The sequence below is a fragment of the Ascidia mentula genome, chromosome 1, assembly GCF_947561715.1.
Source record: "Ascidia mentula chromosome 1, kaAscMent1.1, whole genome shotgun sequence".
NCBI classification, from domain to species: Eukaryota; Metazoa; Chordata; class Ascidiacea; order Phlebobranchia; family Ascidiidae; genus Ascidia; species Ascidia mentula.
The window spans coordinates 619,646-725,126 of NC_138566.1; the positions used below are offsets into that span (position 1 = coordinate 619,646).

Here is a 105,481-nt window from a genome sequence, read left to right on the forward strand (position 1 = left end):
CACTAGAATGTTTATACTAAAACCACTCCACAAACGAAGCAATGTGAGTTAAAGGTGATCTTTACAACTGGTTTTCCATGAAACCTCAGCATCAACTTAACTTATGATCACGCACATAAGCCTTCACAACTCTAACAACTTGAAAGGTTTCCTGCAAAATCTTCTTCCCAGTAATTAGCATGTCTAAACCTCTGCAGTAGCGACCCAACCATACACTGTGTTGTTTTTTCTGCTTGATGCGCGTTTACTTACGTCTGCAAATTTCTGCCCAAATAAAACATGCGAAGGATGAGTCGACAAAATTGTCCTTAGCGGTGTTTCCCCGGGGAACTCCCCCGAAGGATTTCTCTGACAGATCAAGTTTGGGAGGTAATTCACCAAGTTACGCCATCGATCACAAAAACACTTTTCGAAAAACTTCATGACATCATTTCACTGTTGAATGACATTTATATTTTCCGAATTTAAACGACCGACATTCAGATTTGTGCAAATTTTGACTTTCCACGAAATGTTGATGGTTGCATGACGTTTTGCACACGAAATAAATAAATTTTGCCAAAAAACGTTTAAATCAGTTGCTACTGATCATATATTTAGGTTTTGCCGCCGTTATAAAACTTCAATCTTAGTTGATTTTGAAAGGTGACCGGCAAAGTTGTTTCGAAAACTCCTTTGATTACGAGAAGCTAAAGAAATGAGTCGAACAGCAAAACATAGCTTGACGGCCCCAGCTAAATATCGACTGCCCTGTATTATTGATAGATGGGTTTCACAAGAACAAAGGGTAACGTTAAAGCGAGCATAAACACACAATTGCAACGAAATTAAAATTGTTTTTGTCCACACAACTGTTTTCACATTAAAAGAAATAAAAAAACAATTAAAGCAGAATTAATGCGACACAGGGCACAGTTTAAAAAAAGTACAAGTAACGGCCAGGTACAACATTGCATAGTTAGGGGACTCTTGCATAGACAGTGTAATTTTTAGTAGCTTAGTCATGTGGTCCCAAAAACCAATACCGAGCATTGGATAAGTTTTGCCGCCTTTTTTAAATGAAGTTTTAACAAGTTTGAAACTCTCAATGCTTATTTTTGTTAGTGTAAATTAGTTTTGTTTCGGAATTAATTAGTTTTGATTTAGAATTTTGTGTATGTGTGTCAAGCTGCAAAAATTTTGATACATTTACAATGACATGAAACTCTAGATTTGAATTTATGTCGGACAAAACCTAATTGTACAATTGTATCATTACCCATTGTGTGTAATGAAGGTTGTTCCATTTGCAAAATTGTCATAGATTTTTTAATGTATTTTTTTTTAAATGCCAACCAAAGCCAACACAACATACGCTTTCATTGTTTGAATTTATGATGGTTATGCAGTTCGCACCCCAGCAATGCAATGTTGACCTGGCCGACCCATTCAATTTAATCAGTTTAACAAATTTTTCGTAATGCTCCACAAGCATAGGAACAGTAAACTTGTATTGATAGTAACAGCACTGGCACCACCTCCATAGTTAGAAGATATACCTGAAAATAAGAATGTTAAAAACATTAGTGGTAATATCATGTCATAATTATAAGCAGAATCCAAAACCCCATACAGGTTTATTATTATTGAAAACATACAATGGCTTTTAAAAGGCCATTTAACGTTAGATAACTTTCATTGACAATATTATTTGTCATACTTCGCCGAGATGAAACTGCAAATGTCGTTGATGGGACTCCGTAGCCTCCTTCATTTCGCGCTCGGAACCATAGATAATAATCTGCTTTAGATGGGAGTTTAAATTGAACTTGTGGCACATCAGTGAAGTGGTCCTTTGCCTGGGCAACTGTTTCATTCAAGAGCCAATATTGAATCTACAAAAATGAAAATTTGCATCAAGGCATCATTACAAAGTTGCAAAGAAATTACTCATAAAAGTAAATTTGGAATAAATGTTGATATTTTTATTGTTTTCCATAAAAAAGTTTTGAAAATATAAAATACTCAAAATGTGGGTGTAACGTCAGACATGCTTACAACATATCCAAGAATGTTGCTTTCCAGTGGGTTAGCTTGTACTGCATCCCATGATGCTGTGACATCTTGATCCTTAACTTTAATTTTAATGTTTTGTGGTGCGTTGGCCGGAGGTGGCCCAGCAGTCACAAAAAAATATGAAAAGTCACTCCATGGACCAAGGCCTACAGTACAACAACAGAATCTTAAAGCTTAACAGATTTGACTTCGTGGCAGTATGTCACATAATATAAAAATGTCATTTCAATGGTCAGTAATTTTAAACTTGATTTAAAAGTTTTGCTGTATTTTTAGCAAATAATTCACCTGCTTGATTATAACCAGCTGCTTTAAGCTTGTAGTTATATTTTGCCTTTAAGTTATTGATTACAATGCTTGGGGTCTCATCAGCAGTTGTGAAGTTTTGCCACTGGCTTGGATTATTGCATGGATCATAATCAATCTGACTGCAGATTGAAACCTAAAACACAGGTCTCTAAACTTTTTAAGATGCACTTGGTTCAATAATTCAGGTTGTTAAAAAACATTTTTTGTGTAATTGTTGTCTCTGTGTACATTAATTACAGAACAAAATTAAAATGCTCACAATAAGTGTTCATGTACTGATGAAATTTAAAAGTACATGCTTCATTTATGTTTCAAATAATATTATTAAAAAACTGGCGCTGAAAAACACTATATATGATAAAATAAATTAAATCCAGTTTGTTACCTTGTAACCAATGGTATATCCGTTAACATTAGGCAAGTAATTCCACACGATTTCTGCAGAGTACGCTTGTGCTTGCTTCTTTTTAAACCCAGTTGGACTTTGGTTAGGAGCTGAAAAGGGTTTGGTCAATATGTATATAAGCATGTGTAAAATAAATGCAATTGACTTCAGTATTTTAAATAATTTCTTGTTAAAATCTTACGTAGTTCTGCAGTTCGGACCACTGCTTGGTTGCTGCTCGGTCCTTCACCAGCAAAGTTTTTAGCTTTTATTTTGACTTCGTATGGAACGTAAACTTCTGACGCATTAACCTGCCACAAAATTTTAGTGTTAAGAATATTACGATGTTCAGAGAATTTGGTTTCAAATGATAAAATGCTTTTCAAATATATACTATAAATAATAACGCTAAATCTCCTGCTATTCAATCATTTAAGAGTACATTACAAATGATTAAAACATGATCTATGCATAATTTTTGGTAATGAATCAAAATCAAATGTTTTTGCATAAAGTTCATACAACAAAAATGGTTTGCGTTGCTTCAGAGTCCAATTCTTTTTCAAACCAAGGTTTGTCACTAGGTGGTGCTGGAGTTCCATCAAGATCAATTGGAAGATTAACAGCTTCACCAGGATCCTCTTTTCGCATAGAAATCACATAGGTTACATTGTCCGCACCGAAATATTCTTTTGGAAATTTCTGTTTTTAGATATGAAGTTACTAAGACCCATGGCTTACATATGTTAAACAACATGTTTAGGTTTGTTGTTTTCAAAAAACGTAGAGTTGTTTATAATTTTTACTTATTATCCACAAGCACCAAAGGCAAATGCCTGTAATTTCAAAATATGTCAGCTTTTATGTTCACCTCCCAAGTGACAACAAGTTGCCCTGGTGTTCCACCTCCACCTGATATTCCAGTAGGCGCTGATGAAGGAGCTGTGAAATAACATAGTAAATATTGTTTATGAACCTTGTGTTAAGTTACAAGCAATAAAGTGTTTATAAATTGCTTACCCCCAGTTAGTGTCAAGCTTCTTTCACTTTGATCACTGGCCTCACTTTTTCCCATCTTGTTCCATGCATAAACACGATATGAGTAATAATTATATGGAAGTAAGTTTTCAACTGTGCATGATGTTGTGTTTGTAGAACAAGCTTGACTCCATTCTGTGTCATATTCTCCTTTCTTTTCAGCTTCATAACTAGTTATGGAGGCTCCATTTGATTTAGGTTCATTCCATGTAACAAGTTGAGAGTTGGACGATGAATAAATCACCATCACGTTGTTTGGTGCATTAGGTGGAGCTGCAAAATTAAAATTTTGTAAATGAAATATTCTGATGGGCAGCTACATCTTACCAAGAACATCAACATAAAACTGTGCACAATCAGTTGAAACTTCTGTAGCTGCACAACATTCATATTCCCCAATTTGTTGACTTCCAACATCGCGTAGCTGGAAATATTGTTGATAAAAAATGTAACTTCTAAATCAGCAAAAGTGACAAATTTGTTTTATGTAAAACCTACTTCCAAAACTCCACCAGTAGCTTTGTAGTGAGAATCAATATTGCTGATTGTTTTGTTATTTTGTTTCCAGCTCCATGAAACTTCCAACTTTGTGTCATGTTTTTCAAAACATTCAAGTTCAACTGCATCCCCAGCCTCAATAGAATCTTCAACTGTGTGTTGTGTGACCTCTGTTTGATCTGAAACACAACAAATAACATGGGATGCTGTCCTAACATCAAGGTTGGCTCACTTACTGTAAACTTTAAGTAAAGTTGCACCATAAACTTCACCCAATGAGTTTTGAGCATGGCATGTGTATTGTCCTTGATCCGATCCACCCACATTTGAAATGTACAAACCTCCATCAACCAGACTGTACCTAAATTTAAAAGGGTTGAAAGTTTGCCACTAACTTTTTACCATCACAAAAACTGACAAATTGTTTCTCATTAGGTAAGCATTTCAGTCTAACTGGAACAGGCATTTTTTTACTGAGAAGTCTGAGCAAGATCCAAAAAATTATGTATCCGGTGATAAATTAACGCTCTTCGCTGCTATGTTATTTATCTCGATGTGATAGCTGTGGTTGCCAAGTATAAAAGGGGTCTATCCTGCCATGTCATGAGATTGCACGTAACACTTCATTTTTAACCATTTAATGTATCTCGTATACCAGTTTCATGAAGGAATAATTTTCATAGTTGCTTACTTTCCTCCGAATGTGTCAACTAGACTGTTGTCTTTCATCCAAGTAAATGTGGGGGTAGGAGCACCTGTGACATCACAATCTATTGTGAAGTCACCACCCTGCGCAGCTTTTGTGATGTCATCCATAGATTGTTGAAAACGTGGAGGATCGGCTGTTCAAAACAAAATTTTTTATTTTTATGATTTTTTGGAGAATTTATTTGGCGGTTCAGAATTTTTACTTAATTTATTTCAAGCTAGTTGACCTTAAATCTATGACAAACTTACATGCAATTGCAAGATGTGCACTTGAGAAAATGTACCCAATAGAATTGTAAGCAACACACTGATACATTCCTTCATCTGTAACATTTACTGATTGTAATGTTAGTTCACTTCCCCCATCTACATTACTGATAACAATGTGATCTGTGTTGAAAAGTTTTTCTCCATCTTTCAGCCATGTATAAGAAGCTTGTGGTTGAGCAGATGCTGAACATCTCATAGTGTGAGTTGACGATCGATCCGCTACCTGAGATAATATTTCCTCACTCCATTCTGGTTGATCTATGATACAGAACTAGGTAAAGGTGTGTAAAGTGGAATGCAAATGTGTCTAAAATGTGGTTAAAATAAGATATGCAACTTATTAGTATGTTAGTATGGGAATTGTTTAGTGTGCTGTTCAATATCAAGTTTGCTGGAAGCTGTAAACATAAACCATCAATCAAAGCACTTAGAGTTAAGTTGTTCCTTATGGTAGTACAAGATGATTATTTTTATGAGATAAGCAAAGTGGAGCCAATAATATGAATTGTGTAAGCTGCAGCTTACATGATTATTTTTATGTTGATGTATTGACATTAGTTGAACTTACACTCCAGTTGAAGTTGGCCTGAAGCTTCAATACTTCCTTGTGTGTTCTTGGCTTGGCATGTGTATGTCCCAGCCATGTTCTCAGTGATGTCTTTCAACACAAGTTGTCCTGACTTTGAGATTTTATGGCCATCTGGTAACTGTGAGTCCAGCTTGCTCCATGTAATGCTTGGTGTGGGGCTGGAAAATACTCAAGAGTTATATTTAAAGACCCACCTTTTTTCGCTAATTTGGCTACATGTTATGGGACCATTATATTATGTACAACCCCACTGTCTTGTTCCAATTTGTTATTTAATCCTGTCAGCGTTTTTAAAGTATTAATGTATTGATAACGTTATTATTCTATTGTCAACCCAGTTAAATGTGGTGTTATTGACATTGTACTGTATTGTCGAACACAGCATATCCGTGTTGTATGGTGTAACATACGTCACAGAAAGCAGTACTTGTATTGCGTAATGTTTTGCGTGTGTAATATACGTCACAGAAAGCAGTACTTGTATTGCGTAATGTTTTGCGTGTGTAATATACGTCACAGAAAGCAGTACTTGTATTGCGTAATGTTTTGCGTGTGTAATATACGTCAGCTTTGCACATGTACTGCATAATCCCACAATGTGACCCAAATGATTTAGCCATCGAATATTCTCGAGTAAAGTGATTCATTCAACATCCTGTTTACCACATAAAATGTCCTCCTATGCTTATGTCACATCACTCACACCTATGTTCTTGTTATATTACTTCAAGCGCCTCATGATATCACGTGACATTATTGACCAATCAGCTCAGACCGGTAAATTCATTCTAATTCTAATTCATTCTAATCCATTCTAATTCATTCTATTTGATTCTATTTTGCTGGCATCCTAATAACGTTGTATTGAAAGTTGTAATGTACCGTCGTAATGAAGAAGATAACAGAAATGAATACAATTATTCGGGAAGAGATCTTGGTTCTGGGTGCTTTATAGAACGGGGCAGAAGCAGGTTTAACCACCAAAGAGACTCAATAACCGCTCAGGCCATCGAGACCCTGTTAAATATCTCTGAGACCCTTAAAGTTATTTACAATGGAAAGGGTGGGTTTGTGTTTCTTGTGTAAACTGGAAAGTTACTGTTAGTTCAACTTACTTTCCGGACGCAAAACATTGTAAAATTGTGTTCCCGCCTTTCTTCGCAGTGGTCACCGGTTTTGGACTTGCCAAAAATGCAGGGGGCATTTCCGAGTCTGAAAAAAGTCTGGTTGTCACCACTGTAGGATATGTGGGTAAGCAACTACTTTGGGTCAAACTTGATCCAAATGATTGGTTTTGAAATACAAACAGTGGAGATTTTTATATTGTCAAATTTATGCCAATCGTTTACAGTTTTTTGCCCTATATGTTATTTTCTTTAATATCATTTACCGTTGAAAAATTTTCGCCAAACAGTTATCGATCCAACGTTTTCCCGCCAACAAGTTATCGATTGCCGCCATTTTCACTGACGGTTAAATATTTGCCGATAATTCTCGTGATTCGTTTGTTTTTTGAAGGGGAAGAGTTGCCAGCGCCAGTGTCGGATTAACCATTAAACAAACAAGACAAGCGCCTTCGGGCCAAACATCCAGGCCGCTTAAACAAATTTATAACGTTCAGGGTTAAGGAAATCGAATGCTCAACAACGCCTCTTCACACTTAGAAAAGTTGATTGGCGATTTTTTTGTCTTTAGTGTTTTACTTGGTGAGAACATGTTTCTTTTGGGCTACTTGTCACAATTTGCTTTAGGGCAAGCACAGCCTTAACCCAGCACTGTCCGAAACCTTGTTATAATCAGAAAAAAACAACTCACGAGCGGCACTGACAGTTAGTTGAATGGGACTGGATTTTTTTTCTTCCCTAACACCGTTGACCGTCCAGTTCCCTCTGATGTAGCAGGAATACGGGCCACTATCTTCTGTGGTTGGGTTGGCAAAGTACAAACTGCCGTCTACTTGCGACACGTAGTGACGGTTCTCATTTGTCTTTGGCGTGTAGTACTTAAATTCGGTCTCCCACTGGTACCAAACCTGGTCTCCTAGAAAACGAATCATTACGATTAAATCGCGTATTCGTTTTATTTTCAGGGTCAAAGTGGCATCGCAGGTTTAGTTGTAAACTACCGTCCGGACAATTACGACCGAGACCGCATGTTATCGCTGTTAATATAACGTGGCGATTACGTCATTTATTTGCAAACGTAGATCTTATGAGTAGTGGATTTACCAGCTGGAATACGGGAACACATATGTGTTGTATTGGTAAGAACGTCACTTATTCCCAGAAATTTTGAGTTTAAATGATTGTGGTTGGTTCTATTTTCTTTGTTATAAAAACTGAAAACTGAATCACGTAGTAGTTGGCCTGAAGCTTGTTACAAACCAATTTCATATTTTTTGTGATTCAAACTTTCCTCTTTGTTGCATCACAAGGAAACGAACTTCTGTTTCATATCTGACCATGGAACCGACCAATGTGAGTAGTTGCTGAGAAGTCAACATTGTTTACTTACTTGGGGCGAAGTCCGTTTGAGGACATTGGATCGAAATCCCACTCCCTGTGGTCGTCGTTATTGTTTGGGTGATAACGGGAAATGTGTCGATGTCTGTAAGGATAAACATATTCTGTATATGGGATATGGTAAAGCTTAGTTGTTGTTCTTCCACTACCCAAGTTTAAACTACTTTCATTTTCTGTCCGGACGCAGATGCTGTTAAATTTTTGTGGGGTATCGTGTATCAACTGGAAGTGTTTGAAGTGACGAACGCAATGGCTATGCTGGGATTTAAATTCAATCCAATTTGAAGGGTCTGTTTTTTTCACTGCTTAAAAGTTTTGACTTAATTGTTATGAGGGTCAGCAATCCAAAACATTCTCCCTCATCGCCTCACTACCTTGCCTTCGATCCACATAGAAGCCTATGTTACATAAAAATCTGTGCGAATATTAACTCTATATTTTAAAACAGTATTTCAATTCAAAGAATTAAAAGTTGTGGGTCCTGTTTTCAGACCTGGCCATTGACATTCTCACATATTTCTATGTGTCACAGACTTGTGTACGTCGAATACCCAGCTGTGATGCTTTGTCATTTTTCCACTGCATTGTTTTTGTTCATTGAAATCTTATTTAATCGACTTATTTGTTGTTGAAATGTCAAGTTTGTTCTCCTCGTGTTTTGACTTAAAAGGTATCTGGTGAAGTGGGAAACCCAACCTTATGATAATGCCCTGCTGACATTCCTGAATTTGTCAACAATTGTTAAAAATCGATGCTAAATTAAATTTCCCTCCTTCGCCCCATTAACATATTTAATTAGACGTGGTCGATTTTTATTGGCCTGCTTGGTCTGGCAGTTTCCTCTGTAAACCCTGGATGCCCAGTAATATTTTGTGTTTTTGTAACAATATTTAACCAACACCATATTTTAAACTCGAGTATTCGGCACCAAAATAAAGTCTATGTACTTTTGGTTTTTGAAAACTCACATGCGAATGTAAGGTTGCCATAGTTACTAACAACGATGCCGTCATCACTTGTGACGACACACTGGTAGCTTCCCTGATCACCCGATTGTGGGCTCGAGATTGTTAACGTCCCGCCAGCAGTTTGGAATCGAGATCCACCTGCTAATAATCAGCTTTTAGTCAGAGGAAAACTTTTCGGTTTCGGGGCCGGGAAAAAAGGCGGGAAAACGAAAGTTTATAAAATATTCTATTCACTGTAACGAACAAGAAAAATGTTCAATAAAATTCATTAAACTACAGAACAAACTATTTTATTCAGTGTCACTATGATGTATGCTCACTCCTGGTGAGGAAGATTGAAAAGCTCATATCTGCTTTGCAATCTCGTTTTCAACATTGGGTTATAATTGCCTTAGTTTTGAGGAACAGATCTGCTCAAAACTTTTTCGAAATGGAGATAAATTCTTCCTTGATTGTGAGTTCGTCCCTGGACACGGGATGCGAAATCATTTGTGTCATGGTGTTTGTGCAGTTTGACAGGATATGACGCAACTCTACTTACTTGTATCCAATGGTTTGTTGTCTTTCCTCCACGAATAGATCGGATTATTGAGGTTAGTTTTACACTTGAACGTAATATCAGCTGTAGAATCAAGTGGAACAACTTGATCTTGAGGTTCAACGTCGAAAATATCCGCTGAAAGAAACAAATGCATGTTATTTAATATTCCTGTCTTGTCTGTTAGTTTGCTGACAATAATTAAATGTACATCGCGTTCTGTTTAAACGAGGGCACGTTTGTGACGTGAAAAACAGCCACAAAATGAATAATGACAAATTCTAGACTGTGATGTTTGGACTGAAATATGATCCAGTATTCTGCTCAACTTTCCTACTTGGGTTAATGTTGACTGCGGTTTATTTGCGTTGGCCAGATTCGACACCGACCATCAGATGCGTTTCGGGGTTACCAGATTCACTGTTCAAGTAACTTAAAGTATCGGACTTTGTTTTTTGGTTCAAATTCACTTAAATTAGTAAAATGAAGGTATCTTCACACGGTGCCAAATAACTACGATGTTTGTATATAATTGGTATAAAGGCCTAATGCAAGTATGAAATACAACGTATTCCAGTTAAGGTTTCAATACAGATCGATTCACCAGATGTGTGTTGTTTGCATACCATGTATAGAACAACCTTTGAAGGTCAACGTCACCTTGTGCTTCCCTCCAAAAATTAAATTCATGTTTCGCTTCAACACGATTGGTTTCCGCGCCTTTTTGCCGCCATTATTTATCAATCATTAACACTACATAGAAAACTTACCAGACGATTGTGATGCAAGAAAGGCGATTATACTAATCCATAGTAACTCCATTGTGACGTCACTTGCAGCCACGTGGTTTAACCAAAACGTGGTTTCAGTCAAATTATAGTAGTGTCGTAGTACTAAGTACCTGCATAGGTAAACAGCAAGGTTTATAAAAAGGTTCCGGTCAATGTTGACTTTTCCCAACAAAGACGCAAAGATTGCGCAATCGCCTCACGATTAAGCCTAAACTTTTCCTCGACTGCTTGCGTATTCTGCTCCCTTAGCTTCTTGCACACACTGTGAAAATGAACAGCCGACTTTTTAAACACGTGACGCACATTTGTGGTGACGTTTACACCGCAATCTATTTACCACAGACCAGGATCAATCTCAACATCCACAAACTGGCCTTCAAGCTTTAATAAACTGCGTCATCTCAAATGTTGCAAGAGCTAAATCGATGTACTTCGTTGTTTAATTTGACTTGCGTTCTCATAATGTGCAGGTATGGTGCGTTCTCTCCACCACATACCACAATCAGTCGCAACATCCAAAACCGCCCTCCTTTCAACGTTTATAAACTTCGTCATCTCGAAGATAACCGCCCACGCTATGCTTGTCGTATAACTCATGAATGTTCCAGTCCGCCTCACGTAGGACGCATTTCGTTAATGTTTAAACGTCTGCAAACATTTTTACAATGTGGCGAGCAAACATGGTCGGCGCTGTTCGCTATGACTGTAAAAAGTTTAACACGAATGTTGCTTCGGAAAGTTTACGGCTTTACTTTGTCTTCTGCTCTGTCACCATCGTCTACGCCATCGTCTAAACAACGCGTTTTACGACTGATTTTAAAAACTGTTTTCTGTTGAAAGATTATTCTGATATTCTTTTGTATTTCCCGATGTAACCACCAGCTATATCGCGTGCTGTGGTGTTTGGGTTTTATTTAAATATCACCGCACTGAAACAGAAATTAGGTCGTAACGTTTTTCCCGGACGGATTCTTATTCAAACCCAACGCTAGATTCGACCACGACTGCGTAGTGAAGTGCATTAGTTGCTTGTTCGACCGTAAACTGCTAAAACAATTATCAACCGTGCTGCTGTGTTTTGACATTGGGACTAAAGCTGCCTCGAAATTGCCTCAAACCGAATCCATATCTGTATGTGATGGATGAGAAGCAACCACACTTCAGACCACACGAATTCATTCATTTTCCGTCTTCGACGATCTCATGCAGTGTTCAAAGGACTTATGGTAACTGACTAATCAGCATTCCGCAATTCAACATCTTCAGTCCGAGCCGCAACAAGTTTGAATTCTAAACATTCGTATTCGTGTCGACGGTTTGTTTGACAAACCTTAAGAGGGGCGGATAGCCAGCAAACAATCTCTGTGTTTTGGACCAAATGGTTTGTGTTTGATAAGATCAACTCAGACAAGCATCTAACTGGGTTACCCTCACCAGATGTCAACTAACGATTAGATTTAGTATTTATTCTAAAACATTCACCCTTCGCTAACCTTGCTATAATTTGATCACATTCATCAACCATCAGAAGAGGAACGGAAAAACATTTTCGGGTTTATTTGTGACGTCAGGCATGTTACGTCATCGTTGTTTGACCAGGGACAGAATACTTAAAACCTCATGGACCGAAGTTCAGTCATTCGCAATGTTTCAGGTTGTCTGACCTTTTCATTTTCGAAATTCCTACATAAAATGTTTACTTTTATTTGCCATTAAATCGGAAGAATATCGCTGTGGTTACGCAAATATCTATAGGGTTTTAAAGTTTAGCATACGCGCTGTTAGCGTTTGTTATTCTACTTTACTAAACATCGCATTTTGTCATGCATTAAACACCAAGCTTTGAGTAAAAATCCATCAATATTAGAACTTAAATAAAGGTCAAGAAATATATTGATTTTAACTCTGGACTCACGGAAAATAACTCTGCACTCAATACTCACGGAAAATAAAACTAAATAAGTTATCTTTGGTTTCTAACATACTGTGTTTCTAAACACTTTACCTCGCCATACTTCTGACTGTCTATAATTATATTTTTGCAGGTTTTGCATCAAAAATAACTTTCCTTAATTTAAGGAACTGCTGAACTTTAATAGATTGTCACATTGGCGTCTTGTTAATATTTCATGGGTCGTCAATTGCTCGTCTTCCACATCATCGGCCTCCAATCAGTGTTGCCCAGATTGTCTCCTTCTCGAACGTAACCGCGACACGACAAGTTTCCACGTCAAGCTAAAGAAACCATCCGGGCAATAGCGTAAATCCGTTTGTTATTTCGGTAAGATTTATTGGAGGAAAATCCATTTTAATTATGGAAGGTTCTTCTATCAAAGAAAACCTGGGGGTGTTTTAATGCTGCGCATTTCACTCTCCCAGAAATTTTGTGACCTTTTCTTGACCTCCGGTATATCCTTGGGTTGTAACGTCAGAATGGTTCGAACGGAGATTTCCTGAGTGGCAGAATTTTAACCTTTCGGGAATATCCGAATGAAACAGATGCGGGCGCTTAGAAATGATACTTGGGTTGCAATAATTGTTTCCAGTAGTTTACATCATGCCCGATGTAAAAAAAACTCATTTTCTGCGATTATGTCGTAACAGTCTCATAACTTCTGTGACGCAATAATGTTAGTGTACCGTAGTATTTACCGATATCGTGAAAAAAGAATTCTCAATATTTTCCGACAGTAGGTTTAAACAGTTCACAAACTTAATTTGACGTTCGTCACATACACGGTTGCCCTAGACAAAACGTCATGAATTTTCCGGTTGTGACGTATCAATCGACACTGTTAAATAACAAATACTTATTTAGCAACATCCGATTTGTCGGCTAGAAAAACTATTTTGAAAGGATTTATCAGAAAATTAGCAGCAACGTTGATTCGAGAATTAGTTATGGAATATTTTGCTTACATGTGACGTCACCGTCAGTATTGACCTTTGGGAGGACAGACAGCCGGTAAATCGACCTCTCCTCGCATCATCTTCAACGGACAAACATTCCCAGATCACCGACACCCAGATTAGTTTGGTTGCCTGGCAAACACCGCACGCGTTGCTACGATACGACCAGATGTTGAACACGGTACTGTCGGTCTGTACCACATTGCATGAACGGCTTCTACTGAGTTTGGTTCAGGGGCCCTTGTGACTGCTCTCCCCCCCCACTCGTTGGGCCTGCGACAGTCAACTTTTGGTATGGTGTCTTCTTAGCTAACTTTCCATCGTGTAAAGCTTTCTTCCAACATCTTACATACATCCTGACAGACTGTGCCTTGCAATGATTCCGAAACTATTGGAATGCAAATTTTACAATGATGAAAACCACAATCTCGGAAAACTCTTTTCCGGAGCAATATTCGAAAAAGCAAGTTGACACTTGTTACGTCATAAAACTTTGCCCATGTGCGGTTTGTTTGATTTTAAATTCCGACAAGATTTGCAAACAACAACTTTATTGCGCGTATCGTTCCGCCCCAGTAAGCACACACCATCTATAAAAGTAACATAGTTGACAAATCAACTTTCCAACGTAGAGGCGCATGTTTGTCAAAATTTCTCTGGTCTGGAATTTCCCTCTGATCCAGTTCCAGTGTTTCTCAATCTTTATTCCAGACGTAGCCTAGTTTTTTTGTGGTCAAAAAGTCCTTCATAACGTTATTTTGCTGTATACGCTTTAAACGTTTCCGTTGCTTCAATGAATTTTACCCAATTTTGTTCTGTAATCCCAAACCCCGGATTTTCCATCACACGAATACAAAAGTAAATTCCCTGTATTTTACTGAGTATATTTGCTTACATTTTGTTTTATGTCGAGTCACGGTCTTAAGTTTTAAGCAGGACAAAAAAAACGATTCCTGTTGTGTCTGCTCTTGCATACGTGTGTGTCTGAAAGTTTAAAGGCATTTTGATGACGTAGTTAAACACAGGGATGGAATAATTCGGAATTCTTACTCCAACTTCTGCAATAAATCCCAAAGTTGGTTTCACAACGTTTTTATTTCATAAATTCCGTTCATGTTTAAATACATCATCAGCATCGGTTAAAATATAAACGCGGCTCTATCACTTGTTTGTTTGTGGTTTTTAAACAAAAACGAAAACCTGTGAGAAACCGCGGTTGGTAGAACGCAGTTTGTCTGGAGTTTGTTTGACCTCCGGTTTTTGAGCCGCATTTCACGCACGAATTATTGTGAAATCGACATTGAGATTCACGGGGCCCCAAAGCCCACAAATTGTTGTAACATGATCTCATAATTAAAATAAGGGTCGGACGGATGACTAACCCTGGCTTTTGTTTAAACATGGCGAGTATGACGTACACGGTGTCAACAGCACAAGTTTTCATGGCAATAACTTTCAGTGAACAGTGAGCATAGCATGGTCTGACACACATGAAATATTTGAGAATTAAATAAGTCAGTTGGGCAAAGTATTTCTTCTTAAACAACTGACATGAAATTGCCGAAATCGACTCAATCTGATAATGTAAGTTGGGTAAACAGCGGTTAACCACATAAAGATTTACATGGACAAAATGCCTGGCTAATTGTGGTTGGTCTGAACCCTACAGGGCGGTGTTGTGACTGTATGTATACAACATATCACCGTACTCACAAACGCCACCATGCGGTTGTGCAAACAATTAACTTCCTCATTCTTGAGGGCGCGAAGTAGTTTGTGACCACAATTTTATTGAATGGTTTCTGGCAAAATTCCCAGGTACATTAACTGCTGTTTTCAAACGAGATTTAGGCCCTGATGTAAACCAACCAAACACACCAGACTTTTACTTGTGTTTGTACTCAACAAAAATTGGAAACGCAAACTCAGCAAAACAATGTACACTGAAAAACCCACACTGGACAATTTCCGATGAAAGTCAATATTTGGGCCATAATAAATCTTAAAAAAATGCACAGTTAGTATAAAAAACTTCTTTACATTATATAGCTTTCATGTCATACAAAAGGTAATTAACCCGGCATTTGTAAAAATACAACCATTCCAAGATTAACATTAGATGCACTTTGTATTAATATGTTGTCTGATAACATACAGAACCACATGTGTTACTTGCAATCATCACCAACTTTCAAAAGGAAATGTCGGCGTTAAACTTGTGTCATTAGAAAGTTTTGACCCAAAAGGCAACAACTTTGTTTCATTAGAAAGTTTTGACCCAAATTCCACTTCAGCTATGCAAAGCTGATTCATCATGAGCTCTCATCGTCAGAATCCGACTCAATTCTGGACATAAAATATGACACTGTTGTTGAAAATTATTGAGATTCAGGAAAAATCACCTGAACATATTGTTCAAATTTACACAATACAGTTTTAGACGTATATATTCACTGCACTGCATCTTTCAAACTTAGGCAGGAATGCTACTCCAACCAAACTGCTGGTCATACGCATTATGATAACATTCCACACCAATGATATTTCTCATAACAAACTTTTTTAAAGCAAGCCTTGACATTCATTGTACAGCTTCAAAATGACTTTATTGTATTGCAGAAAAAAGGCCAGCAGAATTTTAATGTAAGATTAAACCATACTTGAGATACTTACAAAACTCTGCGTCTTTTTGGTTTCCCGTTTGAAATTCCCGAAGGACCGGGTTGCTCTTCTTCAATAGGGGAATTCCCAACTTCTGCTTCGGGGTTCTTGTTTTCTTTATCGTCGTGGAAATGTTCACAAGATGTTGTAGCTTGAACTTCGTCACTCGGACGATCCTTTTGGATGCACAACAAATCACAAACAAAAAACAATTTACACCAGGGCTTTTGCTTCCAACCCCTTTGAAGTTGTGAAGAGATTACATGACATAACAGTATTACCATGTTCTTGCATAGCATGCTTTACATGACACAGCATATTTGATTTAGATTTTTTGTGGCAGGTATTTGTTATAAATTGACTGAAAAACTCTTAGGGGTTGGAATTTATGAAATAGTAAATGTTGTAATTTGTGTGACATCGACTGTTTGCGACCCATAACATTGGGCTTGTAACCACTAGTTTTGGGAGCCCTGTTTACAATAAAACTTAAATACAACAGATAATTGAAACATATAATTATGATAATTCTGCAGTATGCAGGTGACTGGTGATGATTTATCTTGCTTCTACAGTTTAGCTAAGCAAAAGATTACAAAATGGTGATATCGCCATTTGTATGTGCAAAAATGAACAGTAGATCCAGAAATAAATGCAATAAATGGTGTAAAAGGTACGTTAACCATCAATTAAAGGATGTTTTACAAAGTAGATTTGAAACTAACTTCAGCAATTATCCAAAAAATTAAAAATTACTTTCGGTTCTTCCATTTTATCCTGATTTCTTGGTGCCGTTGTGAAAAAGTTTGCAATCGGTTTCTGCCAAGTAGGGGTCGGCCTCGCACAAACGGGGTTTCCCCCAATACTCTTGTCTTTCTTCCCGGCTGAATATACAAGGAATTTATTGATGGTAGACACATGCAAGCCAATATATTGGGACACAAGCTTTGTTAAATCAACAAGAGATGGATTTGTCACTAACATGGTGAACTGAAGTCAGCTGATGTTCGTGGAGCACTTAAGGATTTCCGTGGGGCTTTCTCCGCTGCAACTGTAACAGTATGCTTTTAAAGGTATTGTATGTAGAAATAAGTTTATGTACTTTTCATCACAATTTCTGACATAAAATAACGCAGGGATATAAAAAATAACAGCGAAAAGTTTTCTTTGTTTAAATAAAATGTCGCAGAGGCGGGGGCAAAGATGAGTTTAAGTTTTTCATAAAATAAATAACATTAATTTCAAAGTGTTAAATTCACAACTTATTTGCACCAACCTCTGACAGATGCTGATCCTACACTAGCTTTTGTGCGAACCATGATGCTTACAACACTAAATTAATCAAAAAAGTTTACCAAGCTTCTGCAATTTGCCAAAACATTATTTAGCAAAACTATGATAAAATTGCAAAAACCTTCGCCTCGTCACGAGGGAAGTCAACAACCGATCAGCTGATCGCCATTTCCCGCGCTTAACGCATCAGTGAACATCGAACCGCGAAATTTTTTCTGCTTAACCGAGTTACCAGGGAATTTCCCTAAACGTAGCCTTTTGACGTAAAAGGGAAAGTAATTTTTAAATCTTTTTTTTTTTAATTTTCAATCTTTACGTTGATTAATATATGCGGCACGTTTTTGCCGGTTTGCTTTTGCAATGTCAGTTGGAAAATGCTTGGCATTTTAACTTTAAAGACATCCGACTCCAACCGAGAAATATAATTTAACAGGAACTGCATGATTTTTAAAAACATGAAACGTAAGTTTTAAGATTTCAACATAGGCATAAAAGCCTGGACAACTACAGCTGAAGTTATGATTAAAAATCGCATTAAAAATGGCTGCCGGAAGTCATCCGCCAAACGCATTCCAATAAATTAAAATGATCCTTGACCACATTTTAAGCATAAACTAATATAAACATGCCTGACTATTTGACCAATTGATTTGTCAAAATAAGTAATTTCTAAGTAATCACGTCATACAAAATTTGATTGAATGACAATCTTAGAACATTTCAACTATAAGACACACGACGACCTGATTGCTGCCTGTTTGGAAATTTGGACTGAGCTGATAAACTGAAACAAACACAACTTCCAAGATGTTTATTAACGTGAGATTTAAAAGAAACACACCGGTATTTACATCAGAATACAATTCATAATTTTTAGTTTTGTTTCATTGAACTCAACACATTCAACATAGGTAATGGTAATTGTTTTACACAAAGGTCGATTGTAATCATTGTTGCGAAACAAAATATCGTTTCGACCAAGTCCGTAAACAATCATTATAAAGTTGCGCCACCAAGCGGGCGGTTAATAGTTGTTTGTTTAAATTCATTTTAAGCTAGGACGCCCCAAAAATGGTGTTGGAAAGCGAGGAGGGCGAGAATGTCGTCGTTCCTTTTGTCTCTGCGCGCGCAAAAAAAGGCGGGAAACGTAAAAAGCGCAAGGGCAAAAGGAAGGGCAAGCCCAAGTACAGAGACATGGTTATTCGGTCGGTGAAGTCTTTAAAGGAACCCAAGGGGTGCACTTACAACGCAATCGCCAAGTACATCGAGGAAAGGTATCACGTGAGAAACGACTTTGTACTAAAACACGTGGTCAACTGGCTCTGTCAGAAGAAAGTTCTTTCCAAGAAAGGTCTCAGAGTGAAGTTGACGGGGAAGTCCCTAAAACTTGGCAAACCTCTTCGTGGCAAAAGAAAGAAGAAGGGCCGAAAGTCAAGGAGGAAGAGGAAGGCACGAAAGTCTAAGAAATCCAAGAAGTCCAAGAAGAAGAAGAAGAAGAAGTCGAAGAAATCGAAAAAGAAGAGAAAGAGTCGACGTAAGAAGGGAAGAAAACCAAAGAAATCTCGAAAGTCGAGGAAATCAAGGAAGGGAAAGAAGAGAAATGCGAAACGAAGACGAAGATAATTCCTGACCTCCCCACACCGAATAAACCAAAAAACACCCTTTTTCTATTGCGTCATTTTTTACATTTAGGACAAATCATGTGCAAAAATTACGTTGCGTCGTGCTGCTTTACTTATTTAATAGATTTGGAAACGACGCGCAAATGCGGGGCCCGCTGCAAACGATGGCAGCTTTGCACTTATTCATGTCATTGAATAAACGCAGATGCACATTTCTGCTATGATTGGGGGCTTAAAATTTAAAAGCTGACACCGACGCAACAATAAGTTAATGCTAGTTCTCTTTGTTTCAAACACACTGGACGGTTCAATCAAATCAGAACCGACGCTTAAATAAATCCACCCCCCCCCCGCACGGGAAATTCCCCATGAAGGTCATCTATAGAAACTTTTCTGAAAAAAGAATTTTTGTGGGGACCGGCAAAAAACACAACATTCGAACTATTATACAAAACATTTTATTACTTGGTTTTTTAATTTATTTTTTCCAGGATATCCAAAATTAAAGTTATTGTTTACCAAATATTTTGTTACCGTTTTGCTCCCCGGTTAAAACAAAAACTTTTGTTTGGCTGGAGAAAAAAATCGGTGACGCGCGAAGTCAAACAATCGTTTGGATTATTGGATATTCCAGAATTGACGCGAAATGATTGTGAAAGGTGTTGTGTTCATTTAGGAGAGTCTGGTGTCTTGCTTTCGTGTTTAAACGCTTAAGGACATTAAGTTAAATGAAAATTAAGTTTGTCAATAAATGCTGACATTTTAATATTGTGATAAAGTTGTTTTGTTTACATTCTGATGTCATAAGTCAACATTTCTTCTGCCTTAAATCCAATACTTTACTTTAAATATTGATGGCTGGAATATGAAATAGATTTTGTCAAACTGGAATTTCTGCATAACCTGAAGTGGAGTTGTCAAGATTTTCTCAGCATGCAGTTTACTAATAAAAAAATTCCTTTTTATAGTAGGCTATATAAAATTAAATTTGTAATTTGCGCAGAGGATTTTTTCTGTTGCTGTTAAACAATCCACATGCTAGCTCGGTGATACCCAAGGAGGTAAACAATTTTAAAGTGTATCACTTCGTTGAATGTTACAAAGTAACCTAGGGGATGAAGTAACGAACATTTTGAGATCACTTTTTCAATTCGAACTATATCCGAAAATTACACAAAAGTGCTGGCGCACCACCTACATGCTGTCCACCAGTTGGAAAACACTGTGCTAGCCAATGCTTTTTTGTATTTTAATGTTTCCAACTTTTTTGTGCAGATTATCGATAAAGTTTTGCAAAAGTGCACAGCATTTTTTTTATCTGACTGTACTAATTTTTTCATCCACACAGTTTTTGCATCAACTTTTTTTTACTATGCAAAGTTTCTCCAAGCAGTAGTTTAAACAGTAGTTGGATTTATGTTGTCACTGTGCCACAAGATGAAAGGAGTGTTTTGTGTTGCCAAATGATCATGGGGTCATAGTACAAGAAATGGATTGTTAAGTAAAATTTGTCTACAATGGAAAAATCAAACCAAACTTCTAAGGATGGAATAACTCGAAGGAAAAAGAATTATGCTGGATTCCAATATAGGAGAAGAGGCAAAGTCAACTGTTCAGTGCAGGTTTAAATAAATTCTTATTTGTTAATAAATAAATTCTATTTGGCATTGATCGTGACAAAAAAGGACACCAATTTTCAGTTTTAATCAATTGGGAAATGTGGGATATACAATGGAATGTGAAATGTTTAAAACCCTGACATGCTTAAGTGGACTGGACAAATCACAGCGACCTTTGTAATTATTTTGGGAATTGTCAGTAAATTTATGCCCATACTGAACCTCCAGCAAGAATGAGACAAAGTTGGTTGGAAGTAGAGGTTTAATAATCTTTTCCTAAAATATAACATAAATATGTCAGTGATTTGTAAAATTTTACACAAGCAGCAGAAAGTACTGCAGTCGCTGGTGGAATGTTTGTGTAAGCGTGCAGTAAACAGACTAGGAATTCGACTTTGAGTGACCCAAAATCAAGCTGTCATTGTTTCCCATTTTGTAACAACAATCACATTCCTTTCTTCAGCATGTCGTGCCCGTTACACCTCAAAACATTCCCATTGTTCTCGTAATTCAATCACCTGTCATTGTTTCTACTTGTTTGTGTGTTATATGACGTCTCTGTGTTTTGATAATTTAAATCTATTTCCTCAACGGATCCACTATGGCATTGTTTGATATGATACACTAAACTTTAATTTACTTTTACTTGTTGAAATGATTTATGAAACATTTGATCTAAAGCACTTGAATACAAGACATTTAAAAGATTTAAAAAAATATTTTGAATATTTAAAATGTAGCTTTCAACTTTAAATACAGTCCATTTCTGGTTCATTATGATTACCACAAGAGGTTGTTGTTAATGTAAGATTTATTATTTTTCAGTATTCCGCGGATTTACAACATGTGCTTGGTTTAACGTTGAAAAGCAATTGTTCGTTTGCGTGCGATTCAAACACATCGCTACTGGCCTACCCTGCGGGTTGTGTTATAGTCTTGCACAACCCAAGAAATGACCGACAACAATTCATATTTAATCCTGGACAGAAGACAATCACTTGTTTGAAGTTCTCTTGCGACGGCAACTTTATTGCCACGGGGGAGGTAGAGAATTAGATTGTTCATTGGCTGGGGAATTTATTCTCCATATGTCTGTCTCGACATAAAAGCGAAATACATTTTTACGATTTTAATTCTGTTTGACAAATCTGTTGCCAACAGTTTTCTATTGTGATTGGTTAAAACTGTCAAATAAATTTTTTTCTGAACATTTTTTTATCTAAGACTTAAGTTATTGTCAAACACACAAGCATGACTTGGAACAGTGATAATTTATATTTCCAACTCATCATTTCATTGCTTAATCATTTAGAATGAATGTTACTATTTACTTGTGACAAACAAATATTTGCAGAGTGGCCACCAACCGTGCGTCCGAGTGTTCTCAGTGTTGGACAGGAATCAGGTTTCATCTGTTCCCTCTCACAAGTACGGTGTGTCGTGCGTTGCATTTTCTCCAAACTCCAAATATGTTATCTCGATTGGATACCAACATGACAATGTCATTAATGTGTGGGACTGGAAGGTGTGTTAATGTTTCCCTATTTGTGTACATAACACCAACAATTTGGTCATGTTTAAAGTTCACCCACTTTTAAACTAACTTATTCAGTAACACTTGTTATTTTTCCTGTTTGAAATAAAAATATGTTTTATTTATTTGAAATTTTTTTTTCGATAAAATAATCTTCACAATCAGTGAATGTCATTTATTTGAACGCAGATCACATGTAATTTTCCACTGTTGGGGCCCTTCAGATTTTACAATCCTAACAAACTTGTTATGTTTTAGCGTAACGTGATAGCTGCGTCCAACAAAGTATCAACAAAAGTTAAATCTGTTGCGTTTTCGGAGTGCAGTAATTACTTCGTCACAGTCGGAAACAGACATGTTAAGTTCTGGTATTTGGAAAAAGCTTCTACACCAGATGTGAGTTTGCTGTTAATCATTGTTGTAAACAATACTTAGAAATATTTAGAAATATAAAAATATTTCTTAGAACACTTATTTATGAAAATATAATTAAATTGCTGCATAGTATCTAAATGCACTACAGATGAAGAGGCCACTAAATGATTAGATTATTTCCTTCCGAATGCAAATCCCTTAGGACCATTTCATATCATTTGGCTAACTACAATTAACTTGCACAGAATTGTACGGTGCCATTAAAAGGTCGATCAGCCATACTGGAGACTCTTCGAAACCACATGTTTTGTGATGTTGTGTGCGGAGTTGGGTCAGATTCCCAGATGACGTTCGCAATATCGAAATCTGGACTTCTCTGTCAATTTAACGCAAAACGAACCATTGCCCGACATATCGAACTCAAGGTAGGTGTTTTTTTTCAACCCAACTTTCAGGAGACAGGAGTGCTCAAGATTTTTTTAGCAAATGTGATTTTGGTTAATACTTTATTTGAACAACGTAGAGAATCAAATTTATGCGACATTTTTAACTTTTGGTTTCACTCTGGGCTGCATTCAGTGTTTGCAGTCTTTGTTCAAGTTGGGTAAATTTTATTGCCCAGTGTAAACATGGTAAATATTTAACTGCAAACAACCAATAAATAAACCTGGTGAAAACCTTTCCCCTACTTCATTTAATCAAATTCAGACATTCTTTTTAGCATCTAAATCTTTGTGTTTCACTGTTTGTTGTAGAGTGGCTCTGGAAGAACAATTTGTGTGGTAAACGACATGATTTTGTGTGGATGTGGAAATGGATTTGTTTATATATTTTCTGCCAACAACCTTGAGTTAATCACCGAAATAAGCCCACCCAATATTGTAAAGTAAGTAAGTTTTGGATTTACAACTGTTTTGTTCAACAAATACAAGCATGTCAATATGCTGGGATATATTATTCCAAGGCAATCACGTTTTTTTAAACAGTTTTTTATTGTAAGTACAATCATATCCATATGTGTTATGTCATGACAATCACACTTTTTTCATTCAAATAATTGACTTTATTTTTTGTTAACAAATGTTCGTGTACCATTGGTTGAATAAGACAATAGTTTTGTTGTCAGCTTTTTCATTATAAGTAAGTTCACAACAATCCAATAAAGCTTCCCTAAATCTCATTTAATCCAGCCTTGGATCAAGTCTGTGACATAGACAATCCCCTTTATGACATCACATGAAATCCCATTGTTATCCTCCCTGCAATTTATAGCGGGCTGTGATTACAAAGCATTGTTGAGAGCTCCACCTTGTGTACACAACTCCTGTATAATAAGTGCCCTCGTAAGTTAAGAGAGGGAATACTTAGTGCTTGACTCTCTGTGATCGCTTGATGTTGTTCCCCATCACAAATAATCTTTCTGTTTAAACAAAGTTGTTGTTGTTTGGTAAACACTGACCACTGTTTAAACTTTTGCAACGATCATGGACACACAAATATGATATATGGCATTTAATATTGCACAATGCAAGTGTATAAGTTGTCCGTGTTTCTCCATAAAACAAGTTACCCCTGCTTAATTCAAAAGTTTTGATGTTTATAAATAAATACATCTCATGGAATTTAACCACAGAAAAATTTCTTTGTCACAGTGGACATGAAGTTTTTGCGATGGCAATTGATGTTTACAACATGTGGCTCCACCTAGTGTTCTCGGACCACACACTCATGATAAGTGATGTGATGAATCTTCACGAACCACATATTAGTTCATTGTCACAATTCCACAGTTCATGCGTTTCGGATGTGAAGGTAGTTTTGAATGAATATTATCAACTTTAAGTTGTTACGATTTAATTTTGCCATGAAGGAAATTATTTACAACAAATTTGGTGCTGAATAACTTGATTCTTACCTGGTACCCACATAACCACCAAGCTTAACCATGTGGTCAGTTTATCAATTGTTGTTAGTTTGTTATTATTACGCAACATTGTAGATGATTCCGGATGAGTCAGCAGTTTTATCTAAGGATTCTTTTCTAACTTGTTCCAATGATGGAACTGTAAGAATTTGGAAGATTGAAGAAAAAAAATGTGTAAGTGTTAAAGTAACCACATTAAAGATTGGAACATTGGTCGATTTTTTATCCCGTATTTGCTTGTGTCCTTTATAAAACGGCGAATTAAATGAATATTCAAACGGGGATTTTACAAGTTTTTATTGACCAGATTCTGCAAAAACTTATTCATCTGGAAGGTTCCACAGAGAGACAGAGTGACCTTGAAAACTCAGCCAAGGTCGAAGCAAGGTCAATTTGTATAAGACATGATGCAAAGCATGTTGCTATTGGTGATAGAAAGGGAAACATACAGTGAGTTTTGAAAAAGTCGCTATTTATAGTTTATATGTCTGAGGCCGAAACAGTGGCCATCTGTCTACAGCTATCAGAGTTAAAATAGTTCGTTTTATGAAGTTTGTAATTTACTGCAACAACATTTAGTTTTCATTTTCCTCGGTATGTTTACTGTGATATTTAAAACAGTATTTGAAATATCACATTTGTGTCTTGGTACAGAATGAACATTGTTAAATGTTTTGTATTAGCATCAGTTTTGAACAAATTGCTTTTAGTGTTTACGACCTGGACGTATTTGAGAGAATATCATTCATACCAACACACGATGGCGACATACTGTCCATGGATTATTCTCGTTGTGGAACGATGCTCGCGAGTGCAAGTCGTGACCGATGTGTTCACATGTTTACGGGAGATTACGTTCCAACTCACACGATCGCCGACCATTCAGCTTCTGTCACTTCTGTTAAGTTTTCACATCGAGATAAGGAGGTAAGTTTTGATAAACATGGAATTCAATCTTAACATCTTCAAACATGCAGCACCTTTTTCCTAAATCATTACATCCTTGTTAATTATTATTAAACAAATCCATGCTTATGTTTATTAAAGTGATCCCACTCTTATCATGCTCACCTATTGTGCTGTTGCCAACATAAACATTTTAGTTTTTGCAACTATAAACTAGAGAATATAGTTTGACTTAGGTCTGTAAAGCAATCTTTTGTTTCTTGGACAACATGCAGTAAAATTAATAACCTTTACCTTGTGGACGTTTTTGCACTGAGCAAAACATTTAAAATGTTCGATATTTGTTTGTTTTAGGTTCGTTTGATGAGTTGTGGAGCCGACAAGTCGTTATATTTCTGTGCTGTTTTAAATAACTGTGGAAAGACTGAGATTAGCCGTGAACAACATTTTGTTGAAAAACATTCCATGGGAGATATGACAATTATAGAGTGAGTACCTTCATCATTTAATAATTCTGTCACATTTTGACCAATATTAGGGCACTTCCTGTGATATTATAATTGTGTTCATTATATTTTAAGCATAGAATTAGACTAAAAGGTATTAACTGACTTTGTGTTACCATTCATGCCATGGAGAAAATCAGTAAACAAGAAAATATTGTCCAAACACATTTAGGTGGAATTTAAAATAATTTTTGCGTTAAATGGAAGTTTATTTTAAACCGGTTTGATTTCTATTATTTTCAGTGATTCCGTTATTGTCGCTTGCGGCTCCAACTTAAGTGAGTACGACATTTTTGGAGCGAGACTGAAGCGCAGTTTCCGTGGCAACGAGGCAAGTTCCACGATACTCCGGGTTGCCACTGACAACCAGGGCACTCTTCTTGCAACATCGTGTCTCGACAAGAATATTTATCTTCTGGCATACATGACAGGTGACGCAGAACTTTTATGTTGTAGAAATGTTTCTTATTGAATCCAACCCACTTTTTCAAAACCTTTCGTAATGTATGAAGTCTTTCAGCAATTTTAACTTGAATTATTTATGTTTGTAAATTAGATGAAACGCTTTTGGATTAATGCATATTTAATGCATATAAGTTGACATAAATATTTTATTGAAAAAATTCACTTCAAATTCTTCTTGTCAAAGAAAATATTCCCCAAATATTTGCTGTCACTAAAATGTGATGTTTTGATGCTACTTCTATCCTATATATTACATGGATATCTTATCAACAATACTCACCCAACCTAAGCAGTGACCTGGCTCAACTATAACGGAACCAAGATTGTTTTAAACTATTGAGAATATGTTTAGGTGAATGTGTTTGTGTGATTAACGGTCACTCAGAAGTTGCCGTGTCGTTAGCATTTGATAATGACTCACATCTGATATCAACGTCAGCCGATAGCTGCATATTTGTATGGAATCTCAGCCACCGGGTGGCAGAAGACACACGTCAATTACCCAAATTATCGAACACTCCGTCAGAGGTGTCAACACCAGAATCGGATTTAAATAAAACTTCATATTTTGGGACGCACGATGATTTTAACGTTGATATCAACAACGAAATTTCAACGGAAACTCCTCCATCAGTCGCCGATGATTTAATTTCGTTTGCCGACGATTTTGTGTCAGGAAGTCCATCGTCATTAACATTTGACAACTACGCAGGTTTGGAATTTAAATATTTCTGGTATAAAACTAAGTGTTGTCATTGTATTGATTTCATGTAAGTGTTGTTGCATAATACTTTTATCAAAAACAACAAAATTTTCTTTTACATTTCTTTGTCCTTTCAGACGCCGAACGGGGTTCAAAATCTGCTGAATCAATGTTGCCTGCGTGGGTGACTAAGCATTTATCAAGTGATGACTCAGCATTACTCAGCAGTAAACCTTCTCCAGCACTTGGAAAGTGGGGGGATAAACTTCACAAGGAAAAGGTTTCAGTTTTCAAATGTTTTCTTTCGGTGCTCATTTAATATTTTGTTTCACGTTCACTTTATGATGATTTTTATGTTTCAAGTTGTCATAAAAGCTTATTTCTTTGAAGATTTGTGAAGAAATTGAGAATCTTGCCCAGGTTCGAGATTTACTTTCCACTGTCAGTTCGTACGATGATGAGAGCGTGGTTTCAGAACTCTGTCATGATATTGATCTTGGTGAGTGTTGTATCAACTTTTATGATACCGTTTCACATGATAAACCTTCATTATGTGTAACCTTTGTTATGATACAGTTACATACGATTCACTCAAACAGAGCAAAAGTTTACATGAAAGCTTCTTGTGATGTAACAGTAGGTTAATCACAGATATATTTGCATCAACAGTTATATTTTTATTCCAAGAAGAGAAAATTCATCCTCGAAGCGATGGAACTCCGGTGAACACCAATTTCTCCGATGAAGACGAAGTACACTTGTCGTCCACGGAGGATCATCATCTTAACACAACTTACACGAAAAACGATTTCATGGAACTCAAGAAAAATGAAAAACAAGAACTCGATTCAACTCAACTGAACGAGGAACTAAACAATGTCGATGATGAAGTTGGTGAAAAAATCTCAGATCAGATTTCACAAAATACAGAAACATTTGAAGTTTCCAACGATGATTTAATAGATGAAAAGGAAGTTTCCCAAACAAACTTTGCCGTCGTCTCAAAGATTTTGGATGAAAATGCTGCTTTGTGTAGAAAAATTGAAGAGGGTTTGGAACCGGTGGTTATCGAACCAAAAGTTTTTGCCCAAACTCCAGACATAACAAACTCTTTTGAGCATGTCGATATTCGAGCACTAATATTTTCAAAGTCACCAACTAAACCTGCTACAAGGGCAAGAAAAGATGACTCCATCAATCACTTTGACACTTCTAAAGTTACGAACCAGGAAAATTCTGATGAAAATAAAATTGAAAAACATAAAACTGTGGAAACAGAGGAAAATCGATCGGGAAACATCACTGACATTTCAACACAAAATGATAATTCCCAAGGAGGAAATCAAGGAATCAACTCAGATTTAAACCAAGCTGGTGAAAATCAAATCACGGAGTCACGATCGATCACAACACGGAATAAAGAAGAATTAACAAATACTTCATCTGAAAGTATGAAAAAAACTTACGTCTCAAAATCAGTTTTCAACATTAACTTGAGTCCCCGGCGGGAAATCCCCTCCAGCCCCTCTGTATCCAAGGAAGAAGAGTTGGATGTTGTTACATCCAGGCTGGTTGAGGAAGTGATCTCTGCTGCAGAATCCTCCTGTTATGAAGAATCTGAAGAGGAGGTTGCTGAACCGTCATCGGTTACAAGCAGCACAGCAAGCGAGGAGTTCAACAAACTTCCACCAACAAATATTGATGAAGAAAACCATGAACCAGACGACAAAACGCAGAAAAAAATTGATACATCAGTTGGTGGTGAAATTGTTATTTCTATGCAGAATGGACACATGCTGTCACCTAGTGACAGTAAAGATTGTTCTGTTAAGGAGACAAAAGAAAAACACGTTTCCGATGTTGTTGTTAAAGATGAACAAGTTATCGACAACATTGTATCAGAGGAAGAAAATAATGAGACGTTGGTTGCCAATGACAACCTGAATAAGCCACCAGATGAAGAAATATCTGAAAACAAAGAAGATTCCTCCGTTCTGTTGACGCCAACCAGCAAGAAACAAGCAATACCTCCTGCGTTTGCCGAACTCCTCGATAGTTTACGGAAGAAAAGAACACTGAAACTCCCCGTCAGTCCTCCGAAGACTCTTCAACTTAAAAAGAACTATGACCTGCCACATGGTGGTGCTGGAGAGTCTGGATATTCAACTGACGCAACTCTCAATTTCTTGGATAAAAATGGTGAATTTTGTTTGTGGGCCATGCACTTATTTAAAAGTTTTATTTATCGCCATGAAAACACATCCTAAAGTTCAAAAGCAAACCTGTGATGTGATTTGAAATGTTTTGTTGAAACTGATCAAGTTTAAGCTGATTGTTGACAGTTACCTGAAAGAATTTCTATGTTTGTGTTTACAGAGCAAAGTTTCGATAAAGATGAACTTGACCAAGAAACCAACAACAATTACATCAATGGTAACCATGGTGATGCAACATGTGAATGTGAAAAAGCAAGCGAGGATTTGTTGGCTGTTTTCAACCACGCGCAAGATGTTTACAACAAACAAAAGGTTACAAGTTCATCTTCTACATCAAACCTTGTAATTCTTAAGTATGGGAATCTCCCCGCAGTCTTTTGGGTAACAAATGCTTGGCATCTGATTTTTTTATTTTTCAGTATTGTTTTAACTCCTGTATGATCTTTTTAAGAGAAAAGTATTTTTTTCACAGTGCAATCCACTCAATGGAAATCATCATGGAGTGAAAAAACTTGCTGGAACATTCCGATCGATCCAGCAGAAGATATCTAACCTGAATCTTTCAACTCATATTTCTATGGAAATTTTAAACGATGATTCGCCGGTGGTTTCCCTGTTGCGAGAATACTCCGATCGTTTGGTAGATATCGTTCACACCCAAGTCACCAGTGGAAAGGTTTTGGAAAACCAAACAGACACACTGTGATGTCATAATAGGTCTGTGACATCTTCAAGGAATTGTGTGATATCGTCATGTTACTGCAAAATGTCTCCATTGATCTGTGATGTCATAATTGAACTGGTCAATGTCATTATGGTACTGTGTGAAGTTACAGAGGTACAGTGTGATGTCATTATTGAACTGTGTGATGTCATTATAGAACTGTGTGATGTCAATATGGAACTGTGTGATGTCACTATTGAGCTGTGTGATGTCATTCTAGAACTGTGTGATGTCAATATGGAACTGTGTGATGTCATTATTGAGCTGTGTGATGTCATATAGTTTCATCCATTTATCAGTCAATATATTCAACTCTAATTTCTCTTTCTTCTTGAGTTGATTTTCCTATAGATTTATTCAATTGTTAATTTCAGATGGTGGATAAGTATAGTATTATAATAACTGATTTTCTGATACTTGTGAACGAAGTAGGCGTTGATCTACCTCACAATCACATGTACCGACAACATGAACATTCTTTCATTCCTCTTGCTTATTTTCCAACATCTTTTTATGCCTTATTATATTTATGCAACATTGTATGTTATATTTTCTTGGTACTTTTCATGTTTGTTGCACGTTCGAAAGCAGTTAATTGATGCAAGATTTTTCATTGAACTTTAAATATTGGTGCTTAATAATAAGATAAAGTAAATAAACACAAAATTTATGTTGCTTCATGTTGTTGCGAAAAAATTTGCTTTACCTCCGAGTATCCTTGAGTCTTGAAACTGAATTCTACCAATAAGTTGAATCCATGAATATTACACATTGTTAACTGGTATCACCTTCATTTATAACCAATATTTGTTATAAATATGACTCGGGTTGAATTTATTATTGAGGTTGGATTGGGGAAGGCCATACTAGGATGTGAATATATTTGCTGCCTGTATCTATTAGCAGTGCCTTTTGTTGAATAAGTTCAATGTGTTTTTGTCCCCATGTGATAATGTAAAGTGTTATTGTGTAACGAACCTGAATCTGGTGTCTTGCAAACAAAACTTCTGTAAAACAAATCAATTGTTACTTTATTGTGAGTTAGTGTTTGGTTGCATATGATTATGGTTTAACACTGTTGAGAAATATACTGTGTTCCAGTGTCACTCTTCACATCAAATATCTTACAACTTTCTACAATAAATAAACTTTCTATGGAAACAAATATGTGTCCACAGTTGTTGTGAAACACAATCACGTTGAAAAATAAATGTGTTTGATTGGCAACATGTTGATTAAACAAACGCAATTTGACTGTGACCCACTTTCACTTGATTTCCCCACGGGGAATCACCTACGTGATGTGGGGGTGATGGTTTGAGGCCGGCCGTGCGAACAAATATTCAACTATTCAAGACGAGGACGCGAATACATGACGCAGGTGAGATATTAGGACTGAAACCTCACCTCACACTTTCATGTAGTTTGCAAAATTAACACAACCCATGATGTTATTAACCAAAGTCCAACATATTCTGGCTTCAGAACCACAACTTTCACGAATTAATTCCCGTTACGTCACCCAGGGTTATAATCCCACAACTCATCTTCTGCTACCACTGCTCAACTACATACAACCTTCATGTTGTGATTTACCCTCGTTTGTAAGAAGTGACCACTTAATACTTTATACTGGTGTAACGTTGCAACTATGCTTTGTAGGCAATTTTGAAAGCAACACCCCATATAAGGAAGTGCATGCATTTACTCGGACTTTGCAGCAATCACGTGTTTGTTTTTATTCTAAAGAAAAACAAAAGTTCACAAATAACAGAATTGTGAAGAAACGCAGATTCAGCACAAAATCAACAAAGATCAGTTTCAACTAATGATGGAAAATGTTTACAAACACACGAAGTAAAATCACTCACATCAAACATTAAAGTGTGTAAAAATTACAGTTTGTATCACAGACAAAACATACAGAAAAAACTACAAAAATATAAAATTTGCATAAATCGATATTTTGGACAAAAACATTCATTTCAGCATCTTTGCTGGTGATCAATCTCAGTTAAATATCAACTACACCCAAATATGGAAACATATTAAACAGCAACAACAGTCGCCCAGTTAACTGGTTTGTCAAGATCAAAAGCATGTGTCCAGACATCTGAGGTTGGATCGTAAACTTCAACTGATGTCAGTCCTCTAACCAAGTTTCTATAAAACAAACATCATACAGTTTCATGAATCAGACACACAACAAACCCAGGTAAGTTTTCTACAACATTTTGTCGTCAGTATTTTATAAGTTTGCTCACTAAACCGTTTGAAAGCAAACAAAATAACGCACACTCGTGTAACTGGAATGGAAAAAACGGGAAACAATGGACTATAGTGACGTCATAATAGCAATTCTTACCATCCACCCACAACATAAATCCTCCCATCAATAACACAAGCAGAGTGATAGCAACGAGGATTTAGGAGAGGAGAAACATATTTCCATTTGTTGACTCTAGGTTCGTATTCTTCAACTGTTTGCAGGAAGCGGTGTTTCTAAAATGCACAATGTCGCTAATGCCGCTAATGCCCGCTTATGTAGCTAATGCCGCTAATGCCGCTAATGCCCGCTTATGCCCCCTTGTGTGGCTAATGACGCTATTGCCCGCTAATGCCAGCTTATGTAGCTAATGCCCGCTTATGTAGCTAATGCCCGCTTATGTAGCTAATGTAGCTAATGTAGCTAATGCAGCTAATGCAGCTAATGTTGCTAATGTCGCTTATGTAGCTAATGTAGCTGATGCCGCTAATGTCGCTAATGCCGCTAATGTCACATTGGCTCCTTCAGCTATATTAGCGACATTAGCGTCATTAGCGCCATTGGCTACACATAAGCGGGCATTAGCTACAGAAGCGGGCATTAGCTACAAAAGCTGGCATTAGCTACATAAGCGGGCATTAGCGGCATTAGCGACATTAGCGGCATTAGCTACATAAGCGGGCATTAGCTACATAAGCGGGCCTAAGCGGCATTAGCTACATAAGCGGGCCTTAGCGGCATTAGCTACATAAGCGGGCCTTAGCGGCATTAGCTACAAAAGCTGGCATTAGCTACATAAGCGGGCATTAGCGTCATTAGCGCCATTGGCTACACATAAGCGGGCATTAGCTACATAAGCTGGCATTAGCGGCATTAGCGGGCATTAGCTACATAAGCGGGCATTAGCGGCATTAGCGACATAAGCGGGCATTAGCTACATAAGCAGGCATTAGCGGCATTAGCGACATAAGCGGGCATTAGCGGCATTAGCGACATTAGCGACATTAGCGACATTAGCGGCATTAGCTACATAAGCGGGCATTAGCGCCATTGTGCATTTTAGAAACACCCGCAGGAAGTCACGACCACCACCTCCTGTCAGATTTAAAGTAAAACTTTTTATTGTTTTTAGGTTAATACTTTATAGTTATATCTACCAGTTTTTATGTTTAGGATTCTTTGATAGCAACGAGGATTTAGGAGAGGAGAAACATATTTCCATTTGTTGACTCTAGGTTCGTATTCTTCAACTGTTTGCAGGAAGCGGTGTTTCTAAAATGCACAATGTCGCAAATGCCGCTAATGCCCGCTTATGTAGCTAATGCCGCTAATGCCGCTAATGTCGCTAATGCCGCTAATGCCCGCTTATGTAGCTAATGCCGCTAATGCCGCTAATGCCCCCTTGTGTGGCTAATGACGCTATTGCCCGCTAATGCCAGCTTATGTAGCTAATGCCCGCTTATGTAGCTAATGCCCGCTTATGTAGCTAATGTAGCTAATGTAGCTAATGCAGCTAATGCAGCTAATGTTGCTAATGTCGCTTATGTAGCTAATGTAGCTGATGCCGCTAATGTCGCTAATGCCGCTAATGTCACATTGGCTCCTTCATTGGCTCCAACACCCGCAGGAAGCCACGACCCCAACCTCCTGTCAGATTTAAAGTAAAACTTTTTATTGTTTTTAGGTTAATACTTTATAGTTATATCTACCAGTTTTTATGTTTAGGATTCTTTTCAGGAAACTCCATTATATTTATCACGTGATACATTTACCGGTGACGAATATGAATTTGTATTTCATAATATTTACATAAAAACCACTTACTGTTAATTTTATTGCTTAACTTTTCATCACTAACCAATTGCATAGATCTTCCCTTTAATTTCCTCACATGCTAAATTCCTTCTTGCTTCATTGAGAGAAGCGATTTTTGTGGAGGTTCCAACACGAACATCGCGGAATTCACATGATTGTAAGGGTTGTCCGCCCACAGAAAACAAAATATCTGAAGAAATTTCCAAATCGCTTGTGTTAATATTCATTGTGACGTCATATTACGATTATGTTGCAATGTTACGTAACAAGCAATGAGGTAAGCTATGCGTTTCTTAACGTACAAATAAGAGATCAGTTTTAAATCGATGTTTACAATAAAGTTAAGCAATATAACGGTTGATATTCATACAGCAAAGAACTCAGTAAATCTGCAGATAATTATTTTACACAATGCTGATTTTTCACAAAAGTTTATGAAGTTGAGTGACGTCATCAGTAATTTGTGACCAAAGTGAGAAAAAAGGTTTTACTTTGTAAAAAAACACATAATTTTCATGCAGTTTTTTGTAGGTTTTAGGTCAGTATTTCTCAATATTTTCATGTCACAGAATATTTCTGTCCAATTAAATTTCTATGACCTCAGATTGAAGCAAACATCTTGTGGGTTTACATGGAATATTTGTGTGGATTAAGTGAGTGAATATTGTTGGGGTAAAAAGTTTAAACTGACTGATTTACATCTGGGTCCAGTAATGGGATTATTCTTTCACACAAATGAACTCAGATGTATTCTTACTGCCAATTGAACACATTCCATGTCCACATCTTGGTTGTAACATGTCAAAGCCTTTTCTCCATAAGCCTTCATTGACGAAATAAAGTAAACTTGATGTAAATGGTTTGAAATCTCCACCTTGACCCCCGGTCAGGTATATGACCTCTACAACATGCATTTAATAAGATCCAGGTTGTGTAACAATTATCTAAACTATTGCTTTTGAGACATTTTGACCTTAATTAACTGTTTACAATTACATTCCTCTTACTTGACGAACTACAGAAATTAAGCTGCTGATCAATGCTAAATTAAGGTTTACTTGGTGGAGCTTTAGAAAAGATGAAAATCCATGTTTGCGCTAATTACACCAAAACAGTAGCTTGAGACATCGCATTACATTATGTAAATCTCTAATGCGTTACAGCAACCAACCTCCAACAACAGCAGATGCAGCAAAACGTCGACCTTCCGACAAATCAGCAATTTTTACCCAGTTTTTACTTTCCTCCAAATTCAACATCTCACAACTTTGTGTTGGACCATCTCCACCCATTACATAAACATTTTCACCAAATTTGGCTGAAGTTGAGTTCACTCTGTCTGTGATCATTTTCTAAACAAATTTGGATGAGGATGAAACAAAAGTGCAGACAATATTGTTTTTATGTAATTTAGCTTAATAACCATCATTGTGTAATTTGTTCCTGACAAATTGTGACGGTTGTAGTTTACTAAACATTTTATGTCCTGCATAATTTACTGCAGAGTTTTATTGCTTCCAGAAGCAAATACCAAGTATATGAAACAAACCCATGGTTAAATAAGCAAACCATATGACAGCAAGCAATGTACATACTGGGTAATGTTCATGTTGTTTTGTGGTAACATTCCATTTCACACAATCTTGATTACAATTATTGCCACCAATGAGAAGAAATCCTGACAAATCTGCAACATAAACATGGGTTGTTATGGTTTTTGCTTGTGTAAAACAAATAATTATGGTGATAACAATAGAAACATGTTTCCTTTGGGAAAAGCTAATTTTAGCGTTTTTTTTTTGTTTTTGGCCAATTGTTTTTTAAATGAATCCATTTTAAGTAGTACTTCTTTTTGGTGAAGCCAGTGTACCCAGTGTAGACTTAGTTTAAGTATTCGATCACAGTCTCACAAATAGTAACTTGTTGGTTGTTTAATGTACCTAGACTTGCAGATCTCATACTATATTATTGTGAATGTCCAAGTAGTTGCCATGTGCAAAGGTTCAGTGAAGCTTTAAGTTATGGGAGAATAATTTCTGTGAGGGTTTATGTAATGGACAGAACTGAGCATGATTTCTGTGGGTTTACTTGCTGCACTCATGCGTTAAAACTTATCTCCTGTTTGGGTTGTGTGCATAGGCGCCTAGTCCGGGGGGGGGCAGGGGGGGCGGCGCCCCCCAGGTTTCTAAAAAAAAACGAGTGGCTTTTACGCGCGTCTGTCCGCACCATGTAACTCGTCGCATTCGTAACGTTCAAAGAAAAAAGACCTAAAAACAATGTGTTTCTTACACGACGTACACAAAACATGTTGACCTACTTTCGGTTACGTAACTGACATCGGTTGTTGCAACGTCAGTCTCGCAGTATGATATGCCAACTGGTACTTATTGGTTGTGTCGTAGACCGATCTCGTGCGTTCATCGTTAACGTCGCCCTTATGGTTAATACGCCTCATGCATTGAAATTCAAACACAGTTTTTCGATACTTGATGAGGTCATAGTAACAAATTATGACGTCATAATATAGCCGCCCCCCCCTGGAAAAATGAAAACTAGGCTCCTATGGTAGTGTGCGTGCTTGTAATGTTGAGTTAGTGTATCCATTGCAATCTAGACAATTGTACTTTATTTTAATGCCTTCTTGGCTGTGATAAGGTGCATTCTTTTTGAATAAGGTGGAGCCGTGAGGCATTTAGTTTTAAATCGTGTTTATTCTAGTTTTATTTATCTGTTTGCTGTGAAACTGCAAATTGGAATAAAAGGTTGAGAATTGCACGCATATAAAAAAGTACACGGCAATTAAGGATCTGTATCCTACAGTTGGTGTAAATATGGTGGATGTAACATATTGCTGTGAATATTGAATAAATCTTCCACCTTTTTTGATGGAACTTGCTTTTCCACTTGTTTCTGGTTCATCATATTGTTTCAATACAGTATCCATGACTGCATGACAACATTCATTGTTACGTCTCACAAGAGGCTGAAAATTTAAACCATGTTGACTCGATCCAAAAAAATCAACTTTAAACCAATTTACTTCATTTTTAATTGTGGTTGCAACAAACTGAGTGGAAATAGATGAAAGATCAAGTTGTGAGAAAAGATTCACAAACAAATCCTCTCGATGGGAAGGATTGAAATTGACCCATCGAACCATTCCAGTAAAAACAGCTTCTTCCATCTTCATTCAACAAATTATATGTAATAACAAGCTAAGTGTTGCTTAAATATATTATTAAGAATGTTATCAAATACTGTACTAAATACTCCATCTTTATTTGAACATGTATGTTCTACAATGTCAGGAAATGTTGTGATTTCATAAAATGTTAAAAAAATTGTTCAATGTCAGTCTCTGTATGTGTAAGGTTGTGCAACTTTTGAATTTTAAACAAATGCCAAAGTGAAACACAAAATGCCACCATATACCACTATCCAAACCATTACAAATAAGGAATACAAATTACTCATAATTACCCCTTTGTTTCTAAGCTTGATGATTGCAGACATATCACCAACATCAAGTTGCATGAAATCATCATGTTGTACAACTGTTGCAATGTTATCAACAATCATTTGGTTTGTTTTCTTTTCCACATCAGCAAGATTGTATCGAGTAGCATAAGCTCTTAACTTCAAACAGTTGTCGGTTGAAATCATTTCAAGGATGACTCGACAACAAAACGACTTCAAATCTGAAAAAGCAAAACCATGTTATTCCAAATTTAATTGCAGATATTTCCGTTAAGTATGAATCGAACAATATATGCCAGACATTGGCACCCAACCAGAGAAAAAAATCAAATTTCCACAAATGTTAATGATAACATATATTTGCACAATGCATTATCCCTTGTGAAAGCAGTGTTGCTAGGTAGTGGCCACATGCAAAGAAATATCCTGGGTCTCCACGTGGACTGGTAAGTCATATTATGTTAAGCATTTATGTTTTGGTGTTTACAAATTAGCAGAAAATGGTGCAAATGATGTTTTTTTGTGACTTGTGGAAGCAAATGTTTAAATGTTGTGATGCTGAAACATTTTATCAATGAGATTACTTGATACTTTTCTCTTAATGTCTCTAGTAACCGTGCTGTCTTACTTTATTACAGTTTAAGAATGTTCAAATGGGATTTCGTTATCATTGTGAATGTATGGTTCCCATAGCAATAATATTTACAAAGCTTTCACGTTACCACTCTATAGACTAAGGTATGGAAATCTACCCAGTGAGATTGTATAAGTTACACTGGTGTGCACAAACAAAATTCCAGATAAAATGAATAGTTAAAACAGTGACTAAGGTATGGAAGCCTACCCAGTGAGATTGTATAAGTTACACTGGTGTGCACAAACAAAATTCCAGACACTATGAATAGTTAAAACAGTGAGCGTTGTCAATGGATCTAGATAAGCAGGTTAATGCAGCCATTGCTTGCCGGAGAGGGTCAACTATACAAAACCAATCACACAACTTTATCCAGTCATCCCATCAGCACAATATTCAAAGCAATCAATCCACCCCTCATATTCCTTGCACACTCTAAAGGTATTAGGTACACCATGAATCCATGTTTGACACAACTACCATCCTGTACACCAACACAAGCACAATCAAGTTACGTCAGTCACTTACATTCTACTATTATAACGTTTAATGAACAGCACATTAAGTTGGATGGACAAAAACCTGTTTTTCACACACTGAAACATGCAGAGTCACCTGGAATATGTTTGAGTGCTTATCATAAGGTGATACTACAATACACGTCAACTACTTTTTGAAACAACTCAGTCAAATTTTCCAGCAAAAACCGATAATGCACCGTTGCTATTCATGAAGCAACTATAATAGAGTTTGGACAAGTCCTATAGGGTTCATAGTTGGGTCTGAATATTTCCTTTTTAAGTTGATTTTTGTGACTTCTCTACATTCGCCCTAAGGTTTCGTCGTGGTTCACTGCACAGTCATAAAATCAACATTATGCAGGTCCAAAGACATTTTTTTCTTTTTTTTGAGCCTATTTTATATACCTGTATGTAGCAGTTCTGTGAACTTTTTATTGCATAATACATATATCTAAATTAAATAAATATCTACAAATCTGGGTTTTATTATGACTGTCGAACATTGCACAGAAGTGCATGCTTAAGTTGATTCAGGTACAGATCAAATCTTACGAGACAAAACACTTATATTCTGCCAAAAACATTTCCACAAATGTTGGCATTCTTTTTAATACAGGAAAGTGTAATGATTTAATTTGTTGTTGCTCATGGACAAAAAAAATTGCTGTTAGGATTTTAAAATCACTTTTTTTATGAGATTTGGTTTCAACAACAATATTTATGTGGATAACATTCTTGCATTGTCGAGTTATGCTGGATGTACAGGTTGTGTTAAACCACCTAATGACATATATGATGTTTGCATACCTTCTATATGTGTATAATCAGCATCTTCCAACACTTCCAACACATTTTTCTCTGTTACTTCAATATCACCAGTGTAAATATAATCCAATACACTTTCCAGTCTTTTGGGTGGAATATTGTCAACCTTGATGAAGTTGGAATATTTCTCGCGCATCTATAAGAAAACAAAGTTAACCAATCACAACCCACAACCAATCAAATATTTCTATACATGGAAATATTACATACTAAGTATTAAGTGTCAACATGTGTGAGTTGTGAAGTGTTGGAAGACGTCACACTTACATATATTATTGACGTCACACTTACATACGAATATATTCGGGTTCGCACGAATAATGTTTCTATTTATTCGGATTCGCACGAACCCGAATCTTTTTCCATTTGGCACATCCCTACATGCAATATGGTGAAGAAAAATGTGAAGCAATAATTGGCAAACCCTGATTAAGAAAATAAGAATTCAAACTGAAAGTCTTTAAATATGGATTGCCCCATGACCTCATATGTATATAATGCTAATACGAATATATACAAGTAAGTATACATGTTACAACTGTGACAAATGATAAAAATAAACAAACATAGCTTTTGGCAACAAAATATTTTAATAAAAGTCAAGACATTATCAATTATTGAGACAATATTAGATATGAACACAGTTAAAACATAGACAAATTGCTATCACTACAATGTCACTCTTAATACTCGTTATTTCAAAAGTATTTTCATGCAATGTCTCAAATATGTACACTGATGTATCAGTATATTTGAATGTTCAAAATACTTACCTCAACACCAAGTAAAGCATTAAAATAATCTGACATAGAACAAACAACAGCATCATGGATTGAATAGTTTTCTCCTTGGGAACAAAGTGTTCTGTTGCAAAATCGTTTTGTTTCTTTTCTGTCACTAAAACATCAATAGTTTAACTTCAGTAAATCTGCATAAATTAAACTTACTTGTTTAAAAAATTCATCACTTTCTGGTGATGCAAGTTTATTTCTTCTTGTGTTCGCTTCATGATGAAGACAAAAAGTTAAATTGACAGTGAATGAAATACCAACAGTTATTATAAGTTTGTAAATATGAGATGTGTTTGCATTTCTGTTTTTTGAAAACTATTTAACTAGAACAAATGACAACATTAAATTTTACGTAGTAATACTTTACTCAAAAATCAAAGTCTAAGAATTAGGACATAAAAACTCCTATTATTATTTATTGTTATTGCTTTGCAACAGATTTTACCATTTTACGTCATTCCTGTGCACAAAACTAGATGCAGATCACAGGGGGAAACACCGCTCCGTATTTACCCAAGCTGGTCATGTGATTTAATACGCTTGAGTGATTACATCGCAATATGATTTCTTTGCGACAAAAGAAGAACTTTGCAGTTTGGATGTGACAAATTTTAACGAAAAAGGTTGATTATTAAGAACAATCCAAAACTCCAGTTGCTCTAATTTCACAGATTTGTTTGCATTAATCAAAAACAAATATAAAAATAATAACGGATTGATTCATAATTAGTTAATAGTGGGGCTGTCCCATAGTGCAGAAAACATTGTTTAAGATGTTTTGGAATCAACTTACGTCAGCATTGACACGACTTAACTTTTGGCATCGGTGATGTCATGTATTAGTGTTAATTAATCACTACAGATGTTACTACGAAGTTGATATTATGTGTTGGTAGCTTTGGATACAAGTGTAAATAAGATGTTTTCGACACACGGGTTGCCACCAACCATTACGTCAGATATTGAATGATAATTTGTGAGCAGTGTTTGCAGAAAGTTCTTGGTCACATCGCTGTGGCCACAGGTCAACGGGAAAGTCGGTCGATCGTTGGAGAGGAGATGATTGGAGAGAGAAGATCAACAAATTCCTTCTACTGAACCGAACAACTCCACACTCAACAACTACAGTTACTGTTTCTAAACATTTTTGTTTGATCTGAAAACATTTATTACTGACATATGTTGGAGCCACGGTAAATTCTGACTGAGGGTTGAGTGTTTAATTATGTCTTACCCTAGCGCTAAACCAACTTTTCTCTACAATACAAACACATACGTGGGATTGTTATCAGTTTTGTTCATTCAATCCTATTGTTTCGTCATGTATACTCAATCTATTTCGTAACAATGCCTATTCTTTCTCTGTTTTAACAATGCAACCGACACTACTGCCATCTGATCGCAGTGAAACTTATTAAACTTCAATTTGGTGGAAGCGCCTGAAACCCACGGGTTATTTTTGCTTTTCCCTGTTAACACCTTCTCCATTTCTATATTTTCACAGATGTTAACATTTTAATTTTCATGTTTTTGAGCAAAAAAATGAACATTTTTGTTTCTTGACAAACCTAGTTTTTTGTGGTTTTGATGTGTTTTTCTTCCGGCAGTTTATAACAATTTGTTGTAACTGTTGCGCCTCCTGCAGTGTTTGGTGTTTTTGTGCCTCTGCCACGTGATCTGACAAGCGGTGTCAACCTGTCCTTTTTTCTTTTTGTGCTCCCGCATGGCAGACGAAACGTCGAATAAATACAGCACGAATATTTTATGCCAGAAGATCAGTACATTTTAAAGAAATAGTGTTTATGTTAATGTTTTAACCAGTAGAGAACGATTGTTTTTGACCTAGAGAATAGATTCCAGACGGTTTTTGCCTCTTGCGTCACCTACATTGCTGTGTGTTTGTGTCTTCAGGTGATTCTAACAACCCGTGATGACGATTCTTGGTATCGGAGCTACGTGAAACAAATCGATGAAATCAACAACGATATTCCACTTCGGCTTGCCCAAACCTTCACCATCATTGGCATTAGAATGTACCTTTACGCCTCAACCATTCGTACGTATTTGTTTATTCGTTTGAGTTTTAAAACATCACCTCACGAAGCGTTGCAATAAAAAAATAAGCCACAGATTCAAACATTTGGGAAACCCTGAACTTACGAATCTTTCACTTACAGGTTTGGGAGTGTCCATTTGGTCACTTCCCGGCCAAGCTACTGTTTGAATTTAACTATTAGGTATTGTTTGTTTATTGCGCTCAAAATTTGCATAATAAAGTCTCTTCTGACGTGAGAATCAAGATTTGTAAAAAAAAAATTCTTGTTCAAAAACACCCGCGCCTCTAGTGTACATACAAATTTATCATGGAAAGTGGAGCCATGAACAAATCGTACATAAAAACACAATTACGTTTTGTTTTACAGTTCGCCACTTGGTCAACGTGTCGTGGCCTCGTTTGCATTTGAAATTACTCCACGAGGAAGCATTGAAGCGCCTTAAACGCCGACACGAACGACGGGTAAAGTGGGTAAGTACATCGATTTGCCAAATTTCAAAATTACACAATTATAAGATTGATTTTTTCCCTACGAAACAACCATGATTTCACGCTTGAGGTCACGTGACGAACGTCTGTATTAATTCGCTTAGATTTAGTTTGCATTCAATAAGCCACAGGTCGCAGCCTACATTGAATCGCTTTTGGTGAGAGTTGTGAACTGACAGTCCATGGCATTCCGGTTCTTAATTTCTCTATGCTTATCGAAATTGTGCATTTGCACAAATCGGAAAAGCTTTGAAAGCGAGACGATCTCATGCATATTTTAGAGTGCAGAGTGTTCCTTGTTTGTACATTTCCAATATTCGTTTATTTTTGCAGATTGTCCCGAAAACCCAGTTGTTGGTTTACGAAGTGAAGGAAGGTTGGAAACCTCTGTGTGATTTCCTGGGCGTTCCAGTTCCCAATATTCCATTTCCCCACAAGAACAAAGGAGCCACTGTGCTTCAGGAAATGAGAAAAGAGAATCCTGTGATGCAACGGATACAAAACGAACTGATGATTTCTCTCGCTTGTTTGTTTATGATGTTTGTGGTCGTTCTATATTACAGTGTTTTATATGTGTTATAAATAGTTTTTCGATTGCGCCCAGAAAGCCCTTGTAAAAGATTTTGAAGCTGTACCGCTGTTACTAATCAATATATAATTATTACAATTATTTTCCTCAAGGCACGTAGGACCTGCTACAGACCAGTAGGGTATATACGCCTTTATGAGGAAAATAACAAGAAAAAGTAAGCGAAATAATCATTTAAGCCCATAAAAAATACTAAAGAAAAACAATTTAAGCGTCCTCGTGACATACGATGCGCACCAAGCAGCCAACATGGTCGAAATTTTTACAACAATATGTAGGTGAGTCAATTATAACTTCGCTGATTTGTTTTCCAAAACAAGCTAGCGGCACATCCGAAACACAGTTGCCACAGAACAGCAATTTTCACACAGAGAATGAATGTGGGAATGCAACTTTAGGTTGTTAACGTTCATACGTTCCTTTCTTAATCGAGCAGCTCGGTAAGATCTCCAAAGTTTAGCCAAAATACACAGAGGTTATTTTTAATATGAGAGCGCTGGTTTCTTTTCACCAATGTAAACTGGCAAACTGGCGTAGGAAGTTTTAGTTTTGGGCACATAGGAAGTTTTCGTTTTAATCACAAACCGCTGACTAATGTTATGAACTTACGATCAGACTCCGGGGAATTGCTGAGATATTGCTGTCGTTTTTCCGACCTTATGCTGCCCCCATTTTTCATAAAACAGGAAATATTGTTTATACCACTGCAGGGAGTTATCTGGTATCGGATATACCTGTATTCGTATGAGATCATGTAAAACTGGCATGAAAACGGCGGCAGATAATTCACGAAAACCAGACAAGCAGGGCTGAGAAAACAATAAAACCGAAATTCCACACTTTCGTCAATTTTATAAAGCACTATAAATGCATTTTAGCACAATTAAATGCGACGAGCACGTCTGTTTTGAGTCCAGTAATTAATAATATCAGCATTAAATGATCACTCTGGACGATTCGTCCAACCTTGAAGGTAGAACTGTTTGTAAATCGCGGCACCTTACATGATATTATTGGATCAGGCGGCTCACTCAGGATTTAAGTGGAACATGTTGTTTATTTTGATGATATAGAGCAAATGACACGATACCAGCATGGTTGTTTGATAATGTGCAGTCATGTTTAAAAAGTATATTTTAAAAAAGGTCATCGTTCAAACTTTTTGAGCCAAGAAAACTTTAAGTACGACGCGAAATTTTTTTGCTTTTGGTTAATTTTTAGACGAAAAAGAGTCGAAAGAAAGTTACAAAGTTTGCGAACTTTAACTTTTCCGGGAGGTTTGAACATTTGCGCTCGCTCAAACTTAACATTGTCAACTTTGTCCTGTTCGTTAAACCGCCTGTGAAACGACTGTACGGATTTACAAACTATATATTTGTGTACTGACGTTCAGAAGGTCATCGAATTTAACCCACGTAAATTGGTGAAAGGTTTTTTGTTATTGCTGTTGATGCTTCACGAGAGACAGGACGACCGCTAAAGGGATGTTTACACAGAAGCGGGAAGTTGTCATATATTTTAACCCAGAAGTCCGGATAACGCAGGAAGGCTTCCGCTCTTACCAGTAACAAACAGAGTTCATACCAGGTAACATTTCCGTGTAATAAGTGAGCCACTGACAAGCAGAAAGAAATCGGTTCGAATAACAAAAGCAAAATGACCAAGGTTTTAACACATTTGAATTATATAACACACAAAAACTGAATCAAGCGGTAAATTGTGAGTGAATTTAAAACGTCGGGCAATGAAATAGGAAAACGGTAAATTTGGTAAAATTCTTTGTGTACTTACTAAAAGAGGTTGATTGTACTATGGTTTGAAAAATGTAGCCAAAAATGTCAAAAATAACCAATTCACAAGGGTTTATATAGGCATGCAAGCGCCTTCAAATAAAAGTCTAACAAGGCTACATTTAGGCGAATTGATATTTTCTACTTCCATCTTTCTTTACCGCTTTCCCATAAAATTCAGAGTAACCTGAAGTTGTGGCGGATGCCACCCTTGAATTCACTGAAGCATGATACGTTTTGCTTTTTGTGTTGCCTTTTTCTGCGTGTCTCGAAAAATTGAGCGTGCTCTGGCAACGACGCGCATTCAGAAAAATACACGTTATCAAGCAACCGCTTCAATTGGTGACCCCCGACGTTTGAAGGTACGGAAGAGCAAACTCCTGTCATGCACGCAGTTGCTATGAAACTGCCAACGTTTTGGACACAGCAACCAAGAATATGGTTTCAGCAAGCCGAAGCCCAGTTTGCGCTATGAAACATTTCTGCCGATGAAACGAAGTATTTTTACGTTGTTTCGTCCCTGGATCAAGCAAGCGCCGGTAGACTATTGGATTTATTGGAAAACCCACCGGATCACGATAAGTACAATTCACTAAAGCAACGGTTGATAAACACTTACGACTGCTCAGATTATGAAAGAGCGCATAAACTGTTACATACATCTGAACTTGGAGACCGATCTCCAGTAGAATTAATGGATGAGATGCTGTCATTGTTAGGCCGTCATAAGCCTTGTTTCCTTTTTCGTTATATCTTTCTGCAAAGGATGCCCGAAGAAATACGAATTATACTCACAAAAGAAGATTTTGACGACCCACGTGTTTTTGCACGACGAGTGGTCTCGTGATTTGCAATGTGCTTTTGACGCAGCAAAACTTGCACTGGTAAATGCAACCAAACTTAACCACCCACATCCTGATGCCACAGTCGCCCTGACTGTTGATGCATCCGATAGGGCTGTATAGGAGCGGTGCTTGAACAGTATATAAACGGGGTTTGGAAACCTCTTGCATTTTTTAGCCGTCATTTGCGTGCTAACGAGATGAAATACAGCTCTTTCGACCGAGAGTTGTTGGCGGCTCATCTGGCTATTCGCCATTTCCGATACTTTCTGGAGGGCCGCATATTTACCCTCTACACCGACTACAAACCGTTCTTTTGCGTTACAAAGGGCATCGGATCCATGGTCAGCAAGACAACAGCGCCACTTGTCCGCCATATCCGAATATACAACGGACCTTCGCCATGTACAAGGTAAATACAATTGTGTTGCTGATACCTTATCCAGAGCAGTGATTGGCTCCATTCAAAATCCTGCAATCAATTTGGATCATATTGCTCTTGCCAAAGCACAGCAGGTTCCCGAAGCTTACCGCACTGCCGTATCCAACTTACAAATTAAGGAAGTTGTCATGGACACCTCACAGGTGAGACTTTTATGTGATGTGTCCACTGGTGTTTGCAGACCAATCATCCCGCAATCATGGCAAAGAAAGGTGTTCGATGCTATTCATGGTCTAGCCCATCCATCAGTCAGGACAACACGCAAAATCATTTCGTCAAGGTTTGTGTGGCATGGTTTAAACACGCAAATTGCAGAGTGGGCTCGGCAATGCTTGCAATGCCAACGTGCAAAAATTCAAACACACGTGCGTTCTCCTCTTAATCGTCATGAACTTCCCAAAGCACGATTTTACCACGCTAATATTGATATTGTTGGCCCTCTGCCGCCATCACAAGGAAGCAGATACTTGCTTACCATTGTCGACCGCTTTACACGATGGCCAGAAGCCATTCCAATGTCTGATGCGACAACTGATGAATTGTGGAAGAACATTTGCCAGCTCATGGGAATTAAACACCAATGCACTACGGCGTTCCACCCACAGGCTAACGGATTGGTGGAACGTTTTCACCGTCAACTCAAAAGCAGCCTGATGGCTAGATCGGCTAATCCAAATTGAATTGACGAGCTGCCCTGGGTTCTGCTCGGCATACGTAACATGCCAAAAGAAGATCTCACCACGTCAAGCGCGGAACTCGTTTACGGCTCAACCATTTCCCAACCTGGGGATTTTCCTGTTGCTGCAGACACGTCTATCAAGTATTCCGAGTTTGTACAAACTCTCCGTCGTGCGATTCAAACATTATTACCGCAGCCAATGTCGCGCCATTGTCGAACTTTTGTATTTGTGCCACCTTCGTTACGCAATTGCACATATGTTTTCGTGCGTAAAGATGGATATCGCCCCCCACTTTCGCCACCGTATGATGGTCCTTTTTGAAGTGGGTGCTTGTCACGAAAAGTTTTTTGTGATAAACATTTCAGGTGTTGAACATTCCATTTCGATTGATCGAAACCTGCTATAGTTGACTGCTCCAAACCGGTACCTGTTGGGCAAGCTCGTAAAAGAGGGCGTCCAAAAAAACAACATCCCGCTTCTGGGGGGGAGTAATGTGGCGGATGCCACCCTTGAATTCACTGAAGCATGATACGTTTTGCTTTTTGTGTTGCCTTTTTCTGCGTGTCTCGAAAAATTGAGCGTGTTCTGGCAACGACGCGCATTCAGAAAAATACACGTTATCAAGCAACCGCTTCAAAGTCATCTTATTAAGAACCCAAGGTGTTTGTGTGTTATTGATACCCTCGATTTGATAGAGCACGCCAAGGCAAGCATTTTTGGTGCTAAGTGCTGCTTGGTTGAGTTGAAACTTCTCCATCGTATTGGCGTTAGGTCCGAACCATGTAACGAACACAAGATTGCTCACCGTGGCAGAAGCAAACTTGCCCCAGCACATAAACACGGCAAGTCTGCAACGGAAAAAAGGTTACTGCTGCAGAAAATGGCTGCCCAATTGCCGTCCAAACGGTCGTATCGGATTTTCAAATGAAACATGATAGAAATTGGTACAAACTTATTTAATGTAAAAATCCCTACATCACAACTCAATTTACATATTATCGAATAACAAACAACTAAATACATATCTCACCAAACCTGCAGCTGGTGTCCGTGAATTCGGCCACCAAATCCTTGAATGGATCTGCGCTGCTATTCTCCAGTTTTTTGTCAACTACCACAGTCGTTCCGCTGAGTCGCATTGTAAAGCCTCTATAAGTATCATTACTTTTTATGTCTTGGAACAGAGCTAAGATCGCAGGGTCTATAGCGAAGGTTGAAGCCATGATGATTGATGAGTCGGTATATAGCGTTTAGACTGTGAGAAATGGTACAAATTTATGAATGCCGGGCGCTATTTAAAGACATGCAAATTGCTGCCTTTTTTCTTGGCTATGGGACGGCGCATGACCTATGCTGCCAGTACCCCGCCCAAATGCAGGCGTTTCCTGACTAGTGTGGAGCAACCATACGATCACTCTGATGCACTTTCGCTTTTCGGATGTTGCGTGGTGCTGTGTTGACATTTCCTTTTATTTTTTGCGCCTTGTTTGCAAATGGTAATGTTTTTGAACGTACACAAAAAAACATCAAAAAGGGAACAATGGCCAGCTCAAGACGGAAAAGCTTTACAGCCACCATTACTCTTTTATGCAGGTTTAGAAAAACAAACACTAAATTGACATTTCGCGACTTGTGCTGCGCTAATGTGTTTCTTGTGCTGCCATTGCCCATAGAGTTAACCAACATCACAATGTAGCGAACGAAATGGCACAAAATGCCTGAAAGCAGTATTTCCTTGGCTTTGCGTGGAAGTATTTCTGTCACCAGATGGTCTCATTGTCTAGCACATCTAGTGCAGTATATCTCCGTGTCTATAGTGGGCCGTGCCACATGACTACATGATATTGGAAACTAGGTATTTTTTATACTACTGTTGCTGCCAGGCATATTACAATTTAAAATAGACTGATCTTCCGACATAAAACTAACGTACTATATTCTTTCGACGTATCGCCTGCCATATGGCCATAAGAATTGATCAGGGTTTGGTACCGCATTTCAAACGTAAACCACACAACAACATTCAAAAACGCAAAAAAGAAAGAGAAAAGGGGACGTCAACACCGTTTACCAAATCACATGACGAAGGCAAAACAAGCACACTGTGGGAGGAGCAACAATTACAACATTGTTGAATATTGCCGGAAAATATACACTCTGTTCTTTGTTATTGACACATCCGCTGTTTTTTTGTGGAATATAGAGCATATAGATATTTTTTGTTCCAGGCGTAAAATGTTCGCCAACTGTTTCGGCGCAATCATTTTGCGATGCCTCAAATTATTGATTCGAACTGTGCGTTCATAGCATCGCGACTAGACAGGAAGCGTCTGCATTTTTTTGCAAAGCAGCAATTTACATGCCTTCAAATGTCGCCCGCATTATCGTACGCTCAATGACGGGTCAAAACTTTCCACTTCTAGCACAACTCAGTTACACGATAAAACTTTCCACTTCTAACACAACTCAGTTACACGACAAAACTTTCCACTTCTAACACAACTCAGTTACACGACAAAACTTTCCACTTCTAACACAACTCAGTTACACGACATTAACATTTTTAATAAATATGACAATATCAATATCTGTCTATGGTAGGAATTACTCTGGACCTAGCTATCCCGCTCCTTTGTACACGGAAATGAAGTTGATGAGCGGCTATCGAGGCTTTGAGATGTTTGCCTGTAGAGAATATGTTAAAATAGAAAAAAACTTGACAACAGCAGCGCAAATCCTTTCCAGGACTTGTCGGATGAACTTTCCAAATACAACTTTAGGTTTTCTTTGGTTTTTATTTAGGAATAATTTTTCCTTTTTGTTTTTAAGTAAACCCTGTTTAATGCCCGGGCAAGTTGGCCAATGCCACGACTGCGAATCCCAATGCAGCTTTTCTGCACTAGTAGTTAAAGATTCTTGTATTATATCTTGGGCATTCGTTTTCAGTGTCATGTGCAAATTTGTTCTCATCTGTCGCGACGAGAAAGGTAAGACATAAGGTTCCGGCAGAAACGTAGGAACTTCTATAACGTCTGATTTGAAAAATAATCCTACATTAAAAAAACAAATTCAATTTCACAACACTAATTTTTAAATAATATTGTTGTGTTTTGTGATATTAATGGCTGCTTCGCTGGAAAGGAAATTTAAAGAATTAAGTCGTGTAGAGATGTGTATTGTTTGTTTGTTTGAATTGCGTGTTCAACTGCGAGATGCGTTTCCCTTAACTCCTGACTCCTCTTCGTAACTAACCAAACTTGTGTTAGTATGTTTTATTCACCAAGACGATAGATATATGTTCAGAAATACAAATCAACCCCAGAGTAGAATAAACAAACGTGATTCTACGCCAAGGCGTACCAACAATGTAGAATGAATGGTGAAACTACACTAGGCAAAAGCCCAGCGCAGAGTAGGCGATTCCAAATGTGGAATGAATTCGGGCCACAGAAACCAGAGATTTAAAGACAATCATAACAGTGTAAGAATGTCGTCGTGTGAGCTACGATACTATCATTATGCGATTACGATCAATTCTTCCTGGGCAGTTCGGAGAACTGTGGTATTTATCTGGGCGGTACAAAACTGCAAGTCACTCTGCATTACGTAAATGTGAACACTACGTCATACATAAACGTTACACTCGTCTTTTCCCAAAAAGTGTTTTTCAGGATAGGCAAAGAACAACGATATAAGAGAGAAAAGAGAAAAGGAAAAGAAAAAATGGTATTTTAGCTTTGTCAAAGTACATGTCACAAAATAATGGCCAAACAACAAAACCATGCGTAAAATATGTCAATTAGCAGTTATGTGCTTCATCAAACCAAAACAAAACTAGAGCAAGGATTTTTCCTATTGGGGCTTCAGACATAATAAAGAGTGGGGAGGCAATAAAGGGCGACCTTGCTTAATTGTGCGCCATGTAGTATAAAGGTATCAGGCCCCTTCTGACTTGTCATGCAGACTCGTTAAGGGTTGAATCCACATTTCACATTTAACAGACGTCAATTACGCAAGGAATAATATTAACTAACGTTTCGGTGACAAGGAGACTTAACAAAGTTTAAAAACCCTTTTACAGAAAGTGAACATAAGGGGATTAGTATTACGTAACCACTAAGGCTAGGCATGGCTTAAAAGAGTAGAAACAAAAGTAGTAGGCACATTACCGGGTAAGTTTCGATAACGTTCCGACGTTTGTAGCCAAGATTTCTTGAAATATCCTTGATGTTTGCAATGGCAGGTAAAAATTCAGTTCATTGCCTTTAATAATCCATGACCGTTGAATAGCGAAATTGTATAGTCCAACAGCATTCCATAGGTTTGATTGTAAAGTTCTTGAAATGAAATCCACCTTCCCTCGCACAACAGACTTTGTCGTGTTTCATTCTTGCCTGTTGGCATCGGTTCCAACACAGTGTGATGGTCCACCGGAATTGAGAGTGCGATTTCCCGCAGAGACAAGCCAACACCTGCCGGCCGCCCTGGCCAAAATAACGAGACGGAAATTGGGCAGGGGAAAACGAACAATCACGGATAATATCCAACGTTGTATATGGGGAACGATGAAATCCGTGCGTACGCGAATTGAATCTCCTCTAAGCTCGATTAAAGCGCAGGGCTGGAGTTGACGAATCCTCAGGAAAGCACTCGTGAATGAAAAAAACCGACGATGAATCCAAGAGAAATGGTAGCAATAACGTCCAGCAATGGAAAACGAGGAACCTTGAAAATCTCAGCAAGATTTGAGAGAGTTGCGCGTCAATTTGCAACTGTGCGCAATCCAAGAAAACAGCGAAATGAACGCCGAGATTATGGCTTGAATATAGTCTGATAAATATTCAACCAGATGGCAATTTTGATGAAAGATTATAAAAGAATCCTCGTGGCAATTAGATGATGGAAGAATTACGACCAAAAGTACAACTGGTTTGGTACTCACGGTCAAGATTGGTCGTTCGTCTTGGAAAAATATCCTTCACTCTTCTTTGAAGCTTGACGTTCGGGAAACTTCACAGGCGGGGTCGCCAAAAATGTAGAGATGTGTATTGTTTGTTTGTTTGAATTGCGTGTTCAACTGCGAGATGCGTTTCCCTTAACTCCTGACTCCTCTTCGTAACTAACCAAACTTGTGTTAGTATGTTTTATTCACCAAGACGATAGATATATGTTCAGAAATACAAATCAACCCCAGAGTAGAATAAACAAACGTGATTCTACGCCAAGGCGTACCAACAATGTAGAATGAATGGTGAAACTACACTAGGCAAAAGCCCAGCGCAGAGTAGGCGATTCCAAATGTGGAATGAATTCGGGCCACAGAAACCAGAGATTTAAAGACAATCATAACAGTGTAAGAATGTCGTCGCGTGAGCTACGATACTATCATTATGCGATTACGATCAATTCTTCCTGGGCAGTTCGGAGAACTGTGGTATTTATCTGGGCGGTACAAAACTGCAAGTCACTCTGCATTACGTAAATGTGAACACTACGTCATACATAAACGTTACAGTCGCTTCTCAAAACCACGAATTTTCGGAAGCTTGTTGTTAAAAGCATGATGGCAAGCAAATGTTTCGAATAGCATTTAAGCTGTTCAGTATCATTTTCTTGTTACTTTTTGACCTTTTACAGGTTAGCACTGTATAGCTTTGATCCACTTCTCAAGAGGAATAAGATTGCATGCAGGCATCTATTCGTAAAACTGTGTTGTTGCTAAAAAATAGCGATCACGACTGAAATTTTCCACTGACCAGAGTTACAAGATTTTTTGTTGTTTACATTTGTTTAAGTCATTTTTACCCGGCCAACACGCCTTGAAATGAGTTTATATATTGACCGCGTTGGCTGAAGAGCCAGGCAGTTTTTGAGTTGTAACATTGAACTTTCATGCTGTCTCAATTGATTTTGACAAGGACGGCCGGCGGGCGTTGAGAGAGGCTGCGGGAAAACAAACGGACAGTTTCGGCAAAATAACAAATACTGAGCAGGGCTCGAATCAACAAGGAAAGAATGAAAACAGGCGAAGTCGGCTTTAAAGGAGAAAGCGGCTTTTACTTCAAGAAATTTGCTGCCACACCTATGGACTGATGCATTTATGCAATATGGCGCAAAATTAAGCGAGGTCGCCAAAGCAATCCTCTCATGCCTGAAGCCCCTATAGGAAAAAAACGTTTTCGCATTCGCCCGTCATTTTTAACGCCTTTGTTTTGTACTTTGTATCACATAATTTTGTGCAAAATAGAGAAGTAAGGCAAAAACGTCAAAAGCAAGAATCTTTTGGGAACAGGCTTACGGAGGAAATAAATGAAAACCTCTTCATTTTAGGTATGGTATTATGCTTGGTGCAGGGGCATTTATAGAAATGCATTTAAACGATACCATAGAAAATTGCGAAGGCAAACAAACGGAAGTTTGTTGGAAATGATCAATTTCCATCTAAGCATCAAATTCTGTATCATTTATTTCCTATCCAGAAACAGACCTAGGAAACTGCTATGCTAAAACACGGCAACATTGTTGCCAAAACAAAACTGCAGTGTATGTTGATTGGAAAAAGTGTTTAAAAATTGTAAAATTCGCCTTTGAAAAATAAACCTAATCCCCTGAGTCAACTATGAAACTGAATAATACCAAGCAACATTTTTTTTGAAACTGAATAATACCAAGCAACATTTTCCGTGTATTAAGTAGTGATGTTCCCAGTTCCAAATTATCCGGCCCGGCCGGATCCGGATAGTTACCAATCAAATCCGGCCGGATAATTTGGATCCGGCAGTTTGTTAACACCGATTCGTGTATTTTATCGGTATGGCAAAAATGTTTGATTGCCAAACGGAATGCTATGTTAAGGTTAACTTATCATGAGTGGAACAAATAAACGTGGGTATTTATTAACATGGTACAAAACGTCACGAAAAACCTTAATAACAAATAACAGAAAAATCTTACGTCGGCGAGTATTACAGACTGGGTCCCAAAAACGAGTAATTTGCGAAATGTTTGTGCGTTTTTAGGACGAAAATGCTTTCCCAACTATCCGGTAAAATTAAGTGTATTATCCGGCCGGGTCCGGGTATTGAAAATTGGTCAATATCCGGCCGGGTACGGGTACCCGGATCCGGCGCAACACATCACTAGTATTAAGTGAACTGGTTAACAGCAAAAAAGCAATTCTAATGACAAGAAACTAAAATGGACAAGATTTAACCTTAATACGTTTAGAGCATGTGCGAACAATGAAATAAATGCAATATAACATATAATGAAATTTTGGGTATCCAGAACCCAAGGCCGTGATGCGTCATTGGCGGCTTCAAACTCACAAGACAAACCAGAAAAAACATTTCTTTATTGAATCCTTTGCTGCAGATATCAACATTTTGTCTTTAAACAAATCAGTTGTTACTTTATTGTGAGTTAGTGTTTGGTAGCATATGATTATGGGCTGTTGAGAAATATAGGCTACTGTGTTCCAGTGTCGCTCTTCACATCAAATATCTTACAACTTTCTACAATAAATAAACTTTCCATGGAAACAAATATGTGTCCACAGTTGTTGTGAAACACAATCACGTTGAAAAATGTGTTAGATTGGCAACATGTTGATTAAACAAACGCAATTTGACTGTGACCCACTTTCACTTGGTGTCGCGGAATCACCCAGTTAAATATCAACTACACCCAAATATAGAAACATATTAAACAGCAACAACAGTCGCATCCCAAACTGGTTTGTCAAGATCAAAAGCATGTGTCCACACATCTGAGGTTGGATCGTAAACTTCAACTGATGTGAGTCCTCCAACCAACATCCTATAAAACAAACATGATACAGTTTCATGAATCAGACACACAACAAACACAGGGAAGTTTTTCTACAACATTTTGTCGTCAGTATTTTATAAGTTTGCTCACTAAACCGTTTGAAAGTAAACAAAATAACGCACACTCGTGTAACTGAAATGGAAAAAACGGGAAACAATGGACTATAGTGACGTCATAATAACAATTCTTACCTCAATCCACCCACAACATAAATCCTCCCATCAATAACACAAGCAGAGTGACAGAAACGAGGTTTTAGGAAAGGAGAAACATATTTCCATTTGTTGACTCTAGGTTCGTATTCTTCAACTGTTTGCAGGAAGTCACGACCACGACCTTCACCTCCTGTCAGATTTAAAGTAAAACTTTTTATTGTTTTTAGGTTAATACTTTATAGTTATATCTACCAGTTTTTATGTTTAGGATTCTTTTCAGGAAACTCCATTATATTTATCACGTGATACATTTACCGGTGACGAATATGAATTTGTATTTTATAAGATTTACACAAAAACCACTTAATGTTAATTTTATTGCTTAACTTTTCATCACTAACCAATTGCATAGATCTTCCCTTCAATTTCTTCACATGCTAAATTACCTCTTGCTTCATTGAGAGAATCGATTCTTGTGGAGGTTCCAACACGAACATCGTGGAATTCACATGATTGTAAGTATTGTCCGCCATCACTTCCACCCACAGAAAACAAAACATCTGAAGAAATTTTCAAAATCGCTTGTGTTAATATTCATTGTGACGTCATATTACGATTATGTTGTAATGTTACGTCACAAGCAATGAGGTAAGCTCTGCGTTTCTTAACGTACAAATAATCGATCAGTTTTAAATCAAGGTTTAGATTAAAGTTAAATAATATAACGGTTGATATTCATGCAGCAAAGAACTCAGTAAATCTGCAGATAATTATTTTACACAATGCTGATTTTTTACTAAAGTTTATGAAGCTGAGTGACGTCATCAGTAATTTGTGACCAAAGTGAGTAAAAAGGTTTTACTTTGTAAAAAAACACATAATTTTCATGCATTTTTTTGTAGGTTTTAGGTCAGTATTTCTCAATATTTTCATGTCACAGAATATTTCTATCCAATTAAATTTCTATGACCTCGGGTCGAAGCAAACAGCTTGTGGGTTTACATGGAATATTTGTGTGGATTAAGTGAGTGAATATTGTTGGGGTAAAAAGTTTAAACTGACTGATTTACACCTGGGTCCAGTAATGGGATTATTCTGTCACATAAATGAACTCAGAGATATTCTTACTGTCAATTGAACACATTCCATGTCCACATCTTGGTTGTAACATGTCAAAGCCTTTTCTCCATATGCCTTCATTGACGAAATAAAGTAAACTTGATGAAAATGGTTTGAAATCTCCACTTTGACCCCCGGTCAGGTATATGACCTCTACAACATGCATTTAATAAGATCCAGGTTGTGTAACAAATATCTAAACTATTGCTTTTAAGACATTTTGACCTTAATTAACTGTTTACAATTACATTCCTCTTACTTGACAAACTACAGAAATTAAGCTGCTGATCAATGCTAAATTGAGGTTTACTTGGTGGAGCTTTAGAAAAGATGAAAATCCGTGTTTGCGCTAATTACACCAAAACAGTAGCTTGAGACATCGCATTACATTATGTAAATCTCTAATGCGTTACAGCAACCAACCTCCAACAACAGATGAAGCAGCCAAAATTCGACCTTCCAACAAATCAGCAATTTGTACCCAGTTTTTACTTTCCCTCAAATTCAACATCTCACAACTTTGTGTTGGACCATCTCCACCCATTACATAAACATTTTCACCAAATTTGACTGAAGTTGAGTTCTCTCTGTCTGTGATCATTTTCTAAACAAATTTGGATGAGGATGTAACAAATCATTAAGGCAAAGTGATTTACATGTTTCACTAAATAACAGATAATGTCTATCTTAAAACCAGTAACACCAGCACCAAAAGGTTTTAGGTTGAATATTGGTTGTGGTGTCATAAAATATTTTATGTAGGAAAAAATGTGACAGAAGTAAGAAAAGTGCAGACAATATTGTTTTTATGTAATTTAGCTTAGTAACCAATATTGTGTAATTTGTTCCTGACAAATTGTGACGTTTGTAGTTTACTAAACATTTTATGTCCTGCATAATTTACTGCAGAGTTTTATTGCTTCCAGAAGCAAATATCAAGTATATGAAACAAACCCATGGTTAAATAAGCAAACCATATGACAGCAAGCAATGTACATACTGGGTAATGTTCATGTTGTTTTGTGGTAACATTCCATTTCACACAATCTTGATTACAATTATTGCCACCAATGAGAAGAAATCCTGACAAATCTGCAACATAAACATGGGTTGTTATGGTTTTTGCTTGTGTAAAACAAATAATTATGGTGATAACAATAGAAACATGTTTCCTTTGGGAAAAGCTAATTTTAGCTTTTTTTGTTTTTGTTTTTGGCCAATTGTTTTTTTAAATGAATCCATTTTAAGTAGTACTTCTTTTTGGTGAAGCCAGTGTACCCAGTGTAGACTTAGTTTATGTATTCGATCACAGTCTCACAAATAGTAACTTGTTGGTTGTTTACCTAGACTTGCAGATCTCATACTATATTATTGTGAATGTCCAAGTAGTTGCCATGTGCAAAGGTTCAGTGAAGCTTTAAGTTATGGGAGAATAATTTCTGTGAGGGTTTATGTAATGGACAGAACTGAGCATGATTTCTGTGGGTTTAGTTGCTGCACTCATGCGTAAAAACTTATCTCCTGTTTGGGTTGTGCGCGTGCTTGTAATGTTGTGTTAGTGTATCCATTGCAATCTAGATAATTGTACTTTATTTTAATGCCTTCTTGGCTGTGATAAGTTGCATTCTATTTGAATAAGGTGGAGCCGTGAGGCATTTAGTTTTAAATCGTGTTTATTCTAGTTTTATTTATCTGTTTGCTGTGAAACTGCAAATTGGAATAAAAGGTTGAGAATTGCACGCATATAAAAAAGTACACGGCAATTAAGGATCTGTATCCTACAGTTGGTGTAAATATGGTGGATGTAACATATTGCTGTGAATATTGAATAAATCTTCCACCTTTTTTGATGGAACTTCCTTTTCCACTTGTTTCTGGTTCATCATATTGTTTCAATACAGTATCCATGACTGCATGACAACATTCATTGTTACGTCTCACAAGAGGCTGAAAATTTAAACCATGTTGACTCGATCCAAAAAAATCAACTTTAAACCAATTTACTTCATTTTTAATTGTGGTTGCAACAAACTGAGTGGAAATAGATGAAAGATCAAGTTGTGAGAAAAGATTCACAAACAAATCCTCTCGGTGGGAAGGATTGAAATTAACCCATCGAACCATTCCAGTAAAAACAGCTTCTTCCATCTACATTCAACAACTAATATGGTAAAAGGAAAGCAAGTAGTGATGTGTAAAATGCTTGGAGTTGACAACTTAACGCCAAATGTAAGATATATAACAAAATATTGATGATTAACACAGCCATGCTTGAAATGTCAGCTAAAAAATATCCACAATATTAGTTTTGGCTTTTCTATAGAAAGCAAGTGCAAGTTTGAATCATATTATAAAGAGATTGCTGTCATCATTCATTGCATTTGTATCACATTCAACATTTTGTTCACATATTAATTTTGCTTTTATATTTTACTTTCACCTTGCAATAAATCTTGCCACCTTACGCATGCAATAGAAAAATTATAGCCAGATAAACATTCAACAAATTGATTAGAAATACAGGAAAAAAACAAAGAAAATGAATCAAAAATACCCCTTTGTTTCTCTGTTTGATGATTGCAGACATGTCACCAACATCAAGTTGCATGAAATCATCATGTTGTACAACTGTTGCAATGTTATCAACAATCATTTGGTTTGTTTTCTTTTCCACATCAGCAAGATTGTATCGAGTAGCATAAGCTCTTAGCTTCAAACAGTTGTTGGTTGAAATCATTTTAACGAGGACTTGACAACAAAATGACTTCAATTCTAAAAAAGCAAAACCACGTTATTCCAAATTTAATTGCAAATATTTCAGTTAAGTATCAATCGAACAATATATAGCAGATATTGGCATCCAAAGCAAAAGAAAAAATTCCCATAAATGTTAATAAAAATACATATTTGCACAATGCATCATCCCTTGTGAAAGCAGTGTAGCTAGGTAGAGGCCACATCCTAAGAAAAATCCTAGGTGGTGCAAAATTGAGGAAGCAAATGTTTAAATGTAGTGATGCTGAAACAATTTATCAATGAGATTACTTAATACTCTTCTCTCACTGTCTCTAGTATCCGTGCTGTCTTACTTTAATACATTTTAAGAATGTTCAAATGGGATTTTGATATCATTGTGGATGTATGGTTCACATAGCAATTAATATTTACAAAGCTTTCACGTCACCACTCTATAGACTAAGGTATGGAAGTCTACCCAGTGAGATTGTATAAGTTACACTGGTACAAACAAAATTCCAGACGCTATAAATAGTCAAAACAGTGAGCATTGTCAATGGATCTAGATATGCAGGTTAATGCAGCCATTGCTTGCCGGAGAGGGTCAACTATACAAAACCAATTACACAACTTTATCCAGTCATCCCATCAGCACAATATTCAAAGCAATCAATCCACCCCTCATATTCCTTGCACACTCTAAAGGTATTAGGTACACAATGAATCCATGTTTGACATAACTACCTTCCTTTACACCCACACAAGCACAATCAAGTTACGTCAGCCACTTACATCCCGCTATTACAACATTTAACGGACAAAAACCTGTTTTTCACACACTGAAACATGCAGAGCCACCTGGAATATGTTTGAGTGCTTAATATAAGGTGATACTACAATACACGTCGACCACTTTTTGAAACAACTCAATCAAATTCGATTTAATGATTTAATTAGTTGTTGCTTATGGACAAATGAAAAATTCTGTGAGGATTTCAAAATCTTTTTTTTATAAGATTTGGTTTCAACAACAATATTTATGTGGATAACATTCTTGCATTGCCGAGTTATGCTGGATGTACAGAATGTGTTAACCCACCTAATCACATATATGATGTTTGCATACCTTCCATCTGTGTATAATCAGCATCTTCCAACACTTCCAACACATTTTTCTCTGTTACTATAATATCACCAGTGTAAATATAATCCAATACACTTTCCAGTCTTTTTGGTGGAATATTGTCAACCTTGATAAAATCTGAGTATTTCTCGCGCATCTATAAGAAAACAAAGTTAACCAATCACAACAAACACAACCCACAACCAATCAAATATTTCTATACATGGAAATATTACATACTAAGTATTAAGTGTCAACATGTGTGAGGGAAAGTGGTTAAACATAATGGTGGCAAATGTTAAAATACAACAAATAATCTTCCTATGGATGAAGTAAAATAAACAATTATACCATCAACAATGACAAGTGTTTTGTGTCCCAAATAATAAGAATAATTATTGTGATGTCACCTAGGTTGATCATGTGATGTCATACATGAGTGATATTTAACCTGTGGGAAATTGCAGGGCAATACATAGGTAATTATTTGGCACTGAAATATATAAAAGCAGTCACAAAAAAATTATGATATATATGTTATTTATTTACAGTTTGTCCAACACCATATTGCAAAGTGGTCATGCAATTAGGGATGTGCCAAGGCGAACCCAAATAGATTCGCCGAATATGAGCACAGATTTCATATTCGAGCGAACCCGAATGTTGCGCAAGATTCTTATGCGAATATTTATTGAAGCATAATATGATTGTGTGATACAACCGTCAAGGTTTTTGTCTTTTTCACATGACCCATAACGGTAGCACACTGCTTATAACGCCACGAGAACTGATGTAGTAGTTTTTGCTATTGGTTTATCACCATGAATGAAGAAAACGTGACGAAAATACCGTTTCGCTTGTAGCAAATCCCTGTGGTCTAACATAGTATTATAGTTATGGGCTCTGCTCGTGGCACGGGTTTTTGTCACTAAAATACAGGAGCGCATTTGAAAACAAAAGAAAGGAAGTCCTGTATTGTTCAACATTATATTTGGTCAATCATGACATAACGGCTTTATTACGTTATGTCAAGTCAAAGTATCGTTTTTCCTAAACACTAGCGGCCACTGTTGGTCTGAGGTATAGTATAGACACGGTTGTTGGTTTCCAAAAGTTTATTAAACTTTGCAGAAATCCACTGGATGCAATTTATTTGTCGTATGATAGCAAAACAATAGTTGATGAAGCAACATACTTCCGCACGTGATGCAAACGACCAACTATTATTGACGTCACACTTACATACGAATATATTCGGGTTCGCACGAATAATGTTTCTATTTATTCGGATTCGCACGAACCTGAATCTTTTTCCGTTTGGCACATCCCTACATGCAATATGGTGAAAAAAAATGTGAAGCAATAGTTGGCAAACCCTGATTAAGAAAATAATAATTCAAACCGAAAGTCTTTAAATATGGATTGCCCCATGACCTCATATATATATAATGCTAATACGAATATATACAAGTAAGTATGCATGTTACAAATGTTGTTACAACTGTGACAAATGATAAAAATAAACAAACATAGCTTTTGGCAACAAAATATTTTAATAAAAGTCAAGACATTATCAATTATTGAGACAATATTAGATATGAACACAGTTAAAATATAGACAAATTGCTATTACTACAATGTCACTCTTAATACTCGTTATTTCAAAAGTATTTTCATGCAATGTCTCAAACATGTACACTGATGTATCAGTATGTTTATATTTGAAAAATTTACCTCAACACCAAGTAAAGCATCAAAATAATCTGACATAGAACAAACAACAGCATCATGAATTGAATAGTTTTCTCCTTGGGAACAAAGTGTTCTGTTGCAAAATCGTTTTGTATCTTTTCTGTCACTAAAACATCAATAGTTTAACTTTAGTAAATCTGCATAAATTAAACTTACTTGTTTAAAAAATTCATGACTTTCTGGTGATGTAAGTTTATTTCTTCTTGTGTTCGCTTCATGATGAAGACAAAAAGTTAAACTGACAGTAACTGAAATACCAACAGTTATTACAAGTTTGTAAATATGTAATGTGTTTGCATTTCTGTTTTTTGAAAACTATTTAACAAGAACAAATGACAACATTAAATTTTACGTAGTAATACTTTACTCAAACATCAAAGTCTAAGAATTAGGACATAAAAACTCCTATTATTATTTATTGTTATTGCTCTGCAACAGATTTTACCATTTTACGTCATTCCTGTGCACAAAACTAGATGCAGCTCAGAGGGAAACACCGCTCCGTATTTATCCAAGCTGGTCATGTGATTTAATACGCTTGAGTGATTACATCGCAATATGATTTCTTTGGGACAAAAGAAGAACTTTGCAGTTTGGATGTGACAAATTTTAACAAAAAAGGTTGATTATTAAGAACAATCCAAAACTCCAGTTGCTCTAATTTCACAGATTTTTTTGCATTAATCAATAACAAATATAAAAATAATAACGGATTGATTCATAATTAGTTAATAGTGGGGCTGTCCCATAGTGCAGAAAACATTGTTTAAGATGTTTTGGAATCAACTTACGTCAGCATCAGTTTTAACAAAATGCCGCCGTCGTTCCAACTCCACGTTTATATAAACCTGACCAGTTTGACGACACAGATCTTACACAAAAAAGGGAAAACCAAAAATGTCGACGTTTTCAAATAATTTATGACACGACTTAACTTTTGGCATCGGTGATGTCATGTATTAGTGTTAATTAATCACTACAGATGTTACTACGAAGTTGATATTATGAGTTGGTAGCTTTGGATACAAGTGTAAATAAGATGTTTTCGACAAACGGGTTGCCACCAACCATTACGTCAGATATTGGATGACAATTTGTGAGCAGTGTTTGCAGAAAATTCTTGGTCACATCGCTGTGGCCACAAGTCAACGGGAAAGTCGGTCGACCGTTGGGAAGGAGATGATTGGAGAGAGAAGATCCACAAATTCCTTCTAATGAACCGAACAACTCCACACTCAACAACTACAGTTACTGTTTCTAAACATTTTTGATTGATCTGAAAACATTTATTACTGACATATGTTGGAGCACGGTAACTTCTGACTTAGGGTTGAGTGTTTAATAATGTCTTACCCTAGCGCTAAACCAACTTTTCTCTCCAATACAAACACATACGTGGGATTGTTATCAGTTTTGTTCATTCAATCCTATTGTTACGTCATGTATACTCAATCTATTTCGTAACAATGACTATTCTTTCTCTGTTTTAACAATCCAAACGACACTACTGCCATCTGATCGCAGTGAAACTTATTAAACTTCAACTTCAAAAAAGAGCTAGAAACCCACGAGTTATTTTAGCTTTTCCCTGTTAACACCTTCTCCATTTCTATATTTTCACAGATGTTAACATTTTAATTTTCATGTTTTTAAGCAAAAAAATGAACATTTTTGTTTCTTGACAAACCTAGTTTTTTGTGGTTTTAATGTGTTTTTCTTCCGGCAGTTTATAACAATTTGTTGTAACTGTTGCGCCTCCTGCAGTGTTTGGTGTGTTTGTGCCTCTGCCACGTGATCTGACAAGCGGTGTCAACGTGTCCTTTTTTCTTTTTGTGCTCCCGCATGGCAGACGAAACGTCGTATAAATACAGCACGTATATTTTATGTCAGAAGAACAGTACATTTTAAAGAAATAGTGTTTATGTTAATGTTTTAACCAGTAGAGAACGATTGTTTTTGACCTAGAGAATAGATTCCAGACGGTTTTTGCCTCTTGCGTCACCTACATTGCTGTGTGTTTGTGTCTTCAGGTGATTCTAACAACCCGTGATGACGATTCTTGGTATCGGAGCTACGTGAAACAAATCGATCAACAACGATATTCCACTTCGGCTTGCTCAAACCTTTACCATCACTGGCATTAGAATGTACCTTTACGCCTCAACCATTCGTACGTATTTGTTTATTCGTTTGAGTTTTAAAACATCACCTCACGAAGCGTTGCAATAAAAAAATAAGCCACAGATTCAAACATTTGGGAAACCCTGAACTTACGAATCTTTCACTTACAGGTTTGGGAGTGTCCATTTGGTCACTTCCCGGCCAAGCTACTGTTTGAATTTAACTATTAGGTATTGTTTGTTTATTGCGCTCAAAATTTGCATAATAAAGTCTCTTCTGACGTGAGAATCAACATTTGTAAAAAAAAATTCTTGTTCAAAAACACCCGCGCCTCTAGTGTACATACAAATTTATCATGGAAAGTGGAGCAATGAACAAATCGTACATAAAAACACAATTACGTTTAGTTTTACAGTTCGCCACTTGGTCAACGTGTCGTGGCCTCGTTTGCATTTGAAATTACTCCACGAGGAAGCATTGAAGCGCCTTAAACGCCGACATGAACGACGGGTAAAGTGGGTAAGTACATCGATTTGCCAAATTTCAAAATTACACAATTATAAGATTGATTTTTTCTCTACGAAACAACCATGATTTCACGCTTGAGGTCACGTGACGAACGTCTGTATTAATTCGCTTAGATTTAGTTTGCATTCAATAAGCCACAGGTCGCAGCCTACATTAAATCGCTTTTGGTGAGAGTTGTGAACTGACAGTCCATGGCATTCCGGTTCTTAATTTCTCCATGCTTATCGAAATTGTGCATTTGCACAAATCGGAAAAGCTTTGAAAGCGAGACGATCTCATGCATATTTTAGAGTGCAGAAAGTTCCTTGTTTGCACATTTCCAATATTCGATTATTTTTGCAGATTGTCCCGAAAACCCAGTTGTTGGTTTACGAAGTGAAGGAAGGTTGGAAACCTCTGTGTGATTTCCTGGGCGTTCCAGTTCCCGATATTCCATTTCCCCACAAGAACAAAGGAGCCACTGTGCTTCAGGAAATGAGAAAAGAGAGTCCTGTGATGCAACGGATACAAAACGAACTGATGATTTCTCTCGCTGGTTTGTTTATGATGTTTGTGGTCGTTCTATATTACAGTGTTTTATATGTGTTATAAATAGTTTTTCGATTGCGCCCAGAAAGCCCTTGTAAAAGATTTTGATGCTGTACCGCTGTTACTAATCAATATATAATTATTACAATTATTTTCCTCAAGGCACGTAGGACCTGCTACAGACCAGTAGGGTATATACGCCTTTTTGAGGAAAATAACAAGAAAAAGTAAGCGAAATAATCATTTAAGCCCATAAAAAATACTAAAGAAAAACAATTTAAGCGTCCTCGTGACATACGATGCGCACCAAGCAGCCAACATGGTCGAAATTTTTACAACAATATGTAGGTGAGTCAATTATAACTTCGCTCATTTGTTTTCCAAAACAAGCTAGCGGCACATCCGAAACACAGTTGCCACAGAACAGCAATTTTCACACAGAGAATGAATGTGGGAATGCAACTTTAGGTTGTTAACGTTCATACGTTCCTTTCTTAATCGAGCAGCTCGGTAAGATCTCCAAAGTTTAGCCAAAATACACAGAGGTTATTTTTTATATGAGAGCGCTGGTTTCTTTTCACCAATGTAAACTGGCAAACTGGCGTAGGAAGTTTTCGTTTCAATCACAAACCGCTGACTAATGTTATGAACTTACGATCAGACTCCGGGGAATTGCTGAGATATTGCTGTCGTTTTTCCGACCTTATGCTGCCCCCATTTTTCATAAAACAGGAAATATTGTTTATACCACTGCAGGGAGTTATCTGGTATCGGATATACCTGTATTCGTATGAGATCATGTAAAACTGGCATGAAAACGGCGGCAGATAATTCACGAAAACCAGACAAGCAGGGCTGAGAAAACAATAAAACCGAAATTCCTTACTTTCGTCAATTTTATAAAGCACTATAAATGCATTTTAGCACAATTAAATGCGACGAGCACGTCTGTTTTGAGTCCAGTAATTAATAATATCAGCATTAAATGATCACTCTGGACGATTCGTCCAACCTTGAAGGTAGAACTGTTTGTAAATCGCGGCACCTTACATGATATTATTGGATCAGGCGGCTCACTCAGAATTTAAGTGGAACATGTTGTTTATTTTGATGATATGGAGCAAATGACACGAGACCAGCATGGTTGTTTGATAATGTGCAGTCATGTTTAAAAAGTATATTTTAAAAAAGGTCATCGTTCAAACTTTTTGAGCCAAGAAAACTTTAACAAGTATGACGCGAAATTTTTGTGCTTTTGGTTAATTTTTAGACGAAAAAGAGTCGAAAGAAAGTTACAAAGTTTGCGAACTTTAACTTTTCCGGGAGGTTTGAACATTTGCGCTCACTCAAACTTAACATTGTCAACTTTGTCCTGTTCGTTAAACCGCCTGTGAAACGACTGTACGGATTTACAAACTATATTTGTGTACTGACGTTCAGAAGGTCATCGAATTTAACTCATGTAAATTGGTGAAAGGTTTTTTGTTATTGCTGTTGATGCTTCACGAGAGACAGGACGACCGCTAAAGGAATGTTTACACAGAAGCGGGAAGTTGTCATATATTTTAACCCAGAAGTCCGGATAACGCAGGAAGGCTTCCGCTCTTACCAATAACTAACAGAGTTCATACCAGGTAACATTTCCGTGTAATAAGTGAGCCACTGACAAGCAGAAAGAAATCGGTTCGAATAACAAAAGCAAAATGACCAAGGTTTTAACACATTTGAATTATATAACACACAAAAACTGAATCAACCGGTAAATTGTGAGTGAATTTAAAACGTCGGGCAATGAAATAGGAAAACGTTAAATTTGGTAAAATACTTTGTGTACTTACTAAAAGAGGTTGATTGTACTATGGTTTGAAAAATGTAGCCAAAAATGTCAAAAATAACCAATTCACAAGGGTATATATAGGCATGCAAGCGCCTTCAAATAAAAGTCTAACAAGGCTACATTTAGGCGAATTGATATTTTCCACTTCCATCTTTCTTTACCGCTTTCCCATAAAATTCAGAGTAACCTGAAGTTGTGGCGGATGCCACCCTTGAATTCACTGAAGCATGATACGTTTTGCTTTTTGTGTTGCCTTTTTCTGCGTGTCTCGAAAAATTGAGCGTGCTCTGGCAACGACGCGCATTCAGAAAAATACACGTTATCAAGCAACCGCTTCAATTGGTGACCCCGAACGTTTGAAGGTATGGAAGAGCAAACTCTGTCATGCACGCAGTTGCTATGAAACTGCCAACGTTTTGGACACAGCAACCAAGAATATGGTTTCAGCAAGTCGAAGCCCAGTTTGCGCTACGAAACATTTCTGCTGATGAAACGAAGTATTTTTACGTTGTTTCGTCCCTGGATCAAGCAAGCGCCGGTAGACTATTGGATTTATTGGAAAACTCACCGGATCACGATAAGTACAATTCACTAAAGCAACGGTTAATAAACACTTACGACTACTCAGATTATGAAAGAGCGCATAAACTGTTACATACATCTGAACTTGGAGACCGATCTCCAGTAGAATTAATGGATGAGATGCTGTCATTGTTAGGCCGTCATAAGCCGTGTTTCCTTTTTCGTCATATCTTTCTGCAAAGGATGCCCGAAGAAATACGAATTATACTCGCAAAAGAAGATTTTGACGACCCACGTGTTTTTGCACGACGGGCTACCACTCTTTGGCAGGCAAGAGGCGAGGAGCGCCACGCGTTCACGGCTGCCACAAAGGTAGACAGGCGCAACATGCTCGCGGCGTCTCCACGTGCATCAACACGCACTGCAGCAAATCAGGGTCTATGTTTTTACCATCAGCGCTTTGGTGAAAAGGCAAAGAAATGTCAACCTCCCTGCAGTTTCCAGGGAAACTCGTCAGCCGGCCGTTGTTAGTTACTTCATCGGCCGGCAAAGCTCATAACCTCTTTCACATTTGGGATCAAACCACTCGTCGTTATTTCTTAGTTGATACAGGCGCTGAGGTAAGCGTTTTCCCAGCATCACGTCTTGCTCGTCAACAACAAGCTAAAGGAATCAAGTTAATTGCAGCTAACGGCAGCAGGATTAATACTTTTGGGGAAAAGGTACTCAACCTGGAACTTGCAGCTGGCAAATTTCGTTGGAAATTCTTACTTGCCGCCGTATCGCAACCTCTTCTAGGAGCCGACTTCCTCCGTGCACATTCTTTGCTGGTAGACCTACGCCACAGTTGTCTTGTTCATTCAACATCGTTCGCCAGCATTCCTATAAAAACCACAAATGACAAATCGTCGCGCATTTGCAAATTGACCACATCTACTGAAGATTTTACAAGACTTCTCTCACGATTTCCGTCTTTAACCGCACCGAAGTTTTCCAGCATTACACCCAGACACAAGGTCCAGCATCACATTTGCACAACTGGACCACCGGTTCATGCAAAGGCACGTCGTTTATCCCCCGAAAAGCTTGCAATCGCTAGAGCGGAGTTTGCCAAGATGCTTCAAATGGGGATCATTGGTCGTTCATCCAGTCCTTGGCCCGCACCACTACATATGGTGCCAAAGCCATCAGGTGAATGGCGCCCCTGTGGTGACTACCGCCGCCTAAATGTGTCCACCCAGCCAGATCGCTACAGCATTCCGCACATCCAAGACTTCACATCGCGGTTGTCCGGCGCCACAATATTTTCGAAAATCGACCTAGTTCGTGGCTACCACCAGGTCCCTGTTGCAGAGAAAGACATCCAAAAAACTGCCATCACAACTCCGTTTGGATTGTTTGCATTCTTAAGAATGCCTTTTGGTCTGAAAAATGCAGCCCAGACTTTTCAACGGCTTATGGACCAGGTATGTCAATCTTTACCATTTGTTTTTGTTTACCTGGACGACATACTGGTGGCCAGCAGTTCCCCAAGTCAACATAAATTACACCTAGAACAGCTTTTCCGCCGCCTGCAGGAATGCGGCATTTTAATCAACAAATGTGTTTTTGGAAAAGAACAAATCCAGTTTCTAGGTCATTTGGTTGATGCCGAAGGCGCAAAACCTATGCCCAGTAAAGTGGAAATCATAGAAAAATTTCCTCGACCCACCACTGTTAAAGGTTTGCAAAGATTTGCTGGAATGATAAACTTTTATCACAGATTTATTCCTTCTGCCGCAAGTATCATGTCCCCCATTTATAATTCCATGTCAAAAAGGAATGCTCAGCTGCAGTGGTCTCGTGATTTGCAATGTGCTTTCGACGCAGCAAAACTTGCACTGGTAAATGCAACCAAACTTAACCACCCACATCCTGATGCCACAGTCGTCCTGACTGTTGATGCATTCGATAGGGCTGTAGGAGCGGTGCTTGAACAGCATATAAACGGGCTTTGGAAACCTTTTTTTTTAGCCGTCATTTGCGTGCTAACGAGATGAGGTACCGCGCTTTCGACCGAGAGTTGCTGGCGGCTCATCTGGCTGTTCGCCATTTCCGATACTTCCTAGAGGGCCGCATATTTACCCTCTACACCGACCACAAACCGTTGACTTTTGCGTTACAAAGGGCATCGGATGGTCAGCAAGACAACAGCGCCACCTGTCCGCCATATCCGAATATACAACGGACCTTTGTCATGTACAAGGTAAATACAATTGTGTTGCTGATACCTTATCCAGAGCAGTGATTGGCTCCATTCAAAATCCTGCAATCAATTTGGATCATATTGCTCTTGCCAAAGCACAGCAGGTTCCCGAAGCTTACCGCACTGCCGTATCCAACTTACAAATTAAGGAAGTTGTCATGGACACCTCACAGGTGAGACTTTTATGTGATGTGTCCACTGGTGTTTGCAGACCAATCATCCCGCAATCATGGCAAAGAAAGGTGTTCGATGCTATTCATCTGGGGGGGAACAAGTCATCTTATTAAGAACCCAAGGTGTTTGTGTGTTATTGATACCCTCGATTTGATAGAGCACGCCAAGGCAAGCATTTTTGGTGCTAAGTGCTGCTTGGTTGAGTTGAAACTTCTCCATCGTATTGGCGTTAGGTCCGAACCATGTAACGAACACAAGATTGCTCACCGTGGCAGAAGCAAACTTGCCCCAGCACATAAACACGGCAAGTCTGCAACGGAAAAAAGGTTACTGCTGCAGATAATGGCTGCCCAATTGCCGTCCAAACGGTCGTATCGGATTTTCAAATGAAACATGATAGAAATTGGTACAAACTTATTTAAGGTAAAAATCCCTACATCACAACTCAATTTACATATTATCGAATAACAAACAACTAAATACATATCTCACCAAACCTGCAGCTGGTGTCCGTGAATTCGACCACCAAATCCTTGAATGGATTTGCGCTGCTATTCTCCAGTTTTTTGTCAACTACCACAGTCGTTCCGCTGAGTCGCATTGTAAAGCCTCTATAAGTATCATTACTTTTTATGTCTTGGAACAGGGCTATGATCGCAGGGTCTATAGCGAAGGGTGCAGCCATGATGATTGATGAGTCGGTATATAGCGTTTAGACTGTGAGAAATGGTACAAATTTATGAATGCCGGGCGCTATTTAAAGACATGCAAATTGCTGCCTTTTTTCTTGGCTATGGGACGGCGCGTGACCTATGCTGCCAGTACCCCACCCAGTTACACGATAAAACTTTCCACTTCTAACACAACTCAGTTACACGACAAAACTTTCCACTTCTAACACAACTCAGTTACACGATAAAACTTTCCACTTCTAACACAACTCAGTTACACGACAAAACTTTCCACTTCTAACACAACTCAGTTACACGACAAAACTTTCCACTTCTAACACAACTCAGTTACACGAGAAAACTTTCCACTTCTAACACAACTCAGTTACACGATAAAACTTTCCACTTCTAACACAACTCAGTTACACGACAAAACTTTCCACTTCTAACACAACTCAGTTACACGATAAAACTTTCCACTTCTAACACAACTCAGTTACACGACAAAACTTTCCACTTCTAACACAACTCAGTTACACGACAAAACTTTCCACTTCTAACACAACTCAGTTACACGATAAAACTTTCCACTTCTAACACAACTCAGTTACACGAGAAAACTTTCCACTTCTAACACAACTCAGTTACACGAGAAAACTTTCCACTTCTAACACAACTCAGTTACACGATAAAACTTTCCACTTCTAACACAACTCAGTTACACGATAAAACTTTCCACTTCTAACACAACTCAGTTACACGATAAAACTTTCCACTTCTAACACAACTCAGTTACACGATAAAACTTTCCACTTCTAACACAACTCAGTTACACGATAAAACTTTCCACTTCTAACACAACTCAGTTACACGATAAAACTTTCCACTTCTAACACAACTCAGTTACACGACAAAACTTTCCACTTCTAACACAACTCAGTTACACGAGAAAACTTTCCACTTCTAACACAACTCAGTTACACGATAAAACTTTCCACTTCTAACACAACTCAGTTAAACGATAAAACTTTCCACTTCTAACACAACTCAGTTACACGACAAAACTTTCCACTTCTAACACAACTCAGTTACAGGATAAAACTTTCCACTTCTAACACAACTCAGTTACACGATAAAACTTTCCACTTCTAACACAAATCAGTTACACGACAAAACTTTCCACTTCTAACACAACTCAGTTACACGATAAAACTTTCCACTTCAATATCAATATCTGTCTATGGTAGGAATTACTCTGGACCTAGCTATCCCGCTCCTTTGTACACGGAAATGAAGTTGATGAGCGGCTATCGAGGCTTTGAGATGTTTGCCAGTAGAGAATATGTTAAAATAGAAAAAAACTTGACAACAGCAGGACTTGTCGGATGAACTTTCCAAATACGACTTTAGGTTTTCTTTGGTTTTTATTTAGGAATAATTTTTCCTTCTTGTTTTTAAGTAAACCCTGTTTAATGCCCGGGCAAGTTGGCCAATGCCACGACTGCAAATCCAAATGCTGCTTTTCTGCACTTGTAGTTAAAGATTCTTGTATTATATCTTGGGCATTCGTTTTAAGTGTCATGTGCAAATTTGCTCTCATCTGTCGCGACGAGAAAGGTAAGATATAAGGTACCGGCAGAAGCGTAGGAACTTCTATAACGTCTGATTTGAAAAATAATCCTACATTAAAAAAAACAAATCCAATTTCACAACACTAATTTTTAAATAATATTGTTGTGTTGTGTGATATTAATGGCTGCTTCGCTGGAAAGGAAATTTAAAGAATTAAGTCGCTTCGCAAAACGACGCATTTTCCGAAGGTAGACGTCTGTTGTTAAGCATGATGGCAAGCAAATGTTTCGAATAGCATTTAAGCTGTTCAGTACCACTTTCTTGTTACTTTTTGACCTTTTACAGGTTAGCGCTGTATAGCTTTGATCCACTTCTCAAGAGGAATAAGATTGCATGCAGGCATCTATTCGTAAAACTGTGTTGTTGCTAAAAATAGCGATCACGACTGAAATTTTCCACTGACCAGAGTTACAAGATTTTTTGTTGTTTACATTTGTTTAAGTCATTTTTACCCGGCCAACACGCCTTGAAATGAGTTTATATATTGACCGCGTTGGCTGAAGAGCCAGGCAGTTTTTGAGTTGTAACATTGAACTTTCATGTTGTCTCAATTGATTTTGACTAGGAAAGCCGGCGGGCGTTTAGAAAGGCTGCGGGAAAACAAACGGACAGTTTTGGCAGAACAACAAATACTGAGCAGGACTCGAATCAAGGAAAGAATGAAAACAGGCGAAGTCGGCTGTATGGAGAAAGTGGCTTTTACTTCAAGAAATTTGCTGCCACACCTATGGACTGATGCATTTATGCAATATGGCGCAAAATTAAACGAGGTCGCCGAAGCAATCCTCTCATGCCTGAAGCCCCTATAGGAAAAAAACGTTTTCGCATTCGCCCGTCATTTTTAACGCCTTTGTTTTGTACTTTGTATCACATAATTTTGTGCAAAATAGAGAAGTAAGGCAAAAACGTCAAAAGCAAGAATCTTTTGGGAACAGGCTTACGGAGGAAATAAATGAAAACCTCTTCATTTTAGGTATGGTATTATGCTTGGTGCAGGGGCATTTATAGAAATGCATTTAAACGATACCATAGAAAATTGCGAAGGCAAACAAACGAAAGTTTGTTGGAAATGATTAATTTTCATCTAAGCATCAAATTCTGTATCATTTATTTCCTATCCAGAAACAGACCTAGGAAACTGCTATGCAAACACGGCAACATTGCTGCCAAAACAAAACTGCAGTGTATGTTGATTGGAAAAAGTGTTTAAAAATTGTTAAATTCGCCTTTGAAAAATAAACCTAATCCCTTGAGTCAACTATGAAACTGAATAATAGCAAGCAACATTTTTTTTGAAACTGAATAATACCAAGCAACATTTTCCGGGTATTAAGTAGTGATGTTCCCAGTTGCAAATTATCCGGCACGGCCGGATCCGGATAGTTAGCAATCAAATCCGGCCGGATAATTTGGATCCGGCAGTTTGTTAACACCGATTCGTGTATTTTATCGGTATAGCAAAAAAGTTTGATTGCCAAACGGAATGCTATGTTAAGGTTAGCTTATCATGAGTGGAACAAATAAACGTGGGTATTTATTAATATGGTATAACACGTCACGAAAAACCTTAATAACAAATAACAGAAAAATCTTACGTCGGCGAGTATTACAGACTGGGTCCCAAAAACGAGTAATTTGCGAAATGTTTGTGCGTTTTTAGGACGAAAATGCTGTCCCAACTATCCGGTAAAATTAAGTGTATTATCCGGCCGGGTCTGGGTATTGAAAATTGGTCAATATCCGGCCGGGTACGGGTACCCGGATCCGGCGCAACACATCACTAGTATTAAGTGAACTGGTTAACAGCAAAAAAACAATTCTAATGACAAGAAACTAAAATGGACAAGATTTAACCTTAATACGTTTAGAGCATGTGCGAACAATGAAATAAATCCAATATAACATATAATGAAATTTTGGGCATCCAGAACCCAAGGCCGTGATGCGTCATTGGCGGCTTCAAACTCACAAGACAAACCAGAAAAACATTTCTTTATTGAATCCTTTGCTGTAGATATCAACATTGTGTCTTTAAACAAATCAGTTGTTACTTTATTGTGAGTTAGTGTTTGGTAGCATATGATTATGGTTGCATATGATTATGGGCAGTTGAGAAATATACTGTGTTCCAGTGTCACTCTTCACATCAAATATCTTACAACTTTCTACAATAAATAAACTTTCCATGGAAACAAATATGTGTCCACAGTTGTTGTGAAACACAATCACATTGAAAAATAAAAATGTTTGATTGGCAACATGTTGATTAAACAAACGCAATTTGACTGTGACCCACTTTCACTTGGTGTCGCGGAATCACCTACCTGGCATGCTTTGTAGGCAATTTTGAAAGCAACACCCCATATAAGGAAGTGCATGCATTTACTCGGACTTTGCAGCAATCACGTGTTTGTTGTTATTCTAAGGAAAAACAAAAGTTCACAAATAACAGAATTGTAAAGAAACGCAGATTCAGCACAAAATCAACAAAGATCAATTGTAACTAATGATGGAAAATGTTTACAAACACACGAAGTAACACCACTCACATCAAACATTGAAGTGTGAAAAAATAAAAAAATTTAGAAAACGCTGCAAAAATATAAAAACTGTTGGTTAAGTTGCACAAAACGATATCTTGGACAAAAACATTCATTTGAGCATCTTTGCTGGTGATCAATCTCAGTTAAATATCAACTACACCCAAATATAGAAACATATTAAACAGCAACAACAGTCGCATTATAAACTGGTTTGTCAAGATCAAAAGCATGTGTCCAGACATCTGAGGTTGGATCGTAAACTTCAACTGATGTGAGTTCTTCACCCAAGTTTCTATAAAACAAACATGATACAGTTTCATGAATCAGGCACACAACAAACACAGGTAAGTTTTCTACAACATTTTGTCGTCAGTATTTTATAAGTTTGCTCACTAAACCGTTTGAAAGCAAACAAAATAACGCACACTCGTGTAACTGGAATGGAAAAAACGGGAAACAGTGGACTTTAGTGACGTCATAATAGCAATTCTTACCCCAATCCACCCACAACATAAATCCTCCCATCAATAACACAAGCAGAGTGATCGCAACGAGGATTTAGGAAAGGAGAAACATATTTCCATTTGTTGACTCTAGGTTCGTATTCTTCAACTGTTTGCAGGCCACGACCACGACCTCCTGTCAGATTTAAAGTAAAACTTTTTATTGTTTTTAGGTTAATACTTTATAGTTATATCTACCAGTTTTTATGTTTAGGATTCTTTTCAGGAAACTCCATTATATTTATCACGTGATACATTTGCCGGTGACGAATATGAATTTGTATTTTATAAAATTTACACAAAAACCACCTACTGTTAATTTGATTGCTTAACTTTTCATCACTAACCAATTGCATAGATCTTCCCTTTAATTTCTTCACATGTTAAATGACTTCTTGCTTCATTGAGAGAAGCGATTCTTGTGGAGGTTCCAACACGAACATCATGGAATTCACATGATTGTAAGAATCGTCTGCCGTCATCTCCGCCCACAGAAAACAAAACATCTGAAGAAATTTCCAAATCGCTTGTGTTAATATTTATTGTGACGTCATATTACGATTATGTTGTAATGTTACGTAACAAGCAATGAGGTAAGCTCTGTGTTTCTTAACGTACAAATAAGAGATCAGATTTAAATCGATGTTTACAATAAAGTTAAGCAATATAACGGTTGATATTCATACAGCAAAGAACTCAGTAAATCTGCAGATAATTATTTTACACAATGCTGATTTTTTACTAAAGTTTATGAAGTTGAGTGACGTCATCAGTAATTTGTGACCAAAGTAAGTAAAAAGGTTTTACTTTGTAAAAAAACACATAATTTTCATGCATTTTTTTGTAGGTTTTAGGTCAGTATTTCTCAATATTATCATGTCACAGAATATTTCTGTCCAATTAAATTTCTATGACCTCAGATTGAAGCAAACAGCTTGTGGATTTACATGGAACATTTGTGTGGATTAAGTGAGTGAATATTGTTGGGGTAAAAAGTTTAAACTGACTGATTTGCACCTGGGTCCAGTAATGGGATTATTCTTTCACACAAATGAACTCAGATGTATTCTTACTGCCAATTGAACACATTCCATGTCCACATCTTGGTTGTAACACCTCAAAGCCTTTTCTCCATAAGCCTTCGTTGACGAAATAAAGTAAACTTGATGTAAATGGTTTGTTATCTCCACCTTGTCCCCCGGTCAGGTATATGACCTCTACAACATGCATTTAATAAGATCCAGGTTGTGTAACAATTATCTAAACTGTTGCTTTTGAGACATTTTGACCTTACTTAAACGTTCACAATTACATTCCTCTTACTTGACGAACTACAGAAATTAAGCTGCTGATAAATGCTAAATTGAGGTTTACTTGGTGGAGCTTTAGAAAAGATGAAAATCCATGTTTGCGCTAATTACACCAAAACACTAGCTTGAGACATCGCATTACATTATGTAAATCTCTAATGCGTTACAGCAACCAACCTCCAACAACAGCAGATGCAGCAAAACGTCGACCTTCCGACAAATCAGCAATTTTTACCCAGTTTTTACTTTCCTCCAAATTCAACATCTCACAACTTCGTGTTGGACCATCTCCACCCATTACATAAACATTTCCACCAAATTTGGCTGAAGTTGAGTTCACTCTGTCTGTGATCATTTTCTAAACAAATTTGGATGAGGATGAAACAAAAGTGCAGACAATATTGTTTTTATGTAATTTAGCTTAATAACCATCATTGTGTAATTTGTTCCTGACAAATTGTGACGTTTGTAGTTTACTAAACATTTTATGTCCTGCATAATTTACTGCAGAGTTTTATTGCTTCCAGAAGCAAATACCAAGTATATGAAACAAACCCATGGTTAAATAAGCAAACCATATGACAGCAAGCAATGTACATACTGGGTAATGTTCATGTTGTTTTGTGGTAACATTCCATTTCACACAATCTTGATTACATTTATTGCCACCAATGAGAAGAAATCCTGACAAATCTGCAACATAAACATGGGTTGTTATGGTTTTTGCTTGTGTAAAACAAATAATTATGGTGATAACAATAGAAACATGTTTCCTTTGGGAAAAGCTAATTTTAGCTTTTTTTTTTGTTTTTGGCCAATTGTTTTTTAAATGAATCCATTTTAAGTAGTACTTCTTTTTGGTGAAGCCAGTGTACCCAGTGTAGACTTAGTTTAAGTATTCGATCACAGTCTCACAAATAGTAACTTGTTGGTTGTTTAATGTACCTAGACTTGCAGATCTCATACTATATTATTGTGAATGTCCAAGTAGTTGCCATGTGCAAAGGTTCAGTGAAGCTTTAAGTTATGGGAGAATAATTTCTGTGAGGGTTTATGTAATGGACAGAACTGAGCATGATTTCTGTGGGTTTACTTGCTGCACTCATGCGTTAAAACTTATCTCCTGTTTGGGTTTAAAGTTAAGTTATGTTGTGTTAGTGTATCCATTGCAATCTAGACAATTGTACTTTATTTTAATGCCTTCTTGGCTGTGATAAGTTGCATTCTATTTGAATAAGGTGGAGCCGTGTAGGCATTTAGTTTTAAATCGTGTTTATTCTAGTTTTATTTATCTGTTTGCTGTGAAACTGCAAATTGGAATAAAAGGTTGAGAATTGCACGCATATAAAAAAGTACACGGCAATTAAGGATCTGTATCCTACAGTTGGTGTAAATATGGTGGATGTAACATTTTGCTGTGAATATTGAATAAATCTTCCACCTTTTTTGATGGAACTTCCTTTTCCACTTGTTTCTGGTACATCATATTGTTTCAATACAGTATCCATGACTGCATGACAACATTCATTGTTACGTCTCACAAGAGGCTGAAAATTTAAACCATGTTGACTCGATCCAAAAAAATCAACTTTAAACCAATTTACTTCATTTTTAATTGTGGTTGCAACAAACTGAGTGGAAATAGATGAAAGATCAAGTTGTGAGAAAAGATTCACAAACAAATCCTCTCGGTGGGAAGGATTAAAATTGACCCATCGAACCATTCCAGTAAAAACAGCTTCTTCCATCTACATTCAACAACTAATATGGTAAAAGGAAAGCAAGTAGTGATGTGTAAAATGCTTGGAGTTGACAACTTAACGCCAAATGTAAGATATATAACAAAATATTGATGATTAACACAGCCATGCTTGAAATGTCAGCTTCAAAATATCCAGAATATTAGTTTTGGCTTTTCTATAGAAAGCAAGTGCAAGTTTGAATCATATTATAAAGAGATTGCTGTCATCATTCATTGCATTTGTATCACATTCAACATTTTGTTCACATATTAGTTTTGTTTTTGTATTTTACTTTCACCTTGCAATAAATCTTGCCACCTTACACATGTAATGGAAAAATTATAGCCAGATAACCATGCATCAGGAATCAATGATAATTACCCCTTTGTTTCTCTGTTTGATGATTGCAGACATATCACCAACATCAAGTTGCATGAAATCATCATGTTGTACAACTGTTGCAATGTTATCAACAATCATTTGGTTTGTTTTCTTTTCCACATCAGCAAGATTGTATCGAGTTGCATAAGCTCTTAGTTTCAAACAATTGTCGGTTGAAATCATTTCAAGGATGACTCGACAACAAAATGACTTCAATTCTAAAAAAACAAACCACGTTATTCCAAATTTAATTGCAGATATTTCAGTTAAGTATGAATCGAACAATATATGCCAGATATTGGCACCCAAAGCTGCTATTAGTGCTAAGAAATATCCTGGGTGGTAAATGATTTTTTTATGGCTTGTGGAAGCAAATGTTTAAATGTTGTGATGCTGAAACTTTTTATCAATGTGATGACTTAATACTTTTCTCTTACTGTCTCTAGTAACCATGCTGTCTTACTTTAATACATTTTAAGAATGTTCAAATGGGATTTTGTTATCATTGTGGATGTATGGTTCACATAGCAATTAATATTTACAAAGCTTTCACGTCACCACTCTATAGACTAAGGTATGGAAGTCTACCCAGTGAGATTGTATAAGTTACACTGGTGTGCACAAACAAAATTCCAGACACTATGAATGGTTAAAACAGTGAGCATTGTCAATGGATCTAGATATGCAGGTTAATGCAGCCATTGCTTGCCGGAGAGGGTCAACTATACAAAACCATTTACACAACTTTATCCAGTAATCCCATCAGCACAATATTCAAAGCAACCAATCCACCCCTTATATTCATTGCACACTCTAAAGGTATTAGGTACACCATGAATCCATGTTTGACACAACTACCTTCCTTTACACCTACACAAGCACAATCAAGTTACGTCAGTCACTTACATCCTGCTGTTACAACATTTAATAAATGTCACATTAAGTTGGACGGACTAAAACCTGTTTTTCACACACTGAAACATGCGGAGCCACCTGGAATATGTTTGAGTGCTTATTACAAGGTGATACCACAGTACAAATTTTTGAGCAAAAACCATAATGCACAGTTGCTATTCATGAAGCAACCATCATAGAGTTTGGACAAATCCAATAGGCTTCATAGTTAGGTCTGAACATTTCCTTTTTGAGTTGAATTTTTGTGTCTTCACTGCATTCGACCAAGGGTTTCAATATGGTTCACTGCACAGTTTTAAAAATGAAAATTCTGCAGGACCAAAGACAATTATCCCTGTTTCTATTTTGTATATATACCTGTTTGTAGAAGTTGCAGAAAGTATTTGTGCCATTTTAAGGCATATTTATAAAAATGTTTCATTATCACTGTCAAACATTGTACAGAAGCTTAAGATGATAACTCTCTTGGAATTTTCAAATTACGCTGGTTGTACAGGATGTGTTAAACCACCTAATCACATATGTGATGTTTGCATACCTTCCATCTGTGTATAATCAGCATCTTCCAACACTTCCAACACATTTTTCTCTGTTATTTCAATATCACCAGTGTAAATATAATCCAATACACTTTCCAGTCTTTTTGGTGGAATATTGTCAACCTTGATAAAATCTGAGTATTTCTCTCGCATCTATAAGTAAACAAAATTAACCAATCACAACAAACACAACCCACAACCAATCAAATATTTCTATACATGGAAATATTACATACTAAGTATTAAGTGTCAACATGTGTGAGGGAAAGTGGTTAAACATAATGGTGGCAAATGTTAAAATACAACAAATAATCTTCATATGGATGAAGAAATAATAAACAATTATATTGTCAACAATGACAAGTGTTTTGTGTCACAAAACTCAGTTATGTCAGGATTATTAAGAAACATTGCATCTCCATATAATATTTCACATCAAATGTTGTCAGTCCGCAAGTGAAAAGTTTGAGAACCACTAAATGTTACATATATTCTTTATGTATGACATATTTAACAAATACCCAGTTTTGCGTTTTGGTAAGATAATATTTTAACGTAGGACACTATTAATAACTGTAATAATATTACATAGCTGAAAATGACAGACAAATTGGTACAATGTCACTGTTAAAGTTTTAATCAACAATGTTTTACAGCCACAGGTATGTGTTGATTTTATACTGGTCACCTACGTTTATTATTTCACGTCAAAAGGATTTCTTCTGGTGCGAAATGCCTACTTTTTAAAAATGTATATTTGTTGACAAAATATTTTAACCAAAGTCAAGACATTATTAATTACTGAGATGTTGTATATTGCTTTAAATTAGAGACAAATTGCTACTACTGCAGTGTATTATTTGTACGCGGTTGTGGCAAAAGTATTTAAAATGCCATTTCCTAAATGTGTAAAGCAATGTTTCAGTATAGTAAAATACTTTAAATACTTACCTCAACACCAAGTAAAGCATTAAAATAATCTGACATAGAACAAACAACAGCATCATGAATTGAATAGTTTTCTCCTTGGGAACAAAGTGTTCTGTTGCAAAATCGTTTTGTTTCTTTTCTGTCACTAAAACATCAATAGTTTAACTTCAGTAAATCTCCATAAATTAAACTTACTTATTTAAAAAATTCATGACTTTCTGGTGATGCAAGTTTATTTCTTCTTGTGTTCGCTTCATTATGAAGACAAAAAGTTAAACTGACAGTGAATGAAATACAAACAATTATTATAAGTTTGAAGATATGTAATGTGTTTGCAAAACAGTAGCTATTGTTCTCTCCAACGTATTGTTATTTAACAAGTAAATATAAGAAATGCAATAAATCTTCCCTTTATTGAAAGTTCCATAAAAATGCCACTAACCCGATGTATATAAACGTATTTTAATACAATACTTGGTTGCTATGCACGACCGAACGTTGTTTCCATGGTTTCCATTAACATTAGTACACAGGGGAATCACCGATAAAGTTACATTGTTTTCCGCGCTTGAGTGATCACATGTGAAAACAATTTTAATCTGTTAGAAGTCAACTTTTATTTGTATTATTTGTCGAAGCAATGTACGCAAATGTCACCCGATAATCAATAATTATCCCAGTTCATATATGATTATGGCGTTTGTTAACATTGAAAAAGTGATTGACAAAATTTGTTAAAAGGGAGCATCACAATGAATGCTGAACGTTAATTCAAGCTTTGGAGATGTGATGTTAAGTAGTTAGGCAGATATATTTGCTAGAAAGTAGATGAATCGGTGACATTGTATCGAAAGCGAATCGAATCAACCCGCAGTGAAACATCCAATCCATAATCGGCAAGTGTTTACATTTGTTGTTTCGGTTGTTTAGTCTAATGACGTGGTGCAATAAACCTTACAAAAATAGACATCAAGCAAAATTAATGGTCTGCACCTAAAACAACTTTGTTAGAATATCAAGCACTTATCTTTTAATTTTATCAATCATCTAACTTAATGTGGCATTTTTCAAGTGTTGCAAAATTTGAAGATAAGGTTTTCGCATTGGGTTGCACAGAAACGTATAAAGCAAACCATAGTAATTGTTTGTGGTAAGTGGTTGAATCCATTTTATTTTGTTATTGATGATGGTTTGTTCATATCTTATCAACAAAACACACATAACCGAAGAAGTGGCTTGGCTCAACTATAACAGAACCAAGATGGTTTTTAAACCGTTGAAAATATGTTTAGGTGAATGTGTTTGTGTGATTAACGGACACTCAGAAATTGCCGTGTCGTTAGCATTTGATAATGACTCACATCTGATATCAACGTCAGCCGATAGCTGCATATTTGTATGGAATCTCAGCCACCGGGTGGCAGAAGACACACGTCAATAACCCAAATTATTCAACATAGGACTTCATGGGCGGGTGATTGGCAGCATTGGTCAAGCGCCCGACCCATATACCAAGAAAAAAACCTGATCGGGATTCGTGCCCAGGATATCCTGAGTTCAAATCCCGGTGCGGTCAAAAAAAAAAAAAAAAAAAAAAAAAAAAAAAACATAGGACTTCATACTTTGGGACGAACGATGATTTTAACGTTGATATCAACAACGAAGTTTCAACGGAAACTCCTCCATCCATCGCCGATGATTTAATTTCGTTTGCCGACGATTTCGTGTCAGGAAGTCCATCGTCATTAACATTTGACAACTACGCAGGTTTGGAATTTAAACATTGCTTGTATGAAACTATATGTTGTCATTGTTTTGATCTCATGGAAGTGTTGTTGCAAAATACTTTTATCAAAAACAACAATCTTTTCTTCTACGTTTCTTTGTCCTTTCAGAGGCCGAACAGGGTTCAAAATCTGCTGAATCAATGTTGCCTGCGTGGGTGACTAAGCATTTATCAAGTGATGACGCAGGATTACTCAACAGTAAACCTTCTCCAGCACTTGGAAAGTGGGCTGACAAACTTCACAAGGAAAAGGTTTCAGTTTTCAAATGTTTTCTTTCGGTGCTCATTTAATATTTTGATTCACATTCACTTTATGATGATTTTTATGTTTCAAGTTGTCGTAAAAGTTTATTTCTTTGAAGATTTGTGAAGAAATTGAGAATCTTGCCCAGGTTCGAGATTTACTTTCCACTGTCAGTTCGTACGATAATGAGAGCGTGGTTTCAGAACTCTGTCATGATATTGATCTTGGTGAGTGTTGTATCAACTTTTATGATACCGTTTCACATGATAAACCTTCATTATGTGTAACCTTTGTTATGATACAGTTACATACGATTCACTCAAACTGAGCAAAAGTTTACATAAATGAAAGCTTCTTGCACTGGCGTAGAGTGCAGGGGTGCCGCGCACCCCCGACCTTTTCTAAATTTACAACGCAATCGCATCGTGTCCTTTCGGTTTTCGCCGGTTTAAACCGCAGCAAAAATAAAGGCGCATTTCCTTCTGATAGCACTCAAAGTGCTTAACACGCTGTTTCGTTTATCTCGTATTCGCGAACAACAATTACGCAACAAGCGAAATTACGTTGGTGATGAACGTGCTTACATGGACGACGCTTTAACCTTTATATTATGGCGTGCAAACGACCTTCTGACGTTAGTATTTTTTATTCGCCGCACCCTCGTTGATGTGCAAAACTCTACGCCTATGGCTTCTTGTGATGTAACAGTAGGTTAATCACGGATATATTTGCATCAACAATTATGTTTTCATTGCAAGAAGAGAAAATTCATCCTCGAAGCGATGGAACTCCGATAAACACCAATTTCTCAGATGAAGATGAAGAACACTTATCATCCACGGAGGATCATCATCTTAACACAACTTACACGAAAAACGATTTCATGGAACTCAAGAAAAATGAAAAAGAAGAACTCAATTCAAATCAACTGAACGAGGAACTAAAAAATGTCGATGATGAAGTTGGGGAAAAAAACTCAGATCGGATTTCACAAAATACAGAAACATTTGAAGTTTCCAACGATGATTTAATAGATGAAAAGGAAGTTTCCCAAACAAACTTTGCCGTCGTCTCAAAGATTTTGGATGAAAATGCTGCTTTGTGTAGAAAAATTGAAGAGGGTTTGGAACCTGTGGTTGTTGAACCAACAGTTTTTGCCCAAACTCCAGACATAACAAACTCTTTTGAGCATGTCGATATTCGAGCACTAATATTTTCAAAGTCACCAACTAAACCTGCTACAAGGGCAAGAAAAGATGACTCCATCAATCACTTTGACACTTCTAAAGTTACGAACCAGGAAAATTCTGATGAAAATAAAATTGAAAAACATAAAACTGTGGAAACAGAGGAAGATCGATTGGAAAACATCACTGACATTTCAACGCAAAATGAAAATTCCCAAGGAGAAAATCAAGGAATCAACTCAGATTTAAACCAAGCTGGTGAAAATCAAATCACGGAGTCACGATCGATCACAACACGGAATAAAGAAGAATTAACAAATACTTCATCTGAAAGTATGAAAAAAACTTACTTCTCAAAATCAGTTTTCAACATTAACTTGAGTCCCCGGCGGGAAATCCCCTCCAGCCCCTCGGTATCCAGGGGAGAAGAGTTGGATGTTGTTACATCCAGACTGGTGGAGGAAGTGATCTCTGCTGCAGAATCCTCCTGTGATGAAGAATCTGAAGAGGAGGTTGCTGAACCGTCATCGGTTACAAGCAGCACAGCAAGCGAGGAGTTCAACAAACTTCCTCCAACAAATATTGATGAACAAAACCATGAACCAGACGACAAAACGCAGAAAAAAATTGATACATCAGTTGGTGGTGAAATTGTTATTTCTATGCAGAATGGACACATGCTGTCACCTAGTGACAGTAAAGATTGTTCTGTCAAGGAGACAAAAGAAAAACGAAAAAAAAAAAAAATTTCCGATGTTGTTGTTAAAGATGAACAAGTTATCGATAACATTGTATCAGAGGATGAAAATAATGAGACGTTAGTTGCCAATGACAACCTGAATAAGCCGCCAGATGAAGAAATATCTGAAAACAAAGAAGATTCCTCCGTTCTGTTAACGCCAACCAGCAAGAAACAAGCAATCCCTCCTGCGTTTGCCGAACTCCTCGATAGTTTACGGAAGAAAAGAACACTGAAACTCCCCATCAGTCCTCCGAAGACTCTTCAACTTAAAAAGAACTATGACCTGACACATGGTGGTGCTGGAGAGTCTGGATATTCAACTGACGCAACTCTCAATTTCATGGATAAAAATGGTGAATTTTGTTGTGGGTCTTGCACTTATTTAAAAGTTTTGTTTATCGCCACGAAAACACATCCTAAAGTTGAAAAGCAAACCTGTGATGTGATTTGGTTCATGTTTTGTTGAAACTTATCAAGTTTAAACTGATTGTTGATAATTTCCTGTAAGTATTTTTATGTTTGTGTTTACAGAGCAAAGTTTCGATAAAGATGAACTTGACCAAGAAACCAACAACAATTACATCAATGGTAACCATGGTGATGCAACATGTGAATGTGAAAAAGCAAGCGAGGATTTGTTGGTGGTTTTCAACCACGCGCAAGATGTTTACAACAAACAAAAGGTTACAAGTTCATCTTCTACATCAAACCTTATAATTCTTAAGTATGAGAATCTCCCTGCAGTCTTTTGGGTAACAAATGCTTGGCATCTGATTTTTTTATTTTTCAGTATTGTTTTAACTCCTGTATGATCTTTTTAAGAGAAAAATATTTTTTTCAATGAAAATTATATTTTGCAACATAAAAATCAAATAAAAAATATTTCACAGTGCAATCCACTCAATGGAAATCGTCATGGAGTGAAAAAACTTGCTGGAACATTCCGATCGATCCAGCAGAAGATATCTAACCTGAATCTTTCAACTCATATTTCTATGGAAAGTTTAAACGATGACTCGCCGGTGGTTTCCCTGTTGCGAGAATACTCCGATCGTTTGGTAGATATCGTTCACACCCAAGTTAGCAGTGGAAAGGTTTTGGAAAACCAAACAGACACACTGTGATGTCATAATAGGTCTGTGACATCTTCAAGGAATTGTGTCATATCGTCATGTTACTGCAAAATGTCTCCATTGAGCTGTGATGTCATAATTGAACTGGTCAATGTCATTATGGTACTGTGTGAAGTTACAGAGGTACAGTGTGATGTCATTATTGAACTGTGTGATGTCATTATAGAACTGTGTGATGTCAATATGGAACTGTGTGATGTCACTATTGAGCTGTGTGATGTCATTATAGAACTGTGTGATGTCAAAAAGGAACTGTGTGATGTCATTATTGAGCTGTGTGGTGTCATATAGTTTCATCCATTTATCAGTCAATATATTCAACTCTAATTTCTCTTTCTTCTTAAGTTGATTTTCCTATAGATTTATTCAAGTGTTGATTTCAGATGGTGGATATAGTATTATAATAACTGATTTTCTGATACTTGTGAACGAAGTAGGCGTTGATCTACCTCACAATCACATGTACCGACAACATGAAGATTTTTTCATTCCTCTTGCTTATTTTCCGACATCTTTTTATGCCTTATTATATTTATGCAACATTATATGTTATATTTTCTTGGTACTTTTCATGTTTGTTGCACGTTCGAAAGCAGTTAATTGATGCAAGATATTTCATTGAACTTTAAAAAACGGTGCTTAATAATAAGATAAAGTAAATAAACACAAAATTCATTTCGCTTCATTTTGTTGCGAAAACATTTGCTTTACCTCCGAGTATCCTTGAGTCTTGATACTGAATTCTACAAATAAGTTGAATCCATGAATATTACACTTTGTAAACTGGTATCACCTTCATTTATAACCAAGATTGGTTGTAAATGTGACTCAGGTTGAAATTAATATTGAGGTTGGATTGGGGAAGGCCATACTATAATGTGAATATATTTGCTGCCTGTATCTATTAGCAGTGCCTTCTATTGAATAAGTTCAATGTGTTTTTGTCCCCATGTGCTAAAGTGTTATTGTGTAATGAACCTGAATCTGATGTCTTGCAAACAAAACTTCTTTAAACAAATCAATTGTTACTTTATTATGAGTTAGTGTTTGGTTGCATATGATTATGGTTTAACATGGTTGAGAAATATACGGTGTTCCAGTGTCGCTCTTCACATCAAATATCTCACAACTTTCTACAATAAATAAACTTTCTATGGAAACAAATATGTGTCCACAGTTGTTGTGAAACACAATCACGTTGAAAAATAAAAATGTTTGATTGGCAACATGTTGATTAAACAAACGCAATTTCACTTGGATTCCCCACGGGGAATCACCTACCTGGTATGGGGGGTGATGGTTTGTGGTCGGTCGTGCGAACAATTCTGAATCTATTCAAGACGAGATCGCAAATACATGACGCAGGTTAGATATTAAGACTGAAACCTTTAACTCGAACTTTCATGTCATTCGCAAAATTAACACAAATCATGCTGTATTAACCAAAGTCCAACATATTCTGGCTTCAGAACCACAACTTTCACGAATTAATTCCCGTTACGTCACCCAGGGTTATAATCCCACAACTCATCTTCTGCTACCACTGTTCAACTTCATACAACCTTTATGTTGTGATTTACCCTCGTTTGGAAGAAGTGACCACCTAATACTTTATACTGGTGTAACGTTGCAACTATGCTTTGCACGCAATATTAAAGCAACACTCCATATAAGGAAGTGCATGCATTTACTCGGACTTTGCAGCAATCACGTGTTTGTTGTTAAAAACAAAAGTTCACAAATAACAGAATTGTAAAGAAACGCAGATTCAACACAAAATCAACAAAGATCAGTTGTAACTAATGATGGAAAATGTTTACATACACACGAAGTAACACCACTCACATCAAACATTAAAGTGTGAAAAATTACAGTTTGTATCACAGACAAAACATACAGAAAAAACTACAAAAATATAAAATTTGCATAAATCGATATTTTGGACAAAAACATTCATTTCAGCATCTTTGCTGGTGATCAATCTCAGTTAAATATTAACTACACCCAAATATAGAAACATATTAAACAGCAACAACAGTCGCATTATAAACTGGTTTGTCAAGATCAAAAGCATGTGTCCAGACATCTGAGGTTTGATCGTAAACTTCAACTGATGTGAGTCCTTCACCCCAGTTCCTATAAAACAAACATGATACAATTTCATGAATCAGACACACAACAAACACAGGTAAGTTTTTCTACAACATTTTGTCGTCAGTATTTTATAAGTTTGCTCACTAAACCGTTTGAAAGTAAACAAAATAACGCACACTCGTGTAACTGGAATCGATAAAACGGGAAACAATGGACTATAGTGACGTCATAATATCAATTCTTACCCCCATCCACCCACAACATAAATCCTCCCATCAATAACACAAGCAGAGTGACGGTAACGAGGTTTTAGGAGAGGAGAAACATATTTCCATTTGTTGACTCTAGGTTCGTATTCTTCAACTGTTTGCATGGAGTCACCATTCCAACCTCCTGTCAGATTTAAAGTAAAACTTTTTATTGTTTTTAGGTTAATACTTTGTAGTTATATCTACCAGTTTTTATGTTTAGGATTCTTTTCAGGAAACTCCATTATATTTATCACGTCATACATTCACCGGTGACGAATATGAATTTGTATTTTATAAGATTTACATAAAAACCACTTTCTGTTAATTTTATTGCTTAACTTTTCATCACTAACCAATTGCATAGATCTTCCCTTTAATTTCTTCACATGCTAAATTACCTCTTGCTTCATTGAGAGAATCGATTCTTGTGGAGGTTCCAACACGAACATCGAGGAATTCACATGATTGTAAGTGTTGTCCGCCATCCCTTCCACCCACAGAAAACAAAACATCTGAAGAAATTTCCAAATCGCTTGTGTTAATATTCATTGTGACGTCATATTACGATTATGTTGTAATGTTACGTAACAAGCAATGAGGTAAGCTCTGCGTTTCTTAACGTACAAATAATCGATCAGTTTTAAATCGATGTTTACAATAAAGTTAAGTAATATAACGGTTGATATTCATTCAGCAAAGAACTCAGTAAATCTGCAGATAATTATTTTACACAATGCTGATTTTTTACTAAAGTTTAAAGTTTATGAAGTTGAGTGACGTCATCAGTAATTTGTGACCAAAGTAAGTAAAAAGGTTTTACTTTGTAAAAAAACACATAATTTTCATGCATTTTTTTGTAGGTTTTAGGTCAGTATTTCTCAATATTATCATGTCACAGAATATTTCTGTCCAATTAAATTTCTATGACCTCAGATTGAAGCAAACAGCTTGTGGATTTACATAGAATATTTGTGTGGATTAAGTGAGTGAATATTGTTGGGGTAAAAAGTTTAAACTGACTGATTTGCACCTGGGTCCAGTAATGGGATTATTCTTTCACACAAATGAACTCAGATGTATTCTTACTGCCAATTGAACACATTCCATGTCCATATCTTGGTTGTAACATGTCAAAGCCTTTTCTCCATAAGCCTTCATTGACGAAATAAAGTAAACTTGATGTAAATGGTTTGAAATCTCCACCTTGACCCCCGGTCAGGTATATGACCTCTACAACAAGCATTTAATAAGATCCAGGTTGTGTAACAATTATCTAAACTGTTGCTTTTGAGACATTTTGACCTTAATTAAACGTTCACAATTACATTCCTCTTACTTGATGAACTACAGAAATTAAGCTGCTGATCAATGCTAAATTGAGGTTTACTTGGTGGAGCTATAGAAAAGATGAAAATCCATGTTTGCGCTAATTACACCAAAACAGTAGCTTGAGACATCGCATTACATTATGTAAATCTCTAATGCGTTACAGCAACCAACCTCCAACAACAGCAGATGCAGTAAAACTTCGACCTTCCAACAAATCAGCAATTTTTACCCAGTTTTTACCTTCCTTCAAATTCAACATCTCACAACTTTGTGTTGGACCATCTCCACCCATTACATAAACTTTTTCACCAAATTTGACTGAAGTTGAGTTCACTCTGTCTGTGATCATTTTCTTAACAAATTTAGATGATGATGACACAAATCATTAAGGCAAAGTGATTTACATGTTTCACTAAATAACAGAAAATGTCTATCTTAAAACCAGTGATACCAACAACAAAAGGTTTCGGCTCAAATATTGGTTGTGGTGTCATAAAATATTTTATGTAGGAAAAAATGTGATGGAAGTAATTAAAGTGCAGTAAATATTGTTTTTATTTAATTTAGCTTAGTAACCAATTTTGTGGAATTTGTTGTGTGACGAATCTAGTTTACTAAACATTATGTGTCCTGCATAATTTACTGCAGAGTTTTATTGCTTTCAGAAGCAAATACCAAATATATGAAACAAACCCGTGGGTAAATAAGCAAACCATACAACAGCAAGCAATGTACATACTGGGTAATGTTCACGTTGTTTTGAGGTAACATTCCATTTCACACAATCTCGTTTTGAATTATTGCCACCAATGAGAAGAAATCCTGACAAATCTGCAACATAAACATTGCTTGTTATGGTTTTGGTTTATGTAAAATAATTTCTGGTGATGATAACAATGGTAACATATTTCACAACCAATTCTAAGTGTTTTTAAATGAGTCCATTTCGATGAGGATACCATTTGTAGGTTGTGGTCTTAAAGTGACATCAGTATTTCTAAATACTTGTTGGTGAAGCACATCTTTGCATACTAATCAGTGTAGATTTAGTTTAAGTATTTGATCACAGTTTAACAAATAGTAACTAGTTGGCTGTTTACTGTACCTAGACTTGCAGATCTCACACTATATTGTTGTGCATGTCCAAGTAGTTGCCATGTGTAAAGGTTCAGTGAAGTTTAAAGTTATGGGAGAATAATTGCTATGAGGGTTGGTGTAAATATGGTGGATGTAACATATTGTTGTGAATATTGAACAAATGTTGCACCTTTTTTAATGGGACTTGCTTTTCCACTTGTTCCTGGTTCATCATATTGTTTTAATACAGCATCCATGACTGCAATGGCACAATCTGCTGTCTTCTCACAAGAGGCTAAAAATAGTAAAACATTTTAACTCATTGGAAACAAATCAACCCCAAATAATTTACTTCATTTTTAATTGTGTTTGCAACAAACTGAGTGGAAATAGATGAAAGATCAAGTTTTGAGAAAAGATTCACAAACAAATCCTCTCGATGGGAAGGATTGAAATTAACCCATCGAACCATTCCAGTAAAAACAGCTTCTTCCATCTACATTCAACAACTAATATGAAATAACAAAGTAAGTAGTGATGTGTGAAAAGCTTGGGAGTAGAAACGCCAAACCTAATATGCATATTTGCCAATTGTTTCGAACATAGAATTTTTGCAATAATGAAGTATTAATGATTAGCACAGCTATGTTTGAAATGTCAGCTTCAAAATATCCAGAATTTAGCTTTGGATTTTCTATAGAAAGCAAGTACAAGTTTGAATAATATTATAAAGAGATTGCTGTCATCATTTATTGCATTTGTATCACATTCAACATTTTGTTCACATATTAGTTTTGTTTTTGTATTTTACTTTCACTTTGCAATATATCTTGCTGCCTTACACATGTAATAGAAAAATTATAGCCAGATAAACATTCATCAGGAATCAATGATAATTACTCCTTTGTTTCTCTGTTTGATGATTGCAGACATATCACCAACATCAAGTTGCATGAAATCATCATGTTGTACAACTGTTGCAATGTTATCAACAATCATTTGGTTTGTTTTCTTTTCCACATCAGCAAGATTGTATCGAGTAGCATAAGCTCTTAGCTTCAAACAGTTGTCGGTTGAAATCATTTTAAGGATGACTCGACAACAAAATGACTTCAACTCTGAAAAAGCAAAACCATGTTATTCCAAATTTAATTGCAGATATTTCAGTGAAGTATGAATCGAACAATATATAGCAGATATTGGCACCCAACCAGAGAAAAAAATCAAATTTTCACAAATGTTAATAATAACATATATTTGCACAATGCATTATCCCTTGTGAAAGCAGTGTAGCTAGGTAGTGGCCACATGCAAAGAAATATCCTGGGTCTCCCAGAGGACTGGTAAGTCATATTATGTTAAGCATTTATATTTTGGTGTTTACAAATAAGCAGAAAATGGTGCAAATGATGTTTTTTGGGACTTGTGGAAGCAAATGTTTAAATGTTGTGATGCTGAAACATTTTATCAATGAGATTACTTGATACTTTTCTCTTAATGTCTCTAGTAACCATGCTGTCTTACTTTATTACAGTTTAAGAATGTTCAAATGGGATTTTGTTATCATTGTGAATGTATGGTTCCCATAGCAATTAATATTTACAAAGCTTTCACGTCACTACTCTATAGACTAAGGCAGGGGCGGACAACGATTCCTGAATCGATACATTAATCGCGTATATATAATTTATCCACGGAAACTGGCCCGCGGGCCGTATGTTGCCCGCCCCTGGACTAAGGTATGGAAGCCTACCCAGTGAGATTGTTACACTGGTATGCACAAACAAAATTCCAGACACTATGAATAGTCAAAACAGTGAGCATTGTCAATGGATCTAGATATGCAGTTTAATGCAGCCATTGCTTGCACGAGGGGGTCAACTATACAAAACCAATTACACAACTTTATCCAGTCATCCCATCAGCACAATATTCAAAGCAACCAATCCACCCCTTATATTCATTGCACACTCTAAAGGCATTAGGTACACCATGAATCCATGTTTGACACAACTACCTTCCTGCACACCCACACAAGCACAATCAAGTTACGTCAGTCATTTACATTCTGCTATCACTACATTCTGATACTACAATACACGTCAACCACTTTTTGAAACAACTCAGTCAACTTTTTTTTGTAATGATTTAATTAGTTGTTGCTTATGGACAAATGAAAATTTCTGTGAGGATTTCAAAATCACTTTTTTTTATAAGATTTGGTTTCAACAACAATATTTATGTGGATAACATTCTTGCATTGCCGAGTTATGCTGGATGTACAGGATGTGTTAAACCACCTAATCACATATATGATGTTTGCATACCTTCCATCTGTGTATAATCAGCATCTTCCAACACTTCCAACACATTTTTCTCTGTTACTTCAATATCACCAGTGTAAATATAATCCAATACACTTTCCAGTCTTTTTGGTGGAATATTGTCAACCTTGATAAAATCTGAGTATTTCTCGCGCATCTATAAGAAAACAAAGTTAACCAATCACAACATACACAACCCACAACCAATCAAATATTTCTATACATGGAAATATTACATACTAAGTATTAAGTGTCAACATGCGTGAGGGAAAGTGGTTAAACATAATGATGGCAAATGTTAAAATACAACAAATAACCTTTCTATGGATGAAGTAAAATAAACAATTATATTGTCAACAATGACAAGTGTTTCGTGTCACAAATTATAAGAATAATTATTGTGATGTCCCACCTAGGTTGATCATGTGATGTCATACATGAGTGATTTTTGGCAGGTGGGAAATTACGGGGTAATAAATAGGTAATTATTTGGCACCGAAATATACAAAAGTAATTACAACAAAAAATTATGATAAGTTATTTATTTACTGTTTGTCCAACACCATATTGCAAAGTGGTCATGCAATATGGTCAAAAAAAAGTTAAGCAATAATAGGCAAACCCTGATTAAGAAAATAAGAATTCAGTTTAAACTGAAAGTCTTCAAATATGGATTGCCCCATGACCGTATACAGAACTAATACGAATACATACAAGTAAGTATGCATGTTACAAATGTTGTCATAACTGTGACAAATGATAAAAATAAACAAACATAGCTTTTGGCAACAAAATATTTTACCCAAAGTCATTTTTAAGACAATATTACATATTGCTTTTACACACATATTGCTATCACTACAATGTCACTGTTAATACTCGTTATTTCAAAAGTATTTTAGTGCAATGTCTCAAATATGTACACTGATGTATCAGTATATTTGAATATTGGAAATACTTACCTCAACACCAAGTAATGCATTGAAATAATCTGACATAGAACAAACAACAGCATCATGAATTGAATAGTTTTCTCCTTGGGAACAAAGTGTTCTGTTGCAAAATCGTTTTGTTTCTTTTCTGTCACTAAAACATCAATAGTTTAACTTTAGTAAATCACCATAAACTAAACTTACTTGTTTAAAAAATCCATCACTTTCTGGTGATGCAAGTTTATTTCTTCTTGTGTTCGCTTCATTGTGAAGACAAAAAGTTAAACTGACAGTGAATGAAATACAAACAATTATTATAAGTTTGTAGATATGTAATGTGTTTGCATTTCTGTTTTTTGAAAACTAATCAACAAGAACAAATGACAACATTAAATTTTACGTAGTAATACTTTACTCAAACATCAAAGTCTAAGAATTAGGACATAAAAACTCCTATTATTATTTATTGTTATTGCTCTGCAACAGATTTTACCATTTTACGTCATTCCTGTGCACAAAACTAGATGCAGCTCAGAGGGGAAACACCGCTCTGTGTTTACCCAAGCTGGTCATGTGATTTAATACGCTTGAGTGATTACGTCGCAATATGATTTCTTTGCGACAAAAGAAGAACTTTGGGGTTTGGATGTGAAAAATTTTAACGAAAAAGGTTGATTATTAAGAACAATCCAAAACTCCAGTTGCTCTAATTTCACAGCTTTTTTTGCATTAATCAATAACAAATATAAAAATAATAACGGATTGATTCATAATTAGTTAATAGTGGGGCTCTCCCACAGTGCAGAAAACATTGTTTAAGATGTTTTGGAATCAACTTACGTCAGCATCAGTTTTAACAAAATGCCGTCGTCGTTCCAACTCCACGTTTATGTAAACCTGACCAGTTTGACGTCACAGATCTTACACAAAAAAGTGGAAACAAAAAATGTGGACGTTTTCAAATAATCTATGACACGACTTAACTTTTGGCATCGGTGATGTCATGTATTAGTGTTAATTAATCACTACCGATGTTACTACGAAGTTGATATTATGCGTTGGTAGACTTGGATATAAGTGTAAATCAGATGTTTTCGACACACGGGTTGCCACCAACCATTACGTCAGATATTGAATGATAATTTGTGAGCAGTGTTTGCAGAAAATTCCTGGTCACATCGCTGTGGCCACAAGTCAACGGGAAAGTCGGTCGACCGTTGGGAGGGAGATGATTGGAGAGAGAAGATCCACAAATTCCTTCTACTGAACCGAACATCTCCACACTCAACAACTACAGTTACTGTTTCTAAACATTTTTGATTCATCTGAACACATTTATTACCCAACACATTTGGAGCTACGGTAAATTCTGACTTAGGGTTGAGTGTTTAATTATGTCTTACCCTAGCGCTAAACCAACTTTTCTCTCCAATACAAACACATGCGTGGGATTGTTATCAGTGTTGTTCATTCAATCCTATTGTTACGTCATGTATACTCAATCTATTTCGTAACAATGGCTATTCTTTCTCTGTTTTAACAATGCAACCGACACTACTGCCATCTGATCGCAGTGAAACTTATTAAACTTCAACTTTGGTGGAAGCGCCTGAAACCCACGGGTTATTTTTGCTTTTTCCTGTTTACACCTTCTCCATTTCTATATTTTCACAGATGTTAACATTTTAATTTTCATGTTTTTAAGCAAAAAATGAACATTTTTGTTTCATGACAAACCTAGTTTTTGTTATTTAACATTTATTACAAACATTTTGGCGACATTTGGTTTTAATGTGTTTTTCTTCCGGCAGTTTATAACAATTTGTTGTAACTGTTGCGCCTCCTGCAGTGTTTGGTGTTTTTGTGCCTCTGCCACGTGATCTGACAAGCGGTGTCAACGTGTCCTTTTTTCTTTTTGTGCTCCCGCATGACAGACGAAACGTCGAATAAATACAGCACGTATATTTTATGTCAGAAGATCAGTACATTTTAAAGAAATAGTGTTTATGTTAATGTTTTAACCAGTAGAGAACGATTGTTTTTGACCTAGAGAATAGATTCCAGACGGTTTTTGCCTCTTGCGTCACCTACATTGCTGTGTGTTTGTGTCTTCAGGTGATTCTAACAACCCGTGATGACGATTCTTGGTATCGGAGCTACGTGAAACAAATCGATGAAATCAACAACGATATTCCACTTCGGCTTGCTCAAACCTTTACCATCACTTGCATTAGAATGAACCTTTAAGTCTCAACCATTCGTTCGTATTTGTTTATTCGTTTGAGTTTTAAAACATCACCTCACGAAGCGTTGCAATAAAAAAATAAGCCACAGATTCAAACATTTGGGAAACCCTGAACTTACGAATCTTCCACTTACAGGTTTGGGAGTGTCCATTTGGTCACTTCCCGGCCAAGCTACTGTTTGAATTTAACTATTAGGTATTGTTTGTTTATTGCGCTCAAAATTTGCATAATAAAGTCTCTTCTGACGTGAGAATCAACATTTGTAAAAAAAAAATTCTTGTTCAAAAACACCCGCGCCTCTAGTGTACATACAAATTTATCATGGAAAGTGGAGCAATGAACAAATCGTACATAAAAACACAATTACGTTTAGTTTTACAGTTCGCCACTTGGTCAACGTGTCGTGGCCTCGTTTGCATTTGAAATTACTCCACGAGGAAGCATTGAAGCGCCTTAAACGCCGACACGAACGACAGGTAAAGTGGGTAAGTACATCGATTTGCCTAATTTCAAAATTACACAATTATAAGATTGATTTTTTCCCTACGAAACAACCATGATTTCACGCTTGAGGTCACGTGACGAACGTCTGTATTAATTCGCTTAGATTTAGTTTGCATTCAATAAGCCACAGGTCGCAGCCTACATTGAATCGCTTTTGGTGAGAGTTGTGAACTGACAGTCCATGGCATTCCGGTTCTTAATTTCTCTATGCTTATCGAAATTGTGCATTTGCACAAATCGGAAAAGCTTTGAAAGCGAGACGATCTCATGCATATTTTAGAGTGCAGAGTGTTCCTTGTTTGTACATTTCCAATATTCGATTATTTTTGCAGATTGTCCCGAAAACCCAGTTGTTGGTTTACGAAGTGAAGGAAGGTTGGAAACCTCTGTGTGATTTCCTGGGCGTTCCAGTTCCCAATATTCCATTTCCCCACAAGAACAAAGGAGCCACTGTGCTTCAGGAAATGAGAAAAGAGAATCCTGTGATGCAACGGATACAAAACGAACTGATGATTTCTCTCGCTTGTTTGTTTATGATGTTTGTGGTCGTTCTATATTACAGTGTTTTATATGTGTTATAAATAGTTTTTCGATTGCGCCCAGAAAGCCCTTGTAAAAGATTTTGAAGCTGTACCGCTGTTACTAATCAATATATAATTATTACAATTATTTTCCTCAAGGCACGTAGGACCTGCTACAGACCAGTAGGGTATATACGCCTTTATGAGGAAAATAACAAGAAAAAGTAAGCGAAATAATCATTTAAGCCCATAAAAAATACTAAAGAAAAACAATTTAAGCGTCCTCGTGACATACGATGCGCACCATCAAGCAGCCAACATGGTCGAAATTTTTACAACAATATGTAGGTGAGTCAATTATAACTTCGCTGATTTGTTTTCCAAAACAAGCTAGCGGCACATCCGAAACACAGTTGCCACAGAACAGCAATTTTCACACAGAGAATGAATGTGGGAATGCAACTTTAGGTTGTTAACGTTCATACGTTCCTTTCTTAATCGAGCAGCTCGGTAAGATCTCCAAAGTTTAGCCAAAATACACAGAGGTTATTTTTAATATGAGAGCGCTGGTTTCTTTTCACCAATGTAAACTGGCAAACTGGCGTAGGAAGTTTTAGTTTTGGGCACATAGGAAGTTTTAGTTTTAATCACAAACCGCTGACTAATGTTATGAACTTACGATCAGACTCCGGGGAATTGCTGAGATATTGCTGTCGTTTTTTCGACCTTATGCTGCCCCCATTTTTCATAAAACAGGAAATATTGTTTATACCACTGCAGGGAGTTATCTGGTACCTGGATATACCTGTATTCGTATGAGATCATGTAAAACTGGCATGAAAACGGCGGCAGATAATTCACGAAAACCAGACAAGCAGGGCTGAGAAAACAATAAAACCGAAATTCCACACTTTCTTCAATTTTATAAAGCACTATAAATGCATTTTAGCACAATTAAATGCGACGAGCACGTCTGTTTTGAGTCCAGTAATTAATAATATCAGCATTAAATGATCACTCTGGACGATTCGTCCAACCTTGAAGGTAGAACTGTTTGTAAATCGCGGCACCTTACATGATATTATTGGATCAGGCGGCTCACTCAGGATTTAAGTGGAACATGTTGTTTATTTTGATGATATGGAGCAAATGACACGATACCAGCATGGTTGTTTGATAATGTGCAGTCATGTTTAAAAAGAATATTTTAAAAAAGGTCATCGTTCAAACTTTTTGAGCCAAGAAAACTTTAACAAAGTACGACGCGAAATTTTTGTGCTTTTGGTTAATTTTTAGACGAAAAAGAGTCGAAAGAAAGTTACAAAGTTTGCGAACTTTAACTTTTCCGGGAGGTTTGAACATTTGCGCTCACTCAAACTTAACATTGTCAACTTTGTCCTGTTCGTTAAACCGCCTGTGAAACGACTGTACGGATTTACAAACTATATTTGTGTACAGACGTTCAGAAGGTCATCGAATTTAACCCACGTAAATTGGTGAAAGGTTTTTTGTTATTGCTGTTGATGCTTCACGAGAGACAGGACGACCGCTAAAGGGATGTTTACACAGAAGCGGGAAGTTGTCATATATTTTAACCCAGAAGTCCGGATAACGCAGGAAGGCTTCCGCTCTTACCAATAACTAACAGAGTTCATACCAGGTAACATTTCCGTGTAATAAGTGAGCCACTGACAAGCAGAAAGAAATCGGTTCGAATAACAAAAGCAAAATGACCAAGGTTTTAACACATTTGAATTATATAACACACAAAAACTGAATCAACCGGTAAATTGTGAGTGAATTTAAAACGTCGGGCAATGAAATAGGAAAACGTTAAATTTGGTAAAATTCTTTGTGTACTTACTAAAAGAGGTTGATTGTACTATGGTTTGAAAAATGTAGCCAAAAATGTCAAAAATAACCAATTCACAAGGGTTTATATAGGCATGCAAGCGCCTTCAAATAAAAGTCTAACAAGGCTACATTTAGGCGAATTGATATTTTCTACTTCCATCTTTCTTTACCGCTTTCCCATAAAATTCAGAGTAACCTGAAGTTGTGGCGGATGCCACCCTTGAATTCACTGAAGCATGATACGTTTTGCTTTTTGTGTTGCCTTTTTCTGCGTGTCTCGAAAAATTGAGCGTGCTCTGGCAACGACGCGCATTCAGAAAAATACACGTTATCAAGCAACCGCTTCAATTGGTGACCCCCGACGTTTGAAGATATGGAAGAGCAAACTCCTGTCATGCACGCAGTTGCTATGAAACTGCCAACGTTTTGGACACAGCAACCAAGAATATGGTTTCAGCAAGCCGAAGCCCAGTTTGCGCTACGAAACATTTCTACTGATGAAACGAAGTATTTTTACGTTGTTTCGTCCCTGGATCAAGCAAGCGCCGGTAGACTATTGGATTTATTGGAAAACCCACCGGATCACGATAAGTACAATTACCTAAAGCAACGTTTGATAAACACTTACGACTGCTCGGATTATGAAAGAGCGCATAAACTGTTACATATATCTGAACTTGGAGACCGATCTCCAGTAGAATTAATGGATGAGATGCTGTCATTGTTAGGCCGTCATAAGCCTTGTTTCCTTTTTCGTTATATCTTTCGGCAAAGGATGCCCGAAGAAATACGAATTATACTCACAAAAGAAGATTTTGACGACCCACGTGTTTTTGCACGACGAGTGGTCTCGTGATTTGCAATGTGCTTTTGACGCAGCAAAACTTGCACTGGTAAATGCAACCAAACTTAACCACCCACATCCTGATGCCACAGTCGCCCTGACTGTTGATGCATCCGATAGGGCTGTATAGGAGCGGTGCTTGAACAGTATATAAAAGGGGTTTGGAGACCTCTTGCATTATTTAGCCGTCATTTGCGTGCTAACGAGATGAAGTACAGCTCTTTCGACCGAGAGTTGTTGGCGGCTCATCTGGCTATTCGTCATTTCCGATACTTTCTGGAGGGCCGCATATTTACCCTCTACACCGACTACAAACCGTTCTTTTGCGTTACAAAGGGCATCGGATCCATGGTCAGCAAGACAACAGCGCCACTTGTCCGCCATATCCGAATATACAACGGACCTTCGCCATGTACAAGGTAAATACAATTGTGTTGCTGATACCTTATCCAGAGCAGTGATTGGCTCCATTCAAAATCCTGCAATCAATTTGGATCATATTGCTCTTGCCAAAGCACAGCATGTTCCCGAAGCTTACCGCACTGCCGTATCCAACTTACAAATTAAGGAAGTTGTCATGGACACCTCACAGGTGAGACTTTTATGTGATGTGTCCACTGGTGTTTGCAGACCAATCATCCCGCAATCATGGCAAAGAAAGGTGTTCGATGCTATTCATGGTCTAGCCCATCCATCAGTCAGGAAACACGCAAAATCATTTCGTCAAGGTTTGTGTGGCATGGTTTAAACACGCAAATTGCAGAGTGGGCTCGGCAATGCTTGCAATGCCAACGTGCAAAAATTCAAACACACGTGCGTTCTCCTCTTAATCGTCATGAACTTCCCAAAGCACGATTTCACCACGTTAATATTGATATTGTTGGCCCTCTGCCGCCATCACAAGGAAATAGATACTTGCTTACCATTGTCGACCGCTTTACACGATGGCCAGAAGCCATTCCAATGTCTGATGCGACAACTGATGAATTGTGGAAGAACATTTGCCAGCTCATGGGAATTAAACACCAATGCACTACGGCGTTCCACCCACAGGCTAACGGATTGGTGGAACGATTTCACCGTCAACTCAAAAGCAGCCTGATGGCTAGATCGGCTAATCCAAATTGAATTGACGAGCTGCCCTGGGTTCTGCTCGGCATACGTAACATGCCAAAAGAAGATCTCACCACGTCAAGCGCGGAACTCGTTTACGGCTCAACCATTTCCCAACCTGGGGATTTTCCTGTTGCTGCAGACACGTCTATCAAGTATTCCGAGTTTGTACAAACTCTCCGTCGTGCGATTCAAACATTATTACCGCAGCCAATGTCGCGCCATTGTCGAACTTTTGTATTTGTGCCACCTTCGTTACGCAATTGCACATATGTTTTCGTGCGTAAAGATGGATATCGCCCTCCACTTTCGCCACCGTATGATGGTCCTTTTAAAGTGTCTGCTCGTCACGAAAAGTATTTTGTGATAAACATTTCAGGTGTTGAACATTCCATTTCGATTGATCGAAACCTGCTATAGTTGACTGCTCCAAACCGGTACCTGTTGGGCAAGCTCGTAAAAGAGGGCGTCCAAAAAAACAACATCCCGCTTCTGGGGGGGGGGGGGAGTAATGTGGCGGATGCCACCCTTGAATTCACTGAAGCATGATACGTTTTGCTTTTTGTGTTGCCTTTTTCTGCGTGTCTCGAAAAATTGAGCGTGCTCTGGCAACGACGCGCATTCAGAAAAATACACGTTATCAAGCAATCGCTTCAAAGTCATCTTATTAAGAACCCAAGGTGTTTGTGTGTTATTGATACCCTCGATTTGATAGAGCACGCCAAGGCAAGAATTTTTGGTGCTAAGTGCTGCTTGGTTGAGTTGAAACTTCTCCATCGTATTGGCGTTAGGTCCGAACCATGTAACGAACACAAGATTGCTCACCGTGGCAGAAGCAAACTTGCCCCAGCACATAAACACGGCAAGTCTGCAACGGAAAAAAGGTTACTGCTGCAGAAAATGGCTGCCCAATTGCCGTCCAAACGGTCGTATCGGATTTTCAAATGAAACATGATAGAAATTGGTACAAACTTATTTAAGGTAAAAATCCCTACATCACAACTCAATTTACATATTATCGAATAACAAACAACTAAATACATATCTCACCAAACCTGCAGCTGGTGTCCGTGAATTCGGCCACCAAATCCTTGAATGGATCTGCGCTGCTATTCTCCAGTTTTTTGTCAACTACCACAGTCGTTCCGCTGAGTCGCATTGTAAAGCCTCTATAAGTATCATTACTTTTTATGTCTTGGAACAGAGCTAAGATCGCAGGGTCTATAGCGAAGGCTGAAGCCATGATAAGTGATGAGTCGGTATATAGCGTTTAGACTGTGAGAAATGGTACAAATTTATGAATGCCGGGCGCTATTTAAAGACCTGCAAATTGCTGCCTTTTTTCTTGGCTATGGGACGGCGCATGACCTATGCTGCCAGTACCCCGCCCAAATGCAGGCGTTTCCTGACTAGTGTGGAGCAACCATACGATCACTCTGATGCAGTTTCGCTTTTCGGAAGTTGCGTGGTGCTGTGTTGACATTTCCTTTTATTTTTTGCGCCTTGTTTGCAAATGGTAATGTTTTTAAACGTACACAAAAAAAACATCAAAAAGGGAACAATGGCCAGCTTAAGACGAAAAAGCTTTACAGCCACCATTACTCTTTTATGCAGGTTTAGAAAAACAAACACTAAATTGACATTTCGCGACTTGTGCTGCGCTAATGTGTTTCTTGTGCTGCCATTGCCCATAGAGTTAACCAACATCACAATGTAGCGAACGAAATGGCACAAAATGCCTGAAAGCAGTATTTCCTTGGCTTTGCGTGGAAGTATTTCTGTCACCAGATGGTCTCATTGTCTAGCACATCTAGTGCAGTATATCTCCGTGTCTATAGTGGGCCGTGCCACATGACTACATGATATTGGAAACTAGGTATTTTTTATACTACTGTTGCTGCCAGGCATATTACAATTTAAAATAGACTGATCTTCCGACATAAAACTAACGTACTATATTCTTTCGACGTATCGCCTGCCATATGGCCATAAGAATTGATCAGGGTTTGGTACCGCATTTCAAACGTAAACCACACAACAACATTCAAAAACGCAAAAAAGAAAGAGAAAAGGGGACGTCAACACCGTTTACCAAATCACATGACGAAGGCAAAACAAGCACACTGTGGGAGGAGCAACAATTACAACATTGTTGAATATTGCCGGAAAATATACACTCTGTTCTTTGTTATTGACACATCCGCTGTTTTTTTGTGGAATATAGAGCATATAGATATTTTTTGTTCCAGGCGTAAAATGTTCGCCAACTGTTTCGGCGCAATCATTTTGCGATGCCTCAAATTATTGATTCGAACTGTGCGTTCATAGCATCGCGACTAGACAGGAAGCGTCTGCATTTTTTTGCAAAGCAGCAATTTACATGCCTTCAAATGTCGCCCGCATTATCGTACGCTCAATGACGGGTCAAAACTTTCCACTTCTAGCACAACTCAGTTACACGATAAAACTTTCCACTTCTAACACAACTCAGTTACACGACAAAACTTTCCACTTCTAACACAACTCAGTTACACGACAAAACTTTCCACTTCTAACACAACTCAGTTACACGACATTAACATTTTTAATAAATATGACAATATCAATATCTGTCTATGGTAGGAATTACTCTGGACCTAGCTATCCCGCTCCTTTGTACACGGAAATGAAGTTGATGAGCGGCTATCGAGGCTTTGAGATGTTTGCCTGTAGAGAATATGTTAAAATAGAAAAAAACTTGACAACAGCAGCGCAAATCCTTTCCAGGACTTGTCGGATGAACTTTCCAAATACAACTTTAGGTTTTCTTTGGTTTTTATTTAGGAATAATTTTTCCTTTTTGTTTTTAAGTAAACCCTGTTTAATGCCCGGGCAAGTTGGCCAATGCCACGACTGCGAATCCCAATGCAGCTTTTCTGCACTAGTAGTTAAAGATTCTTGTATTATATCTTGGGCATTCGTTTTCAGTGTCATGTGCAAATTTGTTCTCATCTGTCGCGACGAGAAAGGTAAGACATAAGGTTCCGGCAGAAACGTAGGAACTTCTATAACGTCTGATTTGAAAAATAATCCTACATTAAAAAAACAAATTCAATTTCACAACACTAATTTTTAAATAATATTGTTGTGTTTTGTGATATTAATGGCTGCTTCGCTGGAAAGGAAATTTAAAGAATTAAGTCGTGTAGAGATGTGTATTGTTTGTTTGTTTGAATTGCGTGTTCAACTGCGAGATGCGTTTCCCTTAACTCCTGACTCCTCTTCGTAACTAACCAAACTTGTGTTAGTATGTTTTATTCACCAAGACGATAGATATATGTTCAGAAATACAAATCAACCCCAGAGTAGAATAAACAAACGTGATTCTACGCCAAGGCGTACCAACAATGTAGAATGAATGGTGAAACTACACTAGGCAAAAGCCCAGCGCAGAGTAGGCGATTCCAAATGTGGAATGAATTCGGGCCACAGAAACCAGAGATTTAAAGACAATCATAACAGTGTAAGAATGTCGTCGTGTGAGCTACGATACTATCATTATGCGATTACGATCAATTCTTCCTGGGCAGTTCGGAGAACTGTGGTATTTATCTGGGCGGTACAAAACTGCAAGTCACTCTGCATTACGTAAATGTGAACACTACGTCATACATAAACGTTACACTCGTCTTTTCCCAAAAAGTGTTTTTCAGGATAGGCAAAGAACAACGATATAAGAGAGAAAAGAGAAAAGGAAAAGAAAAAATGGTATTTTAGCTTTGTCAAAGTACATGTCACAAAATAATGGCCAAACAACAAAACCATGCGTAAAATATGTCAATTAGCAGTTATGTGCTTCATCAAACCAAAACAAAACTAGAGCAAGGATTTTTCCTATTGGGGCTTCAGACATAATAAAGAGTGGGGAGGCAATAAAGGGCGACCTTGCTTAATTGTGCGCCATGTAGTATAAAGGTATCAGGCCCCTTCTGACTTGTCATGCAGACTCGTTAAGGGTTGAATCCACATTTCACATTTAACAGACGTCAATTACGCAAGGAATAATATTAACTAACGTTTCGGTGACAAGGAGACTTAACAAAGTTTAAAAACCCTTTTACAGAAAGTGAACATAAGGG

General features: G+C 37.1%; 9 protein-coding genes across 16 annotated transcripts; 2 read left to right on the forward strand and 7 right to left on the reverse strand.

Annotated features, from left to right (window-relative positions):
- Positions 1 to 462: 462 nt before the first annotated feature.
- On the reverse strand, positions 463 to 10,753 carry LOC145904347 (contactin-3-like). Its single transcript, XM_082992365.1, has 21 exons — positions 10,651 to 10,753; positions 9,884 to 10,018; positions 9,343 to 9,483; positions 8,367 to 8,459; positions 7,668 to 7,892; positions 6,968 to 7,064; positions 5,832 to 6,010; positions 5,243 to 5,521; positions 4,977 to 5,127; positions 4,522 to 4,646; positions 4,286 to 4,464; positions 4,115 to 4,211; positions 3,770 to 4,060; positions 3,621 to 3,691; positions 3,272 to 3,451; positions 2,952 to 3,060; positions 2,750 to 2,859; positions 2,344 to 2,497; positions 2,038 to 2,201; positions 1,700 to 1,874; positions 463 to 1,538 (listed from the first exon to the last, which is right to left on the reverse strand). Exons 1-21 carry the CDS (start codon positions 10,700 to 10,702, stop codon positions 1,438 to 1,440), a joined length of 3,108 nt encoding a protein of 1,035 aa, XP_082848491.1. The 5' UTR covers positions 10,703 to 10,753; the 3' UTR covers positions 463 to 1,437.
- Positions 10,754 to 15,555: 4,802 nt separating this feature from the next.
- LOC145911100 (PCNA-associated factor-like) lies at positions 15,556 to 17,624 on the reverse strand. Its single transcript, XM_082998352.1, has 5 exons — positions 17,519 to 17,624; positions 17,225 to 17,293; positions 16,999 to 17,126; positions 16,255 to 16,418; positions 15,556 to 15,927 (listed from the first exon to the last, which is right to left on the reverse strand). Exons 1-5 carry the CDS (start codon positions 17,559 to 17,561, stop codon positions 15,894 to 15,896), a joined length of 438 nt encoding a protein of 145 aa, XP_082854478.1. The 5' UTR covers positions 17,562 to 17,624; the 3' UTR covers positions 15,556 to 15,893.
- A 954-nt stretch (positions 17,625 to 18,578) lies between these two features.
- LOC145911493 (uncharacterized) lies at positions 18,579 to 19,192 on the forward strand. Its single transcript, XM_082998864.1, has one exon. It carries the CDS (start codon positions 18,607 to 18,609, stop codon positions 19,156 to 19,158), a length of 552 nt encoding a protein of 183 aa, XP_082854990.1. The 5' UTR covers positions 18,579 to 18,606; the 3' UTR covers positions 19,159 to 19,192.
- Positions 19,193 to 20,554: 1,362 nt separating this feature from the next.
- Positions 20,555 to 31,237, forward strand: LOC145887723 (uncharacterized). 2 transcript variants are annotated; one of them, XM_082978917.1, is made up of 18 exons: positions 20,555 to 20,779; positions 21,602 to 21,820; positions 22,131 to 22,301; positions 22,569 to 22,706; positions 22,931 to 23,110; positions 23,441 to 23,571; positions 24,338 to 24,497; positions 24,685 to 24,783; positions 24,917 to 25,059; positions 25,320 to 25,536; positions 25,870 to 26,003; positions 26,265 to 26,452; positions 26,839 to 27,198; positions 27,327 to 27,469; positions 27,580 to 27,688; positions 27,877 to 29,388; positions 29,566 to 29,717; positions 29,878 to 31,237. In XM_082978917.1, exons 1-18 carry the CDS (start codon positions 20,675 to 20,677, stop codon positions 30,109 to 30,111), a joined length of 4,395 nt encoding a protein of 1,464 aa, XP_082835043.1. In that variant the 5' UTR covers positions 20,555 to 20,674; the 3' UTR covers positions 30,112 to 31,237. The 2 variants fall into 2 exon arrangements, with proteins under 2 accessions (XP_082835043.1, XP_082835044.1); XM_082978918.1 differs by having other exon boundaries at positions 27,880 to 29,388.
- A 616-nt stretch (positions 31,238 to 31,853) lies between these two features.
- On the reverse strand, positions 31,854 to 94,639 carry LOC145887733 (kelch-like protein 12). 6 transcript variants are annotated; one of them, XM_082978936.1, is made up of 13 exons: positions 40,615 to 40,776; positions 40,441 to 40,564; positions 39,650 to 39,803; positions 37,691 to 37,908; positions 37,251 to 37,394; positions 37,088 to 37,193; positions 35,806 to 35,897; positions 35,382 to 35,562; positions 34,968 to 35,111; positions 34,254 to 34,400; positions 33,553 to 33,667; positions 32,495 to 33,490; positions 31,854 to 32,292 (listed from the first exon to the last, which is right to left on the reverse strand). In XM_082978936.1, the coding sequence occupies exons 1-11, from the start codon at positions 40,674 to 40,676 to the stop codon at positions 33,642 to 33,644; spliced, it is 1,398 nt and encodes a 465-aa protein (XP_082835062.1). In that variant the 5' UTR covers positions 40,677 to 40,776; the 3' UTR covers positions 31,854 to 32,292; positions 32,495 to 33,490; positions 33,553 to 33,641. The 6 variants fall into 6 exon arrangements, with proteins under 6 accessions (XP_082835062.1, XP_082835060.1, XP_082835059.1 ...); XM_082978934.1 differs by having other exon boundaries at positions 33,553 to 34,042; XM_082978933.1 differs by lacking the exons at positions 39,650 to 39,803; positions 40,441 to 40,564; positions 40,615 to 40,776 and adding exons at positions 93,353 to 93,506; positions 94,312 to 94,435; positions 94,486 to 94,639 and having other exon boundaries at positions 32,495 to 34,042.
- On the reverse strand, positions 54,238 to 62,372 carry LOC145887724 (kelch-like protein 7). 2 transcript variants are annotated; one of them, XM_082978920.1, is made up of 12 exons: positions 62,218 to 62,372; positions 62,044 to 62,167; positions 60,313 to 60,466; positions 59,005 to 59,222; positions 58,455 to 58,598; positions 58,292 to 58,397; positions 57,451 to 57,542; positions 56,874 to 57,054; positions 56,460 to 56,603; positions 55,778 to 55,891; positions 55,368 to 55,521; positions 54,238 to 55,164 (listed from the first exon to the last, which is right to left on the reverse strand). In XM_082978920.1, the coding sequence occupies exons 1-12, from the start codon at positions 62,277 to 62,279 to the stop codon at positions 55,050 to 55,052; spliced, it is 1,608 nt and encodes a 535-aa protein (XP_082835046.1). In that variant the 5' UTR covers positions 62,280 to 62,372; the 3' UTR covers positions 54,238 to 55,049. The 2 variants fall into 2 exon arrangements, with proteins under 2 accessions (XP_082835046.1, XP_082835045.1); XM_082978919.1 differs by having other exon boundaries at positions 55,733 to 55,891.
- On the reverse strand, positions 74,358 to 78,408 carry LOC145887736 (kelch-like protein 7). The gene is made up of 8 exons (XM_082978940.1): positions 78,280 to 78,408; positions 78,117 to 78,222; positions 77,277 to 77,368; positions 76,853 to 77,033; positions 76,439 to 76,582; positions 75,713 to 75,871; positions 75,357 to 75,501; positions 74,358 to 75,154 (listed from the first exon to the last, which is right to left on the reverse strand). The coding sequence occupies exons 1-8, from the start codon at positions 78,397 to 78,399 to the stop codon at positions 75,040 to 75,042; spliced, it is 1,062 nt and encodes a 353-aa protein (XP_082835066.1). The 5' UTR covers positions 78,400 to 78,408; the 3' UTR covers positions 74,358 to 75,039.
- Positions 78,778 to 81,530, reverse strand: LOC145911363 (kelch-like protein 12). The gene is made up of 4 exons (XM_082998687.1): positions 81,378 to 81,530; positions 81,204 to 81,327; positions 80,252 to 80,405; positions 78,778 to 79,016 (listed from the first exon to the last, which is right to left on the reverse strand). The coding sequence occupies exons 1-4, from the start codon at positions 81,437 to 81,439 to the stop codon at positions 78,778 to 78,780; spliced, it is 579 nt and encodes a 192-aa protein (XP_082854813.1). The 5' UTR covers positions 81,440 to 81,530.
- LOC145887738 (kelch-like protein 36) lies at positions 87,945 to 91,561 on the reverse strand. Its single transcript, XM_082978943.1, has 8 exons — positions 91,378 to 91,561; positions 91,216 to 91,320; positions 90,688 to 90,779; positions 90,120 to 90,300; positions 89,706 to 89,849; positions 88,973 to 89,131; positions 88,614 to 88,761; positions 87,945 to 88,410 (listed from the first exon to the last, which is right to left on the reverse strand). Exons 2-8 carry the CDS (start codon positions 91,280 to 91,282, stop codon positions 88,296 to 88,298), a joined length of 906 nt encoding a protein of 301 aa, XP_082835069.1. The 5' UTR covers positions 91,283 to 91,320; positions 91,378 to 91,561; the 3' UTR covers positions 87,945 to 88,295.
- Positions 94,640 to 105,481: the final 10,842 nt, after the last annotated feature.

Bases quoted from the DNA above. Each gene is read 5' to 3' on its own strand.
- LOC145904347 (XM_082992365.1), bottom strand. From the start codon at position 10,702: ATGGAGTTACTATGGATTAGTATAATCGCCTTTCTTGCATCACAATCG. The intron at 5,522-5,831 runs GTAAGTTCAACT...TCTGTATCATAG, and splicing joins AGGCCAACTTCAACTGGAGT to ATCAACCAGAATGGAGTGAG. The intron at 4,647-4,976 runs GTAAGCAACTAT...TTTTAAATTTAG, and splicing joins GTTGACACATTCGGAGGAAA to GTACAGTCTGGTTGATGGAG.
- LOC145911100 (XM_082998352.1), bottom strand. From the start codon at position 17,561: ATGGTTCGCACAAAAGCTAGTGTAGGATCAGCATCTGTCAGAG. The intron at 17,294-17,518 runs GTTGGTGCAAAT...ATACTGTTACAG, and splicing joins AGGATCAGCATCTGTCAGAG to TTGCAGCGGAGAAAGCCCCA. The intron at 17,127-17,224 runs GTTAGTGACAAA...TTGTATATTCAG, and splicing joins AGCTGACTTCAGTTCACCAT to CCGGGAAGAAAGACAAGAGT.
- LOC145911493 (XM_082998864.1), top strand. From the start codon at position 18,607: ATGGTGTTGGAAAGCGAGGAGGGCGAGAATGTCGTCGTTCCTTTTGTC.
- LOC145887723 (XM_082978917.1), top strand. From the start codon at position 20,675: ATGGAAAAATCAAACCAAACTTCTAAGGATGGAATAACTCGAAGGAAA. The intron at 23,572-24,337 runs GTAAGTAAGTTT...TCTTTGTCACAG, and splicing joins AGCCCACCCAATATTGTAAA to TGGACATGAAGTTTTTGCGA. The intron at 25,537-25,869 runs GTAAGTTTTGAT...TGTTTGTTTTAG, and splicing joins TTTCACATCGAGATAAGGAG to GTTCGTTTGATGAGTTGTGG.
- LOC145887724 (XM_082978919.1), bottom strand. From the start codon at position 62,279: ATGAAGCGAACACAAGAAGAAATAAACTTACATCACCAGAAAGTCATG. The intron at 60,467-62,043 runs GTAAATTTTTCA...GTTTTCTTATAG, and splicing joins ATGCTTTACTTGGTGTTGAG to ATGCGCGAGAAATACTCAGA. The intron at 55,892-56,459 runs GTAAGAATATCT...AAATTTCTTCAG, and splicing joins TGGAATGTGTTCAATTGACA to ATGTTTTGTTTTCTGTGGGT.
- LOC145887736 (XM_082978940.1), bottom strand. From the start codon at position 78,399: ATGGTTCGATGGGTCAATTTTAATCCTTCCCACCGAGAGGATTTGTTT. The intron at 77,369-78,116 runs GTGGAAGATTTA...TTTATGTTGCAG, and splicing joins AGGAAGTTCCATCAAAAAAG to ATTTGTCAGGATTTCTTCTC. The intron at 75,502-75,712 runs GTTAGTGATGAA...TAAATCTGACAG, and splicing joins AGGGAAGATCTATGCAATTG to GAGGTCGTGGTCGTGGCCTG.
- LOC145911363 (XM_082998687.1), bottom strand. From the start codon at position 81,439: ATGAAGCGAACACAAGAAGAAATAAACTTGCATCACCAGAAAGTCATG. The intron at 80,406-81,203 runs GTAAGTATTTAA...GTTTACTTATAG, and splicing joins ATGCTTTACTTGGTGTTGAG to ATGCGAGAGAAATACTCAGA. The intron at 79,017-80,251 runs GTATGCAAACAT...TTGTTTTTTTAG, and splicing joins TGATTATACACAGATGGAAG to AATTGAAGTCATTTTGTTGT.
- LOC145887738 (XM_082978943.1), bottom strand. From the start codon at position 91,282: ATGGATGCTGTATTAAAACAATATGATGAACCAGGAACAAGTGGAAAA. The intron at 89,850-90,119 runs GTTGGTTGCTGT...TGCTTGTTGTAG, and splicing joins TGCATCTGCTGTTGTTGGAG to AGGTCATATACCTGACCGGG. The intron at 89,132-89,705 runs GTAAGAATACAT...AAATTTCTTCAG, and splicing joins TGGAATGTGTTCAATTGGCA to ATGTTTTGTTTTCTGTGGGT.
- LOC145887733 (XM_082978933.1), bottom strand. From the start codon at position 94,547: ATGAAGCGAACACAAGAAGAAATAAACTTGCATCACCAGAAAGTGATG. The intron at 94,436-94,485 runs GTAAGTTTAGTT...TTGATGTTTTAG, and splicing joins GTGATGGATTTTTTAAACAA to TGACAGAAAAGAAACAAAAC. The intron at 35,563-35,805 runs GTATGTACATTG...AAATTTGTTTAG, and splicing joins AACAACATGAACATTACCCA to AAAATGATCACAGACAGAGT.